We start from the raw sequence: 140,357 nt of genomic DNA, 5'->3' as shown, positions 1-140,357 counted from the left end.
AGACCCAAACCAGAAGTCTTAGTTAGAAGCCTCTGCAGACCAATCGCATATCGACTAGAATAGCCTGGCGCAGTCATTCCAATACCTTTAGCTTGATTCCAATAATGGTTGATTGGGGCAATATACTCCTTTGGGTACATCATGCGACCCCCCAAACCTTAATTGAAATTTTTAAATCAGATTCGTGGTTTTGGGTTCAATCTTTAAACAATCTTCTGCGGAAGGCTTTTAAGTTCTGGAAATTAATTGTTTTATTAAAAGATTCACATAAAATTTCCAATTGACAATTAAATTTCACGCACAAAAAGTATTTTTAGTTTTCGTTAAAAGAAATAATTTTTCACAAAAAATCCGTTGAAACCCGTCAAAACCTAAAGATTTCAAACAAAAAAATGTTTAAATTTATGCAAAATTGCTTTAAACATTAGGGAGATTCTCCCTCGCCGCAAAAGAATGTCAATAAAAAAGGTTATGTAGAAAAATCGCGTGTTTGCCTTAAACCACCAATAAATAAAAAAAAACAGCGCAAAATCATTATGGAGGGGATGATGGTGATGTGGTGGTGGAGGTGCAGGTCATTAACAAACCCATAGTTAATCAGCCCATATGAAGTCGGAGTGTGATTTTTCTGTGTTTATCTTTCACCTGTAATCGCTAAGAGATCGCATTTCAACGCCTGAAGAGTGATTAATGGGGTCGTCTGCAGACAATGATCGTTTAGCCGATGATTAAGTGAATTTGAATTTGAAAGCTATTCATTCAACCAATCATCCACTCAGTCAGCTATTTAGTCGCTTCATACATGCCATTTATTATTTATTTATGACTTCTTCTGCTGCTGCTGCCGACATAGAACCCCCAGGCAGGGTATCACAACATTGGCTTAGGCATGGACTGCCAACCTGAAGAGGCCATGGCAAATAAAACAAAAAGTAAATACGAAAATGACTCCAATTGGGCGGAGTTGGGGCTTTCTTTGAAGAATAGGCAAAAAAGCGGCCTTTTTTTCTTGATTCTTGGCTTCTGTTTTACTTTTTTGGAGAGGTTTTTTTCATGAGTGCCAAATCTAAAGTTTCAAGCTTTATTGAAACAATTAAGCTTGAGGCTTTTGAGATTTTAAAAGGCAGGGGAGAGTAAATACTTTTTACAGAACAAATCTTAAGCTTGAATGAATTGTTGAAATTTCTAATGTTTATCAAAATTTGCTTTAAGATTTTTTTTGGGTATATAATTATTTAATTTATGTTTATCATTGTTATACCACTCGTTTAGTAATCGATTTCTCCTCATTAACTTCTCAAGTGGAATACTTGGAATACTAAAAGACTTGATAGAATGCATGCAGCAAGTAAATAAAATTCAGGGTGCCAAGGTCAAATATCAATGAACCAAATGTTCAATATTGAGGTTTCTAAAAGCTTGAGAAAAAAAATCGGAAGATTGTATTATGGAAGCCATATCTGGACTGAATTTCGTTTGATTATTGGAAGGCTTAAATATAATTCACATATAGAATTTCAGACAAATAGGACAAAAATTGAGGCTTCTAAGGGCTCTAGAAGTCAAGTCGAAGGACCACTTTATATGGGAGCTATATGCAAATCTGAACCGGTATGGCCTATTTGCAATTCCTAACAACTTTAGGTTAGGTTCAAAAGTGGGAGTGGATATTAATCCGCCCCATGCCACTATGGACTTACACCTAAGGCAGAATCGGCTTGTTGTGCCCTCTAATTACTAGAAAGTAACCTCCCAAAGAAAATCTAAGTTAGGAATTCCGTGCTACTTACAAAATCTCTAATTGTTTTCCATACCACGCCCCTAAGTTGGTTCATGTCTGGCATTATCTCCTCACCAAAGAGAGAGTCGGTTATTGTCTCGTCGGCGGCCCCCTGTTCGTTAGGTGGTATTAAGTGTCCTGCCACGGCACTTCCTTATGGCTCAATATGAGGATATTTGCCTATTCTAGTCTTCCCACCGTAGGGCAAAGGTTAGCATGTCCGCCTATGACGCTGAACGCCTGGGTTCGAATCCTGGCAAGAACATCAGAATATTTTTCTGCTGTGGTTATCCCCTTCTAATGCTGGCGACATATGTGAGGTTCTTTGCCATGTAAAAACTTCTCCATAAAGAGGTGTCACATGGAGGCTCCTAATCATTGAGCTTAAAATTGTATCGGACAGCACTCATTGATTTGTGAGAAGTTTACGCCAGTTCCTTAATGGAATGTTCATGGGCAAATTTGCAATTTGCAATTATCCTTCCCAATCTTGAAAAAGGCAGGCTGGGTCCCGTAGTACGCCATGCCTTCAGTCTTAGACAAACTTGATCAATGCCCACCACAAGGAGGGTTATTTCCTCCTTCTCCTTCCTGTCGAAGACCTCCCATTTCTCCACGGCCAAATCGTGGTTTTGCTTGTTTAAGACTTCTATCATGCGTTCCGTTGCGTATTTATAGCCCTCACCCATGATGAAGACCGTCGCCTTGAGAACTGGGGGATGTCCATCTTTCTCACAACGGCGAGCTTTTCGCCCCAAGGATTCTGGATACTTACAACGAGATTTTTGACGGTATCAATACATTCTGCTGACGCAAAGCCCAGCGTCAATATGCCCTCTCTATACTCGCAGCTTATAACTTGTGTGGGTGGACTTCCTTCAGAGTTTAACACATGTTCGAAAACCCGTTCGTTTACCAGATGCTCCACTTGGGACCGATGATCTGATGGAATCCTACCGGATACACTGCCGATATCGATGACTGCATAAGTCATATCATCTCTATTGTGGCCCCTTGCCACTCTGGCGTAAGAGGGCGGCTCCTTACCTTCTCAGCGAGCATCTTCCCCTTCCATGACGGCTGTGGCATACTTTTGGAAGTCACAGTCCCCCCTCAAGACTCGGGGGCCGTGCGCGCTTCCTTCGTTCCTGTTTCGACTTTGTCTCCCTCCGCAGGACACTGTCTGTAGTCTACATTGCGGGTGGGCTGACTTGGTCTTCCCAGAGTAGTTGAAAGCAGGGAGTTCTTTTTCTTCTTCAGCGTCTTAGCAGTGTTACGCTTTTCGGGAGCTCTGATTCTCTTTCCAGCTTGCGCAGAAGTGTCTGGAAAGTCAGTTCCATCCCTTCTGGCAACCTACACTTTCGCCCGATTGCACTACCGGTGTTCTCCTCTACTCCTCTGTCTCCTTCGTCGTGCCGCGGATTGCTTTTTTGGTCTACTTGTGAGCTTAGCAAAGACCTAGTTCACTTCTGCGTCATTTTGCTGTTCTCAGCTCCCGATTTAGGTGGAATGACTGTTTCATTGTTACTGTCGCTGAATCGGAAACACCACCGTTACTGAAAGGCTGGGGACGAACTGCGCATCCGTCTGGTTTATCCGTCTGTTGTTGTTGTAATTGTAGCCACATGCAAAGGTGGCGATCCCCGCTAAGCTCCTGTAGGTGAGCAAGTTCGTTCCGGTCCAAAGGACCAATCGCCGCGGAAACAGGGTGGCCATTGATTATTGGCACTCAGTATTTGTGCAAGAGCCGGTGCCCCCCGGCCTCTCACTGAGACTGTCCCCTCGATACCACCGGTTGTCCGCGACTGTCGTTGCAGCTTTCCCGCATGGAGCATTCACTATCTGCTACCTGTGGACGCGACCGGTAGCTCGCAGCTAAGCTTCTCGTAACAGCAATGAACACCACACAGATCGGACCTCGAATGTTCCGGCCTGTGTAGTGTTCACAGTTATTCGGGGGTTTATCCGTCTCTTCCTCATTTATTAGACGGACGTCTTGATGTGGGCTTCAAGCATTATTCTCGACTAGAGGTGCCAAGGCACCCACACCTTTAGGAGGGTTAGACAACATGCTACGGTCTGATGCCGCAGCTACTGGGTCTTTGGAGCCCATTTCGAACCTACTCCTGAAAGGCTTTAAAATTTTTCGTAACGGGTACCTATTCCGATATACGGACATTTTTCTTGGAGGAGCGAAATGAAAACACGTCCGCTCCACTCAACGGTTACTTTATTAAAGACTTTAGTTTAATGTCATTGGCTATGACAGAACAGTTGTCCTATTAGCTATTAGGCATAGCGATCCTAGTGCCTCGATCTTCTGCGCTCATTTTATAAATTCTGACACCAAGTTTTGAGGTGTCTCCCACCGCTTGATCTTTCCATGGGTCTTTTGGTTGTCCCGATTTGCGTGTACCACCGTGTTTGCCTTCAAAAGACTTCTTTGATGGAGCTTCTTCATCCATTCTGATTCTGGTGTTTCATACGACGCATATATTCTCCATTAACGCAAACTGGTCCATATATTTTACGAAGAATCTTTCTCTCTAACACTCCAACCAATGCCTCGTCTGCTTTCACAAGTACCAATGCCTCAGAACCATATAACAACACGAGTAGTATTAGTGTCTTGTATAGTGTAATCTTCGTCTGTCGAAAGGTACCCTTGTTTCTAAACTGTTTACTAAATCCAAAGTAGTACCTGTTTGCCAGTATTATGACTTCAAAAATATGTCTTTGGAAGTATAGTACGAGTTTGATATCAATATTTTAGACAAAGTGGTTGAGTGGGCTACTCAACCCAAAAGGACACGTAACCCGATTGGCTACGTAGCTGCCTGCAACATCGGACATTGTATCCAATATAAAACGGTTTCCATAGCCTCCCCATGAACAAAGAGAGCTCCCTTAGCCTCACAGCTGGTGGCAACAATTAGTCTTTGATGGAATATTAAACAGTAGGTGTATTTTTGAACCGCCGTCCACTCGACAACAACACCATATAGCTTTATAGGTTTGGCAACTAAAGGCAGTATATAGCCAGTTCTCTACACAGAAAAATAAAAATAAAAATCGGTCTCAATCACGAAATTAATTGATCCAATTAATTTCTTAATTGAAACTGCTTCAATCACAAAAAAGATAATATCAACCAGTGTTTGAAAAAGGTGATGAAAAAACATTGCATGTTCAATTAAAAAAATTATTGGAATTTTCTGAAATTCCAATTAATTATTTAATTGATCAAATTCAAAATATTATTAAAATTTCAATTAATTTTTAATTGGTCCAATTAAAAAATGATTGACATTTTCGAAAAATCCAATAATTTTTTTTAATTGGATCAAATAAAACTTTAATTGAAAATAAAAATGTTTTCAATTAAAAAATTAATGGAATCAATAATTTTTTTTAATTGAATCCGGATTTTTTTTCAATTACCATCGTGTTTGAATTTTTGGAAATTTTCAAAAGTTAATTGATTCAACCATTTCTTTTATTAAATAACGATAGTTATTGAAATTTTTGTCATTTTCAATTAAAAAATTAATTGATATTTTTTCTGTTTATAAACAGCATTCAAATATGTTCTGTATACGAATAAGAAGAAGTATAATAATAAGAGTTTGGCAATGTTGATGTGTTAGTTGTTCTTAGCATTCATGATTAGTTTGTATAAAAATAGTGCATTGTAAGGCTTTCTTCTCTCTTGCTGCGCTAAGGAGAGTTGGAGGCCTTATTGGGCCCTGTTTCAAAACAAAAGCTCTACACCGTAGTCAAGAGTACTCGGGTATGTAGGGCACCTTAATCAATTTGACAAAAGTGCTGATGAAGATACATGGCGTATCAGAAATCATGATCCACAAAGTCAGGCAAAATGTTTTCAATAATAACACACACTTGCTCAACTTTAATAAGTTCTTTGCTATGGCTATTCTTTGAATAGAAAGCATTGAATATGATCTCGAGCTGGAAGAGGTTCGAAAAATCACAATAAGTCACAGTTTGAAACACAGTTTTATGAAAATCTTATTTTTATTATTTTTCTATCAAAATCAAATTTTGACAAATAACATTTCAATAAAATTTTTTATGAAAACACATTTTTATACACTAATTGGGCGAAAAATTTAATGTCTTTTTATGGCATTTCAATGAAAATTTCTAACCATTAAAGCTCATTTTCTTCTTTGTTCATGATTTAAAGAAACATATCAATAAAAAGCAATTGAAAACTGCCACATGGGATCTCTGCATGTAGCCCTGGCCTTAACAGAAAACAAAAAATCCATGGGATAATTAAAAATTCGTGTAAAATTGAACGCACAATTAAAGCCTAAACTATTTCTTCTAATCTCCAGCAAACGGTAAATCATTGTCAGCGGCGTTGAAAGTAATTTTGCGAACAAGCAAATAATTAATCACGAATTGTTTTTTTGTTTTTTTTTTTTTTTCAATATTCAACTATTTTATCTCACTTTCGGTCTTTGCATTGCATTGCAAAGACAAAAGAAAGCAAAATGATATGTTGAGGCGGCATGGCATGAAACTTAAAGAAATCCCCCCACTCCTACTTTAATGAAATAAATAATTTGTTCAAAATTTATTAATGTAATGTAGTATGATAGACATCAGCCATGAAGGTATTGTATTTAGGGAGAGCAGTCTATTGATATAACCAGGCTGCAATTGAATTTCTATGCGTATGGAAGTTGTTACTCACGCTGACATACTTTCTGTCATTTTAAATAGAGTCTCTCAATGGAGGTGATTATTTTTGCCCAATGGTCATTGATCGGCTTTAGATTAAGGACTGAGGGATATGAGAATAGACACAGCCACCCTCCAAGCACCCTGTCCACTTCTTTTGTGCCAACTTAATGGCAAACAAGTGAAATTGTTTGAAAACTACCATTTTCAAATGTAATTAAATTGTCATTCGATTCATTGAGATTTTTTTTCTTAATTCGATTGAGATATGATTTTTGCCAATTCAAAAACTTGAATGTGTCTTTATGTAGTTTGGAATACTTTCAATTTCTCAAATCATACAGCTTTTGGTTTTTTTTTTTGTTTGTTTGGGGTTTTTTTCATTATTATTTTTTTTTTTTTCTTACTGATAATTCACATTAAGCACAAATTATGTGGGTTAAGGCTGTGGGCTTTTGTTGCCTTTGGAAATGGACAACAATGATCGGCATCGCCAACCCATGCCGCCATCGTCGTCGTCGTCGCCGCAGTGTTAAGAAATTCCATTTGAAATTAATTTTGCATGTTTTTCTAAAGTCAATGATTTTTTAATGTGCTGAATACACTGTGATACAAATTTCGAAGAAATTTTTGTTTAAATTTCATTTGAAGAGAAACTTTTTAATTTTTATTCCCTCCACCAAAGGATGGGGGTATAGTAATTTCATCATTTTGTTTGTAACACCTCGAAATATGCATCTAAGACCCCATAAAGTCCGTCCGTTCGTCTGTCTTTTGAAAGCACGCTACTTTCGAAGGAGTAAAGCTAGCCGCTTGAAATTTTGAACAAATACTTCTTTTTAGTGTAGATGGGTTGGGATTGTAATGGGCCAAATCGGTCCATGTTTTAATATAGCTGCCATATTAACCGATCTTGGGTCTTGACTTCTTAACCCTCTAGAGGGCGCAATTCTCGTCCGATTTGACTGAAAATTTGCACGTAGTGTTTTGATATCACTTCACAACATCTGTGCTAAGTATGGTTCAAATCAGTTCATAACCTGATATAGCTGTCATATAAACCAATCTTGGGTCTTGACTTCTTGAGCGTTTAGAAGGCGTAATTCTTGTCCGATTTGGATGTAATTTTGCACGTGGTGTTTTGGTATCACCGCCAACATTTGTGCGAAGCATGGTCCGAATCGGTCTATAACCTGGTACAGGTGCCATATAAACCGATCTTGAATCTTGACTTCTTGAGCCGCTGTGTTCTGATATCACTTCCAACATCTGTGCTGGGTATGGTTCAAATCAGTTCATAACCTGATATATTGTAGCTGCCATATAAACCGATCTTGGGTCTTGACTTCTTGTGCTTTTGGAAGGCGTAATTCTTATCCAATTTGGCTGTAATTTTGCACGTGGTGTTTTGATATCACCGCCAACATTTGTGCGAAGAATGGTCAAAATCGGTCCATAACATGGTATAGGCGCCATATAGACCGATCTTGAATCTTGACTTCTTGAGCCGCTGGAGGGCGCAACTCTCACAAGAATTGGCTGAAATTTGGAATGAGGTGTTTTAATAAGACTTCCAAAAACTGTGACGAGTATGGCGCAAATCGGTACATAACCTGATATCGCTGCCATATAAACCGATCTGGGATCTTGACTTCTTGAGCCTCTAGAGAGAGCAATTATAATCCGATTTGGCTGAAATTTTGTACAACGGCTTCTCCCATGGCCTTCAACATACGTGTGCAATATGGTCTGAATCGATCTATAGCTTGATACAGCTCCCATATAAACCGATCTCCCGATTTTGCTTCTTGAGCCGCGAATCGGACTATAACTTGATATAGCTTCTCCTCCTCCTCGTCCTCGTCCTCCTTCATTATTCTTTGTTTGCCTAAAAAGAGATACTGCGCAAAGAATTCGATAGATGCGATCCATGGTGGAGGGTATATAAGATTCGGCCCGGCCGAACTTAGCACGCTCTTTCTTGTTTTTTTTTTTCTAGAAAATTCAAATGCAAATTGCAAATTGCAAATTTTGCCCATGAACATTCCACTAAGGAACAGGGACAAACTTCTCACATATCAATGAGTGCAGTCCGATTCAAGTTTAAGCTCAATGATAAGGGGTCTCCTTTTTATAGCCGAGTCCGAACGGCGTGCCGCAGTGCGACACCTCTTTGGAGAGAAAACCACCGCTGAAAATTTTTTCTGATGGTCTCGCCAGGATTCGAACCCAGGCGTTCAGCGTCATAGGCGGACATGCTAACCTCTGCGCTACAGTGGCCTCCTAAAAAAAGAAGAAAATTCAAATGGGAATAGCAAATTTATCTCCCAAGGGATATGTGGGAAGACTTCTCGCATATCAATGAGTGCTGTTCAATTAAAGTTGGATTCGAACCCAGGCGTTCAGCGTCATAGGCGGACATGCTAACCTCTGCGCTACGGTGGCCTCCTAAAAAAAGAAGAAAATTCAAATGGGAATAGCAAATTTATCCCCCAAGGGATATGCGGGAAGACTTCTCGCATATCAATGAGTGCTGTTCAATTAAAGTTACAGCTCAATTTTATTGAATGTTCTTTTTATGGCATAGTCAGCGTAGAGCGACACCAGTCAATATAGATGTTTAACATGACAAAAGACATTAGTAAAATGTTGCCAGAAGGAGCAAGGGTAAATTTTGTTCTTGCCATCTTGATTCAACCCCGAACGTTCACATTACAGGCAGGCATAAAATCTGCGCCGTTATAACCCATAGAAAATTTTCTCAATAAAATATTTTAAAAATTAAATTTCAAATGAAAATCTCTATATTTCAGTTATCCAGGTCCTTCTTTCAAGCTTGACTAATAAACCGCATTTTTCTTTTTCTCTTTTATTTCAGAATGTCATTAAGAAGGCAAGGAATTCATCTCACAGCATCCTCTTTGCTCAGCACTCTACTAACAACTCTCATCGCATCACCAATACTTCTAGTCTCTTCGTATGTCATCGATCCCAATGCTTTAACAGATGCCGCTCAGAAATCCTTGAACTCAGCTCTCTCCTCTAAAGTGATATTTCAGAGTCCCAGTGTTGAGAACATCCTAAAAGAGTTCATAGTGTCTTCGAAACCTTTGTCATTGCGCAAATATTCAAATCGCCCAAAGACAAAGAAAACCAAAAAGGATTCTCGCATCTATTATATACCCATACCACCATTGCCATATCGTTATATACCTGGTATTGGCTATGATTATCAACCCATGAAAATAAAACCTTTGCTGGTCGAACCTTCCTCATTGCCAGATGTGCCAGCCACCACAGATTATACACCAAATTATGGTCCACCACAAAATCCCTACAAACATTATCAACAACAATTGCAGAATTCCTATTATCAAACGGCAATGCCAGGTGGTCATCAACAGCAACAGCATCACTACCATCACCAACAACAACATCAAGATGTAACCAGTAGTCAAATACCGGTTACTGTGGTCCCAACAAAACCCCCAGCACCCCCTTTGAAACCTACAGATGTGGCGGAGAGCAAAGTCTATCGTTTGGATCGTCATGATTACTATTTCAATGGGCGACCCTTCCGATTACAGGTAGCCCATGCTGGGCCCAAATCACGTCTGACGCCACAAAACCTAAAATCTTCATTCTATTTTAATAAGAACATTATTTATTAAGTTTTTACTGCATATAAACATTTTATGTTATAAAATTAAATAATGATCATTCTAATTTTGGTATGAAATAGGGTAAGTAAACAAACTGAATGATATATTGTATAAAGATCCTATATTTCATGTTTCCAAAATGTATGAAAGACCTATGATTCTTTCATAATATAACTTAGCCAAGACATGAACCTTAAAAGCATGTAATATCAACATATTGAAAACTGCATAAACAATAGGAGTATTGATCATGAAAACGAATAACAGCGTGCTAAGTTCGGCGGGGCTGAAACTTATATACGCTCCACCAAGGATCGTATTTGTCTAGTTATTTGCCCGATATCGCTTTATAGGCACTTGCCTATAATGGATACGTATTGCTATGCTTTTGGAGCTATACCAAGTTATGAACCGATTGAGGCCATACTAGGTTCGGCTGTTGGAGACCAAAAAGTCATTGTGCAAAATATTAGCCAAATCAAATAAGAATTGCGCCCTCTTGAGGCTAAAGAAACATAATCGAGAGATCGGTTTACATGGAGGTTATATCAGGTTATGAACCTAGTTATATCGCACTTGGCACAGTTATTGGAAGTCAAAGCAAAAGACTTCATGCAAAATTTCAGATAAATCGGATAATAATTGCGCCCTCTAGCGCCTCAAGAAGTCATGATCCGAGATCGGTTTATATGGCAGCTATATCAGATTATGCACCGATTTGAACCATACATGACATAGTTGTTGGAAGTCAAAACTAAACACTTCATGCAAAATTTCAGCCTAATCGAATAATAATTGCGCCCTTTAGCGGCTCAAGAAGTCAAGATCCGAGATCCGTTTATATGGCAGCTATATCAGGTTATGAACCCATTTAGACCATACTTGGCACAGTTGTTGGAAGTCAAAACAAAACACCTCATGCAAAATCAATCAAATCGGACTATAATTGCGCTCTCTACAGGCTCAAGGAGTCATGAAACGAAATCGTTTTATATGGCGGCTATATCAAGTTATTAATCGATTTGAACCATACTTAGTACAGTTGTTGGAAGTCATATAAAATTTCTGCCAAATCGTATAAGAAGTGCGCCGCCTAGAGGCTCAAGAAATCGAGATCCAAGATCGGTTTATATGGCAGCTATATCAAAGCAAGAACCGATATGGCCCATTTATAATCCCAAACAATCAACACTAATAGAAAATATTTCTGCAAATTTTCAAGCGACCAGCTTTGTTCCTTCGACCAAGAATACTTTGTTGGGTCTCAGATCAATACATATTTCAATTGTTACAAACGGAATAACGAAACTATTGGGTTGCCCAAAAAGTAATTGCGGATTTTTCATATAGTCGGCGTTGACAAATTTTTTCACAGATTGTGACTCTGTAATTGCATTCTTTCTTCTGTCAGTTATCAGCTGTTGCTTTTAGCTTGCTTTAGAAAAATAGTGTAAAAAAAGTATATTTGATTAAAGTTCATTCTAACTTTTATTAAAAATGCATTTACTTTCTTTTAAAAAATCCGCAATTACTTTTTGGGCAACCGTACACCCTCATACTATGGTGGAGAGTATAAAAAGGATATCAGTACAATAGTATCAGCGGCTACACGGGTTACAAATTGTCAGCAGTGGTTATCCCCTCCTAATTCAGGGGATTTTTGTGAGGTACTATGCACGTAAAAGCTTCTTCATCGGCCCTTAAAAGGAGGTCCCTAATCATTGAGCTATAAATTCGAATCAGACAGCAACCATTGATTTGTGAGAAGTTTGCCCTGTTCCTTAATGGAATGTTAATGGGCAAATTTGTATTTGCACTTTCTATAAAAAGCCTAAAATCAAATTTCTTTAACTTTTATATGAAAGCTATTTTTATACCCACCACCGAAGGATGGGGGTATATTCATTTTGTCATTCCGTTTGCAACACATCGAAATATCCATTTCCGACCCTATAAAGTATATATATTCTTGATCAGCGTAAAAATCTAAGACGATCTAGCCATGTCCGTCCGTCTGTCCGTCTGTCTGTTGAAATCACGCTACAGTCTTTAAAAATAGAGATATTGAGCTGAAATTTTGCACAGATTCTTTTTTTGTCCATAAGCAGGTTAAGTTCGAAGATGGGCTATATCGGACTATATCTTGATATAGCCCCCATATAGACCGATCCGCCGATTTAGAGTCATAGGCCCATAAAAGCCACATTTATTATCCGATTTTGTTGAAATTTAGGACAGTGAGTTGTGTTAGGCCATTCGACATCCTTTGTCAATTTGGCTCAGATCGGTCCAGATTTGGATATAGCTGCCATATAGACCGATCCTCCGATTTAGGGTCTAAGGCCCATAAAAGCCACATTTGACATGTTTCTTTAATTTGGTGCAGATTGGTTCAGATTTGGATATAGCTGCCATATAGATCGATCCTCCAGTTTAGGGTCTTAGGCCCACAAAAGCCACATTTATTATCCGATTTTGATGAAATTCGGGGCAGTGAATTGTGTAAGGCCCATCGACATCCTTCGTTAATTTGGCTCAGATCGGTCCAGATTTGGATATAGCTGCCATATAGATCGATCCTCCGATTTATGGTGTAAGGCCCACATTCATTATCCGATTTTGCTGAAATTTGGGACAGTGAGATGTGTTAGGCCCTTTGACATATTTCTTCAATTTGGTCCAGATCGGTTCAAATTTGGATATAGCTGCCATATAGACCGATTTCTTGATTTATGGTTTTGGGCCCATAAAATACTCATTTATTGCCCGATGTCCCTGAAATTTGCAACAGTGAGTTAAGTTAAGCCCCTTTACATACTTCTGCAATATCGCACAGATCGGTCCATATCTAGGTTTTAGGTTTTGGGGCCATAAAAGATGCATTTATTGTCCGATGCTGAAATTTGAGACAGTGAGTTTGGTTAGGCTCTTCGACGTCCTTCTTCAATTTTGCCCAGATCGGTCCAGATTTGAATATAGCTGCCATATAGACCGATCTCTGGATTTAAGGTTTAGGGCCCATAAAAGAGGCATTTATTGTCCGATTTCGCCGAAATTTGGGACAATGCTTAGTGTTAGGCTCTTCGACATGTTTATGCAACTTGGCCCAAATCGGTCCAGATTTGGATATAGCTGCCATGTAGACCGATATCTCGATTTAAAGTCTTGGCCCCATAAAAGGCGCATTTATAATCCGATTTCACTGAAATTTGACACAGTGACTTATGTTCGGCTTTTCGACATCCGTGTCCTATATAGTTCAGATCGGTATGAGGTATATGAGTATAAGGTATGAAATTTTTACCGAATTTTGATGAAAGGTGGTTTACATATATACCCGAGGTGGTGGGTATCCAAAGTTCGGCCCGGCCGAACTTAACGCCTTTTTACTTGTTTACTATAATTTTCTATTTCACCTATTTTTTGTAAGGCTATTTATTTCTGTTTTGTGTTTGGTTTGTAAGTTTTTTTTTTAACTTTCAACCAGCCTATGCTGTTCAAAGTTTGCAAAAACCGCTTCCATCAAATTTTGTCCAAATTAATAACTAATAGAAAGATATAGTTGCGGTTACATCTAAAAGATTGGAATTTGAATCATTTTGATAAAAAATATTTTTGGCAGCAAGTCTGAAAGTTTGTTTTTAGCATAATTTACTAAATGGAATACTGTGGCACTAACAAATTACAAAAGTTATTTTTTTCATAATCAATTTGGAATATGATAAATTGGAAACATATGGCGCCACTTACATTGATATCTCTTGGTGAGTGTGAAATGTTTAAAGAAATAGAAAGTGTTGTTCATCACGTGAGTTTATAGCTACCACTGTGAGATGGTGGTAAAGTAATATTGTCATTCGGTTTTTAACAATTCGATATATAGATAAAGAACCCTATAAACTATTTGCATTGTTAAAAGTCGGTCCAGCCATGACCCTACTTCCACGATGTAATTCATTGCAAGAATCAATGTGCAAAATTTCTGCAATATTGGATAAGGTTTCCGTCTTCTTGATTAACTATAGTTAAACAAGAATTAAATTTCTAAAATGGGTTCATTTCTGGGTCTATATCCTAACATAGAACCATTTGGACCACTTACAAGACCAATCAATCTACACAAAAAAAATTGTATTTGTCCAAAGTGCAGGCAAAAGTGCAGTTTTCTGGGAAAATGGCAAACCAAATCAAATTTGTATTATTAATTATTTCATTAGTATGTGTTTGAGCCCAAAATTCCCTTTGAGTACCATTTACCCTATAATTGGTGTCATTTCACTTTGGTAGGGCAAGGGCCCTTGTTATGGGGGTACAAAAAAATATTCGATTTTTGCAAATTTCCCTGTTCTCTGCACTTTAGCCTTGACCAAAATTTCTTTCGAAATTAACTCGTTCGAAAAATAACGTACTCCTAAATTTAATTTTATAGCAACCCATATCAAATCAAATCAAAACGTTCAAAAAATTTTTTATTTAATCATTTTTCAAATTGCTTTTGAATTATAAGTTGTGCCCTTCCTTTATTTCGCCCTAAGGAAGCCTTTTGTTCAAAATAGAATCAAGCAAAAGTCTCCTTATTACCAAGGCGTATTTAATACGCCTTGCTTATTGCAAACAACTGTTATGTCTAGAACACCCCTAGCTGTCCTAAAGATTTGATTGATTTTTATAACAACAAGTAAAAGCGCTTTAAGTTCGGCCAGAGAGAATCTTATATACCCTTCACCATGGAACGCATGTGACAAGTTCTTTGAATGACTTTTGCAAATATATGGGAACTATATCATGTTATAAGTTATATATGGACCGTATATGTCATGGCAGTTAGAAATCCTACAAATATGCCACGTTCATAATTTCATCCAAATCGTTTAGTAATAGCGCCCTCTAGAGGCTCATGAAGTCAAAGCGGGCGATCTGTTCAAAGGCAGCTATATCAGGTAAATAACCATTTTAGACCTTACTTAGCACGGCTATTGGAAATTATAGCAAAACACTACATGCAAAATTTCACTGAAATTAGTTGCGCCCTCAAGAGGCTCAAGAAGTCAAATCGGGAGATAGATTAATGTGGCAGCTATATCAGGTTATAGACGGAGTTGGACCATACTTGGCACGGCTGTTGGAAGTTATAACAAAACACTGCATGCAATATTTCAGTCATATTGGATAATAGTAATACAAATAAAATACAAATTGCGCCCTGTAGAGGCTCAAGGAGATAAATCGAGAGAACGGTTTATATGGGAACTATATCAGGTTATTGGACGATTTGGCCCATACTTGGCACAGCTGTTGGAATTCGCTGCAAAACACTGCATCGTATAGCAATAGCGCCCTTTAGAGGCTCAAGAAGTGTAATCGGGACATGGGTTTATATGACAGCTATATCAGGTTAACAACCGATTACGACCGTACGACCGGCACGGCCTTTGGAAGTTATAGCAAAGCACACCATGTAGAATTTCAACCGAATCGGATAATAATTGCGTCCTCTAGAGGCGCAAAATGTTATATAGGGAGATCGGTTTACATGGGAGCTATATCAGGTTATAGACCGATTTGGACCGTACTTGGTAGAGATGTTGAAATTCAAAACACTGCATGCAAAATTTCAGCCAAATCGTATAGTAATAGCGCCCTCTAGAGGCTCAAGAAGTTTAATCGGGAGATGGGTTTATATGGCAGCTATATCAGGTCAACAACCGATTACGACAGTACTTGGCACGGCCTTTGGAAGTTATAGCAAAGCACACCAAGTAAAATGTCAACCTAATCGGATAATAATTGCGTCCTCTAGAGGCGCAAAATTTTATATACGGAGATCGGTTTACATGGGAGCTATATCAGGTTATAGACCGATTTGGACCATACTTGGTAGAGATGTTGAAATTCAAAACACTGCATGCAAATTTTCAGCCAAATCGTATAGTAATAGCGCCCTCTAGAGGCTGAAGAAGTTTAATCGGGAGATGGGTTTATATGGCAGCTATATCAGGTTTTAAACCGATGCGGACCATAACCGCCATATACGTTACAAATCATAGACAAGGTCACTGTGCAAAATTTCAGCCAAATCAACCTCTAGGGGATGAAGAAGTAAAAAAAAAAACATTTTTGGCAAGTATGTTAGAAATCATAGAAAATCTCACTATGCCAAATTTCAACCAAATCGGATAAGAATCAATAAGTAAAATCGGGAGATCGGTTTATATGCGAGCTATATCAGGTGATAGACCGATTTAGGTCATACTTGGCACAGCTGTTAGAAGTCATAGCAAAACACTTCAAGCTAAATTTCAGTCAAATCGTATAAAAACCATCGCCCTCTAGAGGCTCAAAAAGTCAAATTGGGAGATCGGTTTATATGAAGCTATATCTGGGTTTGGACAGATTCGGACCATAATCGGCACGTGTGTTACAAATTATAGACAAGGTCGCTATGCAAAAATTCAAAAAAGCTGATAACAATTGCGCCCTCTAGAGGTTTAAGAATAAAATCTGGATATCGATTTATATGGAAGCTTAATCAGGTCATACACCGACTCAGAAAATATTTAGCAAGTATTTTGTTGGATAAGAATTCCACGCTCTAGATGCTCAAGAAATAAACGGTGGATTTCGGTTTATATGGGAGCTATATCAGATGATAGACCGATATAGATCATACTTGGCACAGCTGTTGGAAGTCATGGCAGAACACTACATGCAAAATTTCACCCAAATCGTATCAAAATATAGCCTTCTAGAGGCTCAAAAAGGCAAATCATTTTATATCGCAGTTATATCAGGTTTTGAACTGATTCGAACTACAATGGGCACGTATTTTACAAATCATAGACAAAGTCACTATACAAAATTTCAGAAAAATCAGATAACAGTTACGCCCTCTAGAAACTCAAGATGTAAAATCGGGAGTTGGTTTATATGGCGGTTATATCAGGTTTTGGAGCGATTCTGACCATAATCGGCACGTATGTTACAAATCAAAGACAAAGTCACTATGCAAAATTTCAAAACAATCAGATAACAATTACGCCCTCTGGAGACTCAAGAGGTAAAATCGTGAGATCGGTTTATAGGGGAGCTATATCAGGTTTTGGACCGATTCGGCACGTATATTACAAATCATAGACAAGGTCACTATGCAAAATTTCACCCAAATCAGATAACAAATACGCCCTCTAGAGGTTTAAGAAGTGAAATCGGGAGATCGATTTATATGGAAGCTTAATCAGGTTATACACCGACTCGGACCATATTTGACAAGTATTTTGTCGGATAAGAATTACGCCCTTTAGAGGCTCAAGAAGTAAAATCGGGAGATCGGCTTATATGGGAGCTATATCAGGAGATAGACCGATTTAGACTCAACTTGGCACAGCAGTTGACAGTCATACCAGAACACTACATGCAAAGTTTTAGCCAAATCGTATAAAAATAGCGCTCTCTAGGGGCTCAAAAAGTTAAATCGGGAGATCGGTTTATATGGCAGTTATATCAGGTATTATAAAAATATCGCCCTCCAGAGGCTCAAAAAGTCAAATCGGGAGATTGTTTTTTTTTGAACCGATTCGAACTATGATCGGCACGTATGTTACAAATCATAGACAAAGTCACTATGCAAAATTTCAGAAAAATCAGATAACAATTACGCCCTCTAGAGGCTCAAAAAGTAAAATCAGGAGATCGGTTATATCAGGTTTTGGAGCGATTCTGACCATAATCGGCACATATGTTACAAATCATAGACAAGGTCACTATGCAATATATCTGCCAATCGGATAATAGTTATGCTCAAGAAGTAAAATACAGACCATTCTTGGTAAGTATGTGTAAAATCGGCAGAACGGTTTATATGGGGGCTATATCAGGTAATAAATCGATTAAGACCATACTTGGCACAGCTGTTGGAAGTCATAGCAAAACACTACATGCAAGATTTCAGCCAAATAGTATAACAATAGCGCCCTCTAGAGGCTCAGAAAGTCAAACCGGAAGATAGGTTTACATGGCAGCTATATCAAAACATGGACCAATTGGGCCCATTTACAAACCCAACCGACCTGCACTAATAAGGAGTGTTTGCGCCAGACGATAAGGTGTTTATGTACTTTGTTGGGTCTCAGATCATCATTATTTCGATGAGTTACAAACGAAAAGACAATGTTAGTTTACCACCATTCTATGGCGGAGGGTAAAAAAACTAAGTAGAATAGTAAACTACGATTGACTTAATCGAACCAATAAACCATTTATAATTGGCATGCCATTTCGAATCTCTATTATCGAAGAAGAAGGTTAAAAAGGGGGTTTATTATAGTCTTTCATGCAAACCAACATTAAAACCCTTCCTACATATAATACAAACAAAGGTCAATTATCAAAATCCCACCAAGGGAATTCCTTAAAGCACTGAACAATCAACAAGCCATAAGAAGTAAGGCGGGCGAAAGGGCACGTTCACAATCGCAGCCAAGGAAACTGTTGCTATTTGGAATAAACGTATCTACTCAGCCAAAAGGCAAAGAACATAACATGTGCTGTTATTTCAATTTAGTTGAGACGACTCATGAAGGATAGCAGACAGTTTTCACAACCATAAACGAAAAAAATATAAACTTTTAAAGTGACATTAAACAAAGAAAAAAAAATATTTAAAAAAATCTAGAAATGAATTGTGAATCGAAATTGCCCACCATCACCGAGGTGGAGCAGAAACCCACCCCCACCAAAGACCTTGTGGAGAGTTTACAATTTGAAACCTCATCACCTGCTACTTCCACCAAACATTCAGAGTCACCACCAGAAATGTACTCGAAAAATACTGAAGATGAACAGGATGAAATTGTCACCATTGAAAATGTTACGGTCAAATTTCGTTTGGCCATAAATCAGGTTATAGCTCAAGTCTATCCGAATTGTATGACTTTGGGAGAGGTTAAAGTCGATATAGGACGTCGTTTTGAAGTGGCTCCCGAACTTTTGGTATTGGCACAAAATAATCGCATTCTCCCGGATGAGTATCGCATACGTGAAACGGAAAATGATGATTTTGGCATACATGAGTATGCTTTATCTTTAAAATCTTTAGAGAAACGTAAGAGTTTAACAACAGTCGCAGCCAGTGGCACCGCTACGGATGAAGAAAAGGAACGTGAACCTAAATTAGATTTGGAAGTGTATTATAAGTAAGTCTTAAGGAGCTTAAGAAAAAAAGTTGAAGTTAAAGCAAGTCATCGTTAATTTCAGTAAACATCGTCTACCGGATTTCATTACGGTCTACATACCTCCAGAAGATTCTCGCAATGGCAAGCCAAAGAACATCGTTGTGGAAATACAAAATAAGGCCATTTCCAAGCCATTTCTTTGTGGATATTTGGATAAGAGCACAGGTGAGTATATACAACAACAAAATAGTCTACAGAAGGTTTCTCTTTAATTGACGCTTAAGGGCTAAACAAGTAGAAACATCAAATAAAAATTTAAGCTTCTAAGGAAGTGAAATTCGTAAAAAGGTTTGTATTGGAGCCAAGTCTGTTTAGGGACCTATCTGTATGGTATTTGGTGTGAGTGTTGGAGAGGACGAAGGAATCTTTTATATGGGAGATTGAGTCAAATCTGAACCGATAGGGCCTCTTTTCAATCCCCACGTTATTCCATAGAGGATAAAGATATAGAAGGAAGATAAAGGTTGGCCGATACGAGTTGCTAAGTCCTGTGAACAGAAAGATTTCGATTTCCAACAAGGTCAAATACTTGCGAGTGATCTTGGATAGGAAACTGAACTAAAAGTGCTACATCTACAATCGTACGCAGAGGACTCATGGATGTTCGGTAGAATGTAGACGTGCTGTAGGATCGAAATAAGGCCTAAATATGAAAGTAGTCCCCTAGCGACAGGAACGATACGATCTAATTACAAGCAAGTGATTAGATCAATACTAACTTACGTCTCGGTAGTTTGATGGACAGCAATAAAGAGGAAGTACAACATAAAGTGCATTGTTGGCATATTGTAGGCTCGAAATTGTGCCTGAGCCCGAAGATAGTATACTGGTAGGACTGGATAGTGATAAGGTGAATACTCACTTACGGCTCGGTAGTTTGGGGAACGGCGATGTAGAGGAAGTGCAATATAAAGACATTGGAACAGGTTCAAAGAACATGTTTTCTTAGCATAGACGGGCGATGAGAACCATCCTTTCTAGGGCACTGAAGCCAATTCTAGATGTCCGAACCATTGACTTACATATGAGGTAAGAGACTTAAGACTGTGAGAAGTTTGCCCCTGTCCTTAGTGGAATGTTCATGGGCAAAATGTGCAATTTTTGACTATGGCAGAGTATGAGACTTAGGGCAGGAAATCCAAGGAGAATATAATTAACCTGAATGGATTAGAAAATTTTTCGAAACGAATATCTGAGACATCAGTAGAGTGCGAGACACTAGTGCCAGCGACGCAATCTTAGTTTGACGGAGCTCTGGTATTGCCATCTCGAGCTTATGAGATGAAGAACTATTTAGTTTGGGCATATACATTGACGGACCAAAGACTGGGTTCTCCTGCCGGCTGCCTGACCACGACACGGTCCTGCAGGCGGAAATCCGGGCTATTACGATATGCGCTCGATGATAAAGTTTGAGATGAGAACTAAATAGTTTGGGCATATATATTGGGGAACCAAAGACTGGGTTCTCCTGCCGGCTGCCTGACCACAACACGGTCCTGCAGGCGGAAATCCGGGCTATTACGGCTATGCATTCGATGGTAAAGTTTCAAAGAGAAGACGTGTAATGTAAACGTATTTACGACAGTAGCTTCGCCATGGGTTAATAGCAATCAGAAAGGTAAGGTCATGAACGGCCCTGGAGAGTAAAAAGGAGATTAACGGCTTCTCTAGGTAGACACAAACTGCAATTTCTGGGTGCTGGCGTAAGGAGGAATCAGATAGCTGATGTCTTGGCTGCAAGAGCCAGAGGATGGTGTCGAAAAACTTGCCTTTTACGATGACGCAGACTGAGTTAATGGCAAAGGCAACGAGCGTAGCACTGTGTAAAAGTGAAACAGTCGAAAGGACGACGAATATCCTAGGAAGAGATTCGGATCGTGAGAAGACGAGGCTATTATTGAAAAAAAGTAAGAAGGCGATCAGAATAGTTTTCAGTATCCTAATGGGTCATTTAGGACATGAACTCGCTTATGCAGAATAAGTGCATCAATTGATATGAGAGCCGGCTCAATTATTGCTTTGCTCCAATTTCTCAGACACTATATGCACTTCGGTAGCTATGTTACTTATAACGCCTTTCAGGCGCTCTCTTCCTCTTTCAGTCTTTTCTGAACTATTGTTATATATGCGTCTATCGCGTTCAAGATCTCCTCCGATTCTAGTATGACGGTTACTATATTGTCTGCCATGAACCGTTTGTTTATGGAGGACTCCAACATGTTTCGACCCATGGCAAACCTGGGACTTGCGAATACCGCATGTTTTGAGTCTTCATTCATTGTAGAACATGTTGTGCACAATGTAGAGGTGTAATATCCGAAGTGATACAGATAGCATCTATTTATCTGTCCATCTGTCTGTCTGTGCATCCGTCAGTCTCTCTGTCGATCCGACCATCTATCTGTCTGTCCATCGGCCTGTCTGTTTGTTTGTCTATCCATCTGTCTATTTGTCCACTTGTCTTTTTGCCTATCCATTTATCTGTCTGTCTGGCGATCTGTCAATGGCCATCTGACCAATCGGTTAGTCTGTCTGTCTGTCTACATGTCTGTGTACCTGTTTGTCTGCGTGTCTGTCTATCTATCTGTCTGTCTATCTGTCTGCCTATCTGTCTGCCTCTCTGTCTGTCTATCGGTCTATCTATCGGTCTGTCTACCTGTCTGTCTATCTGTTTATCTGTCTATGTTGATCGTTTTGGATTGCAAATGGGCCATATCGTTTCAGGTTTGGACGAATTCTAACGCAATTTGCTCAAGAAACCATGGGTCTAAAATCAAAATCGAGCTCCAGTTTTTAATGACTTAGTCTGTCCGTTACTAATTTTCGGATATGCCCAGACGAAAAGGATAAATCCGGAAACCAGACGAAGCTAGAACCTACGAATGGTGTCTGGTCTGCTCGGTACTGAAGCTACGTCCGCATGCAAAACATATTAAGTCGGATGGCCGGACAATGGAGAGAAATTATGGGTTGCCAGATTACCTCATTTACCAGAACAGATTACGCAATAGAGATATCTGGCAAACTACTGCAAGCACCCAATTTCAAAGTTGAGGCATTCTCATTCACCGCGAAACCACAAAATATTAAGCTAAAGATCTGCTGGTCTGTTCGATTCTGTAGCTTCGTTCGGCATGCAAAACATATGAAGCCGGATTGCCGGTTAATGTAGAATAATTATGGGTTGCCAGATTACGTCATTTACCAGAACAGATAACGCAATGGAGATATCTGGCAAACTACTGCAATCATCCATATTTAAAGTTCAGGCATTCTATTTCTCATTCACCATGAAACCGCAAAACATGGAGCTATAAATCTCCTCTCACAACGCCTGTCCTGGTGGTTACCTAGGAAGAATACCTGAAACTCGTGATTGGTATTAAATCTCTATGTACAAAGCGGTTGTTGCCGAACATTAGGGACGGCCGTCAGCTTTATAAACTGTGAAGCAACTACCAATCGGTGATATATTTCTTCTTGCCTGTGTTAGAAACATAGTATGGTCAGATGAGTTTATGCATTATGTCTCATCAGCCTAACGCCTCCCGCCTTAAATAGTTTAAATGACACTCCATCGACTCCTACTGCCTTGTTGTTACTCTGTCAGGTTGCTGCTACTCTGACCTTATTCCGGCGATATACATTCTCTACCGTCATAATCGATTGGTTCTTTGATATCGCTTACTAGCTGTTCTTTCCATATCTAAAATATACCATCTATATTCGTTACCAGGTTTTATTCTTTCTCTCTGCAATAGAATGCGTTTGTATCTAAGCTATCAGTTTAAATGTTTAATTCTTTGGTAGATTTTTCAAACTTCATTCTGACTCCAGAATGACTGACTACGTGGTTGCAATTCTCTCTTCTTCCTGTTGAGTAGACGTTTTTCCTCCCTACTTATGTCTTGATATCTCTGATTTATTTGGCTCGTTGCTACTGATTGTTCTGTATGTCTATTATTTTGACACTCCAAGTTGTACGTGGGTTCCTTGCTCCTGATTTATAGATTTTGAGGGATTTTCCATGGACTGGGTAATGGTTTGAACATAACTTTATTATATATCTTTCGTATATTTTAAAAGGCATTGAATATTTGGATGCATTTACCCAGACGGGACCATTCATCAACAAATGCAAGGTTGATTGCCAACTTTCGCGGGATACACAGACATTTGAACATAAAGTGAAATTGGTTGTAAGTAAATATTTTTAAAGGTACCTCAATGTACGATTAAGTATAGACCTCGTCTAAGTATCTTCTAATAATTTCTCCCTACCATTAGGACACAATGCATGATCAAACATCCCAATGTTGGCTAGATGGCAACAATGTCCGTTATTGGTCAGAGGCTACCGATTATACCATAACCGCAGGAGATTATGTCTCATATGCTCAACAAGAAAGGGCCAAGAATCGAATTGGCAAAATACAATTGATACAACGCAATTTTCGTCGTTACAAATGGATGAAATGGATGCGTGAATGTGCCCAAGAACATAAGTAAAACACCTAACATACATATCAGCCTTCATTTCATTTAAATAAATTCCTTTCCGTAGACGCCTTGTAACCAATCGTTTGGCTGAAGAAGAAACATTTCAAGAAGTACAAGAACGACGCATTAAACGTGAAGAAAGAGCCAAACAATTTCCCCGAACCCAAGATGATTTCGATTTGCTACATGGCGAGGTGCAAAAATGGAAATTGGCTGAATTGAAACGCATTGCCAGCATGTATGAGGGACCTGCGCGAGTGGCTGAAGTCAATATCCTGCTGGACAAGGAGATACAGTTGCTAAATGGCATAGAGCGTCAGCGCCAGGTGGTATTTGAAGCTATGAAAGATTTTCGCCAGCAACAAATGCTAAAGAAAATGGGAGAACCCATACAATGGATAGGTTATGGAGGTAATTGATTTCATTTATAATAATTTTTCTGCCATTATCGTTTTTTACCTATTTTTCAGATACTGTAGTCACTGTGGATCTTTTAAGAACTCAAAGGGTGCGCTTTTTAACAGAAATTTACAATGATTTACAAAAACCTCTTAAAAAAGCCCAACGTCTGGAATTGATAACCAAAGTCAGACAAATTCTGGTGAATGAGCAGGATTTTCCCGATTTTGGAGAGGTGTGTAAGATTTTTTTTTGTAATATGTTATTTACTATATGGTTCTTTGATAGCTTTTTGATTTGTTTGACCGTGAACGTAACCTGCTGGTCTACACCAAACATTGTGATGTGGAAATCCTACGCAAGCGGCAAAATGTCCTTTTCGTGGAATTGATCAAATTTGACAGAGAACCTAAGCAGCATAGTAAGTAGAAGAAATCTCTATGAGAGTTGTTATTATTGAGCCTCTAGAGGGCGGAATTTTTATACGATTTGGTTGAAATTTTGCTGATATGGTCTGAGTCAGATTCTACTTCTTGAGCCTCTAGAGGGCGTAATTCTTAACCGATTTGACTGAAATTTTGCATAGTGACCTTGCCTATGATTTGTAATATGCATACCCGATAATGGTCTGAATCGGTTCAAAACCTGATATAGCTCCCATACAAACCGATCTCCCGATTTTAATTTTGGGCCTCTAGAGGGCGCAATTATTTTCAGATTTGACTGAAATTTGGCATAGTGACATTTTCTATAATCTCCAACATACTTGCCAAATATGGTCTGAGTCGGAATATAACCTGATATATATCCCATATAAACCGATCTCACAATTTTACTTCTTGAACATGAATTCTTATCCATCTTGGCGGAAATTGCATAGTGTCATTTTCTATGACCTCCAACAAACTTGCCAAATATGGTCTGAGTCAATGCATAACCTGATATAGCTCCCATATAAACCGATCTCCCGATTTTACTTCTTGAACATATAGAGAGCGTAATTCTTATCCGTCTTGGCGGAAATTTTGCATAGTGGCATTTTCTATGACCTCCAACATACTTGCCAAATATGGTTCGAGTCGGTGTATAATCTGACTCAGCTCCCATATAAACCGATCTCCCGATTTTGGTTCTTGAACCTGTAGGGGGCATAATTCTTATCCGACTTGGCAGAAATTTTGCACAGTGCCATTTTCTATGACCTATAACATACTTGTCAAATATGGTTTGAGTCCGTGTATAACCTGACTTAGCTCCCATATAAACCGATCTCCCGATTTTACTTCTTGAGCCTCTAGAGGGCGTAATTCTTAACAGATTAGGTAGAAATTTTGCACAAAGGTATCTACAATGATCTCCAACATCCAAGCTAAGTATGGCCTGTATCGGTTCATAACCTGACATAGCTCCCATATAAACCGATCTCCTGATTTTAATGTTCCCATATAAACCGATCTCACGATTTTACTTGTTGAGCCTCTAGAGGGCGCAATTTTTACCCGATTCGGCAGACTTTTGCATAGTAAAATTTTCTATAACTTCCAACATACTTGCTACATATGGTCTGAGCCGGTGTATAACCTGATATAACTCTCGTGTAAACGGATACCCGAATTTACATCTTTGAGTCTCTAGAAGAAATTTCAGCGAAATCGGATAAGATTTCTCTAAAATTTTGTGACTTTGTCCATGATTTGCAATATACGTCCCTATTATGGTCCGAATCGATCGAAAACCTGATATAGCTTCCATATAAACCGATCTCCCGATTTTAGTTATTAAGCCGCTAGAGGGCGCAATTCTTATCCGTTTTGGTTGAAATTTTGCATAGATTTTGAGATTTTCTATGATCTCTAACATAATTGCCAAATATGGTTTGAGTCGGTGTATAACTTGATATAGCTCCCATATAAACTAAACTCCCGATTTTACTTCCTGAGCCTCTAGAGGATATAAATCTTATCCGATTTGGCTGAAATTTTTGCATACTGACATATTTTATAACCTCTAACATACTTGCTAAATATGGTCTGAGTCGGTGTATAACCTGATATAGCTCTCATATAAACCGATCTCCCGATTTTACTTCTTGAGCCTCTAGAGGGTGTAATTCTTAACCGATTCACTTGAAATTGTGCACAATGGTCTCCAACATCCAAGCTAATCATGTTGTTGTTGTTTTTGTAGCCACATTTTTATGTGGAGGTGATGATGCTCGTCAAGCTCTTGTAGGTGAGCAAGCCCGTTCCAGTCCAGAAGACCTATCGCCACGGGAACAGCGTGGCCATTGGTTATTTAAAGGCGCCAGAAACTCACCTTGTCATATCGAGCATCATAGGCACTCAGTATTTGTGCAAAAGTCCGATGCCGCTGATTGTCCGCGACTGCCCTTGCAGCTAATCCGTATGGAGCATTCATTTATCCGCAACCTGTGGACGGAACCGGTAGCTCGCAGTTAAGCTTCTCGTGACAACAATGAACACCACACAAATTGGAGCTCAATGTTCCAGCCGGTGTGGTGCTCACAGCTATCTCGTAACAGGTCCAAGCTAATCATAAACTGTTATAGCTTCAATAGCATAGCGGTTCTTACCATTATAATTTTTTTTTGCCTATAAAGAGATACCGGGCAAAGAGACTGGGTATTAACAAACTTATTCCCTTTGTGGGCATAAGGTTTGCCCGTGATCAGTTTGTTTTGCGATTTGCGCTACGGAGGCCACCGCAGAGGTTTGCATGTCCGCCTTCGACGCTGAACGCCTGGGTTCGAATCCTGGCGAGAACATCAGAAAAAATGTTCAGCGGTGGTTAGCTCCTCCTAATGCTGGCGACAATTGTAAGGTACTACACCATTGGGTATGGCCCCCTTGTATAAACTTCTCAACAAAGAGATGTCGCATTGCGGCACGCCGTCCGGACTCGGCTAAAACAGGAGGCCCCTTCTCATTGAGCTAAAACTTGAATCGCACAGCACTCATTGATATGTGAGAAGTTTGCGGCTGTTCCTTGATGAAATGTTCATGAGCAAATTTGCAATACACTCATATAGCCTACTATAGCTTTCAGATCATCACAAGATATCACATCAGATAATTCTTTTTTGTAAATATGTCATTTGTTTTCTCATTTTATTTACAGAACAAGGAAATCGCATGTGTTGGGTTTGCAAACAAGTCAAACCCTATTCCCAATTTGCCATACGTACGCGTCAATCCCAAGTGGATACATGTAAGAAATGCTATTATCTAAAGGTAAGGAATTATTGAAAAATAAACGTTAGTATATTTCCACATTAGTGTCAATAAATTCTGATTCTCTGATTCGCAGGTGGCCTCAACGGAAAATGTTGTTTACACAGCCATTTTAAGATCCATACAACGCGATGAACGCAAAAAGCATTGTAGCAGTTCAGTGGCTTTTATCATGCAAGTGGATGATATACGCCACATTGTGGATCAAATATGGCATGGTCACTCGGTGTTGAGTAAATGCAATAATTTGGCAAGATTAAGGTGAGTGAAAACGAAAAGGGAGTAAATTGTGTAAACACCACCCTATATAGGATTGATGACCTAGGGATTTTTTTTTAATAATACCATAAGATTCAGATCTTTGTTCTCATTAAGAATACATATTCTTAATCGCAACAAGAATCTAAGAATATTTAGCGATGACTGCGTGCCTGTCTATCTGTAGCATTCACCCTACTTTTTTTAAATAAAGCTCTAAAACTTCAACTTGTGGCAGATAGTTGTATTATTCAGAGGCTGGTTAATTCGAAGATGAGCTAAACGGCCATGAATCGACGAGAACTCTCGACACCAACCATTTAAAATAATTTCTTTAGTTATTGATGTACATGGTTGCGTATAATTATTGTTCGATAATAATACCCTCATGCGCCATACCTCATACGCCACCATGGTCATTCATGTTCTTACGAACTTGTATTGATGAATGCGCTCTACTCTCCCGTCCTAATAAGAGTTGGGGGCATAGGCCAGCAAGATGCACTGGATGTTTACAGCTGTGATTCAACCAATTCTTACCTATGGGTGTTTGGTTTGTGATCAAGCTATTGAAAGAGGATATGTACGAACGATAATTGGGAAGTGCGACTTTCTCTGAAACAGAGGTTGATGAAAAGATTTTGCAGATGAACTGGCTAGGATTGGATCACAGGATGGACAGAGTTCATTTTACGAAATAAGCGAACCTCTCCCAGGTCCTTAGGATTAGTGGCTTATTTTTGGCGATGAGGAGAATGTACCTTGTTGTCGGCAAAACTCAAAAACACATGCATTGGGAAAAAGTACAGCTTATAGACAGGGTTGTCGAGCGTGGTTAATGTGGTAAATATATCATAGAGGCGTTTTCGGAATAAATATATAACAACGCACGGCCCTTGAAGCCACCACACCTAATATGGTTGAAAAGTCTTCTAACCAAAGACAGAACGCGTCCCATAATGGTTGGTGTGACTTTCCTTTTCCTTTTGCCTAAAAATCCCCGATCATTGAGCTCGTCTCGTAAGGGAAACAAATAAAAACTGTGAAATTTAATGATCTTCGCCCTAACAGGCAAAAAAACTTGAAAATGAAAAAAACTCTGTTTTGCTGGCTAGAAAAGAACCACTGATGATGGACTGAGTCTTTTGAGAGTATTTTGACACAATTGAGTATTGAGTATTTTGGCATCATTGAGCTTAAACATTAATCGGACTGCACTCATTGATATGAGAGAAGTATCTCCTGTTCCTAAATGGAATGTTCAAGGGAATTTTAGTTAGTAGATGCTTTCCATGGTAACTGTGAGAATAATGCGAGGACCTCGTGATAGGAGTTTTTAGAAATTCGGAAACTATACAGATACTGGGCAAGAATTCGAACGATTACGTATAATGTTGGCAATCAGGTGGTGCGGAAGGCACTGGCTTCGGGTCTTTTGAGATCAAAATTTGTAGTGGGAGAAGAACCGTTGTTTTAAAACTAAGGAACATGGAGTTTAACTATAAAGTGTTCATACTACTAACTGCTAGGCACTTCCCAGGTTGCTTGGACGTGGCAGGAAGGTTGGTGTGCCCAAATAGTATCGAAGTCCCTCAGATACAACACAGTGCCAAGACACTGTCGGGTTGAGGTAGTCTGGACATTGTATTCGGATGAATCCTAAAAGTCAATGGGCATGGATTGTCTGCGGGAATTTGGATGTGAGCGTGTCACTTTGGCGGCCTTGTTGGACATAGACAAAACAAATTTGCCCACGAATATTCCATTAAGGAACAGGGGCAAACTTTTCATATATCAATGAGTGCTGTCCGATTACAATTTAAGCTCTATGATAAGGGGACTCCTTTTAATTGCTGAGTCCGAACGGCATGTCGCAGCGCGACACCTCTTTGAGGAGTAGTTTTTTCATGGCTGACATACCATTTTTTCAAATGGCATAGTTCCTCACAATGTCGCCAGCATTAGGAGGGGATTAACAACCGCTGAAAATTTTTTCTGATCTTCTCGCCAGAATTCGAACTTAGGCATTTAGCGTTATAGACAGACATTCCAACCTCTGCGCTACGGTGGCTTCCTTGGACATGGAAGGAACTTTTAATAAAGCGAAGTTGGATTCCACAGATGGCGCTCTGATAAATGTGGTAACCCTCCTCTTTTGGTGAATTCGATTGATACGATGCCGAAGGGATGGATAATCAATACGGAGATTCCGTTTAGGAAGATTGTGCCTAGAGGAAGTCCGCAAAAAGGGGTTTATCCCCTTATTTGTAGCTTTTGTGGCTATCAACGGAATTTTCAGCTCTTTCGCGAAGAAAAGGGCGAAGATCGTTGCCTTCCCGGATGACGTCGTCATCATGGCGGGTGGCCGATTCCTTTCTACTATTATGGATCTCGTTCAGAGGGGGATGAGAAAAATGTCTGGATGGGCGAGGGCCAACGGGCTTAACATTAACCACTAGAAAGACTTAGCTGGTGCTTTTCACCAGGAAGAGAAAGCTGGGAATTTTCGGTAGACTTGTCTGGATGGGGCGGAGCTGCAGCTCTCCCCGTACGACAAGAAACTGGGCTTGATTCTTGACCAGAGACTAAGCTACAAAAGGTACATGAAAGAAAGCGTCAAAAGGGGACTGAATGAGCATGAGTTGGTCACCGTGGCGCCAAATCATACAAGGCGTTGGGCCCCGACGGAATCTCTACATTGATGTTGAAGAATCTGGATTTACCTGGAGTTGAGTACCTTACTACTATACTCTACCTGTCTTTTAACACTCTTATAGTTCCCGATGTCTGGAAAATGGGCACAGTGATCCCGCTACTGAAGCCTGGAAAGGACCCGAGTTTGGGGGAGTCGTACAGACCGATCTTCCTTCTCTCACCAGTAGCAAAGACGCTTGAGGCATTACTCCTCCCGAGCCTAGTAGGAGAATTGCCATTCGCCGAGCATCAACATGGATTTCGAAGACTGCGTAGCACAACAACTGCTTTGCATGTCATCACCGCACACATTTGCCCTGGCTTCAATCAGCCCAAGCCATGTGATAGGACTGTCTTGTGGAACTGAACCTATCGAAGGCATTCGACACGGTCAGCCATGTCAAACTAATTGAGGACATCGCCAACACGTCCCTCCAGCCAGGCCTGAAACATTGGGTCCCAAACTATCTGTGTGGTCGTCAATCATTTGTGGAATTTAGGGATAAGAAGTGGAGGCACCATAGAGTGAAACAGGGAGTCCCCCAAGGTGGGGTGATATCTCCGGCACTGTTTAACCTCTACTTATCCTTCATTCCACCCCCTCCAGACGGCATAGAGATCGTATCATATGCGGACGATTGTACGATCATGGCATCAGGCCCCCCACCCATTGTTGAGATCTGCTTGTTGAACGGTTGAACGTCTACCTCAACGAACTTGCCTCATATATCGCTGCAAGAAATCTGAAGATATCTGCCACCAAATCCTCAGCCACATTGTTCACTACAAATACGCGTGAGGTGAATACTGTGATGGTTGATGAAGAAATGGTCCCGAACATCAAGTGTCCCAAAATATTTGGCTTACACATTCTCCCTATATGCCACAGCGATTTGCGATAATGTAAAAAGTAGAAACAAGGTCCTCAAATCACCTGTTCGCAGCACTTGGGTGCTGACAAAGAAACCTTGCTGAACACGTACAAAGCAATTGGCCGGTCTGTGGTAAGTTATGCAGCGCCAGTGTGCTCTCGTCAGCTCTACGCAATGGAATAATATTCAGATCTGTCAGAATGCCGCCCTCCGAACTGCGACGGACTGTCTCCTAAGTTCTCATGTGGACCACCTCCATCAGGAGACAAAGATCCTACCAGTGCGAAGACATAACTGTGTCAATTACGTTGCAGAAGCAGACACCTCAACTCCTACATAGCAATGATTGATGCCGACGTGCAAGATGTATGTCCCCATTGTAACCAGGGATCGCACGATACACTTCACCTGTTTAACTACCTAGCCAGACCCACTCGACTCAGACCCAGATCCCTGTTGACGTACCCCATCTTAGTCTCAGAGTTCCAGGGTCTTGACACTCAACAGAATCAAGCAGACGAAAGATAGAACACAATAAACTGCAACAACAACAACAGGTTTCAGATAGTGGGATGCTCCATAAACGGAGTAGCTGCAACTGCAGTCGCTGACAATTGGCGGTATCGACTGGAGAGTCTCAGTGGGAAGCCGGACGGCACCGACTCCTTTAATAAATACTGAGAGCCTATGATGCTGGATAAGACAAGGCGAGTTATTGGCGCCTTTAAATAAGCAATGGCCTCCCTGTTCCCGCGGCGATCGGTCATTTGTACCGGAACGAGCTGGCTCGCCTATGGAGTTTGACAAGCATCGCTACCCCCACATAAAAAGTGGCTCAATCTCATGGCAGCCGGTTCTACGCACCGGATTGACCCGATGAGGTCCTTCATCAGCAGGGGCTGTCGCACAGTGGGAGATAATCCAAAAAAAAAAACTAGTAAAAAATATGCCGTGTGAGAACGGTGAGATGAGATCGAGATCGTGTGTAAAACTTCAAGGCCCTAGGTTGTTTGGGCGCTTATGGCAGGCCCCAAAAATTAGTCACCTCGGTATTTTTTTACTGGATAGTACGAACGGAGTCAACCCCATGGCAGCCGGTTGTACGTACCGGATTGACCCGATGAACTCATTCATCGGCAAGGACTGCCGCCTCAGTGTAAGACACTGCTACAACAACAAGGGAGATTCGCACAGACGAATCTTCATTATCTCGGCAATCAGGATAATTTAAACAAGGTCTCCACCAGGTCAAAACTAGTTGTTGTTGTTGTAGTAGCAGTGTGTGGTACACTGAGGCGGCAGCCCTTGCTGATGAAGGAATTCATCGGGTCAATCCGGTACATACAACCGGCTGCCATGGGTCAAAACTAGTCCTCCGCCCCAGTGTACGTCTGTACACTGCACGAATCTCCCTTGTCTCAGCAATTAGGATAATTTAAACAATGTCTCAACCAGGTCAAAACCAAGGTCGCAACCAGGTCGATGATCGTTGAGGCTGGGCTTCAATTCTAAAGCCATGCCACACTTTTTTAAAATTACCTTCAGTACGACACTCACTCCTATGAGAGATGGACATTTACAAATGCTCCGCCCATATGTGTCCACCTTAATCCCAAACACACGACACCTGGTCACCATCCTACTTGACTTATAGACAGATCGGTCACTCAGGACGCACCAAACCCAAGTTGCAAAATTTCTAGATCTGGATGTTTAGCAAACCAAACAAAAAACAAATTGAGGACTAATTCCTCAATTTGAGTTCTTAAACTCAGAGCTCATATTTGTTTCGATTTCGATAATATTCGAAGAGATGAGTTTTATTAGGACTTTCAACGCCCATATCAAATGTTCACCTTTTGTGTTTAGATTTCTAAACATGGGATATTAGTTGATGTGTGTCATGGAAATGTTTTAGCCTTGAGAACGAATAGATAAGATACTTTCCATTTTTTGTTTATTTTAAAGGATAGTTTTAAGGGCAGGCATAAATGTGATAAGAGTTTATATTTTTACCTAGCCAACGCATCGCACAGGGATAAGTGGAAGATAGTTTTTAATGTGCGTAGATAAGGAAATAGTTAGGGATTATCAGAAAACACAGCGGTCTGAATGGCAAGCATATGGCTTGCAGCTGGACAAATTTATTTAGTATCTGCATAGGATGTTTATCGTCTTTGTTTATGATCTTATTTTCCCAAAGTGATTATTTTTAGATTTGCCTGCCTTTCTTAGGATATTTAGTTTGTAGTTAGTTTTAAGTTTATATATAAGGATGAGATTTTGAAGAAATAAATGAGTATCAAAAAAGTACTCCGGGATTAAACTCGTTTTATTCATTTGGTCCTTCGAACCTTCGGTACGGTTAAGTGTGTTTAAAGTAAAAGTTGGTGATTCTTGCAAAGTAGTAAAGAATAAACAAAGATTTAATACACGTATCGAATCAGTGTAAGTGATTTAAAATTGAAAGAAAAATGTTCACAAGGAGTCAATCGGATTCTCTGTTGGAGAAATTGAAAAACCTTGAACATTTGTTGGCAGTAAAAGCAGTTGACCTCGATGTGGAGGAAATGTTACTGCCAGTTGTCAAGAAAAATAGAAAGTGGCTGCAGGAAATCATTGTAGGCTACAACAAGTTAAACAAGGATATCGGAAAGTCGTCCAGTGGGCATGAAGAAGAGGTCCAGGAGCTGCAAAGACGAGTAGAAGAAGCAATTAGCAAAATGGATAAAATTGTGCAAGGGTTTGAGCAGCAAGAAAAAGGAGCCTCAGCCAAAGTGGCAGCTAATCAGGACGCAGAGATAACGCAAGGCAGTGCGGAGAAAAAATTAATGGTAACGCAAGGTGCAGCTGCATTGGCACCTAGCGAACAAACGGCAAATGAGAGTAACACCCAGCCGAGAGATCAGGCAATTAGCAGAGAGCAAGAAAAGCCTGTGTCGAAGCTAAGAAGAAAATTTGAATTGAAGTATAGAACTATTACAAGAAAGCTGGAAGTAATAGAAAGCAGATTGCCAACTGCGAATAAAAGTTATTTAAATATGCAATGGCTGGCGTTGCAATCAGAGTATGGACAACTGGAATCAATAGTGGAAATAATTATTGATGATGATGACGAAGATGATTTAGACATGATTGAAGCTTGGGACTGTATCAGGGAAAGATACGTGGATGTCTGTGTGGAAATTGAAGAACGTGTGGAAACAATGCAAAATACAGGATCAACAAGTTTAATTAGATTGGAAGAGTTAAAAGTGCCCATATTCAGTGGGTATATCAACGATTGGAATTCCTTCAAAGAAATATTTACAAAGTTAGTAGAGGAGGACAGAAGGCTATCGGAAGTCGAAAAATTTTATCGATTTAAAAGTGTGGTGAAAGGTGATGCTGCTCGCTTAATACAACATCTTCAAGTGACAGGGGAGAACTACAGTGCGGCATGGAAGATACTGGAGCAGAGATACGATAACCGGCGGCTGTTATTCTGCACATTGTTTGACAAGATCATCGACCACGGCATAATAAATATTCAGTATAGCAACAGTATAAAGCAGCTATTGGATACGGCTACGGAATCATTACATGCATTGAAAGCTATGGGAATGAAGGTAGACGAGGCAGATCCATTCATTGCTCGGATCCTTATTAGAAAGCTAGATAAGGAAGGATTGCTGAAATATGAGCAATGGGTCCAGAAATCAAAAGAAGTCCAAAGGCTAGAGGATGTCCTGTCTTTTCTGGAGCAGCAATACTTGGCTTTGGAAGCGGTATACAGCAAAAAAGGAAACACGCATCAAAGAGCAAAAACAACACAGTCATACCAAACAACTCAACGATCGTGCGCATTTTGTCAAGCATCAGGACATGGGTTAAAAGAGTGCTACAAATTTTTGAAACTGCAACCAGCTGAAAAAGGTGCGTGGGCACAAAAAATGAAAATGTGCAAAATTTGTTTGAGTCACCCGTCGGAAAAGAAATGCTTCAAATTTAACACCAAGTGCGACAAGTGCGGCGGAAAACATATTACTATGCTTCACGTCGAAGGAAACAAAACGCAGGAAACTCAGAGATCAAACTCCAAAGCTCAATTAACTATGGAAGGCAATGCTGTCACTCTGTTGGCAACAGCACAAATACGAGTAAAGGCTGCAAGTGGTGAGCAAATTTTAATGAGAGCCTTAATCGATCAAGGTTCTCAACGCACTTCAATATCGGAAGAGGCAGCCCAAATACTGAGGTTACCCAGAAAGAAGTTAGTTACAGATTTAGTGGGTCTGGGTAACACGACAGTCGGCAGATCAAAAGCCATCATGCAAATTGAAATCAAACCACGGTTTGAGAGCGATGCGGTTCATGTTATAAATGCTATGGTGTTGTCAACATTATCTTCAGCGCAACCTGATAGAAATTTGAACGTCAGTGTGGAGAGCTGGCGAAATTACTGTTTGGCTGATCCGCTGTTCTATAAGTCCGATAGAATTGACTTATTAATTGGTGCAGATTTATATCATGAAATCATTCAAGAAGGGGTAGTCAAAATTGGCTCTTTGTCTGGACAAGAGACGTCACTTGGTCTCATAATCTGTGGTTGCGTTTGCGGACATGAATCTGGAAATGCCGTGATGGCGGTTACGAAAGAGCTGGAAAGATTTTGGGAGATGGAGGAAGTATGTGAAGATGACGACGTCAAGGAAGATCGATGCGAGCAGCTCTTTACAACAACAACAACAATAAATGAGGATAAGAGATTGGTGGTGAGATTGCCGTTTAAGGAGGATATCGAGTTGGGCGCATCAAGGAAAATGGCGTTAGCACGTTTTTTAAATCTTGAAAAAAGATTGGAAAAGGATGAAAAGTTACAGAAACAATATTGTGCTTTTATGAAGGAGTATTTGGAGATGGGGCATATGAAAAAGGTCTCAAGAAGAAATAGTGGAAAGTACTATTTACCACATCAAGCGGTGATAAGAGAAAGCCATCTTACAACAAAAGTTCGGGTGGTATTTGATGCTTCAGCCAAGACATCGAATGGTAAAAGCTTAAACGACGTACTTGAAATTGGTCCAAAACTACAACAAGATATATTTCAAATTCTATTGAAATGGCGATTATGGAGATTTGTCTTGGTAGCGGATGTGGAGAAAATGTATCGACAAGTGTTAGTAGCAGATAAAGATCAGTCATACCAATGCATATTGTGGCGCGAGAATAAACATATGCCAATTGAGGAGTTTGCGCTAACGACTGTTACCTACGGAACAGCATGTGCTCCATTTCTGGCAAAACGAGCTCTAATTGAAATTGGAAAAGAGTGCAGCGAACGGAATCCAAAGATTCAAGCCATCATAGAAAATGATTTTTACATGGATGATTTGATGACAGGTGCTGATTCAGTACAGGAATGCATTGGAATTCATCATGACATCAGCCAACAATTGGATAAGTTTGGTTTCAAGCTGCGTAAATGGATGTCTAATGAAAATGACATATTGGAGGCAATACCAAATGTTGGCGAAAATCAAGTCATTAGGATTGAGGAAGGCGAAACAATGAAAACGTTGGGTGTTCAATGGGATCCCCATACAGATAATTTTGCTTTCTATTTTCAGATCATTGAAGATAACAAGTTGACTAAGCGGAAGGCGCTTTCCACACTGGCCAAGATATATGATCCTTTGGGTTGGCTGGCTCCTGTAACCATTCTAGCCAAGCTATTCATTCAGCGACTATGGGTAATGGATATGGCATGGGACGACCAGTTAAGCTCTGAGATGATAAAGGAATGGGATGTCATCATGAGGAAATTGCCCGACTTAGCAGAAATCCGAATACCGCGTTGGTTGTCTACCTCATCACTAATGGAAATAGAACTGCATGGTTTTGCTGATGCTTCGGAAAAGGCGTACGCAGCTGTCATATACATCCGGGCCGCAAACAAAGTTACGTTGGTAGCAGCAAAATCTAAGGTAAACCCAGTGAAAAATAGGAAAACACTGCCAAAACTTGAATTGTGTGCAGCGCATCTGTTGGCTAAATTGATGCTTAATGTGGAAAAGTTAATAGTCCAAAAACAACAGAAATATTTATGGAGCGATTCAACTATTGCTCTAGCATGGATCGCAAAGGCTGAAAATATTAAAGACAAATTTGTTCGGGTTAGAGTAGAGGAAATTAAGAAGTCTGTTCCTGGTGCCGTATGGGGTCATGTGCGATCCAAGGAGAATCCAGCGGATGCTGCATCAAGAGGGATGAAGCCAGAGCTGCTAAAAGGAGATGAGTTATGGTGGAGTGGTCCACATTGGCTGCTGGAGAAAAACAATTGGCCCATATCGACGGTTCAACCCTTTGTTGGAGTTCTAAAGGAAAATAAACAGGAAGACGATGTCATCATGCAGTTAATTACGAGGATTTCTAGCTACAAAAAACTCATAAGAATTATAGCATATGTGCGAAGATTTATTGAACGTGCTCAGCGTAAACCAGGAAAAAATGAATTAACTGCGGAAGAAATAAACGAGGCAGAGCAATTAATAATTACGAGCGTGCAGGCAAACCAATTTTCGTTAGAGATTTCGTGTCTAAGGAATGGCAGCGAAGTACCGACGAGGAGCAAGATATGTGGACTAACACCGTTCATTGATGCAGCTGGAGTGTTGAGAGTTGGAGGCAGGCTGGAGAATTCTGGTTTAAGCTTCAACAGAAAGCATCCAATTCTATTGGGGAAAGGTTGTCTGGTGGATCGAATAATTGATGGCATCCATACAGAAACGCTACATGGAGGTGCGAAACTCATGGAAAATGAACTACGCAGCAGATATTGGGTGATTGGTGCCAAAAATGCCATCAAGAGAGCAGTTCGGTCATGCGTCAAATGTTTGCGTTATAGGCGAGAAACTGCGGCTCAATTAATGGGTAACCTACCAGAAAGCAGAGTTTGTGTGTCTCATCCATTTGATCACACAGGAATTGATTATGCAGGTCCTATTCAAATGAAGGTGTCTAAAGGAAGAGGACAGCGAGCTTACAAAGGATACATAGCTGTATTTGTTTGTATGGCAACCAAAGCATTACATTTGGAGGCAGTCAGCGATCTAACAACAGAAGCGTTTTTGGCTGCGCTACGGCGATTCTTCAGTAGAAGAGGAAAAAGTAGCCATATATATTCGGACAATGGCACTAATTTCGTGGGAGCGGCAAGACATCTGGATAAAGAGTTCGTCAAAGCGGTGCAGCAAAATTCAGACGTGGCTCATATATTAGCATCTGAGCGAATACAGTGGCACTTTATTCCGCCCGGAGCTCCTCACTTCGGAGGATTGTGGGAGGCTGCCGTGAAGTCTGTGAAGCACCATTTGAGACGGGTTGTTGGTGAAACGAAATTAACGTATGAGGAAATGGCAACGTTTTTGTCGCAGATAGAAGCTGTTCTCAACTCTCGTCCCTTGTGTCCACTCAGTGAGGATAACTGCGAGATTTTAACGCCAGGACATTTTGTAGTCGGAAGACCATTGCTAAGTATTCCAGAAAGAGGCGTGGAGAATAAACTGGGATCTTTAGACAGGTGGAAAATAATTCAAAGAATGCGGGATGATTTCTGGAAACAGTGGCGCAATGACTATCTGAGTAGTCTTCAGCAGAGAGTAAAATGGAAAACTCCAGTACCAAATATCAAGGTTGGACAGATGGTGATAGTGAAGGATGAAAATACTGCTCCTGGAAGGTGGCCTTTGGGAAGTATTGCGGAAGTACATAAAGGCAAAGATGGAAAGGTTCGAGTCGCTACAGTAAAGGTCGCTAAACAAAAGGGGTTGTTAAAACGGCCCATACACAAGTTATGCCCGCTGGAGATATTCGCTAATGGTGGTGAAAAGGAAGCCGACATTGAAGTGTCGCAGACATATATTTGCAAATTACCTCAAAGAAGAAAAATAAACGTAGCAATGATGTTATGGATGATCATGGCAATGATGGCAAGTGTTCAATCGATGTCAACCTCAATTACCGGCGGTGCGATAAAAGAATTGGGAAATGACACAATCATTTATATGGATAAAATTGGCAGAATCAACCGAGTAACATCGTCATGGAACCTTATGACATATTTCGATCTGCACGGGTATTTTGTCACGGTGAATCATCTGGATAAGGGTCTAGAAGCGTGTAAATCATTATGTGTTCGGCTGAGATCGTTCGAGCAGCAGTGCGACACGCAGATGGATATTATGACGAACAGACTGAACACTATAGATGAGAACCACTTGTTACTCTCACACAAAAAACGCCAACGAAATAAAAGGGCTCCTTTAGAGTTTGTTGGGTCTCTTTTCCACATTCTTTTCGGAGTAATGGATGCGGACGACAGAGAGAGTATGGAAGCAAATATGAAAAATGTACTTGAAAATCAGCACAACTTGAAATATTTGGCTGAGAAGCAAACGTCTGTGGTGGAAGCAACGCTTAATGTGCTGAAAAAGACCACGGATGAAATAAATGGACAGTTTAAAGAGCTGAATGAGAAGGTGCAAAACATAAGTCAGATGCTGAACACTGACTATTCCCTCTTCAAAAAGGCGATGGACTTCTTCGCGGTAGCCGATCAACTTAGCAGCTTGTTTACTGAAGTGGAACATATTCAAGCCAGGGTAATTGGCTTATTAATTGACATCAACCATGGAAAAGTAAATCCAAATTTAGTACGGCCAAACCAGTTGCAGGCAGAGGTGATGAAAATAAAGGATCAGCTACCTAAAGGACTAAGGTTGCCTGGTGAGAAGGACGATGTTTTGCAGGCAATATACAAGGTGATGACGGCGCATGGTCTGCTGGTGGAAGAAAAATTAGTGATTGACGTGCAGATTCCCTTGGTAGAAAAATCATCAGCAGAAATATTCCGCGTCGTACCACTGCCGATGGTGAGAAACGGAACCGCAATGGTAGCAGCTTTAAGACAGCAGTTCCTGGCCTATAACTATGAAATGGATGCTTATCATATACTGTCGCAGTCATCGATGAACCAATGTCAGCTAACTGGTGAAGATGAATTTCTTTGCAGAGGCAACTGGGCCTGGGAAGACGCCAACGATCATTCATGTGAGCTAGCAGCGCTTAAGCCAACAAGTAAATATGGCTGCCAGTTTTTGAAGACTCAGAACAGGAATTTTTGGATTGAGCTGAAGACAAGAGGGTCATGGTTGTTTAAAACTAAAGATCAAGTTTCGGCCCATATTCTATGTGCTGAGCGCACTAAAGGAGTATTTGAATTACCAGGCCTAGGTATCATCACTCTCCAGCCTGGGTGTACTGCTAGGATTGGACGAACCGTATTAACTGCGTCACAAGAAGCAAAAACTGAGATGGCCTATAATTCCACATCATATATCTTGAGAGAGGTGAAGGACATAGCGATGGTGGACGAGCTAAACTACAATAAAATCGATCATTCGTCAACGATTCAAGGATTGGAGGAAGAAATTAAAATGATGAAGGCGAATCCGATCCACCTTAAGGAGCTATCATGGCATCACATCAGTGGTCATATTTCACTAATCTCTACCTCTATTTTAATAATATTATTTTTAAGTTATGTAATCTATAAGTATTTAACAAGAGAAAGTAACATAGTTGTTGTTCGTCCTCGGGATGTTTAGATTTTAACATATATATTTGAATTACAGTCCATTTTGCTGAATTTTTACAGTTTATAAGTAGAGCTATTTCATAATTATTTTTGGCCGCCCGCAGAATGTTTAGATTTCTAAACATGGGATATTAGTTGATGTGTGTCATGGAAATGTTTTAGCCTTGAGAACGAATAGATAAGATACTTTCCATTTTTTGTTTATTTTAAAGGATAGTTTTAAGGGCAGGCATAAATGTGATAAGAGTTTATATTTTTACCTAGCCAACGCATCGCACAGGGATAAGTGGAAGATAGTTTTTAATGTGCGTAGATAAGGAAATAGTTAGGGATTATCAGAAAACACAGCGGTCTGAATGGCAAGCATATGGCTTGCAGCTGGACAAATTTATTTAGTATCTGCATAGGATGTTTATCGTCTTTGTTTATGATCTTATTTTCCCAAAGTGATTATTTTTAGATTTGCCTGCCTTTCTTAGGATATTTAGTTTGTAGTTAGTTTTAAGTTTATATATAAGGATGAGATTTTGAAGAAATAAATGAGTATCAAAAAAGTACTCCGGGATTAAACTCGTTTTATTCATTTTGATAAATCCACCAACCGCCTGATTTTCCTTCAACATAAGTTGCGCAATAGATCCATCCATGGTGATGGGCATACAAAAATACTAGAACCGACCAAACTTAAAGCCTTTCTAATTTTTGTTTATTCTCGTTATAGGCTACCACGCTGGAACAAATGCGAAGAATGGTCTCCTTGGAATTGTGTCTGTTTGACCGACACCGAGGCCAGAAATCATAATCGAGTTGAAGATTTGGAAAAAGTCTACGATTTAAAGACACGCTTGGAAATTGCCAATCGTCATATGTTGGCTAAGAGTGCTTTTCATAACTTGGCTTCGGTTTCGATAGAATTTAACGAAACCAATCAATGGTGCAATGTGGGTTTAAATCGCCAACGTCATGTGCGTGTCGATCATATGGCTGCGGGCAAAGGCATTGATATGCGTAGCAAGCCAAGTGCTGGTGATCGCAATTATACACTGGGAAAGATTTTATAAAAGAAAAAACAGAAACGCCAAAACATTTTCCAAACATCCAGTTTTGTAAACTTTTGGATGATGACAAGATATATTCTGTTATTGTATTTTAAAATAAAAATCATAAATTTGTTATAGCAAATCATTTTCCATACATGCAGCAGCACTTTAAAACACTTTTTGGTTTGGCTATACACAAGTCTCACAAAACGATTTAAAGATTTTGCTGGGAGTTTTAATTTAAGTGAAGGATATTTTTTTTAACTAAAATTATTAATAAAATGTAAACTATATAAAACTTTGTTCAAGTTTTCTTCTTCTGTTTGTCTCAATCGTTTTAGTATGTATCAACAAAATCCATAAAATAAGTAGACAAAGAAAGGCTTAGGACGCTTTTCAACCACGGTGTTTGAAATTAAAACTAAGAAATCTCTTTCTCCAAGAGAAGGTGAAGATGTTGTGGAGGTGTTTTTATGTTTCTTTATTTTATTTACTACTAATGAGCGCCTTGAATTTACTCTCCAAATACTGCACTCTCTTTAGCAATTTGTCGCTGGTATTGAACTCATTGTAAGGTATGGGTATGACTTTGTAGCCACTCTTCTCTAACAGATCAAAGCTTAGTGTTGTTATGCCTGTCGCCGATTTGTGGGAGCCATGACAAATGTCATGATAATCCACCACAATTAACGCCACCCTGTGAAATGGTAAGAGAATGTTTTTAATTTTTTTTATAATTGTTTAGCATAACATAGAAAAACTTACTTGATGGCATCCTTGTGCTCCTTGTCAAGAGGCAAGGGATTTCGTTTAGCATCAAAAACACACACTGCATCTGTAATTTGATTTTGTTTGAAAAATTTATATTTTCTTTTATTTTAGTTTAACTTTTTCTTAACTTTTACTTACAAGCACATAGAGCGAACAAAAATTAGTTTTAAAGCATTGTTAGTCACACAAAAATGAGAATTGGGGTTAAAAAACTGAACATATGATTTTTTTACAAGCACAAAATAAAAAAATGCACAAAATTATAATTATTTACAAATTAAATATGAAACATGAATTCAATTGAATTGAAAAATTTCAAAAATCAACAAACTATACAAAATCAAAACCAGTAATAGCGTGCTAAGTTCGGCCAGGCCGAATACCCTCCACCATGAATCGCATTTGGCAAGTTCTTGGACCGGCATATATAAATAGGGAAACAAAGGATAATGGATAAAAGTTGCTATAGAATTGGAGCTATACATCAGGTATAGGTATATATGGACCGATTCGGAGCATACTTGGTTTGGATGTTGGAGACCTTGCTAGAAGTCACTGTGTAAAATTTCAAATCAAATAGAAATTCCGCCCTCTAGAGGCTCAAGATAAATCAAATTGGGAGATGGGTTTATATGGGAGCTATATGAGGTTATGAACCGATTTATACCATACTTGGCACTTCATGCCAAACTTCAGCCAAATCGAATTATAATTGCGCACTCTAGAGGCTCTCAAGAAGTCTATATCCAGATTGGTTTATATGGCAGCTATAACAGGCTATGAACCGATTTGAACCATACTTAGCACAGTTGTTGGAAGTCCTAGCAAAACATGTCAAAATTTCGGCCAAATCGTATTAGAATTACGCCCTCTAGATGCTCAAGAAGTCAAGATCCAAGATGGGTTTATATGGCAGCTTTATCAAAACATGGGCCGATATGGCCCATTTGAAATCTTAACCCATCTACACTAAAAGGAAATATTTGTGAAAATTTTCAAGCGCCTTAGAATGTCAAGGCATCATAAATGCTTTGGTGAGTATCAGATCAATACTTCGATGTGTAAGAAACGCAATGAAGAAATTAGTATACCCCCATCTCCCGATGCGACACTAAATATATCTTTTAAGATGCATTGCGCCTATAGATGGCGCAATTTTCAGCCGATAAGACAAACTTGGTTAACCCGAAGCCTTTCGGGTCGACGCAGTTAGAGTTAAGAGCGTGGGCTACGATTATGAGAAGACGATGTTATTACTGAAAGGAAGCAAGCAGGAGGTCTGTAAACCTTTCGATATCATAACAGGACATATAGGACTACGAGCTCACGTTTGTAAAATCGGTGCAGCAAATGATAGCATGGGTAGGGTATGTGGAGAAAATGAAGGGGGCGTATCGAAAGCAAGTACAATGGTTGAAGTTCAGCCTGACTTTTAATCTTATTTACCCTCCACCATGTACCGCGTATATTAAAATGGCCTAATTAAAGGTCATAACAGAACTTAACAATCCCATGGCAGCCGGTTGTATGTACCGGATTGACCTAATGAATTCCTTCATTGGCCAGGGCTGCCGCCTCAATGTACCACACACTGCTACTACAACAACAACAACAGAACTCAACAGGCAAAATGTCAACAAATCTTACCAATATTGAGCTCTGTTGAGGATATCAAATCAGGACCTCAATATTGATTAGATTTGTTGAAATTTTGCCTGTTGAATTCTATTATGACCTTAAATTAGGCCAGGCCAGGACGATTACGGTTCCCGGCACGGGAAAGATGTCACCACAAAGGCTGGAATCTTTGTGTGACTCCGATCTGTGTGGTGTTCATTGCTGTCAAGAGAAGCTTAGCTACCGGGCACTTCCACCGGTTGCGGATAGTGGAATGCTCCATACAGCGGTATCGAGCGGAGAGTCTCAGTAAAAGGCCGGGCGGCATCGGCTCTTGCACAAATACTGAGTGCCTATGATGCTCGATATGCCAAGGTGGGTTAATGGCGGCTTTAAACAACCAATGGTCATCCTGTTCCCGCAGCGATCGGTGCTTTGGACCGTAACGAGCTTGCTCACCTACAGGAGCTTGACGAGGAGGATAGAGGTGGCTATAGAATCAACGATTTGAATCTGGAAATAAACAGGGTAGTCAACGAACATATGCGGACTTAGAGCAATTTAACTTAGGCACCGATAGATAGCATTCACCCAGTCACTTTAGCAGAAGCGCTGAACAGCTATCGAGTCCACACAGTCCTTCGTAATCGACCGCCACCCTTTGCACCTATAGAAGTTAGTCTCCCTTGGGAAAACCAATTTTGGCTCAGTTGCCTTCCAGTATATGCAGCCGCCTCAACTTCTACAGAGCTGCGATCTATACCAACATGTTAGATGTATGGTCAGATTGTAACTAGGGACCACACGGCACCTGTTCGACTGCCCAGCCAATTCTACTCGACTTAGGACCAAATCCCTCTGGACTCATCCCAACTTAGTCCTTAGTAGAGTTTCTAGGGTACTTAAAGAGTTCTGGGTACTTAGCAAAACCCAGCAGGCGAATGGATGAGACAAAAAAGGCAGCTACAACTACAACAATCCAACCCTTTGGACGTACTCCAACTTATTCGCAGAGTTCCTCGGTATGTATAGTTAACAGAGCGCACAACAAGCCGATTACTGGCTGTGGTTTATGTCCATAGTGGCATGGGGCGGATTAATATTCGCGCCCTCTTTTTAACCTTGCCTAACTTAACCCTACAGCACCCACTAGAAGAACGGATGAAGCACCCGGCACGGGAAAACTATGCTCCGATATGTGTGGCTGCTGTTGTAGCAGTGTGTTGTTTTCTATCTTTCGTCTGCTTGATTCTGTTGAATGTCCAGATTCAGGAACTCTGCGACTAAGATGGGGTGCGTCCAGAGAAATCTGGGTCTGAGACCAGTGGGTCTGGCTGGGCAGTTAAACAGGTGAGGAGTGTCGTGTGGTCCCAGGTCACAATCGGACATACATCCTGCACGTTGGCATCAATCCTTGCTCTACCAAGCAATTGAGGCATCTGCTGGATCGTAATTGAGCCAGATCTAGTCTGGTTTGCCGGGGAAGGACAATTTCTTCAGGTGCAATGGGAGGCGGTCGTTCTCCATCCACAAGATGATGGTTTGGATGATCTCTGCGATAATCTTTGGATCTTTGTCTCCTGATGGAGGTGGTCCACATGAAAACTAAGGAGACAGCCCGCTGCAGTTTGGAGGGCGGCACAGATCTGAATATTATTCCACTGCGTGTCACAGAGCTGACGAAACCACACTGGCGCTGCATAATTTACCACAAACGGGCCGATTGCTTTGTGCGTGGTCAACAAGGTTTCTTTGTCAGCACCCCAAGTGCTGCCGGCAAGTGATTTGAGGACCTTGTTTCTACTTTTGACTTTATCGCAAATTGCTGTGGCATGTGAGGAGACAAGAACCAACTTAGGGGAGTGGCAGGGAAAACAATTAAGAATTTTGTAAGTAGCACGGGATTCCTAACATAGATTTTCTTTTTCGAGGTTACTTTTTTGTATTTAGAGCGCACAACAAGCCGATTACTGGCTTAGGTGTATGTCCATAATGGCATGGGGCGAATTAATATCTGCACCCTCTTTTCAACCTAACCTATGGCAGATGTCATCAATGGCTTAAGGGCGTGATGGGCCATGCTCATACAATCGTCTGCATACGATACGATCTCTATGCCGTCTGGAAGGGGTGGAATGGAGGATAGGTAGATGTTAAACAGTGCATACGCTGCAGTTTGGTTAACCTTTCCACCAAATTGTTGAAAACATTTCGATTTAAAACCTTAAGAAGTTTTTTTTTAATAATTTAAAGCACTCACAAAGTTAAGGCAACCATTGATTTGATAGTTATTTTTCCCTGTGGTATATTTTTAAGGACAATAAAATTTTGAAAAAACTTTCTATGAAAATTAAAAAATTTTTAAGCTTTTTAATAAAATCGTATATTAACTAAACTTTTCAAAGAAAACTTTAAAATCAACGCGAAAATTTTTAATGAAAATCTAATTTTTACAAAAACTAAAATTTGATAAAATTTTTATAAAAAAATTTTGACATAAAACCAAAATGGAAAAAGTTTTCAATATTTTTTTTATGAAAATAGGAAACGATTCTGTTTCAATATTCGACATTTACTTCAAAATTAAAAAATTTTACAAATTTTTCTGTGAAAATCAAATTTTGAAAAAATTTTCCATAAAAATTAGTATTAGAAAGGAAAATTTCTATAAAATAAAATTTTGACACTAAATTTCAAATTAGAAATTTTACGAATTTTTTAAGAGATGAAATGATAATTGTGGAATGGGTTAGGCACATGGCTAAAACATAAAATGTAAATCGACAAAATACACAAAATGCAAAATGTAAACAAAAAATATTAATAAAAAAAATAAAAATGGTTTTCAAACAATAGGAAAAATTACAAATCCCAAAGCCCAAAAGAGGATTTTGTTAAAGAAAAAATATCTTTCCTGGACTTACCAATGAGAAATCCCATTTTACTATCGACCAAACTATTAAGATGATTGGTGGCAGGTAACAGACTCTTTAGGGCATCCAAAAGACCATTGACTAGCACTTGTTTCCCTTTGGGATGGGCCATGGGAACTTGGTAGACCACACTATCATTGGCTATCAGCTCGCCCGTATAGCCATTCGCTATGAGTTGGGCATAACTATTCATGTTCAACAACTTCATTTTGGAGGTCGCCGTCAAACCAGTTTTCTCCGATTGCAGTTTTTCAACGAATTTACTGTTGAGAACACTTTCCAAATGTTGATTGTTGCACAAGCCCAGCATTGTCAAAGCCCATACATGATTTAGCCAGTCTATGCTTTTACTAAAATCTTGTTGTACTATGGTTTTCACCAGCTTCTGTTGTAGTTCCTCGATATTGGCGCTCTTGAAGTTTAACATGGCCGATGAAAGGAAGAGAGCACTGACATCCTGTGGCCGACAGATTTCGCTGTGTTTAAGAGTCCACTGTGTTAGAGATTCCAAAATGTCTGAAAAAAAAAACAAAATAAATAAAATTTCAAATTTCAACTTAACAGGTGTATACATGGTTAAAGAAATGTATTGACTCTTCAGAGTGTGTTAAAAAAACCCCTTTCTATTGAGAGAAAAGACCATAGCGTAGACTGTAAAACGCTAGTGGGCTAATCCCCCAACTCGAAAAGTTTCACTTATTTCATTTATATTTAACTTGAAAAGTCTCTACATTTCTTGGTAAATACTTCGTAACAAACTCTTCCTACCTAAATCTCTATACTTTAGAATACCCAAACTGGTTAAAATAGAACCAATCGCAGCAGATTTATCCGTATTCTTAGGCAAAGCTACTTGTATATCGGCACATACCTTAGCAGACAAAACCGAGTCTTGGAAGTTCAAGGTAGCCATGGCAAATAAAATATCCGCACATTGTTTCAAATCCAAATGTTCGGTAGAACTGCTTATGTTAAAGGCCAAGGAGCGTAATAGCGGAGTGCTTCTACGCTTGCGAGCTGCTAAAGTGCTCATAACTTTTACCATTTGAGGTAAACTGATGCTGGCTATTAGTTTGGCGGCTTCATCGTCACCTGCTACACCCAACACTGTATTGAGATCATCGGTACGGAAGCCAGAAATACGTTTTTGTGCATTGACACCTTCGCCCCCACCATTGCCATTGCCATTTTTGGGCACAGTGCGTCCCAGCATACGACATACTTTTAAAAATCGCGAATCATTTTCAAATTCATTTAACTTAACCCGATTCATGGTGCTCCATTCGGCTAGAATTGATACAATCCTTAAAGCTTGTGTGCGGGTCAAAGTGGCATTTCCTTCGGATACAGATAATAACCCATTGATGGTCTTCGCATTGTTGATGCGTTCATCAATGTTGCTGGCTGATGAAGAAGATGTTGTAGGTGCTTTCGAGCCTCCAGTTTTGTTGGTATTGGTTGTTGTGGTCTCATCTTTTTGAAGATTTTCAAAAGCAGCTGCAACCAAGGAGTCTGTAAACAAAAATCATGTGATTGACAAACAACACCAATTATGTGGCTACAAACTTACACTTGGGTCTTTTAGACTCTCCATCTTCTGATGGCGTGGTGTCTGTGGTGTTACCCGACTGCTGCTTGCCGGTATTTGAAGTGGAGCTTGAATTTGCACTACCTGCCGCCGCTTCAAGAACTGTCACATTCGATGATGATCTCATGCCAGTGGCACTGCCAAAGGCTGCTCTCCTAAGCAATTGAGTTGCAGAGGTCGCACAAAATCGTAGGCCCATCATTTTGAAGTTTCCCTTTTTTTAAGTATCGTGGAAATATGCCGCTGTAATCAAAGAGAAAAAAGTTTACATAACCTTTGTTTTGTTTAAAGTTTTCAATGAAAAACTATAAATTTTTAGTTTTTGTTTTCTTTAATTATGACAAACGACTAGCACCAACTGTTGCAAGTTTTAATATGTTAATCATCTAGAGAAAAACTTATAATAAAACAAAAAAAAATACTTTTTTAAGGTGACTAAAAATCTCCACACACACGGGGGGTTTTCAAAATGACAAAACACAACACACCATATGATTGTCATTGAAGTTAATGTCAACTGCTGTTGGCAACACCATAACTTGCTCATAGCATAGATAATTAAAAATAGGTAAGGAATTTGAACTTCGCACAAAGACTTGTTGGTGGCGCTGGTGAATATATAATATGCCGCAACAAGGCGGATTAAAGAGGTCTCACGCGACCAGCTGTTAACAGCCGGTCAGTTTTGACGGTCTTAGGAAGACAGATTTTTGTTTGCATTCTCTTTGTTGTTATCTTCTTTCTCGCATATTCTATGCTCATGTATGCACACGTATACACACACGCCTATAAATTTCTTTGTGAGTGTTGGTAAAACGTTGATCAGCTTGATGACAACGTGGCGAATTGTGGTTGTTGTACAAATGAGACCACTTTCAATGTTTCGCCCTGGTCCGGAACGAGTTTGCTCACGCAGGAGCTTGACGAGGATGGCCACCTCCACATGAAAATGTGGCTACAACAACAACAACTATTAATTACAATCCTATGGCAGCCGGTTGTACGTACTGGATTGAACCGATGGAGTCCTTCATCGGCAAGGGTTTCCTCCTCAGTGTACAACACACTGCTACAACAGCAACTATTAATTGATCAATTAATATCGCTAACTTGACATATGACGTGTTTAATGTCTTCAATGGGCTTATGTCTAGTTTTAAACAAGTAATTATTACATTTGCCCATTATTTCTAAACCTACAAGAACTTGTGTTGTATTAAATTATTGAGAAATCCGACGTCAAAGTCAAAGACAACAGCATTGAAGCAGAGTTGATTCGGCCCATGTTGGCAGTCCCCACTATTTTGCTCATAGAACTTAGTACCCCACTTATACGGAATGTGTTGGCATTATCTTCATCACCATTTTTTTTATGGTGCTTTTTGACAGTTGTTCGTGTGAAAAGTCAAAGTCAGTACTAGGCTTTAAGCTGAACAGAATACCATGCTTTTGTTGTTGATTATTGATTACTGATTATTTAACTGATACTCTGATACTGATTACTGATGTGGTTGTCGTAGTGTAATAATTGATGGCGACAGCAAAATTATTTTCTCGTCTTGATTTAGTTTTTTGTACATCGTTCTTTTGATTTTTATATTATTCCAAAGTATTTTGTTGGAATGCAAATAATAAGCCGTAAGAATATTCCGTGGATGTGATTTGAAAAAAAAAACACAAAAAAATAAAGCATTTAAACAACTTAAAATTCATGCGAATTTTCCCTGCTGTCACTCGGTTTTCCAGTTTTACTATTTCATCGACTTGAGTCCGTGTTAACGTGTATGCTTGTGTGTGTGAAGATATTTAATTGTTAAGTGAAATAGCTGTGGTGGCAAGAAAGAATATAACATCACAAAACAGCTACAATAAAATAAAAATTCCATAACACGTAAAAGAACGTAACCAAACAGCCAGCCTTTCGACAAAATGGTTGATAAATTTATAAATATGTGGAAAGTTCGTGAATTGGCGGATAAAGTGTAAGTGAAATTCATTTTACTTTAAAAGGCATTGCAATTGAAATCTAATCATGGTGCTTAGCACTTTAAAAACACCTCCATACTGTGGGCGCATGGAACTTTCAATAAAGATTCACTTTGTGGTAAATCAAATTAACAAATATGTGTCAGAAATCTGGTCAAGGTAATGTTTTCGTCGACAGCAACAACTATCATGCAGATACATAGAGGCAAACGCCAGAGCCCAGACACCCCCCACACTGCGGGTACATGCACAGCACACACCAGACACTCGAATATGAGTCTAGTCTTCTTCTACACAAAATAACCAACATGAGCGCGACCCACCGTCAGACCAGTCATTCCGGCATAGGAAAGAACGAAGACAAGCTTTTAGTTGAGCTGTTAGTAAATCTGTGTTTGCTTGTCTGTTGGATTTGGATTCTTGTATTTGTCATGTTTTATATGGAATGAGAAAAAGTGCGGTGGGCTTATACGCTTATGTATGTACAGGTTTCGCTCCCCTGCCCTGCAACATAACACAGTGTGATAGTTTTTTTTCTTCTGTTCTTATTTGTCGATTATGTTGTTGCGCGATTTTTCTGTTGTCTTCTCCAAATCGTTGTCTGTGCCATGCAGGAAAGGCTATTGAGAATCAATGTATCCGTTTGCTTTACTCGATATCTTATCTAAACCAAATAGTTACTTTCATATAGCTGGCAACGATGTTGCGACCACAAACTCTTGGTCAAGTGTTTGCAATCTTGGGCATGTATGGCCACCATCCCATCACTCCCCGTGTGTATGCCATGTTTTCTTGCTATGTGTTATTAACCACCTGTTCTGTTCAGTTTGGCCCCATATTGGGAATATGTTGTATATGGTAAAGCAAATATGTCATAGAAACAACTTTTGGATTGTTAAATTCATTGCCTATTGTAGTAGTTGGTATTTATGTAGTACGAAAATTTGGGAGAAATTGGCAAAGGCTATATGATATTAATTTCTTTTCGGAGAGCAATGTGTAAATGCCAGAAGCTTAGCTTCGGGGATTTGTGGTAGTGAAGCTGTATGCCATAAATCCAAATTTTCACACGAACACCTAATTAAGAAACAAAGGGGGGACTTTTCTCATATTAGTTAATGCTGCTTTATTTCATTCGGTCTTGGCTTAGATTTGAAACTCGTCTAACGCTACACTCGGAATACTTTTATCACCGTTGTGTTGGCCCAATGTTAGAAGAAAATTAAAAATATATTGTTATAGACAAGCCTACTCACACGACAGCAACTACAAAAAGCGAGAGGAGCCAGGCAGACTGGGCAAGAACACTCATCGTAGAGATTTGCATAGCTCATGCTGATGCAGATTGGCTAAGGCAATCAGCAACAATCTGCGACCGTTTGTGCGGTTCCTTTAGACAGCGTTTTTAAGTTATTCATTCCTGGACAGCGTCATGGGATCCAGCTTTGGACTTCCCAAAGGATTTCGATACGGGCATTGATTCTTCTTGCCGGGTCTAAAATGTTGCATCCCATATTGTCTGTGTAGACGCCAGTTGTTAATGGAATTTGGAGATAAGAAGTCGAAGTTTGCTAGCTGAACGGCCTGTGGCTGATAACGGGCACGAGATCTTCACCCACACTGCTCACTCCATCGTCAGCGGTGATGAATGTGAAAGGTTAGGTTAGGTTCAAGGACACATGCACTCGGAGTCTTCTAGTACATCACGGCACGAAGGGTCCGATCTGTATGGTGTTCATTGCTGTCACGAAAAGCAACCGGACCCATCCACAGGTTGGACGCTGCATCCCATATTTTCTGTGTAGTCGCCACTCGTTTACGGAATTTGAAGATAAGAAGTCGAAGTTTGCTATCTGGAATTTGAAGATAACGGTCACCAAATCTTTACCCGCACTGCTCACTCCATCGTCAGCGGTGATGAATAAGATGATGAATGTGATAGGCTAGGTTTGGTTCAAGGACACGCGCCTGGCAACCGCTTTACTCGGAGACTTACAGTCCATCCCGGCATGGGACAGTTGTAAGCACCATGAAGGGTCCGATCGTTATGGTGTTCATTGCTGTCACGAAAAGCTTAGTTGCGAGCTACCGGACCCATCCACAGGTTGCATCCCATATTTTCTGTGTAGTTGCCACTCGTTTGCGGAATTTGAAGATAAGAAGTCGAGGTTTGCTATCTGAAATTTGAAGATAATCCACCAAATCTTTACCCACACTGCTGACTCCATCGTCAGCGGTGATGAATAATATGATGAATGTGATAGGTTAGGTTTGGTTCAAGGACACGCGCCTAGCAACCGCTTTACTCGCAGACTTGCAGTCCTTCCCGGCACGGAACAGTTGTAAGCACCACGAAGGGTCCGATCGGTATGGTGTTCATTGCTGTTACGAAAAGCTTAGTTGCGAGCTACCGGACCCGTCCACAATTGCGGATAGTGGAATGCTCCATATGGAGTGGCTGCAACGGCAGACGCGGACAATCAGCGATATCGAGCGAAGAGTGTCAGTGAGAGGCCGGGCGGCACCAGCTCTTGCACAAATACTGAGTACCTATGTTTCTCGATATGACGAGGCGGGTTATTAGCGCCTTTAAATAACCAATAGCTACCCTGTTCCCACGGCGATCGGTCCTTTGGGCCGGAACGAGTTTGCTCATCTACAGCAGCTTGACTAGGATCGCCGCCTCCACATGAAAATGTAGCGACGACAACAACAACACCTCTAGTCCATTGTGTTCATTCCAGAAAGAAAAGAGTGAAGAGAGAAACGGAAGCCATTAGAAAAACATAAACAGAAACTAAAAATTCGGCATAGAGACCGAAGAAGTCTCACCGACTAAAGGGCCGCCCCGTCGGCCATTTCAGACTTTTGCAGAATTTAAGAATGATTCGGATGTAATGAGGCTGTAGAGAGCTCAGTGACGATGCATTATCCTAACGCCTTCTACTCGTCATCGCGGGTCACTGACATAGCAGGTGCTTACCCGTCTCCAAATCCTCCTCACCACGACAGATCCTGCAGAAATCCTCATCTTCCGAGCACATCGCCATGTCAGCGACCTGGCATTGCAGTGACCGGTTAAGATATCCATCAACAATGCAAGGTCACTCGTGAGGTTCGCGACAATGTACTAACAATATAAAGGCCGCTCCGTCGCCTATTTCAGACCCTTGCAGAATGACACGGGGGTGGAGAGACTATAGAGAGCTCAGTGAAGAGCCATCATCCTACGCCGTCTCCCCGTCATCGCGTGTAACTGGCCTAGCAGGTGCACAAACATCTCCAACTCCTCATCCCCACATACCCTGCAGAAATCCACATCTCCCTGAGTTCATCGCCGTGTCAGCAACCTGACATTTCAGTGGCCGGTCAGGATATCCACCAAGAATGGAAGGTCACGCGTGAGGATCGCGAAAATGCAGCAACAATGTGAGGATCGCGTAAACCTGTGCCTGAACGACACTGCACCCATCCAGACGTCTATGTGACATCCTAATAACTAGGAATTCAACAAAAACCCCTGCTCCGGTGCCCAATCTAGCGTTGATCCATCCGTGTAAACAGAGGGATTCAAGAATAACGGGACCAAAGCTTCGACCGGCACATAGTCCGTCGCGCCGCCAATGTCACCCAGTCGTGCCACGTCAGCAGACTTCTACAGTACAAACGAATACCAAAAGTCCGAAGAGCGCCATGCCCCTGACTCACCCAGTCTGAGGGCAGTGCAAAAGTTTCAGATGAAGTATCGCATTTGTGGATGCTCTCAGAGCAATCATCCTTGTCCCGATATCAGCACCATCGCAACACCCTGCACCTTCTCCAACATACTACGAAGACACACCTTCTCGTGAGCCCATTGAATATGATAGTTGAAGGTCACGACTCCGCGCATGCTACTGCAATTTGTTATAAGGTCAGAAACAATCGCCTGTAATCCCATGGCAGCAGTTTGTACATACCGGATTGACCCGATGGAATCCTTCCTTGGCAAGGGATGCCGCCTCGGCGTACAAAACACAGCTGCAAAAACAACAAGGTGAGGAGTAGAAACAAGGTCCTCAAGTCACTTACCAGCAGCACTTGTAGTGCTGAAAAAAGAAACCTTGTTGACTGCATACAAATCAATTGGCCAGTCCATAATAAACTATAATACGGCGGCGTGGACCAGCCAGATCTAGGGAAATGTTGCCTTAAGTACTGCGACGGTCTGTTTACTCGGTTCACATGTGGATCAACTCTATTAGGAGACAATGATACTACCCGCGCGAAGACACAAATACATGTTGTCTAAGCAGTAGCTACTGGGCTGTTATCGCAGATACCATCTCAATCAAATGCCTGTGGTTATGCATCCACCGCACAGAGATATCAGTTGCAGTCGTTCCATTCCTATAGATCTGGGATTGATGCCAACGTGTTGGATCAAGGCCATCTTATTCGCAGAGTTCCTGATCTGGTTATTTAACAGAACCTAGCCCACCCCCTGGAGGCCTTGTTGTTGTTGAAGCCATATTTTCATTTGAAGGTGGTGATCCTCCTCAAGCTCCTGTAGGTGAACAAGCTCGTCCCGGTCCAAAGACCGATTGCCGCGGGAACAGGGTGTCCATTGGTTATTTAAAGGTGCCAATAACTCGCCTTGCCATATCGACCACCATAGGCACACAGTATTTGTGCCGCACAGCATCTCACTGAGACTCTCCGCTCGATACCGCTGATTGTCCGCGACTGCCGTTGCATTCCACTATCCGCAACCTGTGGAAACGACCGGTAGCTCGCAGCTACGCTTCTCGTGACAGCAATGAACCCCACAAATATCGGACCTCAGTGTTCCAGCCTGTATGGTGCTCACAGCTATTTCATGCCGGGCCCCAGAAGTCTTCCTACGCTTATAAGTAAACGGCAGTCCGATGAGCTTTTCGAACATTTTCGCAAACGTTGTTTGCCTTAGTGAAGGAAAGATTATCAAAACTGCCAAATTCCCACACCTCGCCTGGAAATAGGCGAATTGATAACTTTTCCCGGGTAGCTACCATCGACAAGGATGACAGGGCTGATGTTAAGTCCGTTATCCATTATCTCTGCATTATCAATGCATTTTGAGTTGCATATCCCGAGCCCAACGCCCATTCTTAAAGAACCACAATATACAACTGCTTTACCACGTATATAAGCCATATCCTTAACCAAAAAATTCCCTTGATAGAATGGTATTAACTTCTATATTCATACGTGATCGAGTGTGCTGTCGTATCGAATGAAACTTCATGTCAATGTAACATTTGCGATCTTAGAGAGATTTCGAATGATTTTTCTCGTTCACGTATGGGATAAATCGGCCCCTGTACGGCCAAAAAGTTCCTCTTGAATGGTTAATAGCTGTTACATTGTGAATAATATGCCATTCACAATGGCCAGAACATGCCATTTTACAGTTCATAACTTCGACTCACAATTATTCAAAGGTCCTTAGTACCATTGACGAAATTTGTATTAAATATATCGCACAGGCCACCACATCTAAATTTTGCTTGGTTCAAAGATTTATGACATCAAACGATTGCCTTGCTGAACCAATTACAACCGACACACATTTCATCACTGGGAGTTGCAGCAGAGCAAACACTTTAACGTGATAATCGGCACAGTCAGAATTCCCACCAACTATTACCCAAAGGTTACTCGTGTCCTTTTCAATGGTCTTTATAGATATTCTTTGCCTCGTGTACATATGGACTGAGAGAAAAAGTATGAATGAAGAAGGGCGTTAACTTTTTATTTAGCACGTTCTACCACGTTTTTACATCGATAATTTCTTACTTTTTATTTGATTCAATAATCCAATGATTCAAGGCTATTTGCTGACATATATGACATGTGTATGTGTATTGGTATGTGTTGATAGAGTGCAAAGGTTTTTGATAGATTTCAACGAAAGAAATCGATAAAGCAACGTTAATTTATAAATACACGAACATTCGTAGTGAAACATATACAAAAGCTTCCAAATGTCGTAATGACAATAAATAATTAGTTTCAACTACGTTTTCCCAAACCTTCTGCTTTGAATTTTCCCCCCATTAAGTTGATTAAGCAAATCAAAAAATCGTTTAAAATACCCTAGCAGCAAACGCCAGGGATTCTTAAACGTTAAGCCCCCGTTTCGTAACGGAATGTTCATGGGCAAATTTGCTTTTGCAAGCCGGTGGATAACGGTTGTTATTGTTGTAGCAATGTGTTGTACACTGAGGCGGCAGAGCTTGCCGATGAAAGACTCCATCGGGTCAATTATTATAACGGTGATAGAGGTTTGGCAAAGGTTTTTCATATAGATAAGTCAAATATAAAATGAACTATTTTAAATGCCACCGTGGCGCAGAGGTTAACATGTCCGCCTATGATTCATCGGTGGTTATACCCTTACAAATGCTGGGGACAGTCATTTTTTAACTTCTTTAACAAGTGGGGTCGCTAAGCGGCACGCCTTTCGGACTTGGCATAAAAAAGCAGGCCCCATATCATTGAGCTAAAACTTGAATAGGATTGCACTCTTTGACATGAGAGAAGTATAGCCTTTTCCCTTACGACATGTTGATGGGGAAATATGTATGTATACATCGTATGCTATTGATACAACAGTCAATCCATTCCAGTGATAAGTTGGCGAAATCCAGTGATAAGTTGGCGAGATCGTCCAAACATGACAAAGCAAGTTTTTGATCCTCATCCACATTGTCATCGTCATACTCATTATAATACGCTCATGACTATCGTTGTTGTTGTGTCTTCGTCCTTACTTCGTTGTTATGTTGCTTAATATCTAGGACCACTAACTCTGCGACTTGGGTGGGATTCGTCCAGAGGGATCTGGAAGTAAATCGAGTAAGATGAATAGGCAGACGGTTGCACGCACCGGATGGACCCGATGGAGTCTTTCATTGGCAAGGGCTGCCGACTGGGTGTACGTGTTAGTCCTTTTTTTCGTTATGGGAAAGGCACATCCTGTAGTGCTTTCTCCGCAAGCTTCTGATCCGTTCCGTGATTGAAAGGAGCCCTGACCCTGGTTTGATCGGTTTGCCAGAACCGCCTCTATCATCAGTCGGTGTCGGTGAGATCTTAGTGAAGATAAATTTAACTTTAACTTAGCCAAGACACAAACCTGACATTTTAACAGAGCTATATTATTTGATTACAGAACTATGTTAATTGATTCGCTTTTGGATTTTTTTAATAAAAATGCATTTTAAACAATTTCTCGCATTCCAAATGCAAGTTTGCCCATGAACATTCCATTAAGGAACGGGGGCATTAATAACTCTAAAACTGCTGTACAAGAATGTATCTCCCATCATAAAATGTTAAATAATACCCAAACCCTCACACCTCGAAGCAAAATAAAAATTTTGACCACCCATATGCAACCCATTTCTAAAACTCGATTGCAGTGGACTGGTCATAGATAGATGACGCAAATTTATACCAGATTTAGCTCCTGAAAAGGCTTCCAGAATTCGTCATCACCATATTAAAAATCCGTTGCAAATTGGAGAAATTTAGCTCTTAATGTTATCACGGAATTTAACATAAGTACCCACTGTGCTGGACTGATCATAGAGGGCTGAACCAAACTTGTGCCAGAATAAGCACCTGTTGAGGCCTTTCAGAATCAGCCACTATCATATTCAACTTCCGTTTCAGATAGGAGAAATTTGATCCTTAAAGTTATCACGGAATTTAACATGTGCCCACTGTGCGGGACTGATCATAGATGGGTGAACCAAACTTATACCAGAATTAGCTCCTGCGAAGTCCTTTCAGAATCAGTGAACGCCTTATTCAAATTCCGTTTCAGATAGGAAAAACTTGGCCCTTAAAGTTGTCACGACCCCTGAGTCTTTATGGAGGACTGTGATGCTACAGCCATCACGGAAGGAGAAGATGGTTGCTGAGAAATGTATGGAGGCGCTCTCTTAGGCCGGAGTGGCAAGGAAGCACAACAGAGATGAGATGACTTATGCTGTCATCGTTATCGTCTGTGTATCCATTAGGATTCCACAAGATCATCAGTCCCAGGAGAGGTATTTGCTAATCGAACGGTTTATCGAACATGTGTTGAACTCTGAAGGGGGTCCACCCACACGAATTATGAGCTGCGAGCATGGAGGGGACATCTGATAGCTGCGCTTTGCGTCACCGGAATGTATTGATACGCTTAACAAGCTCGTTGGAAATATCCACCCCCCTGGGGCGTGGATACAGCTTTCGACTTTGTTAGAAAGCTGGACCTCCTACAGCTCACAAAGGCGACAGTTTTCATCAAGGATGTGGGCGGCGAAATCGCGACGGAACGCATGATGGAAGTCTTAAACAAGCAAAACCAAGATTTGGTCGTGGAGAAATGGGAGGTTTACCACAGGGAGGAGAAGGAGGAAGAAAATCCCGGACAGCGGGCCGACGAGAGAAACTCACCGACTCTCTTAGGATAAGCTATGATCCTAATACTAAAACATCAGCCAATGCAAGGGCGAGAGGCCCAACACAGCCTAACGAACAAGGACTTGACGACGAAACAATCAACGACTTTCTCGAGATTAGGAAGACTAGGATGGATTAAGATCCTAATGCTGAAACATCAGGCATTGCAGTGACAGAGAACTCAACGCCGCCTAACAGGGAGCCGACGATGAGACCATAACCTTATCCCAAGAAGTTTATTTACTCAAGATTTGGAAAACTAGTATAGGCAAAGATGCTAATATTGAAACATCAGGCAGTGCTGGGACGTTAGACTCAATACAGACTAACACACAGGGACCCGATGATGGTCCCTTTCGAAAGATTCGGACCAAAAATGAATGCTGAACATTGTAGAAGTCATTTTGTAATTTTCAGTTCATTCGGATAAGAATTGCGCCATGTAGGGGCTCAGGAAACAAAATCGCAAGATAGGTTTATATGGGAGCTGTATCAAGCTATTGATCGATTCAGACCATACTATACACTTATATTGAAGGTCATGAGAATAGCTGTTGTACTATATTTCTGCCAAATCGGATGAGAATTACGCCCTCTAGAGGCTCAAGAAGTCAAGATCCCAGATCGGTTTACATGGAAGCTTTATCAGGTTATGTACTGATTTGCGCCATACTTGGCACAGTTATTGGAGTTCATAACAAAACTTCTCATGCAAAATTTCAGCAAAATCGTAAGAGAATTGCGCGCTCTATTGGCTCAAGAAGTCAAGATCCAAGATCGGTTTATATGACAGCTATACCAAATTATTAACCGATTTGAATCATACTAAACACAGTTGTTGGAAGTGATACCAAAACACTAGGTGCAAAAGGTAGGTCAGTCAAATCGGACGAGATATGCGCCCTCTAGAGGCTCAAGAAGTCAAGACCCAAGATCGGTTTATATGGCAGCTATATCAAAACATGGACTGATCTGGCCTATTTACAATCCCAACCGACCTACACTGCTAAACTCCTTCGAAAGTTAGCGTGCTTTCGGAAGACGGACGGACATGGCTAGATCGACTTAAAATGACATGACGATCAAGAATATATATACTTTATGGGGTCTCAGACGCATATTTTGAGGTGTTACAAACAGTATGACGAAATTAGTATACCCCCATCGTATGGTGAAGGGTATAAAAAAGATTTTTTTAACCATTTTTCATTCAAAGTGGATTTTAAGCTATTTTTAAAATAAAAAAATTGATAGGCCCTGACATACAACTCAAACACCACTTGTATACGTGCCCAATTCCCAGCAATTCATGTCAAAAATACACTGCAAGAGCACTCATAAAAATAAGTAAATAAACCAATTTTACAACAAAACGAAACGAATAACGTCTAATTATCTATCCATACAACAAAGTTATCAGTTAAAAGGAAAAAGTGAAAAAAAAAAAAAATAAAAAACATAAAATGTGATGATAACACATTTAAAGTCTCAACAATAAGCAGTGTATGTGTGAATGTGACCCTTCTCTTGCTATCACATACACACCCTCGCACTAACACCACCGTCATTCCGTTTTAAACGAAGTTTTTATTTTTAACAACAAACTGTCCAACCAACTAATTTAACAAAAAGAATTTCATTTTAAAATTAAGTGGTAGTACCAAACAGGAAAACAAAAACTCTCGCTTGCATTGATGTTTAATGCCCGCTGCACTTACATTTTGTTTTCCACATTCGGAATTCATTTGTAGTCGTCATCGTTTGGCTTTAAACTGAGTTCTTGCCATTGACGGAAATAAACTGTAGATTTATTTCCGTCATGCCATGCCAACAAGAGGAGATTATGTAGAGGCAGGGTGGGTGGGTGGTTGGTTGGTCGGTTAGTCTATCGCTCAACTTGCTGTAGGCAATGCTCCCTAACTACGAATTCATTCTCATTGTTGTGGTAATTTCTTTTAAAACTCTCAACGTGTGACGATCGATTTATTCTTTCACCATTTATTTCTGTTTGTATTATTTTTGATTTTTATTACTTTCGACGTTTTGTTTATATTGTGAATGGATATTTGTTTTTGATTGTTGTTGTAGTTGTGATTGCTGTCTTTAAATAGAGTCATACACATGTATTGTCATTTTATTTGATGATGACGTTTCGATTAAAAGCACACGTCGAACTTGTTATTCTTCGATATTCCACGAAGTCAGGCAAAACGTTTTGCTAAGCTTCTACTTATTTGTTTGTTTTTTTTTTTTTTAATTTATGTACTTATTAGATAGACCTGTTGATGGTTTGGGGACTTGATGTACTTGTGACACGCGACCAATATGGAATTTAATTGAAGTTGTATGAGGTTGCATGTAGATTGTAGAATTTTTTTTTTTGGATTCCAACAGTTTGTTGCACTTTATTAAAAAAAAAGGAGATGTTAGTTGGTAAAGAAAATGTGTGTATATAGAGGTCACCATCAAGTTCCAAACATGTACATATATTATCTCAATTATATGGATTACTAGCTGGGCAGGGCCTGCTCCGCTGCGTCTTCTTTTACTTTATATGGAACAAAATTGTCCTTTGAATATTTACAGAAACGTGGTCCCGTAAGTGGATATGAATTTCGTGCCCTACCCCAAATATCTTTTAGGGATGTTTTCTGGGGTGAGGTGGTCCCTTAGACACTTAGCCCTGAAAAAATATTAGCTGCGTGCTCTACCTGTTGAGATTCCATTGCAGGATCAGCATCTTGCTCTACCTTCAAAAACCATTTTTATACCCTCCACCATAGGATGGAGGTATACTAATTTCTTCATTCCGTTTGTAACACCTCGAAATATGTGTATGAGACCGCTTAAAGTGTATATATTCTTGATCGTCATGTCATTTTAAGTCGATCTAGCCATGTCCATCCGTCTATCCGTCTGTCGAAAGCACGCTAACTTTCGAAGGAGTAAAGCTAGCCGCTTGAAATTTTGCACAAATACTTTTTATTAGTGTATGTCAATTGGGATTTTAAATTGGCCAAATTGGTTCAAGTTTTGATATAGCTGCCATATAAACCGATCTTGGGTCTTGACTTCTTAAGCCTCAAGAGGGCGCAGTTCTCTTCCGATTTGAATGAAATTTTGCACGTATTGTTTTAGTATCACTTCCAACAACTGCGCTAAATTTGGTTCAAATCGATCCATGTTTTGATATAGCTGCCATATAAACCGATAAACTTCTGAGTTCTTGCCATTGACGGAAATACTCCTGCCATATAAACCGTTCTTTAGTCTTGACTTCTTGAGCCTCCAGGGGCGCACGTAGTGTTTTGGTGTCGCTTCCAACAACTGTGTTAAGAATGATACAAATCGGTTCATAACGTGATATAGCTGCCATATAAACCGATCTGGGATCTTGAACTCTTGAGCCCATAGAGCGCGCAATTCTCATCCGATTTGGAAGAAATTTTGTACAACGGCTTCTCTCACGACCTTCAATATACGTGTCTAATATAGTCTGAATTGATCAATAGCTTGATACAAAACCCATATAAACCGATCTCCCGATTTTGCTTCTTGAGCCCCTACAAGGCGTAATTCTTATCCGAATAAACTGAAATATTACACAATGACTTCTACAATGTTCAGCATTCATTTATGGTTCGAATCGGATTATAACTTGATATAGCTCCAATAGCACAACAGTTCTTATTCAATATTCTTTGTTTGCTTAAAAAAAGATACTGCGCATAGAACTCGACAAATGCGATCCATGGTGGAGGGTATATAAGATTCGGCCCGGCCGAACCTATCACGCTCTTACATGTTTAAACCCCATATTGCTATTGGTCTAAGGGGAGTTTATGGGTTGAGGCGTCCTCGAAACACTTGGCCCCAAAATTGTTTTTTAAATTAGTTTTCAAATCTCAAATATCTTTCATTTGAGCCACATATTACCAATATCGGTAAATTCGTATTATACTCCCAAATACATTTAATTGGCCCCATATTGCGATATTCAGTAAATAATTGCTGTTTGTGGGGTGTTTTTGGGAAAGGGGTAGACCCCCAGCAAATTGGTCCCGAAAGTGGTTATCAATTTCATGCTCTACTTCTCAATACTTTTCATTTGAGCCCTACACTGACCTGGTCGGTAAATATGTCCGATTTAGGTGTGGTTTGTGGACTGGGGTGGTCCCCCATACACTTAGTCCTAAAAATAATTCAGCATCGTGCTCTACTCTCAAATATAATTTATTTGAACCCCATATTGCCATTGGACTCAAAATTAGATATTAAATACCTTTTATTTAAACCCCTTATTGCAAAAGTCAGCAAATTTTGGGTTGGGGTATGGGCCCTAAAACCTTCAGATTTGGGGTCCATTTCCAAATACCTTTCATTTCAGTCCATATTTCCATAGTCGGCAGACATGTTTGGTTTGGGGGATGGGCGGCACAGTGACTTAGCTTTCCCTCCCCTACATCTTAATTGAGCCCCATATTGCAATTGTAGGTAAATGCGTCCTATTTAGGTGGTGTTATGGGGTTGTGGTGGCCCCATAGACACATTTTCCTGAATATTTATATCATAATCGTGCTCTCAAATACCTTTAATTTGAGAACCATATTGCTATGGTCGTAAATTTGTACTGTTTCGGGATTATTTTGGGAGAGGGGCGCCCCTACAACACTTGGTTCCACATTTGGATATCATATTCGTATTCTACACTCAAATACCTTTTATGTGAGCATCATATTGCCATGGTCAGTAATTAAGTCCTATTTGGTTGGTGTTTTGGGGAAGGGGAGGACCCCCAAATACTTGGTCCGGCAATTGGATATCTGATACGCTTTCTAATATTAAATACTTTTCATTTGAGCCTCATATGGTCGTGAGTTGTCTTTAAGTATATTTGGTAGGTTTTGGGGCGGCCCCTAGGTACCCCATCCAAAATGTAGATACCAAATTTTTGTTTTTAGGTTACTATTGTATAAGACGCCACACAAAATTTCGTTTTGCGTTTTTGAAAATTAGGGTTGAATACCCTTTCCTAAATGTTGGATAACTGGGTAGGTAATTCAAAGAACTAGTCACCTAACCAGTAATGTAACCATAACCATACTTTCCAGCAGCAGAATTCCTGGGTCTTGACACTCAAAAGAATCAAGCAGACGAAAGATAGAACACAACAAACTGCTACAACAACAGGTGACCCTTTAGAAACTTCTAAGCGCACCCTCAATAAGGTCCGTGCAGTGTAGCGAAATCTGATTCTCATTATGGTGATAAGGTCACATGCATAGACAACTTTCAGTCCTTCATCCTTTTAGAAACTGAAAATACAGCTGCTGTTTAAAATCTACAATAGAACAGATACGAACGTAGAACACCGCTTTGCCTTGATCCTCTAGACAGAATATTTTCAATCAGCTGAAGGGGGTCATATATGTACTCCATCTTGACATAATTGAAAATCGTTTTTATAGCCAAATTTCCATCTCTACTATGAACACATGTTAAATTTTGTTTCGATCTGGCAACTTCTTCATAAAGAAACAGGTGTTCACAAAAGGCGCATTCGCTATTTTTACAATGGAAAAATTAGAAATGTGTGGTGTCAATAAATATTAACATAAAGAAGGTTTATCGGAACAAGAAATTCATAATGATATGGTGAATGTGTTAGGTGAAAGTGCTCCTTCATATAAACAGTAAAAAAGTGAGTTGCTGAATTTAAACGTGGTCGTACAAGCATTGAAGATGAACCACGTAGTGGACGTCCAAAAACAGCAGCAACAACAACAGAAATGGTAGCCAAAGTGCATGATGTGGTATTAACTGATCGACAAATAAAAGTGCGTGAAATAGCTTATATCATAGGCATCTCAAATGACCGAGTTCATTTAATTTTGCATGAAGAGCTACAGATGAAAAAGCTCTCTCCAAGATGGGTGCCGCATTTGTTAACAGTCGACCAAAAACGCATAAGAATGATCATTTATCAAGCTTGTTTGGAACGTTTTAAGCGAAAAATTAAGCGTCGTTTCATAACTGTTGATGAAAAATGGATCCCCCACTATACTCCAGAGACAAAAGAACAATCCAAACAATGGACTGAAGCTGGAGGAAGTGCCCCAAAGAAGGCAAAAACAATTCAATCGGCTGGTAAGGTTATGGCAACGGTTTTTTGGGACTTCAAAGGTATTTTATTAATTGACTATCTGCAAGCGGGTAAAACAATAAATTAAATTAAATTAAAATTATCAATTAAATGTACAAATTCGAGAAAAACGTCCCGGCTTACAATACAAAAAAATAATTTTTCTTCAGACAACACACCAGCGCACAAGAGTGTTTGAACAATGGCTAAAATCAACGAATTATAGTACGAGTTGCTTGACCGCCAACCTTATTGTACTGATTTAGCTCCCAGTGATTTTTACCTGTTCCCAAATCTAAAAAAAAATCCTTGCTGGCAATCGTTTTACCTCAAATGAAGATGCAATTACAGTAGTAAACCACTATTTTGAAGGCTTTGGGGAAACTATTTTAATCAAGGGATAGAATTGCTAGATAAGCGTTGGACTAAGTGTATTGAAGTTTCAGGAGATTATATTGAAAAATAAAAATATTTTTGAAAAACTAACAATTCTCTTGCATTGATAGGCTAAGAAGTTCCCGAACCGCCCTCGCATGTAACCCACCATGTAACGAAAAGTAATGTCACCCGATTGGTCTTCAATGAGAATCAAAGAAAAAATTGCTTCCCATTGACATGAGAGAATTCCAATCCCTGTTCCTTAATGCAATGTTCATGTGCAATTGAAGATTTGCAGAAGCTGAAAAAATACAACAAAAAAGACATTAAATATCACTTTAAGGCACATATTGAGACGTGAATCAGGGTACTAAAGAACAAGATAGTACTCTTGATAGACCCCAACCAGGTCTTAAAACATGGTATTATCCTATGTCTCGCAATTATTATGTCATAATCAATAAAAACTCCTTTGTTCTGGTGTTATTCATTCCCGCGTGATCCAATCTATGCGTCATGGTGGCGTCCAACTCTCATAATAAAGATCTGTAGTCTGAAATCCCGGCACGGCGTGATAGCTGTGAGCTCCACACATGCTGGAACATTGAGGTCCGATCTGTGTGGTGTTCATAGCTGTCACAAAAGTTTAGCTGCGAGCTACCGGGCGCATCCACAGATTGCGGATAGTGGAATGCTCCATCCGGAGTAGCGTGAAAGCGTGCAGTCGCAGACAATCAGCGATATCGAGCGGAGAGTGTCAGTGAGAGGTCGAGTGGCATCGGCTCTTGCACAAATACTGAGTCCCTATGATGCTCGATATGACAAGGCGAGTTATTGGCGCCTTTAAATAACCAATGGCCACACTGTTTCCGTGGCGATCGGTGCTTTGTACCGGAACGAGTTTGCTCACCTACAGGAACTTGACGAGGATCGCCATCTCCACATAAAAATGTGGTTACAAAAACAACATAGTCTGAAATAAATTAAAAAAAAAAAATAAATTTACAATCTAAAATTTGTGCAATCGGATATTGTCCGACTGTAGGCAGTAGGGTTCTCTGTTTTTTTTGTAACAAATTGAAAAATAAGAAACCCTATTTTAAAGTAAGACAGAAAATATTGGCTTGCCCAAAAAGTAATTGCGGATTTTTCATATAGTCGGCGTTGACATTTTTTCACAGCTTGTGACTCTGTAATTGCATTCTTTCTTCTGTCAGTTATCAGCTGTTACTTTTAGCTTGCTTTAGAAAAAAAGTGTAAAAAAAGTATATTTGATTAAAGTTCATTCTAATTTTTATTAAAAATGCATTTACTTTCTTTTAAAAAATCCGCAATTACTATTTGGGCAACCCAATATGTATACTTTGAATTAGCATTTGACTGGTTTCCAAAATCATTATTGAAAAGCTCCAAACCACAGATTTAATCTACTATCTGAACTTTCAAATACCCAGTAACTTATCAACCTGTTGTTTTTTTTTGTTACAGCACAAATGTGGTTATGAATTACACGGAAATCGAAGGGAAAGTTCGAGAAGCCACTAACGATGATCCATGGGGTCCTACGGGCCCACTTATGCAAGAATTAGCACATGCAACGTTTTCCTATGAAACATTTCCCGAAGTAATGTCAATGCTATGGAAACGTATGTTGCAAGACAATAAAACTAATTGGAGAAGAACTTATAAGGTACCCTAAACAACTCTTATTGAATATTGCAAATGGAAAAATTTAAAACATTCGTTACTTTATGTACATTTCCAACAGAGCTTACTATTGTTAAATTATCTCGTGCGCAATGGTTCCGAACGTGTGGTAACTTCATCGCGTGAACATATATACGATTTACGTTCCTTGGAAAATTACACTTTCACAGATGAGGGTGGAAAAGATCAGGGTATTAATGTTAGACATAAGGTGAGTTAAACAAAATCTCATGTTGTGTGTTATGAAATTTTAAATATATTTTTATTGTTGTTTTTAGGTTAGAGAACTAATAGACTTTATACAGGACGATGATCGCTTACGTGAAGAACGTAAAAAGGCCAAAAAGAATAAGGACAAATACATCGGCATGAGCAGTGATGTCATGGGTGTGCGTAGCGGTGGTTATGGCGGCGGCTTTAATGATGGTGGTTGGAGAACTTCACGTTCGGATCATGGCGAAAATTGGTGTAAGTTGTGTTTTATTGTTAAAGGTGTTGTAGAGAGTTTTCATGTCATGAACTGAAAGAGGTTAGACAACCTCCCAACAACGAAGTGTCAATAAGCGGCACGTTGCACAGTGTTGCCCCGGTGGACAAAAATGAAAAATGTTCAAGTTTTTTGCCTATTAGGGCGAAGATTATTAAATTTTTGTTTGTTTTTCTTTTGAGACGAGCTCAATAATCGACGATTTTTCTTTTGCAAATGAAAAAGGTGAGCCCGAGATCGCAACACACACCATCCTCTTTGGGCGCGTTTCGTAATTTGGTTAGAATAACTCATCGGGTATATTAGGTGTGAAAGCTTCAAGGTCCGTACGTTGGTATGTTGTATTTATACAGAATTTGTTGGGAAAACGCATCTATGATATAAATACCACATTAACCACACTTGACAATCCTGTCTGTTAGCTGTACTTTTTCCACTGCATGTGTTTTTGTGTAATGACAGATTTTTTGTTAACACATTCATGGGTAACGGGTAACGTTTTTGATACCACCAGTTCTAGATCTTGAGACTACACCCCAAAAGCCACCTGTTCATCTTGTTTGAAACCATCCCTAAAGAAGTCTATGTTAATTCTGTTACCAGGGATATCGTAATTCCGATCAGTTCTATCAGAAATATTGCCACAGTAACTTTTATCAAAAAAGCGGCTCAGGCAGGAAGTAATCCACACTGCCTGGAACATCGGACATTGTATCAAGGATAACACAGTATCTGTAGCCGCCACATGACCAGCAATGATCGCAGCAATGTAGCATTAATTTCAGTGCATCAGATGGTGTCGTCCTCAGTGCGACTGTGATTCACAAAAAAGTCATCCCCTGGATCCGGTTGAGTTTTGATCAGTAGGTGGACACAAACCCATAAAGGGTTAAAGGTCTGACAACTGCAGTATATACCCAGTGCATGACGCGCGGTCTAATCAACTATTGTCAATGAGTCTCTTGCAGGTATATAGGGCAAAAGTTGCCTTTCTTGCCGTTTCCAAAATGTTGGATTTGAGGTTTAATTTCCTGTCCAGAAAAACACCCAGATATTTTCTGCTTTCTGTAAATGCAAGATTCTCTCATCGCAAGGAGAGAGGTGCCACGGTATTTAACTTGTATCTCCTGCTGAAAAGAACAACTTCTGTCTTCTACGGATTTACGCCCAAACCACTTCCGATAACCCACTTCGGTGTTGCACGTAGAGCTTCCTGAAGTATATATCTTAGAGTGCTGGGAAACTTTCCCCTAACCGCAATAGCTACGTCATCAGCATACGCAACCACTTTTACACCTTTTTCTTACAAAGGCAATAATATATTGTTAATGGCTATATTCCAAAGTGGAGGAGACAGTACACCTCCTGGAGGTGTTCCTCTACTAACTCATCTTTTTAGATCCACGGATCCCAAGCCTGCCTTAATGCATCTTTTAGTAAGTAAGTTGTTAATAAACTTTCTTATGGTAGAGTTGATGCCTAGAAACTCCAACTCATTCATGATTAATGTCGGTTTTACATTATTGGCAGCACCTTCAATGTCAAGAAATGCTACCATTGCACATTCCTTGGCAACGAGAGAACCCTCTATGTAGCCGACTAGGTCGTGAAGGACTGTTTCAGTGGACTTGTCCTTACTATATGCATGCTGTTACGGAGACGGGCGATCTCCAGGGATCTTTGCCCTAAGATATGTTTCTTTTAACCTCTCAAGAGCCTTCAGCATGAAGGATGACAGGCTAATAGGGCGAACATTTTTCGCCTTGGTAAGGTTTTCCTGCTTTCGGAATGAAAATGACCCATGTGTCCCTCCGTCCCACAGGTATATATGACATGCAGAAAGATACAAGCAGAGTATATCTCCCTAAGCCAAGGAAACAGTCTATCAGACAGCTTGTAATTCAACCGATGATAAATCATCAGGGCCTGGCGACTTAAAGGAGTCGAAACTTTTTCCGCCCAAGGATTTTCGGCTCAGACAATGTTCCCAATAACCCAATGTCAACCACTTCTGGCGCCACGTTGTCCATTGGACAATTTCCCGGGAAGTGTGTATCAACGCGTAGTTCTAGTGTTTCCTTACTAGACATTGTCCATACATTATCTGACTTTTGAATATACCCTACCGTAATAGGTCTCGAGGGCAGAATCTACTTTGGCCTATAGACCTCAGATGTATCCTCCACGGAGCTGAATTCCTCTCAGGATTTGTTCTGAGCCTTTCACAGCTCGCCCTTATACTTTCTTAGCTCAGCCTTGTAGATGTCCCAATCGTGTGGTGCTCTTGTGGATTTCGCCCTGTTGGAGAGTTTTCTGCAGTCTATCCTTAGACCAACTCTGGGTTCCACCATGGTGGTCGCTGTTTGCCCCTTGGTTTGACACTAGGACATGCTGACACAAGCGATTTATTCAGGGCCTTCTTGAACCGCTTGACCATTATATCTATATCCTGCTAAGTTGCCACTTTCTTTTCTGGGCTAAAAGGGATAGACGTGGAGAATTTGTTCCGAAATTTACCACAATACGCCTTTTTTATGTTTAGCCGAGGGCTGAAACTAATAAAACGATGATCAGAGAAGCTCTGGTCATCCAACACTTCCCACTCGCATATTCTTGCGCTTATATCTACCAATACAAAAGTAATATCTAGTACGTACTGCCTGTTCCTTGTAATAAAGGTCGGTTTATCCTCTTTATTACGAATCGCCAGATTGCATCTTATAATATATTCGATAAGCAGTTACCCCTGTCGTTGACATCCGAACTTCCCCATATATGCTTGTTGTTGTTGTAGCCACATTTTTATGTGGAGTTGGCGATCTTCGTAAAGCTCCTGTAGGTGAGCAAGCTCGTTCCGGTCCAAAGGACCGATAGCAGCGAGAACAGGTTTGCCATTGGATATTTAAAGGCATAATTAACTTGCGTTATCATATCGAGCATCAAAGGCACTCAGTATTTAAGCAAGAACCGGTGCCGCCCTGCCTCTCACTGACACTCCTCGCTCGATACTACTGATTGCCCCCGACTGCCGTTGCAGCTTCTCCACCGGGCTTGCAGCTAAGCTTCACTTGACTACAATGAATACCACACAAATTGGAGCTTAATTTTCCAGCCTGTGTGGTGCTTATAGCTATCCTGTGCCGTAAGGCCCTTTTTCCCTGCAGAAGCGACTTCAACCAGCAACTTAAGGTTTGAAGACGGCATCTCTGAATCGTGTGCCATATATATGGAAGTCAGCCAGTAATGAGAATTATTTTTTTCAAGGCTGGCTACTGTTTAATCTTCAGTGATTAGCGACGGAAGAAGAAAAACACTAGGATCACTCATTGCAAGAATACATGCTCTGTGTCTCACATTCCCCGTACCCTTGAGTAGATTAAATCCTGGAGTTCTTAGTCCACGAACCATTCCTCCACACACCCATGGTTCCTGGATAAGAACCACGTCCTGTCAGGAGGACCTTTAGTACCACCAAAGCGGCATTACAATGGTGCAGATTTATTAGTCGTTTATGAGTCGTATACGAGTCGCCCTGGGCAAATTTGTGTTACTAAAAGTTTGAAAAACCCAAAAACATAACTTTAAACAAATGTTAAATAACTTCGGACGTGCGCTGCCCATGTTTAAGTATCGTATCATCATTTATATTCCCATATAATTTGCTTGCCATTTTTTTACATATTTCCGTTTTATTTGCAGATTCGGATTCACGTTCTGGTGATAGATACGAAGACGACGATGCCCAGTATGAAGGCGAAAAGGAGTTCTCAGATAGTGATTCGCCCAGTCCAAGGTAGGTGGTATACTAAATAAAAATGATATAATTACTTGCGTGGAATTTATTCATTTGGAGACCACCGTAGCGCAGAGGTTAGCTTGTCCGCCTATGACGCTGAAAGCCCGGGTTCGAATCCTGGCGAAACTATCACTACCTAATGCTGGCAATATTTGTGAGGAACTTGCCATGTAAAAACTTCTCTCCAAAGAGGTGTCGCACTACGGCACGCTATTCGGACTCGGCTATAAAAAGGAGGCCCGTTATAATTGAGCTTAAATTTGAATCGGACTGCACTCATTGATATGTGAGAAGTTATCCCCTGTTCCTTAGTGGAATGTTCTTGGGCAAAAAATTGCAATTTTTATTTGCATTTTATCCATTAAAATGTATTTCCTTCAAATCTTTTTCTATTTCAGACGAAACTACCGTTACAATGATCGTGCCAGTCCTGCAGAAATTGCCACCGAGTCAAAATCTACCGGCAATATAAACATGAATATACGTCCTGCCAAGTCTGCTATGTCCGCCAATGCGAGCGCTCCTGTGACAAAGCAACCTCAGAATAAAGCAAATGTTGGGGGCAATAAGAAAATCGATATGGGCGCCGCTGCTAGTTTTGGTAAAAAATCAAATGCCGCAGCTGGCATACATTCGCCAACACATCGTGATACTCCTGCTGATAGCAATAATGATGATTTAATTGGTTATTCATCCCTGAATAACAATCTTAGCGTGGGCATATCAGATCTGGAAAGCAATAACACAACTACGGCCACAAATAATAATAACATACACAATCTATTCCCAACATGTTCGCCCAAAAGTGAGAAAACTCTAAACAGTGCTGCTGTTATTACCGATGATTTGGATGATTTTAATCCGCGTGCTGTTGAACAGCCGCAAGGAGAATTTGGTGATTTTGCCTCGGCATTTGGTGGTAGTGCATCTCTTGAAGCCCCCTCCACGGCTTTGGGTGCAATGGCGCCGACTGCAGGCACTGGCGGTGATGATTTTGCTGATTTTTCCGCATTCCAGAGTAGTTCAACTACCAGCAATAATACGATAGCAGGTGGTTTGGAAGGCAACCTTCTGGCCACTGCTACTCCAGCAAACGATGCATTTGACCTGTTCAATGCTGCAGCCTCGACGAATTCCCATAATGCTGCAACAACGGGTGCTACAACGGCTACAGATCTACTGGCTGGTCTAGGAGATCTATCGATACACCAAAGTATGCCAATGGGTAAGTTTCTTGTTTTTGATTTCGCCTCATCATTGTGTTCTACTTTCAGAGTTTGTAATACATACAGACGTAGTTTTAGCTTCCAAAAACAAAATCTGATTCTAAAAATCAATTGGGAAAAATGCTGCTTTAATTATTTGTTGTTTTGAAAATATTTTAAGATTCAAACATTCATAAAATGGGACACCCAATGAGTATGAGTCACATTTATTCAATATGTAGGTGTGATGAACTTGTAATGCCTCAGAGGCAATATTTTAGTAGCATCTTTTGATTATAATTTTATTGTTTTTTGTTGTTTTTATGATTTTGTTGATTGAAACAACTCATTTCACTGTATACAAATTCATAATGTGAAGTCTAACATATATAAAAAGTGGCCCAACGCCCACATTTTTTAAACATGAAAAATCTTTAAAAGTAAAGAATGGAGTTGTATTTTAAAAAGATGCCAATGTTGTTGATATTGAATAATTTTGTTTCAATTTTTAATATCATTTTTATTAATCATCAACATTTGATTTTTAAAAACAAAAGCATTTAAAAACTGATTTTCTATAAAAAAAAATTTTGCTTTATTTCAATTTTTGCTATCGATATTTTGTCGGTCAATAACATTCTCTATCCTAGTCGGTCATGTGTACGCTTAGTGGGCCCTCAAAGTCGAGATGTCTGATACAGTGAACGAAGCCAAGGCTTTTAGTCAACAAATTTTCCCCAATTTTTTGCTATGAAAGTTTTGTCGGTCAATAACTCTCCATCCCAGTAGGTCATGTGTACGCTTAGAGTCCCCCTTCAAATTCAAGATATATTCATTTATAGTTAGTGGCAGTTGCCCTGTCTAAAAATCAGTGATCTGTCAAAATCAGTGATTGTTTGTGTGTATTATGGTTCTTAACTATAATACACACGCACACACACACACACACAATCAAAACTCGTTGACAGATAGTACATTTCGCGAGAAAAAATTGTTCTCAGCTGTTTACGGTAATTATGTCATGAAAAATTGTTTAACTTTGTGAGTTAATTTTTTGACATTTGTTCGCAGAGTTGCATTTATGCAACTTGACGCTCCTCAACGCGTTCATACTGTTAAGACCTTTGACCATACCATACGCGTCTACCCAACAAGAAGTTCAAACCAGAAGGTTTCACTGACTCTGTAGAACGAAATCGTCGTCCCACCTCGTTCTTCGCCAACCCTTTATAGCAAGGGACCCAGCAGAAAACGACTGCATATTCTAACCAGTCTCGAACTCATCATGACCTGACACCAGATACTTCATGGAGCATAGCTGTATATATATATATATATTAGGCAGTCCAATCAGACAGCAGCTCCCGGATCGAAAATGTCTCCATTGGCTAGCGAAAACCTGCGTCTGAAAGGCGTTTGAACACCCCTTCCCATTTTTGAATTTCCATTCTCAAACCAAAGCACTGCATATATAGGGAGGGAACACACCCTACGTGTTAGTCAATCCATTTCGGATTGACCCTATCCATTTCGGGCCTATCCGTGTATACAGAATGTTTCGGGAAAGGCGGGGGGAACCCGCGGCCAAACAAATCTTTTCTTGGGAAAACTTCGTCCAACCCGCTAACAGGGAAGGTCTTCCCTATTAATTAAATTGTCGGTCTGCATTTAGCATACCACCACCATCCCCCAGCGGAATGAAAGAATGTCCACAATTTGGGGATCTGAGGTTTTCTGACTAAAGTCAGTCTTTGGACAATTTTTTGCCACACACCCAAAGAACCCCGGAGCCTGGTTCTGTTGTTCGGTTTTCCAGAACCGAATCCTTCATCGGTCGATGTCGGTGAGGTGTAACCGTTGCATGGAGTGGATGCATTTCCGATCTTGCACTGGCCTGATGTCACTACGGCAGTTAATCACACTGAATATATTGCAAGGTGTTGTGCAAACATAGACAGGAGTTGTCACAAGCGTCGTCGTCGTCTTAGCCTTCGGCGTCCTCGTCGTCGGACTATGTGACTCCTTCCATCTCTCCCGTGTGGCAATATACACAACAGCAGCACTCCAGCCCGAATTTTGCCACAATTCCAGGAAGCGTTTCATTTCTACAACTGAATTGCAATGGTCTCCGAGGCAAGATCGAGGTGATAGTAGATTTTATGAGTCGGAAGAACATAATGGTTGCAGCGATTCAGGAGACAAAGCTGACCAACATCTGGCGCCTGCACAGTTGCCGCGGATGCAATGTTCTACGTAAGGATCGCATAAGGAGTGGAGGTTGGGGATAGGCCTGCGTTTTACACCATTCCGTGCAGTCAAGACCAATATCGCCTGCGCCTGGCGCCAGTGACCCCTACATGCAATGTATAGGGAACTATACAATATGTACATACCGGTAGTTGTGTCCCAATAATGGCCAAGCTTACAGGCACGACATAAGTGGCCTGCTGGTATTACCAGAATCGTCTGGTTCTACGAGACTTTAATGTGCATCGCACTTCATGGCATTATCTCTTCGGTAACGACCAGAGGGGCATAGTTTGCAAGAGCAGATTGAAGGCTTCACGTTTTGCACGGTGAATGAGGATGCCTTTACTAGGATGAAGAGGAGGTGCAGCAGTTCGCCAGACATTTCCTTCGCTCCCTCTGTTCTCCTGAGTGACGTATCCTTGCAAGCTGTCATCATCATTTCCGCCTCCCCATAATACACAATTGTAGGCCCGGCACAAGATAGCTGTGAGCACCACACATTGAGGTCCGGTCTGTGTGGTGTTCATTGCTGTCACGAGAAGCTTAGCTGCGAGTTACTGGCCGCGTCCACAGGTTACGGATAGTGGAATGCTCCATACGGAACAGCTGCAACGCCAGGCGCGGCCAATCAGCCGCACAAATACAAAGTGCCTGTGATGCTCGATATTCCCGGGCGAGATATTGCTTTAAAATAACCAATGGCCATCATGTTCCCGCGGCGATCGGTCGTTTGGATCGGAACGAGCTTGCTCACCTTCAGGTGCTTGACGGGGATTGCCACCTCCACATGAAAGTGTGGTATCAACAACAGAATTATGGGATTACTATGAGCACCACACAAGCTGGAACTTTGAGCTCCAATCTGTGTTGTGGTCTTCGTTATATATAAACTTAGCTGGGAGCTACCGGGCATTGTTGTTATTGTAGCAGTGTGTTATACACTGAGGCGGCAGCCCTTGCCGACGAAGAACTCCATCGGGTTAATCCGGTACGTACAACCGACCTGAGTCGAGTACATTACAACTGTTCTCAACCTGTCTTTGAACCAAAAGAAAATGAGAAGTAAAGAATCTGGAAATCGATTTATATGAAGCAATATCAATGCACAGACCGAATAAAACCAAATTTAATAAAGTCAGTTAAAAGTTTTGAGAGAAATCATTTGACGAAATTTTAGCCCATTCGGATGAAAATTGCAAAAATATCGTTATCGGACAAAAAATAAAATATCGTTAATATCTATAGTGCTAGTTAAGGCGGATTTTAAAAGTTGGTCTCGAGCGAATAGCTGTTAACAGCCGGCCGGGGTTGAAGGTATTTAGATTTCATATTTTTGTTTGCATTCTCTTTGTTGTTATCTTCTTTCTCGCATATTCTCCGTTCATGCACGCACATGTACACATACACACACGCAGATTTGTTTGCGTGTTTTGGCAAAACAACGATCAGCTTGACGGCAAGATGGCGGATTGCATGCATCATATGATTTGTGGTTGTTGTACAAATGAGACCACCTTTAATTGTTTCGCTATGAGTGCCATCGATATTTTGCCAGTTATAACGGACACGAGCTTCTATTCGTAGTAGAACCAAAACTATGGGCTTTTGGTCAATGGGCTGGACGGCAAACGGAGGGTAAAATTCTAACGATAAATCTGCGAAAATGCAAATTTAATGAAACAGCCGTTTATAAGTTTAAATCGGCACAGCCGACAAAACCCCGCCGCTGAAAAAAAGACCTGCAACGATCTGTCGTATGGACCGAACCGAGCTTGCTCATCTATAAGAGCTTAACAAGAACCGCGATCTTCACATGGAAATGTGGCTAGAACAACAACAACGAAAAGGCCACGGCTTCGTTCATTGATTGGCGGGCGTTGGGATATCAGACCAGTGAACGAAGCTGAGCCAATGTCAGCCGGCGACACGCCGCCGCTTACTAATTTTACTTCAATCAGGCCGCCAACGTTTTTAAGATAAATTAATTTACCGTTAGGAGCAGTTCCCCCATGACATAGTTACCATAAACAGCTGAGCACAATTTTTTCTTGCGAAGTGCAAGAACTAGTTTTGGTTGTGTGTGTATTATATACCATAACACACACAAACAACTAAAAAAGTGACACGAACTAGTTACGTACACAAAATCAGAGTTGTACTTTGACTACTAAAAACACTTCTTCACGTGTGACACACGCCTTCAAGTATCAAAGTTGAACATTTTAAAAATTTTCCGCGTTGCTTTTGTGGGATTTGTGTGCTGAGTTGCATTTTTGCAACTTGACGCTCAATAACAAAACTCAACGTGCTAATTGTGTGTCGGCCTTCAGTGTTGACGGCATCGCACAGCTACGCAATGGGTTTCGATTAATTGCGTCCATAGATAATTGTATGGGGTATGCATACTTGTAGCTACATTGTCCAAATATATGCATTTTCAGTAGAGTCCGGATTTTTAGGCAAAGTCGTATTTTGTGATTTACGATTTTTCCCTCCTTATGCTGGCGACATTTGTGAGGTACAATGTTACGTAAAAAAGTTTCCCCAAGATGTGTCGGTCTACGACACGGCGTTCGGACTCGGCTATAAAAATGAGGTCCCTTATCATTGAGCTTAAACTTGGATCGGACAGCACTCATTGATATGTCAGAAGTTTTCCTCTGTTCCTAAATGGAATGTTTATGGGTAAATTTGCAATTTTTACGATTTGTAAACATTTAATGACCTCGGAACTTGGAAAACTACATTTTAATACAAAATATCACCCAAATAAAATATGACAAAACTTTGATTTTGCATAAAAAGCCGGACTTTACTTATCAGCGTGTCCACTCCGACTTTAAATACCTCAGCTGGCAACCCATCGCCTGCTATCTTATATAAAAAATCAACTTGTGTTTGTTTGTTCCGTATAGACTCAAAAACGACAGAACCGATTACCTTGAAATTTTCATAGGTTATGAAAAGGTTGGTCTGGAAGGAAACATAGGCTGTATAATTTGTTGATATCGGAAGTGGGGCGGACCCTCCCCCTTATTCCAAAAGTACTACCCAAAAATAAAAGTGGACCGATCGGGACAATATAGTATTCAAATGAAAGATATTCAGGAGTAGACTACGAATTTCACATGTAACTGGGTCCAAGTAACTGGAAAGCTGCCGCAACCCCAAATAACCCTAGAATAGACTTATTGGACGATCATGACAATATGGGACTCAATTGAAAGGTATTCGAAAGAAGATGGCCAGGAGGGAGGAATAGGCTTTAAAATTTGTTGATATCGACAGGTGGCGGACCCTCCCCCGTTACCCCAAAAACACCACCCAAAATCAAAAGTGAACCGATAAGGCCATATGGGCATCAAATGAAAGATTTTGGAGAGTAGAATTCGAATATGGCATTAAAATTTGAGCCTAAGTACCCATCGCCCAACCCAAAAACTCACCAAATTAGACATATTGGACATTCATGTCAATATGGGACTCAAATGAAAGGTATTCGAGAGTATACTACGAATCTGGCATAAGAAATTAGATCGAGCATAAGAAACCGTCCCAAATGGCCATCATGACTATATGGGACTCGGTTTGTTTCTTCGTTCCGTAGAATCAAAAACGGCTGGACCGATTTTCTTAAAATTGTCACAGTTTGTGTAGGTTTGTCTGGAAGGAAACTAATAGTTTTAGATATCGGATAGGGGCGAACCCTCCCCCTTAAATTTGGGTCCAAGTACCCAGCGAGCCGCCCCAACCCCAAAACTAAAATATACCCCAAATGGGCATATTAGCCGACAATGGCTCCTAAAAATACTTAAAATAGGTTAATTGACCCATTATGGAAATATGAGACTCAAATTAAAGGTATTTGAGAGTAGAAAACGACTCTGATATCCAATTTTGGAGCCAAGTGTTTGGATTAGGGGAGGGGGTACGCCATACAGCACCCTAAAGCAAACTGAACTGACTTTGCGACTATGGCAATATAGAGCTCAAATTAACGGTATTTGGGAGTGAAGAACGAATTTGATATTTATTTTCAGGGCAGAGTGCCAGTGCACGCCCCAGATCCAAAATATCCTCCAAACGTTTCATATTTACCAACCATGACAATATGGGGCTCAAATTAAAGGGATTTGAGTGTGGAGCACGAATTTGAAATCCATACTTGAGTCGAAATGTCTGATGGCACCTCACTTCCCTTCAAAAGTACTTCTCATTACCCAAATTTTCAAAAACACCTGATTTCGGAGATTGGTAATGTGATTCGTCCGAAATCTTTTCGCTCTCTCACAGTGCGTGACCAATCACAAATGGCGGATTGGTCACGACAGTATAAAGCTCACAGGAAAGGTGCTTGAGGAAAAAAAATCGAAACTGATATTCCATTGAAGAGCCATGTGTTGGGAAGCCGCCCTATCCCAAAATACCTCCCAGTTATATTAAAGCTATTTGGGTTGGATATTTAATGATTTTCGGGAAATTGAGACTCATTTTCAGGACAAAAACCCTGGGGTCCACTCCACCCTCAAACATAACTTATTTACCGATCATGCCGTTATGGGGCTTATTTAAAATGTATTTGAAAGTAGAGCACGAATCTCATATTTATCTTATCTTCTGGGTGGCCACCCCACCCCCGAAATACCCCCTAAACCGGAAATATTTACCTATACGGTACTATTCAACTCAAAAGAAAAGCATTTGGGAGTAGAGTGAAAATTTGCCCAGCAACCGAGCAGGGGTAAACTTCTCACACATCAATGAGGGCTTTTCGAATTAAGCCTTAACTCAATGACCGAAAGGCGTGCCACAGTGCGACACCTCTTTGGGGAGAATTTTGTACATGACCATGCATAGCATGGTGCCTCGCAAATGTCGCCAGTATTAAGATGGGATAACCACTGCTCTCCAAACGCAGGCGTTCAGCATCACAGGCGGACATAGGCTACAATTGCACGAATTCGATCTCCTCATTCAGGGCGAGGTGTCCCCATCCTAAAAAGATATTAGAGAGTTAAGGAATGCGCAGCGGAGCGGGCCCGGTTCGGCTAGTGCCTTATAATTCTTTGCTCGGCCGTTGATATTTGAAATTATAAATCGATTTAAATGAAAAACTATTTTCCAAATTTGATGTTAAGAACAACTTTAACAAAATGTCTCCAAAAGTCCTAGCCTAAAATTGATCCTATTCAAAAATTGTAGTTTTAAGTGCATGTCTCACTTAAAAGTAGAGATTTCACAATGAAATCTATTTTTAGAAGTACAAAAAATACTTGAAATATTGTAATGTATAAAAAATTTTGCCAAGATATAAACTTTTCAGTAATTTGTTTGAATAAAAGAAAATTAATTGACTTGTAAGTGGAAACATATGCCAATTGGATGCCTTCAATTCTTCCATTTTCAGCAGATGATGATACCATAGACAGGGACAGAGAGGCAACGTTTCCCTCGACACTCAAGCAAGAACTAAGTGAGGCTATTTTGAAATTAAAAGACATAGAAAAGGTGCAATCATCGCAGAATGTGGAGCAAGTAAAGGAAATTATCTGCAGTCTTTGGAGTAGAGGAGCCCTTCCTGGCTTTACCACAGCCGAGAGAATGTGCAATTTGGATAAGGACACAATTCCCTGGCATTTAATAGCTGAGCAGGAATATGTTGATTTGCTACAAGCAATTTTAAAGCTCTTCAGTGTTGATTGGCCTGCAAGCATTCAAGAAGGTGAATGTGGCATATTGAATGTCTTTAAGATTGACTACAATTTCCAATATGTCTATGAGTCCTGGACATGTCTATTGCAAAAATTGGGCGAGCTGCCACAGGTGGTAATGGAAGTATTCAAATTTTTGTTGGAAGATGAGAATTTACTATTCGTTGCCTATTTGCAAGTGTGCAAAGAAAAGGCAAGTTTGCTGGAGGAATTTAAGCAGACCCTACATTCGATACCGGAACCAAAGGTGGAGTTGTTCAATATGAAAGTCAAAGAATTTTTACAAATACAAATTTCCTTGCCCACACGTTGTGCCAATCATGTGCAGGGCAAAGTAGGAGATGTCTTCCTGGCATCGAACTATTGCAGGCTGTTAATGCAACACATGCTTAAGGCTCTATGGTTTCTGATGCATTGCGAGGAGAAGGAAACATATTTTGAAACTAAATTCCTCTCCCACTTAATGGCTCGTTTGGTTAGCGAATTTTGTCAGGATACTGAAAAGAATTCACTACTCTTTCAGCTTTTGGAAATCATTGAGGCATTCTGTGTTACTCCCAACACACAAAAGTTGATACACAAGATTTTCGCAGATATAGAAGATAATATAGCCATATATCGCCTTTCGTTGTGTATGCTAAAAGGCGATTTGGATATTTACCGCATGCTGGGCTCCTGTATCAAAAATTGTGTTCCATGGGAATTTTGTTTTATGCAAAAATTGGCTTTGCAACGTATACCGGAGAGTAATAATTGCCTTAAGGCCTTAGTGCAGTATGTGGCAAAAGTTGATAACAAAATGCTGGAGAAGCTGTTCGAAATGACTTTAAATATATGGGCAAAACGTTCCATTTTGCAAAAACTTTCGCAGAGTGAACATTTCAATTTAACCAAACTGGTGATTGCATGCGGTCAAGTTTATTGCCAAGGCTTTGCCACAACAAAAGCAGATGATGATAGTGACATAAAACGTTTGCTGCACCAAGCATTACGCCATCATTTGGAGTGTCCCGATGCTACACAAAGGCATATTGGCATGAAATGTGTGGAGATTATATTCAATCTTATGGCCAGCCCTGATACCAAAGAGGAAGATAAGCTGAAATTTGAATATACCGCCTTAATGGAGACGGAAAAGGGAAAACTGTTGACAGAAATGGATGAATTGATGAAAATAAACTCCAACAACTCTCTCGGACCTGAAAAGAATTTGGAAAACTTATTGGCCATATTTATGACAAACACCACAAAACCTTCCACAGAGTTTATAGGCCCATCCTCCAAGGTCTCACCCAAGAGTGTAACAGCAGAACAAAGAGATATGACCACCTCCCCTCCAGCCAAATCCCCTAGAATGGATATTGACTCCGACGATGATGATGATGACGACGATGATGATTTAAAACCCTATGACATGTCCAATGATATACCCCAGCTAATGGAGAAGAGACCCAAGTTTCTATTTGACTTACTGCAAACTCTCTCCTCGAAATGTGAAAATTATGAAATTTTTGAATCTGCTCTAGCTTCAGCTGAAACGCTTATACGCTCCCAACTTCCACGTTCCGATGCCCGCTTGGCGTTGGATTTAATGCAAATATTCTTGCCCCTAGACATGCAATACTACTATGAGAATTTCGAGGAAACCAAATTCAAATGTTGTGTGGCAATTTGTAGTGCACGCCCTGCAGAGTGCGCTGAATATCTATGCCGGCAATTCCATACCGATAACTCTTGCTATAGTGTCAGCCTACGCATTGTAATGTTACAAATTTTGGCAGCCACAGCCAAGGAATTGGCCGAAAAAGTACCAATCCAAAATATGGAAAGCTCTATTGTTCCTAAACCTTCCAGCGGCTATATGAGAAAATTCAATTTTAAAAATGAAGAACAACAACGTCTGGCCAGAAATCGCCAAATCATAAAATCGCGCTTGAAAGAAAAAACAAAAAGATATTTTACCAGCACCACCACCAAAGGAAATGTCAACAGCAATGAGAAACCCAATCGATTCCATCCGGTGGTGGGCACCTTTTTCTTTTGCCTTGTCCGTGGGGATCGCACCAAACAAATGTTATACGTTAAATACGATCGTCTCGCCCATGACATTGATACCATGCTGATGGTTAATTTCCTGCATACGCTCTCCATTATTGTTATGTGTGCCCACAATTGTCCTCTCCTACCCGCCATGACCAGGGAAATATTCGACATGTGTTCCTTTGTGCGTTTCAGTCCAGAGGCTCGCATACGCCTGGCATGTTTGGAACTATTGGGCATCACTTTGGTGACCACACCTAGTTATGTATTAGCCGAGCAATTCAGTGATCGTTTGCTGGACTTGAGATATTGGCTGGAGGATTTTATGAGATCACCTTTGGTTGGAGGCGAATCGTCGGAAGAATGTCGTGAAATTGCAGGCCAAATTTTGAATACCTGCTATAAAGTCATGAATCCCCAAGAGGAGAAAAATTAACTTGGTAGTTTTAAGTCCATGAATTTGTGAAAAGAATTTAACTTTGTAGTAATAAGCATGCGTTTCCTTTTTTCGAAATAAAATTTCAATATTCCCTTTTTTAAATCGTCCATGTTTCTATGGGGAAGTGGAGATTTGCAAGGCGGATTTTGTGTTGTAATTTTGCCCTGTGGTTTAGAGATTGCCGAAAATGTTGTGGGAGACTGGTGATATTCCTGAGTTGACTCACAAAAAGTTGAAAACTATGACCGGCCTAATTGCCTTTGGTTTTAATTGGGTTCTCGTACGGGATAAACGAGTCATAATTCGATATCCCCACAAGAGATTAAATACAGACTGACGTAGATTCTATCTGACTGGCTTTTGAACAGACAACCAATGACAACACTTCTCATATTTCTCTCGCATTTGATACTTTATTCATTACTTTTTAGACTCGAGAAGTACCGTAGTACCATCGCGACCGATTAAGTACCTTCAAAGCACTATATTGATGCTAAGTAACTTGATGGGTGGTGGGGGTAGGTATGGCACAACCCCATTTACACTGCTCTTTAAATCCGGATTTAATTGCTCGATCATCTATTTTCCCTTTATAAAACCAGCTGACGAGAGCCTGAGAGCCTTAAGTTCAGATTTAATGTGCAGCGTTAACGGGGTTAAACATTGTCATTCCATTTGCAACATGTAAAATATTGGTCAAGACCCTTTAATGCAGTTATGGGCACACTACCATAGTTGGAAAGACCAAACTGTGTTTGTGTGAACATCGTCAAACATCAACTAAAAGAAATAGCCTTAAAATATCGAAGCCAAACGAAGTTCTTTACACTGTCCGTGTACTTCTGCTTTCCTATGCCCATGGGCATAGTAATTTATGTGCGGATGTGTATGCGCCCATCTATGCTTCTTCTGAATGAACCATGGCTAAACAATTAAAGCCGATATCATTTTGTATAACAACCACAAATCATATGTTGCAATTCGCCATCTCGTCATCAAGATGTAATTTCAAAAATTACATTGTTCTCAACACAATCAAAGAAACTTGCGCTAGTGTGTGTACATGTGCAGGTAAAATAAGAGAAAAAGAAAATTAATTAAAGAGAAAGTGCAAAAAATGGGGTGGTTTGTTGTGAATGTAAACACAGAACTTACATCTTAATACCGTCAAACTGACCGTCTGTTTACAGCTGTTTGCTTTTCAAACATGACGCAGGTAAAATAAGAGAAAGAGAAAAACAAATAAAGAGAAAGTGCAAAAAATGGGGTGGTTTGCTGTGAATGTAAACACAGAACTGACATCTTAATACCATCAAACTGACCAACTGTTTACAGCTGTTTGCTTTTCAAACATGACTTTGTTCTTAACACAACCAAAGAAACTTGCGATAGTGTATGTACGTGTGCAGGTAAAATGAGGTATAGGGAAATTTAAATAAAGAGAACGCGAAAAATGGGGTGGTTTGCTGTGGATGTCAACACAGAACTGACATCTTAATACCGTCAAACTGACCGGAAGAGAGATTTAAGATGAGATCACAGATCGGCATACTAGAGAAAGAGAATATGTTTGGCGGAGAATAGCCATTTTTTTCAGTCTTTCCATACGTTAATTTTATAGTTGACAGCCAAAATAACACTTCTACCAGCTCAGAGGAAGATCCGTTCTTACAATGTACCAGCCCAGCAATGGGCTGGCTGACTAGCTTGTTTATACTCCATCGCATTTCGTTAATCATCCCTGAGTCTTTTGTCCGACATCGACTCATCTATAATGGTTTCATATCCGGCATACGACAAGCCCATATTCTCCACGCATTTCTTAAGCCAGTCAAACGTCTAAGCCGTGTGATTCCCAAAAGAACCTATTATTAAAGATAAATACTAGAGTGATTTTGCTATCCTAACAAGACGTGTCTCAAAATCTTCTATCGGAGAACCTTAGAGAAATTAAACCTAAGAGAAATTAAAACAATCTGCGGCTAAGAGGAGAACATAGTCTAATAAACACGACTGCCGTCAAAATATAAGTCAAGTCATTGGCCTATGCCAACAAGCCGACGCAGTTGGAGGAACTTAATGCCAATATTGAACTGAAAATAGGGATCGTTTCGGTTGAAATGTGTGGCCGAGTCATCGAAAATTGGGTGACCATATGAACCGAGTCGAGTTCCATTCGTAAATGTTTTGAACCACACTTCAAGCCGATAATAAAATTGAAGTATGGTTGAAAATGAATATCACAAATGGTTTGCGTTTTAAATATTAAAAAAAAGTTGTCAAGTCCTTATTAAAAAACCCCATACGCCATACGCAATGCAAGCCAGATTACTTGACGTGAGTTTGTAAGGCTCATTACCAAACTGGTAAAACTATGATGGAGAAAAATTAGATTATTTGTAGAAATTGGTTTATCTTTACTCTGCCATTCTCAACGGACGTAACATTTTTCTTAATATTAATTTACTTAATACGAATGTATATATATATCTGGACCACATTTGACAGGAATGGGTAGGGGTCTACCTGAAGTCACTGTTCCAAATATCATCGAAATCGGGTGAAAAATTGACCTCTTATGATTTCAATATCAAAATATGGTCCGATCGGGACCACATTCAACAAATATTGGGTTGCCCAAAAAGTAATTGCGGTTTTTTTAAAAGAAAGTAAATGCATTTTTAATAAAACTTAGAATGAACTTTAATCAAATATACTTTTATTACACTTTTCATTACAGCTGATAAGTGACAGAAGAAAGAATGCAATTACAGAGTCACAAGCTGTGAAAAAAAAAATTGTCAACGCCGACTATATGAAAAATCCGCAATTACTTTTTGGGCAACCCAATAGATGTACCCGATCTCAATGTACCAAATTTCATTGGTCTATATGGTAGCTATATCCAAATATGGTCCGATCTGGACCGCATTTGACCGGAATGGGTAGGGGTCTACCTGAACTCACTGTGCCACATTTCATCGAAATCGGATGGAAAATGACCAATTTATTGCCTCAAGACTTTAAGTCTGGGGATCGGTTTATATAGTAGCTATATATAACTAAATTAAAATTTTATGAGATCCGAAGTTTAGGTTTATATACAAAGAATACGGAATCATCAAAAATTTTTTGGAAAATGATTTCATTACCAAAATATCTGAAAATTTATAAATACCCAAAAAAATGTATTTATTGGGTAATACCGTCAAACCTGACCAGCTGTTGGCGTGAGTCCACCTTTTTCAAACCGGCTTGGGTGGAGGTGAAGGCCAAAATAGAATGAGCGCTTTGAGCTTTGTTTTTGAGTATTGCGTTAAAAACTGCAATTCTGCAAACTAATCACACAAAAGCAACGCATACAAGTTCCACAATTTTTAACTCTGTCGTCTTAAAACACTATTTCACATATGGCAACATGGTATTACGCTAAATTTCGGCCATAAAAGTTGAAAATTCTTTAACTTTTGGGAGTTGTTTTTATGGGATTTGTTTGCAGAGTTTTTCAACGCAACGCTCAAAAACCAAAGCTATTCTATTCTATTTTGGCCTAAAATGCCACCAAGGCGGATTTAAAAAGGTGGACTCACGCGAAAAGCTGTTATCAGCCGGGCAGGTTGACGGTATTAAGATGTCCGATTTTTGTTTGCATTCTCTTTGTTGTTATCTTCTTTCTCGCATATTCTCTGGGCACACGTATACACGTGTCGGCAAAACGTCGATCAGCTTGATGACAAGATGGCGGATTGCACCATATGATTTGTGGGTGTTGTACAAATGAGACCACCATTAATTGTTTCGCCATGACCGCCACCCAAAAAGAATATCAACACAAGGGGTGTATTATTTATTTACCCCTTAAGCGGATTTTCTCGCTTAGTTTGTATGGAGAAAAATGTTATCCCCAATTAGCTAAGTGGCTTATCTTTGCGCCGCTGTTACACGGCATGTAGTTGTTTTATGACATGTCACTTTTTGTATTTAAATGTGCTGCCAACGTTAAAATACAATGCTGCCAACGTTAAAGTACAAAGCATTTTCGAAACGAAATTTTCATTACCGGTACCGTTACCGAAAATTTCGCTTGCAGGTACCCAGCTCAAATGAAATTTTATTTACATAACAGGGTGACATAATAGGCTTTGGTGATTTTGTTCTTGCAACTACGAATGAAAATATATATTTTAATAACTCAAAAAAACGATTTATTACATAAAACATATACTGTATTACTATCATAAGGTAATGAAATAAATAAATAAAAAATTCGGCCCAAATTAATGTTTGTCGCCATCTTCTATTCTACACAACTATTTTTCTGTGGCGACATAAATGTCTTAGCTGCAACCGAAAATTCGCCAAAGGTGCATACTCAGCTTAACCGAAAATAAGAAACCGACTCTAAAACCTCGTTTATACTGGTCTTTAAATCTGGATATAATGGCTCGATCATCTGTTTTTCCTTTATAAAGTCAGCAGAAGAGAGCTTTAAATCCGGATTTAATGAGCAGTCTAAACGGTGATCCAAAGCTGTGTAAATACAACGCTGTGTACATATTTACTACTTCATTTTATGTATTGTAAATATAACTTTTTTTACAAATATTTATTCAAAATTTTTATTAAATAATCTTTTCGCTTTTTTTCAAATTTGGAAAGAATCAAATGCTTTGAAATAAACAATTTTGATTGTAGATATTTAGTCTTCAATAGACAATTGAATAATGTACATTTTCGAGCAAATTAAGTTAAGGAGAAGAGGCTATGATGAAGATCTTTAAGAAAACCACAGTTAAGTTACTTACTTTTTTATACCTTTTTCAAGTTGAGCTTAAACCCCGTTTACATTGCTCATTAAATTCGGATTTAAGGCTCTCGTCAGCTGATTTTATAAAGGGAAAACAGATGATCGAGCCATTCAATCCGGATTTAAAGAGCAGTGTAAACAAGGTTTTACAGATCGAAGATTTTCTTCCAGTAATTTCACTTAAATAAAATTATTTCAAATTACAAAATTCAATATATCTAAAAATCAATAGTTTTTTGGGATTTCATTGTTACTCTAGTTATTATTTTCTTGAAAATGCTCACCAACGGATGGGCGAAATATCGAATAGATAAATTTACAAAATTGAAGTATGTAATTTAAAATAATTTTATTAAAATTACTGGAAGAAAATCTTTGATCTGTAAGCTCAACTTGAAGCTCAACATTAAAAAACAGAAACCAAATTCTAAGTTTGGTTAAGCACTTTCACTCTAGAGCGATTTAAATATGATAACAATTAAATATAAGCACCACAAAGTCTGCGTTCAGTAATTAAAAATAAACAAAAGAGTTATTTAAACACAAAATAAAAACATATTAACACATTCCTAATATTTGGTAGGATAGCCACGTTGTTTTAAGACCGCACTTAGTCTATTTGGCATGGAGTTTACCAACTTCTCTGTTTCCTCAGATGTTATTTTCGCCCATTCTGCCTGCATGACACTTCGTAACACCTCCTTGCTGGTTATAACGTGCAGACGAATTTTTTTCTGCAATAGATCCCAAAAATGCTCAATGGGTTTGATATCTGGTGATTGGGGTGGTGTTTTAAGCTGATTTGGAATGTTATATAGAAGTCAAAGCCTAACAACCTCCGATATATGCTTTGGGTCGTTATCTTGTTGGAACCAAAATGTCGTTGCTAACCCTAGTTTAGCAGCACTTGGTTTAATTTTTTTTTTCAAAATATTGAGATAACCCCATTTATCTATTTTGGACTCAATAAACTCTAATTTGCCCACTCCACAAGCAGCCATACACCCCCACACCATAATTCCACCACCACCGTGCTTCACCGTTCCAACTAAATTTTGTTTTTCCAGCTCAGTCCTTGCGCCACACTATTTGCCGACCTTAAATGCTAAAAATACAGAATTTTTCTCTCGTCGAAAATAATTTTTTTCCAGAATTCACGAGGCTTATTGATGAAAGTATTAGCGAATGCAATCCGCTTTTGTCTGTTTATGACTGAAATATACGGCTTTCTTCGAGCAACTCTTCCATGAAATCCAGCTCTATGTAATATTTTTCTGGCAGTTTCGGCACAGATGCTTTTTTTAAACATTGTTTTAATATTTTCAACAATTTTGGTTGATGTTATACGAGGATTGTTGCTTGCCATATTAATCACTGCGCTCTTCTCTAACGGATAATTTTTTGGACGCCCAGGCCGAGGCTTTGAAGTTATAATGCCGGTTTCTTTGTAATTATTAATTACGCGCTGGACAGAAGAATACGTTCTTCCAACTGTTCCACCAATATTTCTAAAGCTTTGTCTTCTTTCCACAATTTAATAATTATTTTTCTTTCAGATATGCATATTTCCTTTCCTTACGTTTCCATGTTTCCAAATTTATTAATTAAAAAAAAAACACGTGTAACTATCACTTGTTATGATAATGAACTGAAACTGATCAAAAATAAGAACAAGCATCATAAAAAGTAACGGTACTTTCGAAGTAAACAAAGTGAACGCAGACTTTTTGGTTGTCATAATTTCTTCTTATGAGACAAAAGAACCGTTAGAACAAAAAAGCAAAAGCAAACTTGTATTTTTGTTTTTGTTTTCTAATTTAAGAAATATAAAGATACAACATATACAACAAAACTTGACCTTATTTTTTATGTTGTTTTTTAATCATTAAAAAAGAAATTGTCACATGAACGCAGACTTTATGGACTATGTGTATATAAAAAAATAGGGAAATTAATTGTGGTTTTATAAAAGATCTTCATCATAGCCTTTTCCCCTAAAGAAATCGAAAGACCTCGAGCTGGATTTTACAAAGCTTAAAGTATTCAACTAAAAAGCTCGACATACCGGTTTTTATTGTTTTGTTCAATAAAATGTGTTTCCACTGAAAAATTTTATAGGAAGATGTTTCATAAAAAAACCGTTTTCGAAATACATTTGAAAGTGGTCTTGCCTTCTTTTAACCATACTGATTTTTTATCTTATTTGTAAAAAAAAAAATATTTTGTTATTCCAAATTGTCATACAACATAAAGGGAATTAGAACACCTTATAATATTTTGTTGTAAATTGACACGATTGATTTTGTTTATTAATTTCTTTTAATTCATTTATTTTTGCCTCAAACCCCAAACAAACAAAACAAATTGTATTAAAAAAACTAAAGCTTTTCTCAACATACCGGGAATTGTACCACCGCGGACCCATTAGGTAATCAACCTTAAACATAAAGCACCAAAATCAAAGAAACCAACTTTCAAGCAAACACTAGTTAAGTCTGCAAATAAAACAACACCAAAACAAATGGAAAATCTCTGAAAAACACCCACACTTGAGTAGAGTAAGAAAATGCTGCCTACGTTTCCTCTCAATGTTATGGATATTTACGCATAAAAATACTTTTTTTGGATTACACATTTTCTTTGGTACTCTAATTAATGACTATATTAAATGCATTGCTTTCGCACCATCACATGAAAACCAAAACGAAATTCACTGCTTCTTGAACAAAAAAACATTTTTACTGCTGCATATCTGTTATTGTATTAGGTTAGAAATGTTGAACTATAATTTTTTGCCTCTTATCTGATAATGAAGTTCCGTTTCCGTGTATTTTTTGTTTTATATATGTTTGCCTACTTTCCTATCCCTAGCGAATGCTCGATTTCATTTAATTACCCTGAATTTTAGTTTTAGTTACACAATTGTATCTTTGCAGACAAAGGATCTTATTTGGGTAAAGGACATTGTAAGAGATTTTCAATTATTCTCTGTCATTGAGTTTGGTGGCTGGACCATCTAACGTTTGGAAATGGAATTGGAATGGTTATGAGTATTGTTGTCTGACCAAAGTGATGTGAGTGTCATGGAAGGACATGACCATGGTTGTTTGGTTGTCGGAAATCACTTCAACGTAGGAACTACCATTTCAATGGTCTTCTGGTGAATCTCAAGATGATAGATCGGGATTGTCCGTTGTGCGAATGTAGCAGCCATTTTTATCAATTGCTGTTGATAAAAATGGCAGAGCGATGATGACCACGCTCACTAGGGCAATGGAGACTATTCTAGATATACGACCCATTGACATACAGATTAAATGTGAGGCAGCCACTGCGGCTATGAGACTTAAGGCGATGGGAGAATCGATTGAGGACAGGAGCACCTCATACCTTCGCGGTATAATCGAGGCGATGATAGGGAACCTTAAAGGAAGGGAAGAGGTTTCCGATCGGATACGTGAGACTACACTAAAGGTCGAGTACGAGGCACTGCTGCCAGCGGCACAGTCTTGGGCTGACGGAACCCTAGTATTGCCGTCTGGAAGATCATGTTACACGGATGGATCAAAGCTAGAGGAAAGAGTGGGCCTTGGAGTCTACATTGAGAACCCAAGGACTGAGATCTGTTTTAGACTGCCTGACCATAATACGATCCTGCAGGCACAGATCCGAGCAAACATGGAATCCATGAGTTGGTGTGGTACTAAATGGCCATTAAGCCATAACAACCAGGACGGTAAGATCACGAACAGTCATGGTGTGCAAGAAGGAGATTAACGCCTTCTCTGAGAATGACACGATCCGGATCATTTGGGTGCCGGGCCATAACGGAGTAAGGCGGAATGAAAGGGCAGGCGTTTTGGCAGTGAAGACTGCCGTCGTTAAACTTGTTAAACCCGAAGCCTTTCGGGTCGACGCAGTCCGATTAAGGACGTGGGCGATCCAGATCGTGAGAGGACGAGGCTATTACTGAAAGGAAGTAAAAGAGGGTTAGTATAGCTTTAAGTGTTTTAACGGGACTACGAGCTCACCAATGCATCGGTGCGACAAGTGATGGTATGTGTAGGGCATGTGGGGTAGATGATGAGACGTTGGAGCATTTCCTATGTCCTTGCCCGGCATTCGCGGATAATCGACACCGGTACTTAGGTGGGGACACGATACCAGACATGAACCAACTTAGGGAAGTATTATGGAAAACAATTTAGCATTTTGAAAGTAGCACGGAATTCCTAACTTAAAATTTTCTTTATCGAGGTTACTTTTTAGTTTTTAGAGAGCACAACAAGCCAATTACTGCCTTAGGTGTATGTCCATAGTGGAAGCAGATTAATATCCGCACCCACTTTTCAACCTAACCTAACCTATATCAGGTTATAGGTCGATTTGGGCCGTACTAGACGCAAATGTGGAAAGTCGTTACAAAACACTATGTACAAAATTCCAGTCTAATCGGATAACAAATTTGGCCTTAAGGGGCTCAAGATCTCAAATCGGGAGATCGGTTTATATGGGAGCTTTATCCAAATATAAACCGATATAACGTTGGGGGTGTCCGTTTTTTACTATTTTTTACTTTCCCTTTGTTTCTGATAGTAGTTCTCATAGTTTTCCGGGAGTGGGTTACTGGCCCAACGCCCCAACCGCATGGGTTTTGTGGTATTATAACGAGCCGTTTGCTCCAAGTTCCGACGCTCGCCCCAGCCGGCCCTAACCTGGGAACAGACGCTGATGTTGGCCATTGGTTATTTGAAGGCGCCAATAACTCGCCTTGTCATCTCGAGTATCATTGGCACTCAGTATTTAATTAAGAGCCAGTGCTACCTGACTCCTCACTAAAACTCTGCTTTCGAAAATCGCTGACTGCCCGCAGCCACATTTGCAGCTACTCCGCATAAAAACGGAGCTTTCCACAATCCGTAACCTGTGGACGCGCCCGGTAGCTTTCAGCTAAGCTTCCCGTGGTAACGATGGACACTACACAAGTCGGAGCTCAAAGTTCCAGCCTGTGTGGTGCTAATAGTTATCCCGTGTCGACTGGGATAAACCGATATTACCCATTTGAAATCAATATCACTATTTCGAGGTGTTACACCCCATCCTATAGTGAGTGTATAAAAACGATAACGATTTTAGTATGTTGCTAGAGAAAGATATGTCGAAAGGCCTTTTTTAAAAAATATACTGAAGATTTTTACTATTTTTATTTCAAAAACCTACACAAACATTTTTTGGCCTAATAGCCCCCCCAAGTACAATGAGAATTCCAAACGTTAGAAGGTCTTCCCTTCGAAAATTAAAAACCTCGTACATAGCATACCCTGAATAAGATCCAAAATAGATTTGCTTTATATCTACATACATACATATATACTTACCACCTAGCTATACCTTTAAGTGATGATTTTGATGATTCCGTTGAGCCATTTGCTATTCGCTTACTAAAATTTCACATGTTTTTTGTTTTTAGACAATATGCTTCCACCAATTGCCAATGCTGGCAATAATCTTTTGCAACCAGTTAGTGCTAACCACAAAAACAGTACACAACAATCAACTCTGACTGCCACCGGCTGCGGTGATAATAGTACAACAATGTCCAATTCAAGCGTACAAGTGGGCTCCACCTGGTCAGACAATCTTAAGGCGGGCGATTTAAAAATCGATTTGAATAACCTACTTTCGAGTAAAGCGAATAAATCAAATGCACCGGCCCTATCGATGAATGCCTTAAAAGTGCAAAATCCCAACAATAATATGCCACAAATGATGAATAGCATGTCACCGCAAATGCCTCCGCCGTTAGCAATACAAACGACAACACCAACCATGGGTAATTTTGCTGCATTTGGAGCACAAACAACTAATCCTGGGCTATCGCCTGGTCTAATGGTAGGTGGTGGCGTTGGAGTTTTCAACAAAACATCACCAAACATTCCACCATCGTCAACACAATTTGCTAATTTCAATCAAATGAATAACCTGATGCAACCAGCGACTCAACCACAAAAAGGATTTATTAGCAATAACAACATAAGCAACAATAACAACAACAATATGCAATCATTTGATTTCTTTCAATGATATCTAATGGCATAAAAGAAGCACACGCAAATACACACACACACACACCCACACCTACAACTACAATATTATTTGTCAAAGAGTATTAAGTTAAAGAGTATGGAGCTGTAAGATGTAGCCTTAAGTTCAAGCATCAAGTTGAGGTCGTTTATATAGGCCCTGTTATGTTCTCTGTTTCTAAAAGAGACTATAGCAGCTCTTCTTTCTCTTTGGCGTTCACATATTTGCAGTCTCATTCTATTACTAAGTATGTGAAAATCTGATTGTTGAACAGAATAAACAGCTGATTTTGATGAATGAGAGAATTGAGCTGTTGTTTGGCGAAATGTTTAACTTTACACTTCATTTTATCTTGACAGAGATGCTTACTTTGCAACAACAACATAACTAAAGTCGACGTTTGCAGCCTAGACATCTAATTCTTTTTTATGAGAGAAGTGCTTTAAGTGTCTCTTTCTCTTAATACTCTTTGATTACACTGTGGAAAAATTAAATAGGTTTTTTTTTCGAAAATAACATTTTTTTATAGATTCTAGAAGAGAGAGTAAAAATAGAAGACACGTGTATCGTTGCTTTGTATTTTCGCATCGTGAGGGGGCAGAAATGTCCTTTGTTTGTTAATATTCAACTTAGGATTCTTTAAAATTCTTGTATTTTAGGTAGGAATTTTCATGGCTATATTAGATTAGGTTGGAGGGCATGCGACCGTCGCACTCGTAAACCTTAGGTCCATTGTGTTCGCCTTGGATCGGGTAAAATAAAAAAGAAGGAAAACAAGAAACTAATCTCTATTACACCATATTAAGATGCAGAACAGAAACGATAGAAAGAAAAAGGAAATCAACGCACAATGCAAAAAAGTTGGAAATCAAGAGGAAAATAGTGAAACTCTTATAGGTTACAGCATCGTTCAGTCCAGGTATATCAGAGGTCAATGTTGACATTTGTCCAAGGGACCCCATCCACCCCGTCGAAGCCTGGATATTCCCAACCCAACGATCCCTTTTCGGGAATTAGACGTCCAACCCTTCAAAAGGTAGGAAGCCCCAGGTAGATAAATAATCAATCGCGTTTAGCATGTCTCCGCAACGCATCACAATCATCCAGCGGAATATAAAAATGCCCAAAATTAAAAGAGCCTCAAATTCCTGACTGCCTCAGTCAAATGGCAATTCCTGATTCCCTCACCCATCCATCCAATATACAGGGGAAAAGCCCTAAAATCGGGTAAGACCTCCAAGACCTCTCTTATGGCCCTTCTGCTTAGTCAAAAACGTCTGTACCGGTGCCGCCCGGCCTTCACTCAGACTCTACATTCGATACCGCTGATTGCCCGCGACTGCAGTTGCAGCCTACTCCGTAAGGAGCATTTCATTATCCGCCACCTTTAGACGCGCCCGGCAGCTCCCCGCTAAGCTTCTCGGAATAACGAAGAAGACCACAAAGATAGGAGCTTAAAGTTCCAGCCTGTGTGATGGCTATCCCATGACACGATTTTGATTTCCTAGACGTTGCTTCACCAGCTTAGTTTCACGTCTAAGTACTTGACCTCCGAACAGACGGCAGGTCTTTATCATCCAGGTTAGGTCGCCAGGATTTCGGCTCCTGGTGAAAAGTACCAGCCCAGTCTATCTGGGGTTTATACGAATTTCATTGACCAACGCCCATCCAGATAGCATACTCAACGCCACATGAATCCGTAATAAGAGGGGAATCAGTCACCAAGTATGTTGACGATGTCCGCGTAGGCAATGACGCTTTCCTACTCGAAAAACCTGAGATCGTTGATAACCAAAAACCATAGAAGAGGGTATAAAACCGCTCCTCGCAAGTCCTCCGCCAGTTATGTGTTGATATTTCGGCCTTTCCGCATTGCGCCAACCGCGTAGACAAGGTCGCCTTCTTTCTCGGAAGACTGGAGATCGTTGATAAAACCGCTCTTTGCGAGCCTTCCGCCAGTGAAGCGTTTATAATTCGGCCTTTCCGCATAAGGTAGGCAAAATGAAGTAACCCTCCAAATTCCCTTTGATGTAGCCAACCACCTTAGTGTAAGCATGCTGATAGCTGCATATGATATATGTTGCAGAAGGTAGGCAAATTGAAATCGCCCAGCCCCAAATTCACTTCTATATAGCCAACCACATACTGGACCTGTCGAATCTTAGCTGCATATGACATATGACCCAGAAGGTAGGCAAACTGAAGTCGCCCATCCCCAAATTTCCTTCTATGTAGCCAACCACATGCTGGACCGACCGAACCTTAGTGTAAGCATGCTGATAGCCGCATACCAGTGATGTATCCTAATACACGTGTCAAGTAGTCTGCAGTCTGCTCAGTGTTTCTAAGGTAGCTGGCACGTAGTCCTTGGGCAGGGAGTGGCCCCATTTTCCTGCTTTCGGTAAGCAAACCACGTTAACCTCCCATCCGTGTCATCGTGTCAAAGACAATAAAAATATTCAAAAAATTTTACTTTGAGGCAAAAAAGAGTTGGAGCTACATTTCGCCATTTTAGAATTCTGTTTAAAAATTTTGGCTTAAGATTCGTTGCAATCCTTGTATTTTATGCATATCGTTTCTATGCTAATATTACTGATACTATTGCAAGGAATATTTTTTTGGAACATTTTAACCCTCAGGAGACCCATTGAATGGATTTTTTGGTCCCTATTTTCTAGAAGTATAGTAGAAAAATCAATTTAAAAATGTTCTATAAAAATCTTATCGCCATTTTATTTTCCTGTAGGCATAGGAATTCACCAAAAGCGAATTGGCTAACATTTATTCCAGAAATCAGTAATATAGCAAATTTGTCCATGAACAGTACTTAAGGAACAGGTGCAGAAATCAGTTAAAAAAAATTTAAATACATTAAAGTTGATAAGGGGCCCCTCCTAATGCTGGCAACATTTGTGAGGTACTATGCCATGTAAAACTTCTCTCCAAAGAGGTATCGCACTGCGGCACGCCGTCCGGATTCGGCTATAAAAAGAAGGTCCCCAATCATTGAGCTTAAACTTGAATCGGACTGCACTAATTGATATGTGAGTTTTGCCCCTGTTTCTTTGTGGAATGTTCATGGGCAAAATTTGCATTTAGGTCAAATTTGACTATGGGCCACCTAAGAAAAGAAATCGGTTCACATGATACATTTCAATTAAATACAGCCAACCCTTTATAAACCTTCAAAACTTCAATACACATGTCTTTTATTTTTTCTGCTCCTTCATAATACCCTCAGTTTTTCTTGTAGTTTTTTTTTATTTCTATGTTCCACAGTGTTTTTTTTTTCTTCCTATTCGACCATATATTTTCGAAATTTATGTGTAATTGTAAAAAAAAACCAAATTGTTTTTCAAATTCTATTGCTATTATAATTATTATTATTTTGTTTTTTAATTAAAAATGTTTTTCCTTTTGTACTGCTTATTTGTTTCCTTTTGTCTTTCAAATTTTATTAGCAAATATATTATTAAAAAAAAATTGTATTATTATTAATGATGTTGAATTATTATAATTATATAAATATATGTATGTGGTATATACGCTATATACAACAACCAACCAACCCATTATATATATATACTATGTAGAAAACCGAAGTATAAATGATATTTTTTAAAACAATAATATGATCACAAAAAATGTATTGTTTTTTTGTATACATTTTGTTTTTTTTATGAATTTGTCTCATTCCACCCTCCACACGTATCTTTTACAAGATAGTGTCAAATAAAAAAAGAAGCCCCCTATGATAAGACTTGTACTATGTATTTTGAGTTAATTACAATTATGATGTACATTTCAGTTAGTTAATATACATGCATACAGAGGAAGGGGTTTTGTCTCTGCCTCTCTTCCCTTGAAATATTGAATGAAGTCAGTCATAGAAAACAAAACACAATTTTGTCAATAGAGTATTTGTATGTGAATAACAAGGTTTTAAACTGGAAATGAGTTTTTTTTTATTTATGATGAGCTGAATATTGAAAATTGGTAATATTGAATCTACATTGCGGTGGGCTCTCCAAATGGGGAATTCAACTTACTTATCAACAGTGACTCACAAAAGTATTCGTTGCAAGATTGAAAGGTTGAAACGCATCACATTAGCTGTGTTTTTATACCCTCCACCATATGATGGGAGTATACTAATGTCGTCATTCTGTTTGTAACTCCTCGAAATATTCGTCTAAGACCCCATAAAGTATATATATTCTTGATCGACATGACATTTTAAGTCGATCTGGCCATGTCCGCGCGTCTGTCTGTCGAAAGCACGCTATCTCGAAGGAGTAAAGCTAGCCGCTTGAAATTTTGCACAAATACTTCTTATTAGTGTAGGTCGGTTGGGATTGTAAATGGGCCTAATCGATCCATGTTTTGATTAAGCTGCCATGCCAGCTGCTTGGATCTTGACTTCTTGAGCCTCTAGAGGGCGCAATTACTATCCGATTTGGCTGAAATTTCGCATGACGTGTTTTGGTGTGACTTCCAACAATTTTGCTAAGTATGGTGGAAATCGGTCAATAACCTGATATAGCTGCCATATAAACCGATCTTGGATCTTGACTTCTTGAGCACCTAGAGGGCGCAATTCTTATCCGATTTGGCTGACATTTGGCATGACGTGTTTTTGTATGACTTCCAACAATTGTGCTAAGTATGGTGGAAATCGGTCAATAACCTGATATAGCTGTCATATAAACGGATCTGGGGTCTTGACTTCTTGAGCCTCTAGACGGCGCAATTACTATCCGATTTGGCTGAAATTTGTCATGACGTGTTTTGGTATGACTTTCAACAACTGTGCTAAGTATGGTGGAAATCGGTCCATAACCTGATATAGCTGTCATATAAAGCGATCTGGGGTCTTGACTTCTTGAGCACCTAGAGGGCGCAATTCTTATCCGATTTGGCTGACATTTGGCATGACGTGTTTTGGTATGACTTTCAACAACTGTGCTAAGTATGGTGGAAATCGGTGTAAACCTGATATAGCTGTCATATAAAGCGATCTGGGGTCTTGACTTCTTGAGACTCTAGAGGACGTAATTCCTATCCGATTTAGCTGAAATTTGGCATGACGTGTTTTTTGTTATGACTTCCAACAACTGTACTAAGTATGGTTAAAATCGGTCCATAACCTGATATAGCTGTCATATAAACCGATCTGGGATTTTGACTTCTTGAGCCTCTAGAGGGCGCAATTATTATCTGAAATTTAAAACAACGGCGTTTTCCGAAACCCTCAACATACGTTTCACATATGGTCCGAATCGGTCTATAGCCTGATACAGCTCCCATATAAACAGATGTCCATACTCTACTTCTTGAGCCTCTAGAGGGCGTAATTTCTATCCGATTTAGCTCAAATTTTGCATGACGTGTTTTATTATGACTTCCAACAACTGTACTAAGTATGGCTCAAATCGGTCCATAACCTGATATAGCTGTCATATAAACGAATCTGGAATCTTGAATTCTTGAGCCTCTAAGGGGCGCAATTATTATGCGATTTGGCTGAAATTTTGTACAACGGTTTCTCCCATGACCTTCAACAACCTACGTGTCAAATATGGTCTGAATCGGTCTGTAGCCTCAAACAGCACAACAGAGATACCGGGAAAAGAACTCGACAAATTTGATCCATGGTGGAGGGTATATAAGATACGGCCCGTCCGAACTTAGCAAGCTTTTACAAGTTTTGTAGTACTATTTAGTGCAGTGCAATGAAAATGTATGAAAATTACATATATCCAGGGGCCCAATTACCGCATACGTGATCGAGTACGCTTTTGTATCGAATGAGATTTCGTCACGTATCGAATGGATGTATTACTGCACTCGAAAGCTGTCGTATCGTAATTTTTCAAATGGATACCGATTATTTTTTGCATCTGAGTTGATTTGAACATATGTTTGTGGGAAAATGATAATTAACATCTACCAGGCTTTTGTTAAAAGATATGAATTTATTGAAATTTTTTGAAACAAACGTGAATTCTTATATGTAAAATTCAAATTGTGTTTGTTTGTTTGTTTTGTATAGACTCAAAAACGCTAAACCGATTACCTTGAAATGTTCACAGATTGTGTAGGTTTGTCTGGAAGGAAACATAGTCTATATAATTTTTTGATATCGGGAGGGGGCGGGCCCTCCCCCTTACCCCAAATGTACTAGTCAAAAATAAAAGTGGACCGATCGGGACAATGTGGCATTCAAATGAAAGGTATTCAAGAGTAGAGTACGAATTTCATAATAAAATTTGGGTCCAAGTACCTGGGGGGTCGCCCCAGCCCTAAAACGCTTTAGCATAGGTTTATTTGACGATCATGACAATATGGAACTCAAATGAAAGGTATTCGGGAGTGGATTACGAATATGGTCAGGAAGCAGGAATAGGCTTTATAATTTATTGATAACGGAAGGGGGCGGACTCTCCACCGTTAACCCAAAAACACAACCCAAAATCTAAAGTGGACCGATAAGGACAATATGGGTATCAAATGAAAAGTATGCGGGAGTAGATAATGAATCTGGCATACAAATTCATTCACTTTAGTCAATCACGGATATATGGGACTCGGTTTGATTCTTCCGTATAGACTGAAAAACGGCAGAACCTATTTTCTCGAAATTTTCGCATATTGTGTAGGTTGGTCTGGATGGAAACATAAGCTATATAATTTTTCGGTATCGGAAGGGGGACGCCCCAACCCCAAAACTCTCCCAAACAGACATATTCGACGTTCATTTCAATAAGGGATTCAAATCAAAGGTATTCGGGAGTAGATTTCGAATCTGACATACGAAATCAGATCGAAGTATGGGTGGTCACACCACCCCTCAAAAACGACATTAGACCCATTATAATACTTGGCTGAACCGATTTTCTTAAAATTTTCATAGATTGTAAGGAATCATAGGCTATATAATTTTTAGATGTCGGGTGGAGGGGGACCTTTCCCCTTACCCCATAAACGCCACCCATATCCGAAAGTGGTCCGATAGGTACAAAAAGGGTATGAAATGAAAGGTATTGGAGGCCAAAAAACGAATATGGTATTAAAATTTGAGAACCTTTCCATCAGGAATCGCACATTAATGAGTGCTTTCCGATTAAAGTTTAAACTCAATGACAAGGGACCTTTTTTATAGCCCAGTCCGAACGGCCTCCCGCAGTGCGACACCTCCTTTTTAAATGACCATGCATGGCATTGTACCTCGCAAATATCGCCAACATTAACAGGGGATAAACACCGCTTTGTCCGATGTCCTCGCCAGCATTCGAACGCGTTCAGCGTCACAGGCTACAATGGCACGAATTCGATATCCGCATAAAGGGCGAAGTGCCCCCACCCTAAAAAGATATTAGAGAGTTAAAGAAGGCGCAGCGCGCATGATTCTACTTCGCGCGCTTTTTCTGGGTCTTTTATGTTTAAGAGTTTGAACCTTGTGCTTTTAGGTTGAGTCCTTTTCCCTACGGTTGGGGTAGGCGTAGAGTGGCCACTAAGAGCATGTGGTCACTGTCGATGTCGGCTCCACGTCTAGTTTTCATATCGATCAGCGAACCAAGAAAGAGATTGCTGAAAAGAACGTGGTTAATTTGATTAAGGGTGTTTCCATATGGGGATTCGCAAGTATATTTGTGTATATTTTTATGGAAGAATTTTATGCCTCCAATAAAGTGCCCGTTTCTTGCACAGGAATCAACCACCTAACGCCTTTCTACAAAGTTGTATCAATTTAACGGGGATGCCAAACTCAGGCATGGCTTGAAATATCTTTGAATGTGTAGAGCTATCGAAGGCGGCTTCGTAGTGGAAAGATTGTGTAGAAAAGATGGTAAGTATCGATTTTTCTTTCCCACGATTTGGGATAGTATAAATAAATTTTCCAATTAGTGGTGTTATTTTGGTAAAATTACAAATTTTGCCCATGAACATTCCACTAAGAAACAGGGGCAAACTTCTCGCATATCAATAAGTGCAGTCCGATTCAATTTTAAGCTCAATGATAAGGGGCCTCCTTTTTAAAGGCGAGTCCGACCGGCGTGTTGCAGTGCGACACCTCTTTGGAGAGAAGTTTTACATGGCATAGTTCCTCATAAATGTTGCCAGCATTAGGAGGGGAAAACCACCGCTGAAATATTTTTCTGATGGTCTCGCCAGGAGTCGAACACAGGCGTTCAGCGTCATAGGCGGACATGCTAACCTCTGCGCCCACCACCATGGATTCTGCTAAAATATGGGAGCTATATCTGGTTATAGACCGATTTGGACCGTAATTGGTACATTTGTTGAAAGTCATAACAGAACACTATATGCAATATTTCGGCCAAATCGGATAAAAACCGTGGCTTGTAAGGGCTCAAAAGTCAAATCGGGAGATCGGTTTATATGGGAGCTATATCAGGTTATAGACCGATACTGACCGCATTTGGCACATTTTTTGGAAGTTGTTTCCGAACGCTATCTGCAAAATCTTAGCCAAATCGAAAAGAAATTGCGGCTTGTAAGTGCTCAAAAGTCAAATCGGGAGATCGGTTTATATGGGAGCTATATCTAAATCTGAACCGATATGGCCCCTTTGCAATCCCCAACGACCTACATTAATAATAAATATCTTGGCAAAATTTTAAGCGGCTAGCTTTACGCGTTCGATCGCTTTCGTGATTTCGACAGACGGACGGACATGGCTAGATCGTATCAGAACGTCGAGACAACAACAACAACAACATGGTGGTGGGTATAAAAATTACCTACATCTTAATATAAAATCCTTTATAGTGATCTACCGATGAGAAATCTTCAGTCGTATTTCGGACCCAATTTCAATAAACAACCGTGCCGAGTTTTGCTAAAGCGATCTCCTAATTTAAGGTTTTGAGCCCAGAAAGGCGCTTTGACTACCCATTTTCGTCATTACACAGAGTTGAATGGACGATGAGTATGGACCAGATTTGGCCAGATATTTGTATGCAGCTGCCAAATATGCCTGTTTTCCGACTGATGGCATTGAACGTCCAAAACCCGCATTTCCTATCCAGATTTACGAAATTTGGAACAGATCCCTTAACACTCATACACAAAACCTACGCCCTTTTTCTTAAATCTGAAGCAGTGAGATACCTTGTAACAGTAACATCCACGCTTTTATTCTCCCCTTTCAACGAATACACAAAAACGACATGAAGTGAATTAGTTTTGAGTTATTACCGGCGATTTTTTCTGTAATTAACTTGGTGTTTACATATTGGTGATAAGATATTTATGTTGGGGATAACCTACCACAAATTGAGACCAGCCTACCAACCTACCAAGAGGATAAAAACTTACCATTTTTGGAAGGAACTTACCAAAAACGGCAACACTGCTACTGATTGCTTGTTCTTATTGTGTCGGATCACTTGGACTGTTCTGTGACAGCCTCTTCGCCGCCAATATCGGATACCAGCAATTGGGAAAAGTTTTTAAATATCCTAGGCACACTACCTCTATCCATCACCAGATTTCCTTATTGGTCTCAGCAGAAAAATTTACCTGTACTAAAGAAATCGTTTTGATGTTTATTTCTTTGATAAAATTTTCTGATTTCATTCTCACACTCACGTCTTTCCATTTCTCTCTTGATTGTGTGGATTTGACGTTTCTCTTCTCTCTTTCTACTGATAACTTTCCGTTACCTTGCGCTCTGCTGCTGCGCTTGGCTGCAGCGCTGCTCTGCATACCTCGTTATTAGCTTCTCGCGACTATGCTGAGGAATTTATTAGTATCGGTATGGATGGAATAGCTTGTGTTCATTTGCAGAGCTACTGCAAACTAATTTTTCTTTTGATTTTGAAGAATTTCATACCTATCGTTTAAATATCTCGTTAAGCTATGTTCTATAAGTTCTGGTAACGTAGTTATTGGCTTTACAGCGTCAAATGAACATTGTGAAAGTTTTGCAGAGTGTATGTAAAATGTGTTTGATTCTGAGTTTGTTTTTAATTCCAATTTGAAGAGATTGCAGTTCAGAACTACAGTGCAATAATTACCATAAATATTATTTTTTATTTCATAAACATCCTCCGTCCCATATTATCAAAATTAATTTATTTTCTAATTTAAATTTTTTGTTTTAAAAAAGTCTAAGTTTTATGTATTTTATATAAAAAAAAACCAATAGATTGAACTCATTAGAGATGACGTCATATGTCAACACAATAATAATATTAGTTCCAATAGCATGTATACATATAAAATTTATACGAAACTTATATATAAACTATGTAGTTATTTGTAATTACATATACAGGTGTTAAACATACATACATACATATATAAACCAATTCCCTCTTAAAGTTATAAAACTTTAGTTTATCTGCGTGTAAAATAAAGGTTGTAAATGTGTTTAAAGAAAAATTAAAAATTGTATTAAATAATAATAATAATGATAGAGATAATTATTGTGTAGTTTCTACAAGGTTTTAGTATTTAATGTTACAACAACAAATTTGAAACCAGAATATATTACCTTTAAATCGAATCTGGATGATATGTATCTATTAGTTAAGAATTTCCCCGCCCCTTTAATTCTGTTAATCCTTGGAGAATTTACATACTAGGTGTTTCCAGAATAAAGCCTTTTTTGAAATGAGAAAAAAATCATTGTATTTTTATTTTACAATATTCTCAGTCAATCCCATGGCACCGGATTGTCCCTATGGAGTCTTTCGCCGCCAAGGGTTGCTGCCTCAGTGTACAACACACTGCCACAACAACAACAATCCCGCGGCAGTCGGCTGTACGCATCGGATTGGCACAATCGAGTCTTTCATCGGCAAGAGCTGCAGCCTCAGTGTACCTGTTCATCGTTTTTTCGTCATAGGAGTGGCACATCCCGGAGTGCTTTCTCCGCACGCTTTTGGGCCGTACCGGTATTGAAAAGAACCCCGGACCCTGGTTCTGTTCGGGTTGCCAGAACCGGCTCCATTATCGGTTTGTGTCGGTAAGATGTAACCGGTGCATGAAGAAATTTTCAGCAGAGTGGATCTAAAAAGGGTCGTCTTTCACAGTGTTCTCCAGTGAAGTGTCCTGAATCAAATAAGCTAAATTTCAGCTACACAAACTTGCACCAATTCAATATTTTGTATTATTAAATGATTTTCGGCTCCCCTGAATATACCAAAACCCAAAACTGAACATAAACGCCGGAGACCAGTGAAACGGAAAACACAATTCAGTGATGAAGTCGTAAGTTAAATTAAACGACTTCTTTAGGTCTAAAAACTCAAATCTAGACATTGGTTTATATGGGAGCTATATCAGGTTTTATACCGATTTAGACCATACTTGCCGAAATTTTTTGGAGTCATAGCAGAAATCATTGTGGAAAGTTTCATCCAAATCACCTAGTAATTACACCCTCTGGACGCGGAAGATATTAAAGTGGAAGTTAAATCAGCTTATAGACCAATTTTTTGCAATAATTGCGACCTCTGTAGGCTCAATAAGTTAAATGGGGACATCCGTTTATATGGGAGCTATATCAGGTTAAAGACCAGGCAAATATAGCTCTGTGCAAAATTTTAAAGCTCCATATTAACTCTATTTTTGTCTAACGAACAAACTAAGAAGCAACACTGTGCGTCGTCGTCGCCGGACTATGATCCCACCAGTGCAAAGACATAACTACATGCTGTCTAAGCCATACCTTCTAAACTGTTATCGCAGAGACCGTCTAAATCATCATCTTGTGGATAGGTATCCACCGGCCAGAAGCCTAAAGGTAGATCTACATGATGAAGAGCGGGGAGTTCACCCCTACAAGATAGAGCCTCTAAGCAACATTCATGCAGACCAGATGCGGTGAATAGCTACTGGGTGAATGTGATCCTTGGGGAACGACCACCTCCCATTGTACTAAAGAAAGCATTGATGCCGACGTGCAGGATGTATGTCCCGATTGTGACCAGGGACCACACGATATACGTCACCTGTTTAACTGCCCAGCAAGACCAACTCGACTCCTAAGATGGCATAGCTGTGAACACAGGCCGGAACATTGATCCGATCTGTGTGGTGTTCATTGCTGTCACGAGAAGCTTAGCGTCCACAGACTGTGGATAGTGGAATGCTCCATACGGAGTAGCTGCAACGACAGTGGCGGGCAAACAGCGGTAGCGAGCGGAGTCTCAGTGTGAGTTCGGGCGGCACCGGCTCTTGCACAAATACTGAGTGCCTATGATACATGATATGACAAGGCGAGTTAATGGCGTCTTTAAATAACCAATGGCCAACCTGTTATCGCGGCGATCGGTCCTTTGGACCGGAAGCGCTGATTCACTTAGAGGGGCTTGAAGAGGGTCGCCACCTCCACATGAAAATGTGGCTACAACAACCAACTCGACTCAGACACAGATGCACCCCATCTTAGTCGCAGAGTTCCTGAAACTGAACACTTAACAGTATCAAGCTAGAACAAAACACAACCTTACAACAACAACCATTACCTATTGAATAGGGTTCCTTCAGGAAGGCAGGGCAAGAAGGATCTCCAGCAAAAATTTAACGCACTACAATCACCATATAAAAAGAACGGAATCTAATGAAATGTATGCATCAACGAAATGTGGAGAAAAATGTCAAAAGAAGTCTGGGACAAATGCCGTAGTTTGGACCACTTTTCTAAGGTAAAATAATTTTAATTTTATTCATATCATAAAGTCTATTGTATAAATTGTTACATCCAACAAATACATCTGTTAAACATGTTATGATTGCTTATGAAATATTGTTGGGCGTGGGAGTGGTGTCTGCATGTGGGAGCATCATAAAAGCAAATCCTTAGTATCTTATATCTACATAAAAAATAAAAATTAAGAAAAGCAAGAAGATTTAGCATAACGAAACCTATTCGTTATCTTTATTTTTGTTCTTCTTCTTTTTCTTCTTCTTCTTGGGTTCCCCATCTCCACCGTTTTCAGCGGCCTCTGCAACTTCTCCAGCACCATTCTCATCAGATTGTGTTGTCGCACCATTGCCATTTGCCGCTTCTGATTCTTCAAGCTTACGCTTCTTCTTCTTGTTTTTCTTCTTTTGGGATGACGCCTCACCTGGCTGTGGCTTGGGTGTTTCACTAGATGCCATTTCAATGGCTTCCTTCATAACTTCTATATTTTTGCGAGGAACTTCACCCGATTCATAGAATTTCAAACGCTCTTCTACTTGCTGCTTCAAAGTCTCGCCAAACACCGCAGTAGGCTGCTCCAAGAAACAATCAATGCGTGATGCAATGGAGCATTTGTTGGCTAGGAAACGTGAAATACGGCCTTTGTTCTTCAAACCAGCACGCCCAATAAAGGAGGAATGATAGAGAAGGCCGTATTTAGGGGTATTTGAACGGGTCTTCAGGGCTCTGAATAAAGCCTTTTCGGCACCCAAAATTTGTACTGTGGAAGCGGGGTATTTAGCCAAATTTGTCAAGCTACCAGCATGAGATATCAGGCGGGCACCAACTTGATCACCAATCAACGATTGCAGATTTGGAGCCACACATTCCATTTTGTTGTGTAAATACGTGGATAGTTTCTTACGGTATTCCGAAAGCTTAACCACGCGTTCCGCGAAAAGTTCAATATTCATTAAATCAACAATAGATATATCCATACCCATGGACATCTTGGCAGCATCAATGATAGCTTGTGCCTTGGCCGAATCCATCACAATTTCCTCTAATTCTTCTAGCTTATCTTGTGTTAGTGTTTTACGATCTTTAATGAATTTAGCAGCTTTAGCAAAAATATAATTGTCAGGTACAATCTTAACCAACTCTGGGAAATGATAGGAGTACCATTCGCGTATACGCATCGAGAATGTGTTAACGTCTTTGTCCAGCTGATCCAATAAGGCAATGGACTGTATAATCATGTTATCGGAACGATGAACATTGAACTTGACTTTGGCACGGGAATAACTGTGGCCCAAACCAAGTTGAGCAATACCAGCCGACTTGTCAGTGAAACCTAAAAATAAAAACACAGATGTTAGCCGTTAAATGTCCAGATATAAACTTAAAATTCAATCTCACCTTTAATCAATTTGTGAAAATGAAATCTAACGCCTCTCAATATTTCCGGAACTACACCAAAATGGCTACACTGTACACCGATTGCTTCGGTAATGGCAGCTCCCAATTTCGAATCGCCTATACCAAGTTGACATTTCTTCTTCTTTAGTTTTGAGAAGAAATCATCCAAGAAAACCATTAAGTCCTGTGGCACAATACCTTCAGAGATGGCATTGATGTTTTCCAAAGCTGAAATGGCCGTTTTAAAAGGAGCAAATCCAGCCAATTTAACAATCGAATTGAATTTTGCTAAATCAGTTACCGACGATTCCACTTGAGGTAAAAACATGGCCACCTCCTCAAACTCCTTCACTGAGAACAAAGCGTACCCAGCCGCATGTTCATACAAAACGTAAAGCTGTGACTGTAAAGAGAAGAGGAAATATGATCAGCAAACGCCAAATTGATGAAGAAATAAAAGCATGGAATCAATATTTTCGAGGTTATGCTATTATTTACATTTTTGTCGCTTTCATTCTAATTAATAATAAAATTCATTTATTTAATGTTTGTCTAAACAGAAAACTTACCATACTTATGTTTAAATATGTCTGCTTTATCTAAATTTCTTTTTATTTTTAACAAAATTAATTACTTTATTTTCTCCTACACGTCTGGTCCAATACACCACGCACAAATAAAATCCACGTGTGGCCCGATAACGATAAAAATCGAAAACACATGGTTGCAGAGTTGCGATATTCATTTATCGTAGCGAGTTAAGCGACCCATACACATTTGACAACACTTGGTGTTTATGCATTTTGTAAGGTGTGCAAATTTTTTATTATAAAACTACGGCCATATTTTAGCCCTATCCAGTGCTAGTCATACGTTCTGGAAGAGTTTCAATGCAAAGTTGTCCTGTCGTTTCAAACATAGCAGGCAGGAGCCATCCGGTCCCGTCGACTTGTAGGTTTTAAATGAATGTCCCTAACCACTGAAATTGCCATGGCACTGTGTTGTATACTAGAGACCTCGATACCGTCCTAGCACATCGACCCGCTGGCTGTATCAGAAAATAAAGGGATATGCGTTGTAGCCAGCAGTTCAAGGTTGCTTTATTCACCCAATTTTGGTGACTGCTCGACGTCTGTCTTAGCTTTCTCAAATCTATGTTGTTGTTGTTGTTGTTGTGGCGGTGTATTGTGTTCTATCTTTCGTCTGTTTAGTTCTGTTGAATATCTAGATCCACGAACTTTGCGGCTAAGAAAGAGTGCGTCCAAAGGGAACTGGGTCTGAGTCGAATGTTCTCAGGTGCAAAGGAAGGCAGTCGTTTTCCAAGGACCATGGTAACTGCATGCATTTTTTTCCTGCTTGATATGCCGTTTGTTAAGTCACCGTTCTATCAAACCGGGTACGAGTATTTACCCAGGTAGTTTAAATGGAAAAGTGTAAATCTGCCCATTAAGGAACAGCGGGGATATTTCTCTCAAGTCAACACTAAGAGGACAATACAATGGCAGCCGGTTGTAAAGGGTGATTTTTTTGAGGTTAGGATTTTCATGCATTAGTATTTGACAGATCACGTGGGATTTCAGACATGGTGTCAAAGAGAAAGATGCTCAGTATGCTTTGACATTTCATCATGAATAGACTTACTAAAGAGCAACGCTTGCAAATCATTGAATTTTATTACCAAAATCAGTGTTCGGTTCGAAATGTGTTCATTCACCGTAACGTTGCGTCCAACAGCATCTTTGAAAAAATACGGTCCAATGATTCCACCAGCGTACAAACCACACCAAACAGTGCATTTTTCGGGATGCATGGGCAGTTCTTGAACGGCTTCTGGTTGCTCTTCACTCCAAATGCGGCAATTTTGCTTATTTACGTAGCCATTCAACCAGAAATGAGCCTCATCGCTGAACGGTGAATGAACACATTTCGAACCGAACACTGATTTTGGTAATAAAATTCAATGATTTGCAAGCGTTGCTCGTTAGTAAGTCTATTCATGATGAAATGTCAAAGCATACTGAGCATCTTTCTCTTTGACACCATGTCTGAAATCCCACGTGATCTGTCAAATACTAATGCATGAAAATCCTAACCTCAAAAAAATCACCCTTTACATACCGGATTGACCCGATGAAGTCCTTCATCGGCAAGGGCTGCCGCCTCAGTGTACAACACACTGCCACAACAACAACACTAAGAGGAGAAACCATTGCTGAAACCTGTTGTGGGCTCATAAATGCTCAAGTTAGCTCCTGCCAACAGCTACGCTCTCATTCCAACTTTTTGTCATCAAAAAACTCAATATAAAAATAAATCGGGAACAAATTAACCATGGAAATAAGCTTTCGATGACTCAGGGTCTTGTTTATTTTTGTACCATACTGTTATCGCATAATATCGATCATGGCTGAATTATTTACAGGTTGTATCACGCGAACAGCTGTTAACAACCGGCCAGATTTAACAATATTAAAATGCCACGTATTTTAATATTGTTATTTCTTTCTCGCTCATGTACGCACACTTTCTGCAATACACGAGCACAAATATCTTTATAGGGTTGTCAAAAACGTCGACTTTGTAAACCAACTCGATGAGAAGATGGTGATTTCAATATATGGTTTTTATGTGTTGTACATAGTTCAGCATTGAATATCGTTAATTATCCAGTACTTGCACTTGCTAGAACCAAAATAAAACACAGCAAGTCTTTACCAGTGCCAAGTTGATGTGTATAACTACAGATATTATGCGATAACATGTTCTTTGCACCGTATAGTAATTTCAACGGTAACTTCACCCTCTCCTTCTTTTCTCCTTTGGACTTTATTAAAGTTTTTTCGACTTTTCGAAATTTTTTGACTTTCGATTTTTTTTTCACTTCAAAGTCGATTATTCTACTTTTTTATTCAGTAAAAGTCGTCTTCGATTTCTCGTCTTTTTTATACAAAAAGTCCATTAATCGATTAGTCGAAAGTCGACTTTTAGATCCCTAATTCAACGCGACGGACGGATTTTTTATCTCACGATTTTAGATTATTAGATTATTTATTAAACTTGTATTACTAGAGAAAAGCCCAAAAATTTTATTACTCCAGAAGTGACCTAATACCTATTCTAAATTACATATTTAAAAACATAAAATAAGAAAGCCTAATATCGAAGACTAAAAGAATCATTCGTCACATCAGCTAAAAATAAAATTAACGTCTGCAAAAAAATACACTGTCATCAGCAATTGCGGATGCTTGCTGCTGGTCTGTGGGGGCTTGCGGTTCCGTAGTTTAATATACTTGTTGTTTTTGATCTCCAGGCAGCCAGTCAGCCACTATTATTCATATATAAGGAAATCTGAATTTCAGAGAACATTTCTTTAGAGGAAGTCGGAAGCAACAAATTCAAAGAAATGGAGTTTTTGTTGTAAGTATGGACATACCATTTTATTAGACAGTTGATATAGTATTTGTAAGGGGTCTTTGGGCCTCTTTGTTTCGAGACGAATGGTCTCGTCAGTCAGCGACCTATCACTTCCTTTTTCGATTTTTTTTTGTTTACCTTTTTTTCTTCCCCCTTCTATTTTGTTATCGTCATTATAATTGTTGTTTGTCTGTTGCCAGTAGTTTTAAAGATAGTTGCCAGATAGCCACAGACAAGTAAGATATAATGGGTGGAATAGGCCAAATATACACCCACCTTTACTTGTGTTTTGACGAATATGGATTTGTGTTGCTGTTAAAAAGAAATTTGTTGATATTGGTGTAATTGACTCCTTGTAGATTCCAGTGTGTAATGATTTGCATGCCTTATTACCAATTCTTTAACACACAGTAGCTCTGTGGGTGTTTGGTATTTAGGCTACCATACGGCCGGATGATGGTGGTCTACATATCGTCGCAGTTCGTAGAACACTATCCTGGCAGGTCTAACTCTTATTTCAGTGTGTATCGCTCCAACGGCGTGTCCACACAGGTGCAGAGATTCCGTCGGGGATTAACGCCATGGGTGACATTAATTATAATGGCTGTTCTTGGGCACTAAGACCAAGGATACGACGAATGGCTCTATCCTTCTATCCTAGCTTTGTCACTCTCCGGATGTTCAATAAATTGACGGTGCATTTCTTCGGGTCAGTCACAGTTACGTCGCCAAAAGTGGCTGAGGTCATGTCATCCCTTCTACCGGGGTTCGAGGGTGACTTAACAGTAGACCACAGCTTGCCTAAACCGGTACCTAAAATACATTGCTCCAAGTATTCCAGCCACAAATTCCGCTTATGTTCGTTGACTGTTTATTTCTAGATACAGCTCGCTGATTCTGCAGTTAGTGAGGTCCTTGCAATGAATCCCATCATGCTTGTCTGCGAGTACCGCTGCTTGAGTTGGGAAATTGGACCGCACTTGGGATATTCGATCTGCTGGTATAAAGCGAGCGGCTGCTGCGATGTCTCGGAATTTCATCTCGGCAACTAGCACATTTGAGGGGGTGTCAGCACACTGAAGCGGCGATAGGTGTACTCTCTGAAGCCGAATCTATCCTCCTCCTTCGCATTGATGAACGTCTGGCGATCAGAGGTTATGAAGTCGGTAGCATACGTCACTAAGGAAATCAGGGGATGCAATGGAAATGTCTGGCGAGCCACTGTACCTCCTCGCAAACCTAGTAGGGGCATACTCATTCACCTTGCAAGACGTTGAGCCTTCAACTTGTACTGCCAAAGCTATGCCCCGCCGTTTTCTTGGAGAGAATGCAATCCAAGCAGAACCATCGTCCGGGTTTCTTTTCAATCCTGGCATGGACCAGCTGCGTGCGGAGAAGGCACTCCGGGATGTGCCTCTCCCATGGCGAAAAGGGACGAACACCTACATTGTGGCGGCAGCCCTTGCCGATAAAGGACTCCATTGGGTCAATCCGGTTCGTACAGCCAGCTGCCATTGGATTGTAATACCAATAGTTCTGAGCGTTACCCAGGAGAGAAAACCATAGATGTTGTTGATGTAACCACATTTTCATATGGAGGTGGCGATCCTCGTCAAGCTCTTGTAGCTGAGAAAGCTCGTTCCGGTCCAAAGGACCGGTCGCCGCGGGAAAAGAGTGTCCAATGGTTATTTAAAGGCGCCAATAACTTATTGTCCGCGACTGGCGTTGCCACTATTCGCAACCTGTGGACGCGCTCGCAGCTAAGCTTCTCGTGACAGCAAAGAACACCACACAGATCGGACCTCAAAGTTCCAGCTTGTGTGGTGCACACAGCTATTACGTGTCGGGAGAAACACATAGATTGTAATGTTTTGCTTTGACAAAGAAGATTTTCGAGGAAGAACGTTAGAACTATCGTTTCTCGTACGGCAACATCGAAGAGAGGAATCTGTAGAACACCCTCTGTGCTTAATTACTGCGCTGCCGAAAATAAGGCTTTATTTCTTTGCCCATTTGTCTACCATGATATATTCATCTTGTTACAGTAGTATCCCAATTGGTATATACAATGTCTATTAATCTGGATGCAGACTGCTATCTTAGGCTAACCAAGGCCTTACTGCTATATAATCACCCTCCTTTAAGAAAATCATAAAATATTTTTCCCATACTACATTTCCATCAACTATCAGAATAACAACCTATGCTTAAGTTAAAAAAATTAAAAATAAAAAAAAATGTATCTTGAACTTTACAGTGGCTCGCGATCAAGTAAAACATTTAAACCCAAAAAGAATATACCCGAAGGTACACATCAATATGATCTCATGAAACATGCTGCAGCCACACTAGGATCGGGTAATTTACGAAATGCGGTGGCTCTTCCCGATGGCGAAGACTTAAATGAATGGGTTGCCGTAAATAGTAAGCAAATCAATTTTAAATTTTGGAATTTCATTAACTAGTATTTTTGAAAACATTTTTAGCTGTGGATTTCTTTAACCAAATCAACATGTTATATGGCACAATTACCGAATTTTGCACCGAAGAAAGCTGTGGCATTATGTCAGCCGGTCCCAAATATGAATATCATTGGGCCGATGGCTTTACCGTGAAGAAGCCCATAAAATGTAGTGCCCCCAAATACATTGATTATCTGATGACCTGGGTGCAGGATCAATTGGACGATGAAACATTATTCCCCTCAAAAATCGGAATACCATTTCCCAAGAATTTCCTCAGCAATGCCAAGACTATACTGAAGCGTTTATTCCGCGTCTATGCTCACATTTACCATCAGCATTTCTCAGAGGTGGTGACCTTGGGCGAGGAGGCCCATCTGAATACATCGTTTAAGCATTTCATCTTCTTTGTGCAAGAATTCAATCTAATTGACCGCCGCGAATTGGCACCCTTGCAAGAACTCATTGACAAGTTGACGGCTAAAGATGAACGGCAGATATAGGATTCGTTGCAACTGGGATCCACATCCCATGGTATGGAGTTTTGAGTGTAAAAGAACTTGCTTCTTTTTTTCTTGAATTTTTTGATTTTTTTTATTATAAAAAATTCGTATTATGATTTGCGCGCAAATTCAGTTCTTTTTTTGTATTAATGTGTTTATGATATATAAATAAGTAAATGTATAACAAGTATTTTCAGTTTACATTTTTGCAAGAATCAAAAAAAAACCAAAAGAAGCCACCGATGACCATGAAGAAACAATCAACACAAAATTTTGTACAGAAAACAAAGAAAATTCAGCACACAAAACATGTTAAATTTTAAATTTAGAAAAACAACAACAGGAAATTTATTTAAGCACAATCATTGGATGATCGATCATTTGAGTTTGTAACAAACATTACTTGATACACATAACTACAAACAAACACACACTGAATAAACTATTAGTTATAATTATTTATAATTTGCTTTAATGTTTTATTTAGTGAATTGTTTTTATTTCTTGCATTTTCTCGCTCTCTTTCTCTCCCTCTCTCTCTGTCTCTCTTTCACTCATTTATACATAATTATCTACTCGTATATGTATTAGTTTGTAATTTATTGATAAACAATCATTAAAACATGATTTACTGTCTTAAGCGAAAGCCAGCATCAAATTGTAAGGAATAATTTCATTATTTTGGTAACAGATGCAAATCACACCAAACCAACCATCTAATTGGGAGTTCGTACAAGTAAGGATTCTTAATGGTGGAACAAGGTTTTAAGTAGGCTTTATTGATAATACTTTTTTTTATACCAACTACTGTGGTACGGGGTATTATAAGTTAGTGAATTTGTTTATAACACCCATAAGGAAGTGAGGTAGACCCCTTTATAAGTATACCGATCGACTCAGAATCACTTTCTGATTCGATTTAGCCATGTCCGTCTGTCTGTTCAGGTCGCAATTTTCATCCGATCTTCTTCAACTTTGGTACAGGCATGTTTTTCGGCGAGACGAAGCCTATTGAAATTGGAACAAATCGGTTCAGATTTGCATATAGCTCCCATATATATGTTCGTCCGATTTTCAGTAATACTGCAATAAAATGGTTTGTTAACCGATTTTCTCGATATTTGGCAGGAAGGAGTTTATCTTGGCTTTTGGCATTTCTGATAGATTTCATAGAAATCGGTTCAGATTAAGATATAGCTCTCATATATATTTATCGCCCGATTTTCAATCCTAGAGCCACTGCAAGCGCATTTATTGACCAATCTTTCCAAAATTCTGCACAACGGCCTACTTGACGACTTCCACAATATCCGTAAAGTTTGGTCGAAATTCAGATTTAGATATAGTTCCCAGATTTAGTTCGTCCGATTTTGAAAACTTTTGCAATAAAGTGCTCATTTGTTAACCGATTGTCTCGAAATTTTGCAGGAAGGATTTTGTCTTGACTGTCGTCATTACTGTTGAATTTCATAGAAACCAGTCCAAATTTAGATATAGCTGCCATATATGTATATCGCCCTATTTTCACTTCTAGAGCCACTGCAAGGTCATTTTTTGACCAATATTGCCAAAATTGGGCATAGCGCTTTTCTTGATGCCTACCACAACAATCCCATGGCAGCTGGTTGTACGTACCGGATTGACCCGATGAAGTCCTTCATCGGCAAGGGCTGCCGTCTCAGTGTACAACACACTGCTACAACAACAACCTACTACAATATCTAAGCGTCGCCGTCGTCGCCTTCGGCGTCCTCGTCGTCGGACTATGTGACCCCCCCGACCTCTCCCGTACGGCAATTTATGCAAAGACAGCACCCTAGCCCTACTATTGCCAGGCCAGTGTCGGGAAATGTATCGTTCCTGCAGTTAAACTGCAATGGACTGCGAGGCAAGATTGATGAGATTGTGGATTTTATGAGTCGGAAGAGCATATCGGTCGCAGCGATCCAGGAGACAAAGCTGACTAACACCTGCAGCTTGCACAGTTGTCACGGCTACAATGTGCTACGTAAGGATCGCTCAAGGAATGGAGGTGGGGGATTGGCCTTCGTTATACACCATTCCGTGCAGTATAGACCTATCTCGCCTGCGCTTGACGCTAATGACCCATACATGGAATGTATGGGGGTAGCAGTCAAGTCTGGTACTGCCGAGATAGAGATATACAACGTGTATATACCGCCGGTTGGCAGCTGTGTCCCGATTAATGGCCAGGCCTACAGCCCCGACATAAGTGGGTTGCTATCTGGCCATAGTCGTCTGGTTCTGGGGGATTTCAATGCACATCACTCGTCATGGCATTCTCCCCTAGGCAACGACCAGCGTGGCATAGCTTTGGCAGAGCAGATAGATAGCTCCACGTTTTGCACGGTGAATGAGGATGCCCCCACTAGGATTACGAGGAGGTGCAGCAGCTCGCCAGACATCTCAATCGCATCCCCTGATCTCCTGAGTGACGTATCCTGGCAAGCCGTCATCTCTTTGGGGTCAGACCACCTCCCCATAATCCTCACCATCGACCGACCACCCGACTTCATAACCTCTGAGCGCCGAACGTTCATCAACTATAAGAAGGCCAATTGGACTGGCTTCAGAGAGTATACCAACCGCCGCTTCAATGAACTGCCACCCCCCTCTGATGTGCTTGTGGCCGAGAGGAAATTCCGAGACATCATCAACGCAGCAGCCGCTCGCTTTATACCAGCCGGTCGAATACCGCAAGTGCGACCCAATTTCCCGGCGCAAGCAGTGGTACTCGCAGACGAGCGTGATGGGATTCGTGCTATGGACCCCGCTAACCCCAGAATCAGCGAGCTGAATCTAGAAATAAACAGGGTAGTCAACGAACATAAGCGGAATTTGTGGCTGGAACACTTGGAGCAATGTAACTTAGGCACCGGTGCAGGCAAATTGTGGGCCACTGTTAAGTCTCTCTCGAACCCCGGTAGACGGGACGACAGGACCTCAGTCACTTTTGGCGAGTTAACCGTGACTGATCCGAAGAGATGCGCCAGGTTGTTCAACCGTCAATTTATCGTGCATCCCGAGAGAGACAGGGCAAGGAGGAGAGCCATTCGCCGTATTCGTGGTCTCCGAGCCGATGAACAGCCATCACAATTTACCGTGGGCGAAGTTACGAATGTCATCCGTGGCGCCAAATCTTCCAAGGCGTTGGGCCCCGACGGAATCTCTACATTGATGCTGAAGAATCTGGATTTACCTGGAGTTGAGTACCTTACCACTGTCCTTAACCTGTCATTGAACACTCTTATAGTTCCCGATGTCTGGAAAATGGGCAGAGTGATCCCGCTACTGAAGCCTGGTAAAGACCCGAGTTTGGGGGAGTCGTACAGACCGATCTCCCTTCTCTCACCAGTGGCTAAGACGCTTGAGGCATTACTCCTCCCGAGCCTCGTAGGAGAATTTCCATTCGCCGAGCATCAACACGGATTTCGGAGACTGCACAGCACAACAACAGCTTTGCATGCCATCACCACACACATTTGCCGTGGCTTCAATCAACCCAGGCCATGTGATAGGACGGTCCTCGTGGCATTGGACCTATCGAAGGCATTCGACACGGTCAGCCATGCCAAATTATTTGAGGACAATGCCAACACGTCCCTCCAGCCAGGCCTTAAACGTTGGGTCGCGAATTATCTGTGTGGCCGCCAGTCATTTGTGGAATTTAGGGATAAGAAGTCAAAACACCGTAGAGTGAAACAGGGAGTTCCCCAAGGCGGGGTGATATCTCCGGCTCTGTTTAACCTCTACCTTTCCTCCATCCCACCTCCTCCAGACGGCATAGAGATCGTATCATATGCGGACGACTGTACGATCCTGGCATCAGGCCCCCCACCCATTGATGACATCTGCGATAGGTTGAACGTCTACCTCAACGAGCTTGCCTCATATTTCGCTGCAAGAAATCTGAAGATATCCGCCACCAAATCTTCAGCCACACTGTTCACTACAAATACGCGTGAGGTGAATTCTGAGCTGACTGTGATGGTCGATGGAGAATTGATTCCGACCATCAAGTGTCCCAAAATACTTGGCGTCACATTTGACAGCTCCTACACTTTCTCCCCACATGCCACAGCAATCTGCAATAAAGTCAAAAGTAGAAACAAGGTCCTCAAGTCACTCGCTGGCAGCACTTGGGGTGCAGACAAAGAAACCTTGTTGACCACGTACAAAGCAATTGGCCGGTCTGTGGTAAGTTATGCAGCGCCAGTGTGGTCACGTCAGCTTTGTGACACGCAGTGGAATAATATTCAGATCTGTCAGAATGCCGCCCTCCGAACTGCGACGGGCTGCCTCCTTAGTTCTCATGTGGACCACCTCCACCAGGAGACAAAGATCCTACCAGTGCGAAGACATAACTACATGCTGTCTAAGCAATACCTTTTGGGCTGTTATCGCAGAAATCATCCAAATCATCATCTTGTGGATAGATACCCACCGCCCAGAAGCCTTAAGGTTGATCTACATGATCTAGAGCGTGAGGTCCAGCGCTATAAGAGAGAACCTCTAGATCAAGCGGCATATCAAGCGGGTCTGAACAACATTCATGCAGACACGGTAGCAGACGCGTTAACTGGCTACCGGGTGAATGTAGTCCTTGGAGTACGACCGCCACCCATTGCACCCGAAGAAATCGACCTCCCCCGGCAAACCAGAGTGATTCTGGCTCAATTACGTTCCGGCAGATGCAGCCGCCTCAAGTCCCACAGAGCTAGGATTGATGCCGACGTGCAAGATGTATGTCCCGACTGTAACCAGGGACCGCACGATACACGTCACCTGTTTAACTGCCCGGCCAGACCCACTCGACTCAGACCCAGATCCCTGTGGACGCACCCCATCTTAGTCGCGGAGTTCCTGGGTCTTGACACTCAACAGAATCAAGCAGACGAAAGATAGTACACAATAAACTGCTACAACAACAACAACAACAACAACAATATCTAAGAAGTTTTGTCAAAATCGGTTCAGATTTAGATTTGCCAATTATGTTGGCATTTGTCAACCGTATGTATTAAAGTTTGAACATAATTGCCCGAAATTGGATACGGATTGTTTAATAACTCATCTGAAAACATCCGCTGAGGACCATCAAAATTGGTTCGGAATTAGATATAGCTCCCACTCTGTACCTATAGGATTGGTGTAGATCGGCACCGCCCGACTTTTGCCTTTTCTTACTGGTTTACTTAGAAACCAGATATAATTTTCGCAGCTTTTGTAAAGATCATTACTTGGAACATATAGCAACTTATCATCTTATTTATTGGACTATTGCTGTTAGGAAGAACAATATGAGTACAGTTTTTCGCTTTCGGCAATGACAACATCTCTGTTTGTGGGCCTTGGATGTGGCTAGAGGCTTATGGAGATGGAGGCCAGAATTACTCTGCATTGCCTGGGAAAGTCAATTTCAACAGATGCAATTGGGAGGCAGTCGTTCTCCAAAGACCACATTTTCCCGGTAGCTGTTCACCACATCTGCTACTCTGTCTGCATGAATGTTAAGACCCTCTTGATATGTCGCTTAATCTAAACCTTCTCTCCTGTAGATCCACCTTAAGGCTTCTTGGCGGTGGAAACCTATCCATAGCATGATGATTTGGATTGTTTCAGTGAAAACAGCCCAAAAGGTATAGCTGAGACAGCAGGTAGTTATGTCTTAGCACTGGTAGGATCTTTGTCTCCTGATGGAGGTGGTCCAGATGAGAACTGAGGAGACAGCCTGCCGCAGTTCGAAGAATGGCATTCTGAAAGATCTGAATATTAGTTCAATGCGTGTCACAAACGTCAAGGCTCCAGGTGTGAGAGAGAAAAAGATCAGTCTGTACGACTTTCTCTTACTCGGGTCCTTTCCAGGATCCAGTAGCGGGATCACTCTGTTCATCTTTCAGACATCGGGTACTATAAGAGTGTTCAAAGACAGGTTGAGGACAGTTGCAATGTACTTGAATCTGGATCTACTAGATGCTTCAGCATCAATGTAGAGATTCCTTCGGAGGCTACCGCCTTGGGTCACTTGGCGCCATGAATAACATTCGTAACTTTGTGCACGGTTAATTGTGATGGCTGTCCATCGTCTCGAACACCACGGATACGACAAATGGCTCTAGCCTATCCTTGTCCCTCTCGGCATGTTCAATAAATTGACGGTTGAACAACCTGGTGCATCTCTTCGAGTCAGTCACAGTTACGTCGCCAAAAGTGACTGAGGTCCTGTCATCCCTTCTACCGGTGTTGTAGAGTGACTTAACAGTAGACCACAGTTTGCCTAAATTGGTACCTAAGATACATAGCTCCAAGTGTTCCGCTTATGTTCGATGAATACCCTGTTTATTTCCAGATTCAGCTCGCTGAGGGGGGTTTCTGCTCACTGAAGCGGCGATTGGTGTACTCTCTGAAGGCCTTTTTCTAATTGATGTATTATGGGGAGGTGATCCCAAAAATATGACGGCGACTACGGACAGTAAACTGGCCATCAGGCAATAACAACTGCTGCCACTGGAAGATCATGCTACGCAGATGGATCAAAGCTAAAGGACAAAGGGGGTTGGCAGTCTACATTAAGAACCCTGGTACTGAGATCTGTTTTCGGTCCTGCAGACGAAGATCCGGTCGATCGCGGTATGCGTGAGGTCGTGTGGTGTTAACACTAGGACGTCGAGTGTGAACATTTTTACGGACGGTAAAACCATAGTGATAGACTGAATCGCAGAATTTACGGAAGTACAAAATCGGTTCGGAGACCTTGACTCCAGTCGTTTAAGCAGATTTGGTTTGACCTGTCAACAGCCATCTTTAATTTGGCCTAGTAATATATATTTTTTTCATGGCAGTTTTATCTTCATACCTTCCCAAGGTTAGGTTACTTAAAACCTTTGAGGGATGTTAAGGGCAATTTTGCCAGAAGACACACAAGGTAATAACTATACCTTGTTGTAATAAAGAAGCGACCAGAATCGGTCTGGGATTATTTAGGTTAAAACCCAGGATTTTCCTTTCTTAGGCAACATCTATAATTTCTCTGAGTGTAGTAAACTATGCTGTCTATTATCTTGAAATGCTTATCTTAATGGAGTTAAGGAAGTCTTGTGTTTCCACTTAACATTTTATACGACATTCTATTTCAAGATCATAAAGTATATTGGAATTTAATCGCTCGATTCACTGGCGATCGGGTATTCTGAGCCAATCGAAGTCGATTAACCGCAAATCTTGTATAGTTGGTAAATCACTATCAGAAAAAGTGAAATTCGAATTTAATTGGTGAAAAAAAAAACAAAAATTTGTAAACACGTGCTAATTGTTTATGCTAAGGCTGGGAGAGTTGACCCGGGGTGGTTGGTTCCGAGTGTTTGACTACATTCGATTCCGCAGCCCCGGTTTGACCTGTCCAGAGCCATCTTTAATCTGGTTTAGTATTATTTTTTTTGGCAATTTTATTTTAATTTAACGAATGTTAAGGGCAGTTTTTCTAAAAGACAATAAGGTAATAAGTATACCTTGTTCAACGCGGAATTAACAAGGTGATCTCACGCGAACAGCTGTTAAGAGCCGGCCAGGTTTGACGGTATTAAGATGACAGATTTTTGTTTGCATTCTCTTTGTTGTCACCTTCTTTCTCGCATATTCTCTGCTCATGTACGCAAACGTATACACACACACACACACAAATTGCTTTGTATGCGTCGGCAAAACGTCGATAAGCTTGATGGCACTGTGGCGGATTGCACCATATGATTTGTGGTTGTTGTACAAATGAGACCACCTTTAATTGTTCCGCGCCATGTACCTTTTTGTAATAAAGAAGCGACCAACATCGGTCTAGGATTTCCTATGTCAAAACCCACTTAAGTTCTTTACATTTAATTCAATAAACCCAAACAAGGATTACCGTTTCTTAGGTCACGTCTACATTTTCTCTGAGTGTAGTAAACTATGCTATGTTTTTCTTAATTCGTGTCAAAAATCTTGAAATGCTTATCTTAATGGAATTAAGGAAATTGTGTGTTTCTACTTAACATTTCATTCGACAAGGCCACAAAGTATATTGGTATTTAATTGCTTGATACACCGGCGATTAGGTAATCTGAGCCAATCGAAGTCGATTAACCACAAATCTTGTATAGTTGCTAAATAACTATCGGAGAAAGTGATAGGCATACAGTTTATACGTTACAAATACTAATTCTAATCTAATTGTTGAATAAAAAGATAACAAAAACAAGTGAACACGTGCTAAGATTCAAGTTTAAGCTCAATGAAAAGGGGCCTCCTTTTTATAGCCGAGTCCGAACGGCATGCCGCAGTGCGACACCTCTTTGGAGTGAAGTTTTACATGGCATAGTACCTCTCAAATGTTGCCAGCATTAAGAGGGGAAAACCACCGCTGACAATTTTTTTTCTGATGGTCTCGCCAGGATTCGAACCCAGGCGTTCAGCGTCATAGGCGGACATGCTAACCTCTGCGCTACGGTGGCCTCGTGCTGAGTTTAGCCATACCGAATCTTGGCTACATGTGTACTTTACGAACAAATCAGCCAAAAATTGAAAATTCTGAACGCACTTATCTCGGATGTTGGAAGTTATAACAGAACATTGTGTGAAATTTCAGCGAAATCGGATCACAAATTGCGGCTTCCAGGAGGTCAATATCTCAAATCGGTAGAGAGGTTTACATGGAAGCTATCGGGTTTTTCAATAAAAGCGCTTCCAAATTTTTTTTATAATTAAAATAAGGGAATCCATCGGGTCAATTCGGTACGTACTACCGGCTGCCATGGGATCGGCAATTCTGTGTTATCATTGGCAACTCTGTGTTATCGTCGACCCAAAAGGCTTCGGGTTAACCAAGTTTATTGACGGCCGTCCTCTGGCCTTCACCGCCAAATCGTCTACCCTTTCATTTCCCCTTACTCTGTTATGGCCCGGCACTCAAACGATACGGATTTTGCCATCCTCAGAGAAGGATGGCAAACGGCGTCAAATCGCACGATCGAGGCGGCCTATCGACTGGACCTTTTCGTGAGATAACCTGTTCTCCAAACTTGGTTTTCAATAAATTGATTGTGACATTCGCTGTGTGCCTTGTGGCCCCGTCCTGTTGGAACCACATGTTCTCCAATTCCATATCATCCAATTGGGGTCAAAAATATTCTGTTATCATTGAACGGTAGCGATTCCCATTCACATTAACGTGCCGGTCTTTATCATCACAGAAAAAGTACGGCCCATTCACATTAACGTGCCGGTCTTGATCATCACGAAAGAAGTACGGCCCAATGCCGGCCCATATATGGCGTCGTTTGCTGTCCCTATCGGTTTACTTTTGTAGCGTCCCTGAAAAAACAACCTATATATAAGGTAATAGACCGTTATGGACAATACTTACGACGGTAGCTTCTAGAGTCCACGAAACCAAGTCAATGCAGCTTATTCCACATCTGAACCGATATGGTCCATTTGCAATCCCCAACGACTTACATCAATATTTTATTATCTGTACAATATTTTAAGATTAGATCATTATTCGTTTCATTATTCGTATTCACTATGACCACGCTTACAATTCTATCTTCGAGGTCTTGAATCAACGCTGGGTTGTTGGAGTTCACCTTATCTTTCATATGATAGCTACATCAATTTATGAACCGTTTTTGACCGTAATTGGCACAGTTGTTGGAAGTTATAACAAAACCCCCAAGTCATGTTCCAATATCGATTTATATGGCAGCTATATCAAAACATGGGCCGATATGGTCCATTTACCACCCCAACCGACCTATAAGCAAAATTTCAAACGTCTATCTTTACTCTTCAAAGTTAGCGTGCTTTCCACAAACAGATCGACTTAAGTCATGGCGATCAAGAGTACTTCTATAAAGATATACTTTATGAGGTCTTAGATCAATATTTCGATGTGTTACATACGGAATGCCGAAGTAAGTATATCCCCATCCTATGGTGGAGGGTATAATAAATGCACGATACTGCTCTTTTTTCATAATACTTTATTTATTGCAAGTATTTGCGAAATCAGTAGGCAACTTCTCAAAGGCTCATCGTTAAGTATGTTTGCCAATGTGGCGTATGAGTGCTGACATAATTTTACAAAATAAATCATACAACCTAGTGTTCGTAATTTTGAAAAGCTAGCAACCCTTATGACTTAGAAAAAACTAAATAAACTGTGAGGCCAATGAAAATAAAAAAAGCGAAGCCTTTGATTTTCTTTACTATTGTGTGCGTTTGTTTATTTTTCTATTTTACCACATTAATTAATTAGTTGGTCTTTTTTCAACGTCATACGTCACTGTTGTTTACTACTATTTTTTGCTTTATCTGTCATTATCTAATATCACCTCCCTGTTAATAGTAAACCATCATTACTGGCCACTTCAAGTGTAAGAAATTACCATGAAATAATCTAATGTAATTGGCTGATTTCATCGATTGAGGCATTCACTTTTATTTGGCCTTTGTGTTAGGGAAATATGTTTAAGACATTTGTGATTAGGGGTGCAAATAGAGGGATAACAAGTAAAATTGTGTTAAGTTCCGCTGGGCCGAATATGGATTGCAACCTACATTCCGTTGCGTTACCGACGGACAAATTTTTTTTCTAGAAATTTCTGTTTCTGTATTGAATTCCACAGAAAACGGAGTGATGATTTGGAAAAATCATTTAATGATCTTCAAACTGTAAGTCCCACGTCTACTTACAGAGAACCTATTTTCTCTTCGTCTAATTATATTAAGGATAAAGAAAGATATCGACTATGTGCAAAGCATATCGATTGTATTCTGCTTTTTATACCCACCACAGAAGGATGGGGATATATTCCGATTGCAACACATCGAATTACCCATGAAATCGGGTGATCGGTTTATATGGGAGCTATAACTAAATCTGAATCGATATGGCCCCAATGACCTATATCAATATTAAGTATCTGTGCAAAATTTCAAGCGCCTAGCTTTACGCGTTGTTGTTGTTGTTGTAGCAGAGTGTTATACACTGAGGCGGCAGCCCTTGCCGATGAAGAACTCCATCGGGTCAATCCGGTACGTCCAACCGACTGCCATGGGATTGAACTTTAGGCATTCGACCGCAATTGTGATTTCGACATACGGACGGACGGACATGACTAGTTCGACTCAGAATGTCAGTGAGTTGCGTTGGGCCCTTCTACATCCTTATTTAGTTTGGGCCAGATCGGTCCAGATTTGTATATAGCCCCCATATAGACCGAGCTGCCGATTTAAGGTCTTGGGCGCATTTATTGCCCGATTTCGCTGAAATTTGGGACAGTGGGTTGAATAAGGCCCTTCGAAATCCTTCTTCAGTTTGGCCCAGATCGGTCCAGGTTTGGATATATAGACCGAGCTGCCGATTTAAGGTCGTGGGCTCATAAAAGGCACATTTATTGTCCGATTTCGCTGAAATTTGGGATAGTGAGTTGCGTTAGGCCCTTCGAAATCCTTCTTCAGTTTGGTGAGTGAGTTGTGTTAAGCCCCTTGACATCTTTCTTGAAGACGGCCCAGATTGGTCCAGATTTGGATATGGCTGCCATATAGACCGATCTCTCGATTTAAGGTCTTGGCCCCATAAAAGGCCAATTAATTATTAGATTTCGCTGAACTTTGTTAAAGTGAGTTGTGTCAGGCCCCACGACATTCCTGTTTTAATTTGACTCAGTGACTTATGTTAGGCTTTTCAACAACCGTGTCCTATGTGGTTCAGATCGATCTATATTTGAATGTAGCAAACTGACCAATGTTGAACGAACATTTAACAGTGACTAAATCGGACCATACTTCGATACAGCTGCTACAAGTGCATAGATAAGCATTTTTTTCCGGATTATGATGAAAGGCGGTTTCCATATATACCCGAGGTAATTTATATGGAAACCGGTCCGGCCGAACTTTATGCCTTTTTACTAGTTTTATTTTTTTATACCTACCACCATAGGATGGGAGTATACTAATCTAGTCATTCCGTTTGTATTTGTCTAAGATCCCAAAAGAATATATATTCTTAATCGTCTCGACGTTCTGAGTCGAAAAAGCCATGTCCGTCCGTCTGTCGAAATTACGATAGCGGTCGAACGCGTAAAGGTAGCCGCTTAAAATGCTGATATCGGTTCAGATTTAGATATAGATCCCATATAAACCGATCTCCGATTTGACTTCTTGAGCCCCTGGAAACCGCAATTTTCGTTCGATTTGGCTGAAATTTTGCGCGTAGTGTTCTGTTATGACTTCCAATAACTGTGTCAAGTACGGTTCAAGTCCGTCTATAACCCGATATAGCTCCCATATAAACCGATCGCCCGATTTGATTTCTTGAGTATGGTATAAATCGGTCTTTAACCTGATAAAGCTTCCATATAAACCGATCTCCCGATTTGACATCTTGAGCCCTTACAAGCCGCAATTTTTGTCCGATTTGGCAGAAATTTTTCATGCGGTGTTCTATTGGGGATTGCAAATGGGTCATATCGGTTCAGATTTAGATATAGCTCCCATATAAACCGCTCTCCCGATTAAACTTCTTGAGCCCCTGCAAGCCGTAGTTTTTGTCCGAATTTTGCACATAGTGTTTTGTTATGACTTCCAACAACTGTGCCAAGTACGATCCAAAAAACCATAAAATTATGCCCTTCAACTAAATTTATTTTGTATACAATTTTATCAGAATCCATGGTGGTGGGTTCCCAAAATTCGGCCCTGCCGAATTTAGCACGCTTTTATTTGTTTTTATTGTTTTAAGAAAATAAGTGGATTAATTCCAAAATTCAACTAAAATTGAAAAAAAACCTAGTTAAAAATCATTTATTGAAAACCGGTTTAAGAGGTTTCACCGGTTTTTATAATTGTAAATAATCGAAAACCGGTTTTGCAAAATATCAATATTTGCGGTTAAACCGAAAGCCGGTTTTCAAAAAACCACCGGTTTTTGACAAGCCTACTTAGGATACTTAGGAGGCCACCGTAGTGCAGAGGTAAGCACGTCCGCCTATGACACTGAACGCCAGGGTTCAAAACGTTCTGAGTACGATTATGCTAGGAAAATATCAAACTTTCTAATGGAAATGTCAGATTGGAACTGGCAACAATTAGTGTTGCGTAGGCCAGAAACTTATATAGCAACCCTTGTATGCAGCTTTAAGGGATTTCCAGGAATTACTTCTTACGATGAGCAATAAACTAGCGAATGCCCTTAACAAAAATTTACCAGCATGGCGTATGAGTGTTATCACAATTTTTTGTTGTTGATCATACGACACCCTATCCGTGGCCTATAAAATCTCAAAAATAATGGCTCAAATTGCTCACACGGTTAGGGTGTCGTATAATCAACAACAAAAAGTTTTTATGACGCTTATACGCCATGCTGGTAAATTGTTGTTAAGGGCATTCGCTAGTTTATCGTTCACTAGCTGAACGGTGCCCGATCCGCTGCGCCTTCTTTTACTTTATGTGGAACAAAAATCTCAAAAATAATGGCTCAAATTAATATTAGACTTATTGAAATAATAAAAAAAAGTAAAGGTATTATTTTTTGTTAGTTTCTATTTCGAGGCAAGCTTATGTATGATAAATTATTGCATTAAAGAAAAATAGTAAGACTAGTTTTTTTTAGTTTAATGACATTCATTTTGGAACCAATTCATTAATTAGCTCTTATAGCGTTAGCGACTTATCTAATGTGAGACGTCATTGCTGTTTACTATTTTAACTTTATCCACCATTTGTCACTATCTAATTCTACCTACCAATTTATAGTCAACTGACCACAATTCGTGTAAGACATTACCACAAAATAAAGCAACGCAATTGACAGCTTTAATCGATTTATGTATACGAAATTATTAAGACTTATTCTAGGGGCGCATTTAGTTCCCAACAGCGATGTAAGGCAATGAGCGTATGAGGTATATTGAAAAAGGATTCTAGAAAGGGGGAGGCCACCGTAGCGCAGAGGTAAGCATGTCCGTATATGACGCTGAACGGCTGGGTTCGAAACCTGGCGAGACCATCTGAAAAAAATTTTCAACGGTGGTTTTCCCCTTCTAATTTTGGCAACGTTTGTGAGGTACTATGCCATGTAAAACTTCTCTCCAAAGAGGTGAGCGGCACTCCATTCGGACTCGGCTATAAAAAGAAGGCCCCTTATCATTGAGCTTAAACTTGATTTGGACTTCACTCATTGCTATATGAGAAGTTTGCCCCTGTTCCTTAGTGCGCAATGGGCAAAATTTGCATTTTTTTGCATTCTAGAAAGGGAAAGTTTTTAATAGAACATTTTGTCGAAGCACATAAAGAAATTATCTGAATTTAAATTTTCAACAATTTATTTCTAAAAAAAAAAATATTTCTACACTTTCATACAAAATTTCGCATTAACAGTTTTCGAGTCTAAGCCTTAGTTTATTAGATCAATTGGCACCGTGTCATATTATGGTTTAATCGACAGATATATGTACGTTTTATATAAATCGGTATGTAATTGCATAAACGCAATTATATCAAAGTACATGGAACAAAAGACATGAAGCAATGAGAATAGAAAAAGCGAACCAAAAACTGCAAAGTCGTTAAAAAAATAATGACATGACATGTTAATTTATTCTACAACGCATTGCTTGTTATTGAACTTTGAAAACCAACGTTCTTGACCCTCGAAAGGCAACGACCAATCTTAATGAAACTTTTGCCACCTGGCGATTAAGGTTTAATGTCATTGTATTTATAGGCCACAATGGTGGAATGGTAAAAAGTTGACATTTATTATAACATAGCCTTCAAATACGTTAAGAATATTTGTTTTTTTTTTTTTTTTTTTTTGCTAGGTCATAGTGACATTCTACAACAAGACACACTGAGAAAATTGATAATTTATGGAATATATCATAGTGACAAAATTTAATGAAAACAAAAATTCACATTAAAACAAGTAAGGCGGGGCTAAAGTCGGACGAAGACGACCCTTTGATACCCTACACCATATTGGCTAAGTCTTCGAATTTAAAATTTGCTAAAATTTGATTTTTTCAGAAGATCGATTGATAAATGGGTTAACAGAGGGCTTAAAAGTGAAAATCGGGAGATTCACATATATGGAAGCTATATCTAAAACTGAACAAATTTCTATGAAAATTCATCAGAATCATCAGAAGAGTATTAAGAGAAACCCTCGTGCCAAATTTTGTGAAGATCTGTTAGTAAATTACTAAATGATTGAGTATTATTCAAAATCGGACGAAAATATATATGGAAGCTATATCTAAATCTGAACCGATTTCTATTAAATGCTATAGCAATACCGAGAGTCATAAGGGAATCATTTCTGTCAATTTTCGTGTGAATCGGTTAACAAATGACCAAATTATAGCAATACCAGTCCAAGTCGGAGGAACATATATATGGAAGCTATATCTAAATCTGAACCGATTTCTATAGAATTCACCAATAATGTCGAGACTTATAAGAGAATCCGTCGTTCAAAATTTCGTGATAATCTGTTTACAAATGACGATATAATTGCAATTTTAGTCCAAATCGGAGGAACATATATATGGAGCTATATCCAAATCAGGGCCGATTTCTATGACTAATAATACAACGCTTTATGCTAAATTTTGTGATAACCGATTTTAGTCCAAATCGGAGGAACATATATATGGAGCTATATCCAAATCAGGGCCGATTTCTATGACTTATAATACAACGCTTTATGCTAAATTTCGTGATAATCGATTTACAAATGATGATATAATTGCAATTTTTGTCAAATCGGAGGAATATATATATGGGAGCTATATCTCAACCTGAACCGATTTTTATAAAATTCACTAATAATGTCGAAACTTACAAGAGAACCCCTCGTGTTTTTATTTCGCTCCTCAAAGAAAAAATAAATATATATTCGTATCTCGGAATAGGTACTACCTATTACGAAAAAATTTTGAAGCCTTTGGAGTAGGCTGGAAATGAATTCCAAAGACTCAACATCTGCGGTGGTGGCGTCAGACCGCAGCTTATTGTCTTCCCAACAATTAGGCAGTAAATTTGCGACGGAACGCATGTTGGGATTCTTGGGCAAGAACAACCAAGGTTTGGTCGCTGAGAAGTGGGAGGTCTTCCATAGGGAGGAGAAGGAGGAAGGGACTCTCTTTGTGGTTGGCATTGATCAAGTTTGAGTTTGGCTAAGACTAAAGGCATGGCGCACTACGGAGCAAAGCTGTCTTTTTTAAGATTGGGAAAACTAGGATAGGCAGAAATTTTCATTCTGCGACACCAGGCCGTGCAGTAGCAGTTGACTCAACACCGCCGAACAAACTGCGAACTGGTCGATAGCGTTAATGACGCCGCCAAGATAAAAAAGTTTCTCTCAAAAACGGCCAGAGCCGAATCCGATAAGCTTCCGGAATAAGTTGAAAACCAACTGGCCAACATTCGGAAGGCTACTCAATCTAATTTGGGCAAAATAATTTAGATTGTCCAATCATAGAAGACATTAACGAAAATGTCAACAGGTTTACGACTGCACTGGTGGGGTCCTTCGAAGATAGTTGTCCTCTTCGGAAAAGAAAATCGGCCCAAGAAAAACCCTGGATGACCGGGGAGATTCGCAATATTGGGAAAGAGGTTCGCAGACTTTTTAACAGAGCACGTCGTAAAAAAGCGAAAGTTTATTGGGATGTGTATTGCAAACGGCTCAAGGAACAACAATAAGATTACCAGAGCGGCAAAACGTGCCTCCTGGAAGCTTTTCTGCTAACAGGTCGATAGCGTTAATGACGCCGCCAAGATAAAAAAGTTTCTCTCAAAAACTCATGTCCAAACTGAAACTTTAGTAGACGACATGGGAGTGAGAGCAGAGACAACGGAGGACATGTTGAGGCTTTCGATGAAATCCCATTTTCCACAGGATATGACGGAACTCACGGATACACCGGAATCTTGGAATAATGACATTGATCGAAGGTATATAATTACGGAGATTATGGTGAAGGAATCTTTGAGGAGCTTCAAACCATTTAAGTCACCCGGACCTGATGGAATATTTCCAGCGTTACTACAGAAAGAGGCAGACTATCTGGCGCCTCATCTGGCCGTGCCGAGGCAAGGCAAGTTATGCGACACCAAAGGCTTACAGACCCATAAGCCTTACGTCCTTTCTACTCAAAACCATGGAAGGCATTGTGGACACCATGATAAAGAGTAGGACATCCAGCGAACTGCTCAAATACAAACAGCATGCCTATGTCAAGGGAAGGTCGATGGAGACTGACCTGGAAGAGGTTGTGCATAAAATAGAAGTATGCTTCAATTCCAAAATGTACACCCTGGCGGTATGCATTGACATTGAGGGGGCTTTTTACAATTGGCGGACCGACACTCTGATACAATCCTTAGACCAGTACCGGGTGGACCCGGTAAACCATATGCTAAGGAACAGGAGGATAAATTGTGTGTCTCATGGTATAAATATAAGGGAGAAAGTGGCACAGGGCACGCCACAGGGGGGGATTTTTTTGTCGCCACTCCTATGGGTGACCACCATAAATGACCTATTACGGATGCTGATTGAGAAGGGATTTGAATCCGTCTGCCGATGTTATTATACTTCTAAGGGGTAAGGATCTGAACGAGCTATGCAGAAGGGCCGAAAGGGTCTTCCATATGGCATATGACTGGGCTAGACCCAGAGGTCTGAATGTTAACCCAGAGAAGACTGAAATATGCCTGTTCACGAGGAAAACGAAGGTAGGCCAGTTTTACGCACCACGTTTCCACAATAAGACGATTTCGATATCTGACAAGGTCAAATACTTAGATGTGATCTTGGACAGGAAACTGAATTGGAAGTGTAACATTGAGAAGCGTACTGAGAAGGCTCACAGATGTTGGGCACTATGTAGACGGGCTGTAGGCTCCAAATGGGGCCTGAATCCGAGGATAGTTCACTGGTTCTACAGGAGCGTGATTAGACCAATGCTTACTTACGCCTCAGTAGTTTGGTGGACTGCGGTGGAGAAAAAGTGCAACATAAGGACCATACAACAGGTTCAGAGAACATGTTGTCTTGGCATAGTCGGAGCGATGAGGACCACGCCCACTAGGGCACTGGAGACTATTCTAGATATCCGACCTATTGACATACAGATTAAATGTGAGGCAGCCGATGCGGCTATGAGATTTAAGGTGATGAGAGAATGGGTTGCGGATGGGAGCAGCTCATACCATCGCGGTATAATCGAGGCGACGAAAGGAAACCTAGAAGGAAGGGAAGAGGTTTCCGATCGGATACCAGAGATGAAATTTGAAGTCGAGTGCTAGGCACTGCTGCCATTGGCACAGTCTTGGATTGACGGAACCCTAGAATTGCCATCTGGAAGATCCTATTACACGGATGGATCAAAGCTAGAGGACAGAGTGGGCCTGGGGGTTTACATTGAGAACCCAGGAACTGATATCTGTTTTAGACTGCCTGACCATAATACGGTGAATATCTTTAACGACAGTAAAATTGCCATAAGGGCTATAACAACCAGGACGGTAAGATCACGAACAGTCTTGCAGTGTTAATGCAAATTTTACCCATGGACATTCCACTAAGGAACAACGGCAAACTTCTCACATATCAATGAGTGCAGTCCGATTCAAGTTTAAGCTCAATGATAAGGGGCCTCCTTTTTATAGCCGAGTCCGAACGGCGTGCAGCAGTGCGACACCTTTTTGGAGAGAAGTTTTGCATGGCATAGTACCTCACAAATGTTGCCAGCATTAGGAGGAGAAAAACATCGCTGAAAATTTTTTCTGATGGTCTCGCCAGGATTCGAAACCATGCGTTCAGCGTCGTAGGCGGACAAGCTAACCTCTGCGATACGGTGGCCTCCAGTCTTGCAGTGTAAGAAGGAGATTAACGCCTTCTCTGAGGATGGCAAAATCCCCATCGTTTGCTTGCCGGGCCATAACGGAGTAAGGGGAAATGAAAGCGCAGACGATTTGGCCGTGAAGGTCAGAGGACTGCAATCAATAAACTTGGTTAACCCGAAGCCTTTCGGGTCGACGCAGTCCGAGTCAAAGGAGTGGGCGACGAATGCGCATGCAACATTGTGGAACAGCAAAACGGTCGTCGGTAGGACGTCGAAAATCCTATGGGGGGATCCAGATCGTGAGAAGACGAGGTTATTACTGAGAGGAAGCAAGAAGGAGGTCAATATAGCTATTGGTATCATAACGGGACCCATAGGACTACGAGCTCACTTATGAGCTCGACACAATTCGAGACATGAATCAACTTAGAGGATTGGTATTGAAAACAATTAAGGATTTTGTAAGTAGCACGGAATTCCTAACTTAAAATTATCTTTTTAGAGGTTACTTTATAGTTTTTAGAGCGAACAACAATCCGATTACTGGCTTAGGTGTATGTCCATAGTGGAATGAGGCGGATTAATTTTTGCACCCTTTTTTCAACCTAACCTATCAGGTTTTGGGCCGATTCAAACGATAATTGCAAAATGTATAATTGGGACATATGAACGATCAACATCGATCGATTCCAGATGGTATCGATAGGAATTATATCTATCGATATTCAGCCAAAAACTAAAATATCGATAGAACCATCAATATTTTGCCAGCACAAACTGAATGGAGCGATTCTAATCCTATGTGCCCAAGATTTTAAACTCCTCTTATAAATCCTTCAAAGTCATTCGGGCCAGACGAACTTATCGATAATTTTCTTCTTGGTTATTTTTTTATAGTCCCCATCGCTTGCTGAACCCTATCTGTTTCAAAGACTATTTCAGACACTATTGACAACAAATTATCATCGGATTTTTTTGGTTTGGTGTGATTAAGTTAAATGTTAGGAAACCAAAAAGAACAAGTAAAAGCGTGTTAAGTTCGGCCGGGCCGAATCTTCTATACCCTTCATCATGGAGCGCATTTGTCTAGTTCTTTTCCTGACATCTCTTCTTAGGCAAAAAATGATATAAGAAAAGATTTGCTCTGCTATTAGAGCGATATCAAGATATGATCCGGTTTAGACCACAATTAAATTATATGTTGGAGACCTGTGTAAAATGTCAGCCAATTCGAATAAGAATTGCACCCTTTGGGGGCTCAAGAAATAAAATAGAGAGATCGATTTATATGAGAGCTGTATCGGGCTATAGACCGATTCAGACCATAATAAACACGTATGTTGATGGTCATGAGAGGATCCGTCGTATAAAATTTCAGGCAAATCGGATAATAATTGCGACCTCTAGAGGCTCAAGAAGTCAAGATCCCAGATCGGTTTATATGACAGCTATATCAGGTTATGAACCGATTTGAACCATACTTGGCACAGTTGTTGGATATCATAACAAAACACGTGGTGCAACATTTCATTCTAATCGGATAAGAATTGCGCTCTCTAGAGGCTCCAGAAGTCAAGACCCAAGATCGGTTTATATGGCAGCGATGTCAGGTTATGGACCGATTTGAATTATATTGGCACAGTTGTTGGATATCATAACAAAACACCACGTGCAAAATTTCATTCTAATCGGATAAGAATTGCACACTCTAGAGGCTCAAGAAGTCAAGACCCAAGATCGGTTTATATGACAGCTATACCAGGTTATGGACCGATTTGAACCATACTTAGAACAGTTGTTAGAAGTAATACTAAAACACTATGTGCAAAATTTCAGTAAAATCGGATCAGAATTGCGCCCTCTAGAGGCTCAAGGAGTCAAGACCCAAGATCGGTTTATATGGGAGCTATGTCAAAACATGGACCGATTTGGCCCATTTACAATCCTAACCGACCTACACTAGTAAAAAGTATTTGTGCAAAATTTCAAGCGCCTAGCTTTACTCCTTCGGAAGTTAATGTGCTTTCGACAGACGGACGGATGGACGGACAGACGGACGGACATGACTAGATCGACATAAAATGTCGCGACGATCAAGAATATATATACTTTATGGGGTCTCAGAGGAATATTTCGAGTAGTTACTAACAGAATGACGAAATTAGTATACCCCCCCTCCTATGGTGGAGGGTATAAAAAAGCATGTGCCACATGTTGGAGGTATCACATAAGTATTATGTAATGTTAACAACACAACACTATGTAAACTTTCAACCATTTCAAATAATAAGACTTATGTTAAATGACCAAATATATAATAACCAAAAAAGTAAATATAATTATGTAAGCAAACTGAAATATCAAAGCAAAAGGCATAACTGAAGCAATTTTTGTAACTAAGTTCTTTTCAAAAGTATGTCAATTGCCAAGAGAAGCAAGGTTTAAAAACAACTATAATTTCATAACGCAAACACAACTTCAGTTGGGCTTTGTATGCCAATATATTTTTACATATATATGCACATGCATTTTTTAAATGCATAAGTAAATATGTATTTAAATAACATACATATACAACAATAGTAATAATAATAATATAAATATAAGAATATATAGTTGTATATATTGAGAAAAACATTTTATATTAATCGGAAGAACACTGCAATAATTATGACATAAGAATTTTATTACCCAACTTTTGTAATCAACACACTTATAAAGTATAAATAACAAAACGATACTCGTACACTTAAAAAAAACCTTTAAATTTTTTTAGAAACAAATGTCATAGGTAAGTTTTCACAAAAAGTCATGCTAATGGCGGCTTTGGTTCAGACACATCCTGCTGTACAGACACAATGTTAACAGAGGAGGAGTATAAGAAGAGAAGCTTTTTCAAAACTATTGGCATCTGATTGTAGCAGTGGCGAGAGGATATCCTAATGGCAACAAGTAAAAGCGTGCTTAGTTCGGATTCTGCTAACCACCATGGATTCTGCTAAAAATGTATGCAAAATAAATTTATTTTTTTATTTTTCAAGTTTTTTGCCTGTTAGGGCAAAGATCATTAAATATTACAATTTTTGTTTGTTTCTCTTTCGAAGCCATCAATACAACTTGCAACAGATGCACAGCATCATGTGTAGTACGGAAAAGGCGTAATTTGCCACAGACAGAATGTCTGTCATTACACACAAATACATGCATAGGGAAAAAGTATAGCTAATAGACAGGGTTGTCGAGCGTGGTTAATGCGATAAATGTATCATAGATGCGTTTTCACTCCTAATACGATTCAAATGCAACATACCAACGCACTGCCCTTGAAGCCATCACACCTAATATGGTTGAAAAGTCTTCTAACCAAAGACGAAACGCGTCTCATAGTGGTTGGCGTGCGTTGCTGCCTTTGACTTTCCTTTCCATTTGCATCTCCGATCATTGAGCTCGTCTCGAAAGAGAAACAAACAAAAATTGTAAAATAAATTTAGTTGAAGGACAGAATTTTATTCTATATAACAAACTTCTGTCAAAACCAGGAAAAAATTAAAGCTCTAGGAACCGAACAAGAATGATCGAGAGAAAGGTTTACATGGGAGCTAAATCAGGTTCTTGACCGATCTGGCACAATTGTTGGAAGTCATAATAGAACACTATGTGCAAAATTTCAGCCTCAAGAAGTCAAATCGGGCGATCGGTTTATATGGTGCTATGTTAGGTTAAAGACCAATTTAAACCGTACTTAGCACAGTTGTTGGAAGACATAACAGAACACCGAATGCAAAATTTCAGCCAAATCGAATGAAAACTGAGGCTGAGGAGACCAGAGGCTCAAGATGTCATATCGGGAGATCGGTTTATATGGGAGCTATATCAGTTTCTTGACCGATTTAGATCGTACTTGCAACAGTGGTTGGAAGTCATAACAGAAAACTATGAGTAAAATTTCAGTCAAATCGGACAAAAGCTGCAACTTCAAGGGGCTCAAGAAGTCAAATCGGGATATCGGTTTATATGGGAGCTATATCAGGTTCTTGACCGATTTAGACCGTACTTGGCAAAGTTGTTGGATGTCATAATTGAACAAATTGCGGCTTCCAGGGGCTTAAGAAGTCAAATTGAGAGATCAGTTTATATGGGAGCTATATCCGGTTCTTGACCGATTTGGACCGTACTAAACACAGTTTTTGGAAGTAATAACAAAACACTATGTGCAAAATTTCAGCCGAATCGCACAAAATTTGCAGCTTCAAGGTGCTCAAGAGTCAAATCGGAAGATCGGTTTATACCAGGAGCTCTACCAAGTTATAGACCGATTTAGATCGAACTTGGAACCGTTGTTGGAAGTCACTATGTGCAAAGTTTCAGCCAAATCGGATGAAAATTGAGGCTTTCAGGGGCTCAAGAAGTCAAATCGGGAAATCGGTTTATATGGGAGCTACAATATATCAGTTTCTTGACCGATTTGGACCGTACTTGGCACAGTTGTTAGAAGTCATAACAGAAAACTATGTGCAAAATTTCAGGCAAAATCGGATCAAAATTGTGGCTTCCAGGGGTTTAAGAAGTCAAATTGAGAGATCGGTTTATATGGCAGCCATATCCAAATCTGAACCGATACGGCCCATTTGCAATCCCCAACGATGTACATCAATATTAAGTATCTGTGCAAAATTTCAAGCGGCTAGCTTTACACGTTCCACCGTTGTCGTGATGTCGACAGACGGACGGACGGACATGGCTATATCGACTCCGAATGCCGTGACGATCAAGAATATATATGCTTTGTGCTAGATCAATATTTCGAGGTTGGAATCTCATTATTCATTATTGAAGGCAATTGATACGGAGCTCAGCAACAGCCTCGATTCTCGTAGAAATTTATTAGTTCTATGAACTTTGGCCGTAGATTTGAGCACATTGAAATATTTTTTTAAAAATGCTTAAAATTTACTTTTTGAATAATTGATTTTCTTCGGAGAAAATCCATTTGGTGCCATAATCAGTATATATAGCGGCATCAAGGCCGTGAGTTCTATAGTATCACTGTACGAATTGCGTGGCGGAGTGTTTGAAATAGACTCCAGTTTCACGACATAGTGCTTACATGGATTAGCGCATACGACGGCGCCATATTGTAATTTTACATTCCGGTTACGGTCGACACACGTTCAGTAATCATTTGCATAACCCGGCATTTAATAACACACACTTCTTTTTTTATTAATTTTAAATTGTCTTTATTTACATTAAACATAACTAGGTCGCCTTTATTTACATAAACAAGGTAAAGTTATACAGTGATATGTATGTATACCTTATATGTAATATGAATGTAATTCGATAAGCTTGTTACAAGTTACACGTTTATGAGCATTAAACTAAACAATTGATGTAAACGAAACTATTCCTGTATTAGAAGAGACCATTAATGCATGTAAATGCATTTTGATTTCATTTCATTAACATTTAACTTATCTATTAAGGTAAGAATCAGCAGAAAATATTTGATTTATAAGCAAACAAGGGTTACATTTACATTTGCAAAAGTTTTTTGTCAGTGTATACCAACTGTTTACTTATTCAAATATTTGTTTCAAATTCCGTTGATTTAAATTCTTTGTTGAAAATTCGTTAAAAAATATTTTTTTTTTGTATTTGCTGTTGATTGCGTCTGTCAAATCTCCTCTAAACTTCACAGTGATAAGTATATAATACTGATCCAAGTTCAAATGATCCATTATTATTTTTTCAACTTTTAACTTTCGATACATGCATATCCGCCCATGGATACAGGTACTTAATTATTAAAAATCTCTTTCCTGTTTTTGCCTTCCTATACTATTTTGAATTATTTGCAATGGTGCTCTTATATTTATCATCTTCCACATAGTAGGCGGCATTTTCTTCCACCAAACGTTTCCATTGTATTGCCAGCTCCTTATACGAAGGACCCTTGCCTCCCAGATCCGAGGGCAGATTTTCGCATTTTACCGAACAGTTGCGTTTTTGGACAACCACCCGTGATCGCATTTTGGGCGTCATAAATACTCGGAATGTATTCAACACCAGGTTCACATGCATGGGAGTATTGATGAATTCCAGTAATTTTGGTTGAAATGGATAGGCCTGCCAACTTTCCACAGAACGTTTGATCAATTTCGGATTTAGTTGCATGGCATGACCCAACTGGACTCCGTTCATATCGAATATGGCCACAATGCCACGTAAACAATTGTCGGGTTCGAATTTAATCAGCAGATCGAGTATCATTTTCATAACTTTGAAGACATTATTTTGCGTGTGCACTTTTGGATCGTGAACGGCTGTGCGAATAATGACAACTTTTTGTTGTTTCTCATCAACGCCCGGTACGGGTAGTAAAACTCCCAATTCGAGTAGTTCTTGTATTTCTGGTAGTGTAGGATCCCGATTTGAAAACCATTCCGTACGCTCAGCTCGCATTTGGTAGAAACTGTAAAATGAAATGAAAGATGGCAATTAGATTAAAATTTAGATACATTTTATTAAT

The 140,357-nt window shown here is 40.0% G+C and overlaps 8 protein-coding genes and 1 long non-coding RNA gene across 12 annotated transcripts in view; 5 read left to right on the top strand and 4 right to left on the bottom strand.

Annotated features, from left to right (window-relative positions):
- LOC106082963 (uncharacterized) overlaps positions 1 to 10,214 on the top strand; it is a 16,650-nt gene extending 6,436 nt beyond the window's left edge. The window contains exon 3 of the mRNA XM_059361563.1: positions 9,369 to 10,214. Within this exon, the coding sequence (XP_059217546.1) occupies positions 9,369 to 10,161 (793 nt within the window). The 3' untranslated portion in view covers positions 10,162 to 10,214. The remainder of the gene's footprint in view (positions 1 to 9,368) is intronic.
- An 8,486-nt stretch (positions 10,215 to 18,700) lies between these two features.
- On the top strand, positions 18,701 to 42,178 carry LOC106082981 (IQ and ubiquitin-like domain-containing protein). The gene is made up of 10 exons (XM_013245756.2): positions 18,701 to 19,343; positions 19,405 to 19,547; positions 23,472 to 23,584; positions 23,673 to 23,890; positions 23,950 to 24,296; positions 24,356 to 24,519; positions 24,573 to 24,705; positions 27,423 to 27,535; positions 27,612 to 27,796; positions 41,718 to 42,178. The coding sequence occupies exons 1-10, from the start codon at positions 18,826 to 18,828 to the stop codon at positions 42,055 to 42,057; spliced, it is 2,274 nt and encodes a 757-aa protein (XP_013101210.2). The 5' UTR covers positions 18,701 to 18,825; the 3' UTR covers positions 42,058 to 42,178.
- LOC106082980 (FAST kinase domain-containing protein 4) lies at positions 42,083 to 49,457 on the bottom strand. Of its 2 annotated transcripts, none has more exons than XM_013245753.2 (6): positions 49,368 to 49,457; positions 48,928 to 49,188; positions 48,126 to 48,869; positions 47,349 to 47,873; positions 42,802 to 42,871; positions 42,083 to 42,733 (listed from the first exon to the last, which is right to left on the bottom strand). In XM_013245753.2, the coding sequence occupies exons 2-6, from the start codon at positions 49,145 to 49,147 to the stop codon at positions 42,523 to 42,525; spliced, it is 1,770 nt and encodes a 589-aa protein (XP_013101207.2). In that variant the 5' UTR covers positions 49,148 to 49,188; positions 49,368 to 49,457; the 3' UTR covers positions 42,083 to 42,522. The 2 variants fall into 2 exon arrangements, with proteins under 2 accessions (XP_013101207.2, XP_013101209.2); XM_013245755.2 differs by having other exon boundaries at positions 49,305 to 49,379.
- Positions 49,458 to 50,467: 1,010 nt separating this feature from the next.
- Positions 50,468 to 83,660, top strand: LOC106082966 (uncharacterized). 2 transcript variants are annotated; one of them, XM_013245738.2, is made up of 7 exons: positions 50,468 to 50,927; positions 67,412 to 67,613; positions 67,692 to 67,841; positions 67,909 to 68,098; positions 71,817 to 71,910; positions 72,312 to 73,138; positions 80,779 to 83,660. In XM_013245738.2, the coding sequence occupies exons 1-7, from the start codon at positions 50,875 to 50,877 to the stop codon at positions 83,553 to 83,555; spliced, it is 4,293 nt and encodes a 1,430-aa protein (XP_013101192.2). In that variant the 5' UTR covers positions 50,468 to 50,874; the 3' UTR covers positions 83,556 to 83,660. The 2 variants fall into 2 exon arrangements, with proteins under 2 accessions (XP_013101192.2, XP_013101191.2); XM_013245737.2 differs by having other exon boundaries at positions 80,776 to 83,660.
- Positions 52,132 to 56,973, bottom strand: LOC106082968 (uncharacterized). 2 transcript variants are annotated; one of them, XR_001220578.2, is made up of 3 exons: positions 56,749 to 56,973; positions 56,382 to 56,664; positions 52,132 to 53,108 (listed from the first exon to the last, which is right to left on the bottom strand). It is a non-coding gene; the product is annotated as an uncharacterized LOC106082968 (long non-coding RNA). The 2 variants fall into 2 exon arrangements; XR_009397408.1 differs by lacking the exon at positions 52,132 to 53,108 and having other exon boundaries at positions 56,128 to 56,664.
- Positions 83,661 to 90,929: 7,269 nt separating the features above from the next.
- On the top strand, positions 90,930 to 98,403 carry LOC106082967 (uncharacterized protein DDB_G0286447-like). The gene is made up of 2 exons (XM_059364013.1): positions 90,930 to 91,008; positions 93,836 to 98,403. Exons 1-2 carry the CDS (start codon positions 90,954 to 90,956, stop codon positions 94,447 to 94,449), a joined length of 669 nt encoding a protein of 222 aa, XP_059219996.1. The 5' UTR covers positions 90,930 to 90,953; the 3' UTR covers positions 94,450 to 98,403.
- Positions 98,404 to 107,120: 8,717 nt separating this feature from the next.
- On the bottom strand, positions 107,121 to 109,211 carry LOC106082976 (nucleolar protein 56). Its single transcript, XM_013245748.2, has 3 exons — positions 109,096 to 109,211; positions 108,527 to 108,929; positions 107,121 to 108,461 (listed from the first exon to the last, which is right to left on the bottom strand). The coding sequence occupies exons 1-3, from the start codon at positions 109,096 to 109,098 to the stop codon at positions 107,350 to 107,352; spliced, it is 1,518 nt and encodes a 505-aa protein (XP_013101202.2). The 5' UTR covers positions 109,099 to 109,211; the 3' UTR covers positions 107,121 to 107,349.
- A 2,290-nt stretch (positions 109,212 to 111,501) lies between these two features.
- LOC106082984 (MOB kinase activator-like 1) lies at positions 111,502 to 115,373 on the top strand. The gene is made up of 3 exons (XM_013245761.2): positions 111,502 to 111,946; positions 114,201 to 114,367; positions 114,430 to 115,373. Exons 1-3 carry the CDS (start codon positions 111,933 to 111,935, stop codon positions 114,906 to 114,908), a joined length of 660 nt encoding a protein of 219 aa, XP_013101215.1. The 5' UTR covers positions 111,502 to 111,932; the 3' UTR covers positions 114,909 to 115,373.
- A 23,674-nt stretch (positions 115,374 to 139,047) lies between these two features.
- LOC106082983 (retinol-binding protein pinta) overlaps positions 139,048 to 140,357 on the bottom strand; it is a 14,815-nt gene continuing 13,505 nt past the window's right edge. The window contains exon 2 of the mRNA XM_013245760.2: positions 139,048 to 140,300. Within this exon, the coding sequence (XP_013101214.1) occupies positions 139,667 to 140,300 (634 nt within the window). The 3' untranslated portion in view covers positions 139,048 to 139,666. The remainder of the gene's footprint in view (positions 140,301 to 140,357) is intronic.

Source organism: Stomoxys calcitrans, chromosome 2 (assembly GCF_963082655.1).
Source record: "Stomoxys calcitrans chromosome 2, idStoCalc2.1, whole genome shotgun sequence".
In the NCBI taxonomy this organism is placed as follows: Eukaryota; Metazoa; Arthropoda; class Insecta; order Diptera; family Muscidae; genus Stomoxys; species Stomoxys calcitrans.
The sequence above is the reverse complement of the archived record's forward strand: the minus strand, read 5'-3'. Positions and strand labels throughout refer to the sequence as shown.

Coding starts and splice junctions, on each gene's coding strand:
- LOC106082976 (XM_013245748.2), bottom strand. Junction 108,462..108,526: donor TTTTCACAAATTGATTAAAG/GTGAGATTGAAT, acceptor TTTTATTTTTAG/GTTTCACTGACAAGTCGGCT.
- LOC106082981 (XM_013245756.2), top strand. CDS start 18,826: ATGAATTGTGAATCGAAATTGCCCACCATCACCGAGGTGGAGCAGAAA. Junction 23,891..23,949: donor GAATGTGCCCAAGAACATAA/GTAAAACACCTA, acceptor TCCTTTCCGTAG/ACGCCTTGTAACCAATCGTT. Junction 24,520..24,572: donor ATTTTCCCGATTTTGGAGAG/GTGTGTAAGATT, acceptor GTTCTTTGATAG/CTTTTTGATTTGTTTGACCG.
- LOC106082984 (XM_013245761.2), top strand. Junction 114,368..114,429: donor TGAATGGGTTGCCGTAAATA/GTAAGCAAATCA, acceptor AAACATTTTTAG/CTGTGGATTTCTTTAACCAA.
- LOC106082967 (XM_059364013.1), top strand. CDS start 90,954: ATGTTATGGATATTTACGCATAAAAATACTTTTTTTGGATTACACATT. Junction 91,009..93,835: donor TGGATTACACATTTTCTTTG/GTACTCTAATTA, acceptor TTTTGTTTTTAG/ACAATATGCTTCCACCAATT.
- LOC106082980 (XM_013245753.2), bottom strand. CDS start 49,147: ATGATGGGCCTACGATTTTGTGCGACCTCTGCAACTCAATTGCTTAGG. Junction 48,870..48,927: donor AGAGTCTAAAAGACCCAAGT/GTAAGTTTGTAG, acceptor TTTTGTTTACAG/ACTCCTTGGTTGCAGCTGCT. Junction 42,734..42,801: donor GAGCACAAGGATGCCATCAA/GTAAGTTTTTCT, acceptor ACCATTTCACAG/GGTGGCGTTAATTGTGGTGG.
- LOC106082966 (XM_013245737.2), top strand. CDS start 50,875: ATGGTTGATAAATTTATAAATATGTGGAAAGTTCGTGAATTGGCGGAT. Junction 50,928..67,411: donor CGTGAATTGGCGGATAAAGT/GTAAGTGAAATT, acceptor TTTTTGTTACAG/CACAAATGTGGTTATGAATT. Junction 67,614..67,691: donor ATTGGAGAAGAACTTATAAG/GTACCCTAAACA, acceptor CATTTCCAACAG/AGCTTACTATTGTTAAATTA.